The sequence below is a fragment of the Silene latifolia genome, chromosome 8 (assembly GCF_048544455.1).
Source record: "Silene latifolia isolate original U9 population chromosome 8, ASM4854445v1, whole genome shotgun sequence".
Classification (NCBI taxonomy): Eukaryota; Viridiplantae; Streptophyta; class Magnoliopsida; order Caryophyllales; family Caryophyllaceae; genus Silene; species Silene latifolia.
In genome coordinates, this window is record NC_133533.1 from 110384254 (window position 1) to 110491983 (window position 107730).

At 37.5% G+C, this 107730-nt stretch overlaps 7 protein-coding genes, 2 non-coding genes and 1 pseudogene across 10 annotated transcripts; 4 read left to right on the top strand and 6 right to left on the bottom strand.

Moving 5' to 3' along the window:
- The first annotated feature begins 13905 nt into the window (after positions 1-13905).
- Positions 13906-13986, top strand: TRNAL-AAG (transfer RNA leucine (anticodon AAG)). The gene has a single exon. It is a non-coding gene; the product is annotated as a tRNA-Leu (tRNA).
- An 8175-nt stretch (positions 13987-22161) lies between these two features.
- Positions 22162-27752, bottom strand: LOC141595741 (beta-1,3-galactosyltransferase pvg3-like). The gene is made up of 2 exons (XM_074415707.1): positions 27346-27752; positions 22162-22666 (listed from the first exon to the last, which is right to left on the bottom strand). The coding sequence occupies exons 1-2, from the start codon at positions 27750-27752 to the stop codon at positions 22162-22164; spliced, it is 912 nt and encodes a 303-aa protein (XP_074271808.1).
- A 1252-nt stretch (positions 27753-29004) lies between these two features.
- LOC141595742 (hydroxyproline O-galactosyltransferase GALT3-like) lies at positions 29005-29919 on the bottom strand. The gene has a single exon (XM_074415708.1). It carries the CDS (start codon positions 29917-29919, stop codon positions 29005-29007), a length of 915 nt encoding a protein of 304 aa, XP_074271809.1.
- A 3309-nt stretch (positions 29920-33228) lies between these two features.
- Positions 33229-34311, top strand: LOC141595861 (cytosolic sulfotransferase 5-like). The gene has a single exon (XM_074415810.1). It carries the CDS (start codon positions 33231-33233, stop codon positions 34242-34244), a length of 1014 nt encoding a protein of 337 aa, XP_074271911.1. The 5' UTR covers positions 33229-33230; the 3' UTR covers positions 34245-34311.
- Positions 34312-35073: 762 nt separating this feature from the next.
- LOC141597316 (uncharacterized) lies at positions 35074-41070 on the top strand. 2 transcript variants are annotated; one of them, XM_074417731.1, is made up of 7 exons: positions 35074-35502; positions 35945-36077; positions 37664-37767; positions 38157-38301; positions 38417-38554; positions 39069-40570; positions 40804-41070. In XM_074417731.1, exons 1-6 carry the CDS (start codon positions 35459-35461, stop codon positions 40554-40556), a joined length of 2052 nt encoding a protein of 683 aa, XP_074273832.1. In that variant the 5' UTR covers positions 35074-35458; the 3' UTR covers positions 40557-40570; positions 40804-41070. The 2 variants fall into 2 exon arrangements, with proteins under 2 accessions (XP_074273832.1, XP_074273833.1); XM_074417732.1 differs by having other exon boundaries at positions 35198-35502; positions 40808-41070.
- Positions 41071-49005: 7935 nt separating this feature from the next.
- On the top strand, positions 49006-51590 carry LOC141595744 (uncharacterized). Its single transcript, XM_074415709.1, has 3 exons — positions 49006-49778; positions 50283-51517; positions 51586-51590. The coding sequence occupies exons 1-3, from the start codon at positions 49006-49008 to the stop codon at positions 51588-51590; spliced, it is 2013 nt and encodes a 670-aa protein (XP_074271810.1).
- On the bottom strand, positions 49378-49484 carry LOC141597887 (small nucleolar RNA R71). Its single transcript, XR_012523098.1, has one exon. It is a non-coding gene; the product is annotated as a small nucleolar RNA R71 (small nucleolar RNA).
- Positions 51591-59839: 8249 nt separating the features above from the next.
- LOC141597317 (desmethyl-deoxy-podophyllotoxin synthase-like) lies at positions 59840-63087 on the bottom strand (annotated as a pseudogene).
- A 410-nt stretch (positions 63088-63497) lies between these two features.
- On the bottom strand, positions 63498-76926 carry LOC141597319 (cytochrome P450 71D10-like). Its single transcript, XM_074417733.1, has 3 exons — positions 76337-76926; positions 64897-65218; positions 63498-64267 (listed from the first exon to the last, which is right to left on the bottom strand). The coding sequence occupies exons 1-3, from the start codon at positions 76909-76911 to the stop codon at positions 63647-63649; spliced, it is 1518 nt and encodes a 505-aa protein (XP_074273834.1). The 5' UTR covers positions 76912-76926; the 3' UTR covers positions 63498-63646.
- A 17640-nt stretch (positions 76927-94566) lies between these two features.
- LOC141597320 (desmethyl-deoxy-podophyllotoxin synthase-like) lies at positions 94567-99872 on the bottom strand. Its single transcript, XM_074417734.1, has 3 exons — positions 99230-99872; positions 95636-95957; positions 94567-95379 (listed from the first exon to the last, which is right to left on the bottom strand). Exons 1-3 carry the CDS (start codon positions 99808-99810, stop codon positions 94759-94761), a joined length of 1524 nt encoding a protein of 507 aa, XP_074273835.1. The 5' UTR covers positions 99811-99872; the 3' UTR covers positions 94567-94758.
- Between the last annotated feature and the right edge of the window lie 7858 nt (positions 99873-107730).

Here is a 107730-nt window from a genome sequence, read left to right on the forward strand (position 1 = left end):
CTCCGCTCTTGATGAGCTCGTTCTTTAAGGCTCCCCTCGGGAGTCCCTTCATCGCCGCGAAGGCCGCCAAACTGGATTAATTTCTCGAATCTGCTGGACCTTTCCATCAAACCTCTTCACGTAGCCGGAGAGACTCGCCCCCCCCGTCTCGATAGTTAGGAGGTCGGAGGTCTCTACGGCCCTTCTCTTATTGCAGGAGTACTGGGTTAGGAAAGCGCCCTTTAGGTCGGCGTAGTAGTACACCGAGCCATCGGGAAGCCCTTTGTACCAGCTCTGAGCCATCCCATGCAGAGTTGTTGGGAAAATTCGGCACTGCACCTCGTCGGGTTGCTCCCATACCGACATGTAAGACTCGAAAGCCTCCGCGTGGTCGGCCGGATCGCTATCCCCCTTGTATGATAGGGGTGGCGCTTTTAGCTTGTTTGGCACCGGGACTTCTAGGACGTAGGCGTTGAGGGGTTGCCAGACCACGTGTTGAATGACACGTGGCGATCGGCTCCTCGCATCCCTATCCTGGCTTCTCCCCTCGTAGCCGGAGGGGCTCCTTCTTCGACTATGACTCCTTCTCCAACTCGCCGAGTCGGACTCCTCTCTGCTCCTTTGGGGTATGCCTCGTTCGTGTGGCGGGGACGCTGTCCTTCCGCGAGTGCGGGAAGGACTTAGGTCCACCGCGCCCACTTTGGGCTCCCCCGCGTCTTGACCGGGTCAACCTCTCCTAGTGCTCCGTTCGATTTCTGAGTCACGTTTTGGGCCCCGGTTTCTGGGTGGTTTCCGCCGCTCTTGTCGGTGTGACAGTGTGAGCAGACGCATTACTAATTAGGTCCAGGACCATTTTCAGCTTTGCTATGTCAACCACATGTCCCATGATGGTGACCTGGTTGGTCGGCAATGGCAGATCTGTATTATCGGCATCCCGAACTCCGGTTGGATTACTCCGCCGGTGGAGGGCCGCTCGACTCCAGAATTGTTGAAGGTATCATCCGGGTGGAGGGGCTCGTCGATTCTACGAACACCTCTTCTTTGCTTTTCGACATTTTCTTAGCTTTTTGGGTGGGTTTTTGTGTTTTTTTTTTTTTTGTTTTGGGAATGAATGTGACTAGCTTCTAGTGTCTTATCCCCACGACGGCGCCAATTGTTCCTGGTATAATTCCGGAGAGCGGTGATTAGTTACCACCCGTGGCTTGTAGTATGATGTCTTGAGTTGAATCCTTCTTGCTTCTATCGTCCCTCGCGGCCTTCCTCGCAACAATGAACGAACTGAGGGCTTGGCCGTGTGCCAAGCGTACTCACTCCGACGCTCAAGTCGCAAACTTAAAGGATCAAGCTGTGTAACTTGGCTAGGTATATATTGTAGAGAGATAAGGGAGATATTACCAGATGAATAGTGTATTTAGGTTATAATTGTGAGATCCTTTCCTCAATGAAGGTTGAGGAGTATTTATAGACTTTCACCTTTTGTCACGTAGTGGCCAAGTGGCTAGCAGGTGGAAAGACTGATCTACCCCTCGGCCGAGGGACCTATGGCAGGCCGGCGGACAATGTTGACTCGCCGCCGAGGGGTCTTGGATATGAGTACGCGGATGTGTGTCCCGGCTGGCAGGTTGTCACGCCGAGACCCAGGTGGCAGGCCGATGGGATGCATCGGCTAGGCTATCTAAGTCGTTGACTTGCTGTGGATATCTTTGACCTTGCTCAGTGCGTTGACTTGGTCAGCGGTGCAGAATATGCCCCATCAGGTTGAATTCACATTAATTTTTAATTTGTTCCACAAACTAACTCGCTAGTGAGTTTTGAACGACTTAGACCTATGTACATTCTAATATTCTATAAATGTTTTATCCCTACCCGTTTATGAAACAAACACTCGAATTTTGGTTATTTTTACATTAATTACTAGTCAAAACTTTTAATCTTCGACCACAAAATTCAAACTAGGAAGATTATTTTGGAATGAGGGTAGAATACAAACTAGTTAAATTCACGTGCCCGAGTAAATTTTGTAAGCTCAACTTCAAATTTGTGTATCTCACTCTCTTCTTGGTCGAATAACACGAGCATACTTGTTGGAAAGCCAATATTATGAAATTTCATCATCTCCGATGATGCAGCAATGTGCAAAAAGGTTAGTCCGTTTTTTTTGTAGTTTTAATACTTGGATGAGTTTAAAAACCGGTATAAACACTCGCTTTTATGATGCTGTTGAAGATGTCCCTTCTAAAACTTTTGTAATATTGCAACATAACATTATTGCACATCATGGTCACAATATGAGGCCTGGAAACCAAATGTGTTTGGTGTGGTGGTTACTCACCTCATCCCTTAACCATGAGGTCATGGGTTTAATTCCTGCCCATGGAAATGGAGCAAATTCTTTGGTCAGCCGTTTACCTCTTCGTGAGAGCACGCGCGGCGAGGGAATTATACATTGTTGTCGATGGTGGACACTATAAGATAAAGAGTTTTCGGAACAGCGGACAATCGGCAATTACATGACCCACCTGCCGGCACCATTGGCAGCGGCCTTTGAAGGACTGGGGTTCGGGTTGGTGGAGGATTGTCCAGCCGAGGGGTTGTAGGTCGAGGTGGGGTTGGAATTGTTGCGGTTTTGGCCACGATATTGGTTGTTGTGACGGTAGTTAAGGTTGGCAGTGCGTTGAAATGGGTCATTTGTTGGGTTTTGTTTGAGCAAGAGCTCGTGTTGAAGCAGCTTTTCGTGAAGAGCTTCAAACGAGATTGGTGTATCTCGTGCTCGGACTGCGTCTATTACTGGTTTGAAGATATTATAATCAAGACCTTTGAGGACCTTGAATATAACATCTTCGGGGTCTAAGACTTTGCCCATTAAAGCCAACTGATCGATACATGCTTTGATAGAATGCATGTATTCGGTTATGGACTGGTCTGCGGTTTTAAGGATCAAGTCGAGATGATCCTTTAATTGCAAGATGTGGGTGCGAGATGGATTGGCATATGTGTGAGCGAGAATGTCCCACGCCTCTTTCGAGGTGGTTACGCGGATGATTAACGTTTGTATGGTGGCTGATAAAGTGCCCATTAAAGCACCCAATATTAATCCATCTTGTTTAAGCCACGTATAGTACGCGGGATTGGGTTTTTCTGATTTGTCATCAGAGACAATGGTGGGTGACGGTTGAGGGTAGCTGCCATCGAGGAATCCTAGGAGACTAAATCCGAAAAGGATATGAGTCAGTTGGAATCGCCACGATGTGTAGTTAGTCGAGGTGAGTTTCACGCAGTGGTTTAAATTGAGCGATGTGAGAGGAGTTGTGGATTCGTGAGGATTGGGCACAACATTGTCGGTGTTTGTCATGGTTGCAGGAGGTTGCAGAGGACGGGCAGAGGTGTTTGTGAGGCGGCGTTTGAATGCGGCAGGTCGTGGACAGAGGTTGAGGGTGGCGGGTTTTGTGGATCTTTTTTGGCCTTTGGATACCATATAAGATAAAGAGAAGGTGTGTATATTGAATGTATGTTGAAAGGATGTATTACAAGGTATATATATATACATGTATGAGGAGCCTCTAAATATTTGTTCCCTAAATATACAATGTGAACATATTACTTGATTGAAGGATTGATTGACAGTGTATCCTTAGATTGATCTTTTGACTTATCTTGATGATTTGTTTCTTGTTTTGCAGGTGTTGAAGAGATATGGTTAATAGACACCCCAATTTACACCAAAAAACAATATGAGGTCTGGAGATCAAATACGGTAGTCATTTGGATTTGGTGATTTGGAGATTTGGAATCCAATTCTTGTGGACACTATTCTTTCTATAAATCATAAATCTATATGTCCATGAACTATGATCCAGCATTGGTGCGTTTTCACTACAACAAATTGTCACTTGCGCCACGAATTATGCCACGGGAATTTATAATTCGTGGCTAAAGTTTGCTTAGCCACGGGAAAAGCTTATTCATTATTTTGGAAAAAAATTTATGCCACGGGATAATTTTTCCCGTAGCAAAAGGTCACTTTAGCCACGAATTAGGCTACACCCGTGGCAAATAATTATTTTAGCCACGGGCTATGTCACACCCGTGGCGAAAGTTTATTTAGTCATGAATTGTTCCGTGGCAAATATTTTGTTAGCCACGAACTAACAAACACCCGTGACGAGTATCTTTTCTGACTTAAATCTGAATGAAATTTAATAAAATATAATAATATGAAAATACATTTAAATATAAAATTTTAGAAACACTTTGATTAATTTAATTAATATTTTTATTGTTTTATGTACTCTAATATGAAATTTTGAAATTTTATAAACTTATATGCAAGCAAAGAATAGTTTATCGCCTAAATTTTTTGATTTTTTTACAAATCTCATTTATGTTTGGTAGATTTTTTAAAACAATAATAATTTTTTAAAAAAAAATTAATATATAATTTTGTTTATTAAAGTCGTGAATTTCTTTTAATTTCTTTATCTTTTTTTAAATTAAACTTTATAATCTTGAATAACAATCTTAAATGATCGTATCACATTTAAAGATATAACATATCAAATTGAATAAAAACCTTATTTGCCATCTATGTTAGAGAAATCTAAAATTAATATATTGTTAAACTATTTCATTCAAAATTTGATTTCCAACTTATTTGTAGGATATTTCTAGAAAATTTTGAATTTGATATAAAATTTACGGAAATTTCTCGTGGTACCTTTGAACTTTGCCAGATTACACATGACACCCCTTATTTTATGTTTCTACATATGGTGTCCTTGTGTTTACCTTTTTCATTACTAGAATACCCTTTGGCGAAATTTCGTCATAACGCCGTTACTCTTATAAGTAATTTGATGAGTAATTAAGTATGTTATGTTGTTATTGTTATATTATTTAGGTACTAAATGTTATTTTATTAGACAAAATAAGGATTTAGGTATGTGATGATGAATTGATAGTGCATTAGTTAACAAAAAAAGGCGTCACAAGGCATATGAGTGTCGGCCTTATGACGGAAGTTTATCAACGAGTATTCTTGGACTGAAAAAGGTAAACACAGGGGTACCATATGTAAAAACTTAAAAAAAGGGTACCATATGTAATTTGTCAAAATTCGAGGGTACCATGAACAATTTACGTAAAATTTAACTCGCTGAGAAAAAAAAGTTCCAAATTTTTTTCATTGAAAATAAGCGCATTATAGAGAGAATATAGAAATTATAATAATTTACAGTCACATTTGCAAATAATGTGAAATTTTGAGAAAAGAAATGGTAAACGATAAAAAAGAGAAATCGGTTTAGGAAAATAAGCGATTCTTTTGTACAATAGTCTTTTTCGTGTTTTTTGGGTAAAAAAGTGATTACTTTTTGGTTAATAGGGTTCACTTTGGGGAAAAAAGGCCTTTAGTTATAAAAAGCGGTCATTACTTTACCAAAAAAGGTCACATTAGGTACGACGGTTATACAATATAATTTGCGTAGAAAAATATACGAAAAAATGAGTACATGAGAAATGAAAATAAGAATGTCGATAAACAAAAGAAATAAAAAAAATGTTAGGAAAACACAATTATGTTTACTTTTTGGAGAAAATGGTTTGCTGACTTCGGCAAAAAAATGACGTCAAAATCATTAGTCAGGAGGTTACTATCGAAAATTTAATTGTTTCGGCCAAAATAATGTTTTTCCCGCAAAAATTTGTAAATCATGTAACATTTATGTAATTAAATAGTATTAAAGGTAAGATTTGAAAGAAAAAAAATAAACTTAAAAGGATTCAAAGTGCTAATTATATCAACAAAGTTAACATTTAATTTCGGTGGCACATCAAAACAACTCCACAGTTAAGCGTGCTCAGGTGAGATTAGTGTTGGGATGGGTGACCTCCTGGGAAGCCTCTCCGATGCTCACAAATGCATGACCTGCGAAACCAAATAACGTTCAAATGAATCAAGTTAACTAGCGAAACAATTACCTTGATTGTCATGGTTCTGTATATGAAAAAAATACCAATTGTAAAAAATAAATAAATTATTTTACGTTTTATTTATTTAATTTTCATATATATTGTTTACCACGGGAATTATTTTTTCGCCACGGGAAATTTCTTTGGCCACGGGAGTTATTAGCCACGAGAGAATCTGTGGCCAAAAATTCAATAATAGCCACGTTCTTGTTTTTCCCGTGGCTATGTCTTTGCTACGACCACTTGTGCCACGGAAGGTATTCCCGTGGAAAAATGATTTAGCCACGGAAATTTAGCACTTGCGCCACGAATTTAGCCGTGGCCCAAGTGCTAATTTGTAGTAGTGTTTGGCTTAGTGAAATACGTGTGTCCCTGTGGACAGCGGGCCGCCCACGGGGGCGCTTGGTGAAGTCGAAACAAGCGTTTGCATTTTTGTATGGAGTCGCCACCAATTTTTATGGGAAATTGGAACCGTTCGAATACCTCGTGTCATGTCAAGACACAAAGTAGAGACATAAACACTAAGCAATCGTTACCCTTAGCATTCTATGTCTAGAATGACTCTCGTAGATGTCAATGAACACGGGTGCTCACGGAGATCTGGAGTAAGGGGTGAGGGTACGTATTAGGAAGCTCTTTTGATCGAACAACTAATCCCGCCCGCCTCGATAGCGGCCTCTACTAATGATTAGGAAAGTTATTCGTACTTGATATATCGTCGGCTATATGCATGCAATGCAACATCCAAGTTTTAATCCTAGCATGTGAGAATTAGACTAAGTCGGTTGACAACTAATTTAGCATACAATTGGGTCGAAGTAGGATTTAATGTTCATTTACATGTGAAAGACATACAAACAATAAAAGAAATACAATAATTATGAAATACAATAATGAAAATTACATTAATTACAATGGATTAGGCGATTTATGTCGAAAATACCTTTAAAACGGATAATTTGAGAAAAAGGAATAAAAGAATGAATCAAATAAATTAACGAACAGGAATTAACGTGATATTACAGATAATAGTTGGTTAATACGTAGGCTAAATAAACTATGTCGAGGCAAAACGGAGTTCAGGGACAGAACTCAGCCAGGAACAGGCGCAGCAGACCTGCGTCTTTTGGAATAGGCGCAGCAGACGCTGCGTCTGTTCCTTGGCTCAGTTCTGGCTGTGAAGTCGTATTTGCAAGCCGTTAATGTTAATTGGTGATTTTAATGATGGATTAAAATATTTACTCGGATGAAAGTGATTAATGGGTTAATTACATGTGATTAATGGGTCATAAAAGCGATAAACATGGATGAGACGGATCGAAAACAAATTATTTACATGAAATAATGATGGAACTAAAAAAAATTAATGAGTCCTCTATTGAAATCAATCAATTAGGCTAAATACGATGGATATACAACGAATATGCGATGAACATGTGAACAAACAGATGTAAACTATATCAAAGACGAATTCCAGAAACTCAATATGATCAAATTGAATCTCTACAACCCGGAATTGAATTTAATGACGAAAACCCGCAAATATTGGATTATTTGGGATTTAAGTCGGATTTATGACAATTAAAATATACAAACGAGTGATAAACAATATACATATGATTATTAAACTATTGTACCGAAGAATTAAAGAAAACAAGTGAAAACAAATAATCAAAGACGAATTACAGAGGACGAAGGAAGAAAAAAAGAAGCAGGAACTGCGGCAGCCTCACGAAGAGGCGCAGCAGGAACTGCGCTCCTTCGAAGAGGCGCAGCGGTTGCTGCGTCTTTTCTCGACTGTCAGTCTTCTGAAAATCCGTAAAAAGAGGTTTTAAAGACGGTTTTAGAAATCAGTTTTAATGAGGTATTTTCGACGTAAACCTTACATTTGATGATACAATAATTAAAATACAATAAATAAATAAGGATTATACACCCTCAGACTTACATGTTGACGAAAAGAGAAGGACTAAGATATCGATTAGTGATGCTCGACGCGAATGCAAAGAAAGTGCCCTCGTAAGAGGAAAACGATTAGATTTGATTAAGTTGATTGATGTGGAGTTGGTCAAATTGGTCGGTCATGCAACGGAGAGGCTGGTACCCGGAATGATCCGAGCTTACGTGGTCGAAAGTTCAAGCACGTAGGCGCCAGTAAGTAAGAACAAAGTCTAGAATGCAAAGGGAGAAGAGAAGGGCGGACACTCGCGTGAGAAATATGAGAAGCGAAGGCTCCTATTTATACTAATCACACGACGGAATTAGGGTTTCGGAGACTCTTTGGAAGTGAATCTCGGAAAGATATGAAAAAAGATACGAAAAACACGCAGAAAGGGCTCGGGAAGAGGCGCAGCAGAACACATCGTCTCTTGGAAGAGGCGCAAAGACTGGCCGTGCGTCTATTCCCAGGAGGTTTCCTCCTGCTGAAGAAAGATTTCCGCGTTTGAGTTATGGTAGGACGGAAATAATTCGATTTTCCTTAATATTTTATGTGAATATTACGGGATATTATTTGCCAAAAGATAAAATTTGTGAAATATGGAATAGAAATATCCGGAACATTCCAGAACATTCTGACTCGAGATTTAACGGTTATCAGAAAATGGAGACGGTTTTAGGCCCGGACTCCGAATGTACTCTTAGGGCTTGTTTGGTTGCCCATTAAAATCATGGGATTTTAAACTTCCTAGGAAGTGTAAAACCATGATGTTGTTTGGTTGCCAAAATCATGGGAAGTAGAACTTCCCACATGAATCTACTTCCTCCATTATGTGGGAAGTCACTCACCAAGCCCCCCCTTGGTCATTGGAACTTCCCACATGAATTAACTTCCCACATGCAAACCAAACACTTTTTGAGAATTCACATGAATTGAAAATTCATGTGAACTTGAAGTTCCCGGGAACTTTAATTCCCTTATGTCAACCAAACAAGTCCTAATTACTGCCAAAACGACCGTATCGGGACGTAGATGACAACTATGAGGTAGACATTAATATTTGAGCAATCACTTGACGATAATCTTACGAACTGTCACAAATCGTTCCGCGTATCAAACATGCGGCCCAATCATCACCGGGTGGTTTGCGGGAGGTGCAGAAATGAGGTATCTACAGTCCCGTGGTTAACTCCTTTCAAAAAAGTGCTTCCAAGTAGTGGTTGTAGAAAATGTAGAACATAAGATTTATTTATTGAATATTTGGATATAATGTCTTAAAGCATCAATTTAACCTTTACAATTTTTATATTGGATATTTGGATATACTCCTTTTGTGCTGAAATTTTTTATCATTGCTGAATTCAGATCCTAACTCCGCTGTTGAGGTTTTTTTTTTTTTTTTTTTTTTTTTTGACAGAAGGTGAATAACTTACATTATTGTAAACAGTACAAAGTAAGTTATTCAACTAGGTAGCATCAGACACTTCACATCTAGATCTAACACTACAAAGCCATACATAAAGATTACATATCCTTTAATTAAAAGAGCAACTACAACATTAAGATAGGCAAGATAAACGATGGTAGAAAGGCAGTAGACGGCAGCTTGATCACGAACGTTGATGTCAACTTCATAATCACGGTAGGCCTCCAAAAACCGTCGAAACATACAAACAACGGGATGACAATGACAAGGCACACTTACGCTCTTGCAAAAAGAACGTAGAAAGAAAAGATGAGTAGCAAGACTGAGTCTGCCCTCGGCGGAGATAAATCTCCTGCACCTTAGAAATCGCACCCATTGATCATACAACAAACAGACCGTAAAAACCACCATACAATGAGTAACCCGAACCCCCATAGACACAAGTACCTCAACACCATCACCACTTAAAGGACTTGGCTTACCACAAAAGAGACGACTAAGACTCCTATAAAAGGAGATTATTAGAAGATAAAGACAATACAGTAAAAGGAAGAGCATCACCATTCAAGTACGAGAAGACCACCACCTCTATCCCAACCAACGTCACCACCGAAAACCCAAATCCACCCTACCCAACACACCTCAACAGAAAGAAAAGGTCCCCAACAAATAAGACCTCACTCCAGCCAAGGAGCAGCCGGATGCGACCATCCATCCACAAAGACACGGCCCACCCAACAATCACAACACCACTGAGACTCCAAATTCCAAACGACACCCCCCCCCCCCCCAGGACCATCGGCACACATGCAACCCAACCAACCAAACACACATCAGACTGACAAGAGAAGACCGGGAAATGGGACCAATCTGGTGGGGAAGGGGCGAGGGGGAGGGAAAACACCAGATCGTCCCAAAACCACCACCACTTAACAGAAAACACCACCCAGATGAGCTATGCTCATCGACCACCGACGACCGAACAATACTCCGAAACATACCAGGGAGAACAAAACATGTAAAGAGAAGATTGACGACCGAACAAACCATGAAAAAGCTTGAATAAAAGAGGTTAGACGACCGTACAAAACACCACCCAGGGGGAAGGGACGAGGGTGAGGGAAAACACCCCGGAGCGCGTGCGAAACATTCGATGACAGGACAGGGGAACGCGGAACGGAACGACCTCAGGAACAACCACACGAAACACCTTACCAAACCACCAGTCAGGGCAGAAGACGATCAGAAAAAAAGGGAAGCGAGATCAGGCATTGGGGACCGCCATAGAGAGGAGGCATGGACAATCACCGGAGATGGGTTAAGGAGAGACCCCATCTCCGGCGCTGGGTAGGGGGAGAAAGGAAGGGAAGTGACTGGTAAGGGGAGGCGGCGGATCACCAGAAAAATTAGGGTTTTTTCTTTAGAGGGGAAATGGGGGTTTTAGAGAGAGAAATTTTTGTTATACCGTGCAAATTATTTAGGAGATAAAATAACACAAAATGTTGAGGGTTGTTAAGACGAGGAGCTCATCCATGAAAAAGTATCACATGTGACATGTGAGTGTCCCATATTGAAAAAAGAGAAGAGAGTTGTCTACCAATATAAACCAAGAAGTTATTCCACCAATTTTCAATTGTTTTTAGGATCTAGTCTGATTGAATTATGAGTGGACATTCTCTCCTCTATACAGGTGCGGTCCAAGCCCGATAACGTAACTTAACAAGGTGTCAGAGAACTTAGAACCCACAGTAAAAAAAGACATGGGCATGAAAAAAAAAGTAAGAAAAAAGAAAAGGAAAAGGAAACTAGGTCAACAAATTGCAGTCATCCCCAAAAAAAGCGTTGGTAACGTCACTACCGAAAAAAAAGTATGATCTGTTGAAAAAAAAAAAAGATCTCACATGGGGGAGTCTTAAGATAACGAGCTCACCCTTGAAAAAATATTACATGTAATATCTCGCATTGGCAAAGAAGGAGAAGAGTTGTCTACCATATAAATCAAGGAGATACTTCACTCATTGTAAGTTATTTACCGTTCAACTTATAAAGTGGACTCTCTTTCTTGATCCGATAACTAAACTTAACACGTGTTTCATTTAATGATTATAAATTCTACTTATATTATATTGTGCCATGTAACAATTTTATAAACGACAAACTAATTGAAAGATTGCTAAATGACACATGCAATGTTACTGCCCAAGTGAATGGGACTTTTTATTTGCACTCAATAATAGAATTGCATTGTCAGATAATCCTGTGTCTGAAAAATGATGGGCGGGTAAGCGTCAGAAGCCCAGCACAGCTGGTCCAACCCAATTGTTTGTATATGGGCCATGCACTACTTCATGTGTGAAAAGGATCATGTTTTGATCACATGTTGGAAAAAAGTTATAGATGGTGAAAGCCACATCAAATATTTGTGGGTCACACCACACAAAATAATGGTGAGTGATAGAATTTCATGACCTTTAAATTTGAGTCAAGGGCAAACTTATCACTAAACTGAAAATGTTATTGCCACGACAAAAAGCCTAATTTAGGGAAGTGTTATTGTCACGACAACATTGAACTAGTTCACTGGAATTTCAAGTTATTGACTAGAATACCCTTTTTTATAGCTACAACATGGAGAAAAAGAATTACGCATATGAGATAGTACCTCAGACCTTGTAGTTTTTGAGCATATAAACATTTTTTCTGAGCATATTACCATTTATAAATATAGTTTTTGAGCAATATTATACTCCTTCCAATCCAAGTCAAACTACCCATTTGACTTTTCACGGTCTACGATACGACACTTTGACCACGTTTTTCTTCATTTATATATTATATTTTTGTGTCAAAATTATAATTTTCCGAAACCTATTTTTATAACAAACGTAAATATGTAATTTTTAAGTATAAATTTTAAATATTTGATTAAATATAATGGATGTCAAAATTCAACAAGGTTGACTTTCAAAAGTGAATGAGTAGTTTGGATTGGATTGGATTGGAGGGAGTATTTTTTAGTGTAATGTTTTGGTAAATGTGCTCAAAAACTTTATACTAAAACAGAACTCAAAAACTTTAGTAAAACTCAGAAAATAAACAATAAGAGATATTATCTCAGATGTATAGTCTATGAACTGCTACAACATGTGCAAATGTTGGGGTTCAGCAAAGGGCAAAACAGCAAAGATTGGTTGGAAATTCCACTGAATTATCCTAAGGTGTTATGGCATTATGCCAACCCCTAATTTAGGCTAGCGCGAAGCTAGGACTGGAAATTAGTGAGGACGAAAAATTACAGTGAGGGTGAACATGTAATAGAATAAAGTAGCCCTGAAAAATTACGTCCAAACCAAGACTGGCACGTGGACCGTTCACGTCCAACCATAAGTTTGGGCGTGGACCATTCACGTCCAAACCTAGGTCTGGATGTATATGTACCACGTCAAAAGTTTTCCTGCACCGCAGCAGTTTCGTAAAACGACCATATCTCCCTCATTTCTCGTCTATTTGGGGCTTATGACCTGCTGTTAGAACCGTAAGAAGATAAGTTATTATTTTCACATGGAATTACTTTAATATCATGTATAGAACTTAAGTTATGACCGTTTAACGTTGACCCTTAATGTAGATTCAATTCCAAACTTCTTGTTTGGGTGAGGACTGATGTTTATGTACTTGTTGCTATGCTTCTAAATTTTTGTTCTAATGCTCGTTTATGGTGATGACACTTGTTAGTGTATGCCCTTCTCATGTTTACTTTGAACGATCATTTGTGATAGTCGTTCAAAGCGGCGTCTAGTTGGTTTTATTACGTTAATTAGTCGTTTTGATTTGTATGTGTTCGTCATGTTGAAAACGTTTTTTTTTCTTTTTTCTTTTTCATTTCAAAGTTAATTGCACGGAGGTTAGTGAGAAGTTAAGTGAATAATTATAAAATGGTAATGTTGGAAGTTCAATACTAATTGTTGACGTTATTTAATATGCCCCAAGAGAGATGCGGTTTGGGCCGAATGCTTGGGCCATAACTTACCCAATAATATTTTTGGCCTTTTTGGGTTGGTCTATGAAATGTTCGGGCCACTAAGAGGCTTAAGTACTGCAAAAATGAGGGTTGAGCTGGGCTAAGGCAATAAAATCGGGCCATTTGGACCTCTTATCAATAGATGAAGTAATTACAAATCAAAAGTTCAAAAAAAAAAAAAAAAAAAAAAAAGAAAATTACAAATCAAAAGTTCAAAACAAAGAAAATGATCACAAATTTAAGAAAGCAAAACTATAATTTAAATTGAATTTAATCAAATGAACTTTTGCTAAATTAGTTATCCCATTTGAAAAAGCTAGTGGGTGATATGACTGGTATTTTGGTAATAACTTTCATCTTCTAAATAAGTGACTACGTATACAGTTTTTTCTATTACAAATATAGAAAAATAAAAATCGATTTATCAAACATTCACCCGTTAGGTTATCTTATGTTGAATTTACCCGTTAGGTTACCTTGTTAGTCAAGACTATGCTGAATTCCTGATAAAAGGACAAAAATTCTGTTTATTAACTACTAATTATAAATTATAATGTCATAAACTAGCAACAAGTTGAGATGGCCGAGTTGGTCTAAGGCGCCAGATTAAGGTTCTGGTCCGAAAGGGCGTGGGTTCAAATCCCACTCTCAACATTTTTTTTTTCACTTGTTTGTTTTTTTTTTGCTTCTGCTTTCTATTTGATCACGACATCCTGTAAATAAAGTCTAGGCTGTGAAGATTCGCAAAATTGCAGGCTTCTTTCTGTGTTTTTTTTTAGCTAAACCAGTTCGTTCTCTTGTTTCGGAATCAGACTTTTCCATAACTTATAATCCGAGATTCCGAGCTCGTTTTATGTGGAATTTCACAAGTTTGTTATTGAGGAACTAATTATATGATTTTATTGACAGCATATCATTTTTAAAGTTTCTTATATTTGATACGGAATATACTTATGTATAATACAATTTGCCTATATCCTGTAACAAGAACCAAATTTTGAAATCAAGGTGCCAAGAAATTTCACAAGAGAAGGATGACTAGTAATACAATAATGTCAACATGAAAATCGACGATTACTTCTTTCTTTATTTTAGAAGGATATATATTTTTTCCGTTTCAATTATTGTTTACTTTGAATTTAAATATACCCATTCTAAGTATTATAAAAAGTAAATAATTAATTGAGACAGAGAAATAATTATCATGCATTAGCCCCTCGCGTCCATATTTTAGGTGTCACTACACCTCATTTAAAACACAAAATCTCACTTTAGACGAAAACTATCCGTCTAAAGTTGTAAACGAGTTAAATATGTCAATATTTTCATAATAAGACAAACAACAAGTGAAATAGTAGGGATTGTTTTATTATGAAAATAGTGACATATCTAACTCGTCTACATCTTTAAACGGATACACCCAGACTAATTGTAATTAAAAAGCATAGCATCATAAATAAGACAAACACTAACAAGCACACACAGTCGCGTCAATGAGCCATATTGTATAATTTGTGTTGCTATGTGTGACATCTTGGTTCACATTTTGTTGGGTTCCACGACGTCTACCGCCGTCCTTATGTAATTTATTATTCACAAATTCTCACTTTAGACGGAGTGTCTGTCTAAAACTATAGACGGATAATATATCTTTCTTACAAAATGAGAGTGGATAGTGCAAGTGGGTGGGAAATGGATATCTCTCACTTGCCCTCCCACTTACATTTCGTGAGAAGGCCACTATCCGTTTATAGTTTTAGACGGATAATGTCCGTCTACAATGAGACAAATTGTTTATTACTTAGCCCACCAAAAGGATCTTTTATTATACTTTCTATGTCCGGGTCATTTGTTATCCTATTTTATTTTGGAGTGTCTCAGTCAATTGTTATCATTTCTATTTTAAAAATGAACATGATGAGCAATTTGATCATTTACACTCAATTTGATTAACCTGTTATTTAATAATTGACCTTCTCTTCTTTTATTAGTCTTTGTGCCAAACTAAGAATAATAATAACCAAAACGAAAGGAGTATATATCATGCAATAAGAAGCTTTTTTAAATCACAAATTTAGTTATTATTGCGATTTGTGTTTTATATTCTCTTTCAAAATTTCATATGTATTTTTTCTTTATCTACTATTCATCCTCCTCCTCATTTTCAATTCTCTTTTAGTTTTTTATTATTCTAAATAACGATATTTCCAGATTACATAGTACACATATTTCCTCCCTTCAACTCCAAACTACACATTTGCTTTTTTACGTTTGTCAACGTGTGTTTTACGCAGTAAATATCTTTAGATACGTATTTGCAAAAATGATAAAAGTTAGATATTTTTAATGTACTCCTAAATACGAATCAAACAAGATCGCACATGAATATATTATCACTTACGTATTGAGAGTAAATTAAAATTAAAGGTTCACTTGTGAATAGTATAGACAATAGAAATGTATAGTGTAGAGTTGAATGGAGGGAGTATATCTTTTTCAGATATCAAAAGTTTACCACGGAGTACATTGAATACAATAAATTCAGCGTGATGATTTTTTAGGCAATCCCTTCCGCAAAAGAAATGGATGACCTATTGACCTTAGTTATATTTGGAAGGGTCCGGCTCCCCTAACTGTTTAATTTTGGGTATGTTTCAATTAATTAATTAGTATTTGGCCCCCTTAATTAAGTGAATGTATTTTCCTATAAAATTGAATGTTCAAGTCAGGGGCGTCTTTGGGCCCGTGCGGGCCGCGCGGCTGCACAGGGCCCCAAAATTTTTAGCCCAGAAAACCAAAGTAAAGTAAGGATAAATAAACTTTGAGCCTTTGAAAACTAATTGAAAGCTAGTGTCTTGGTGGTTAGTAAGTAGATTTTTAAACACAAGACTCAAGTTCAAAACCCAATACCAACATTTATGTCTTTTTTTTTTCATTGTTTTTATAAAACAGATTCGTAAAATGATATATAGGGCCCCTTTTTTTCATTGTTTTTATAAAATAGTTTCGTAAAATATTATATAGGGCCTCATCTTTAGATCTCGCACAGGGGCCCCGAAAACTCCGAGACGGCCCTGGTTCAAGTCTTAATTCTCTTTATTATTTGTTTTAAAATCTGCCACTTAGCGAAAGTAATTGTACACTACGGAGTAAGTTAATAACTTGTACTCCGTGGTAGGTACTACCAACACAGCCCATTCATAAACAAAATGTGAAAATGGGGTTTCAAGTTTCAACATGATTACATGGTTGATTACATTTGCTCTTGTGGTATTGCCACTTTTGTTTTCTAAGAACGAAACAGACTATGTCTTATTTGGTTGCCTATCTAATTTATGGAAAAATTAAAATCCCATGAATTGTAAAAAAATGGAGAGTGTTTGGGTGCCATTTTTTTTGGGCAAAATGTAGGCATTTAATTTTCCTAAGAGTTTTGAATGCCTACATTATACAACCGGTTGTATATACAACTTATTCAGTGTTGTGGAGCTTTGTTACAAAGTTGTCGAGCTCTATTAACAAAATTATCGAGTTATGATACAAAGTTGTTGAGCTTAACAGAATAATTATTAAGCTCAATAACTTCGTAAAATAACTCAATAACTAGTAAAATAACTCAACAATTTTGTCTGAGAGCTCGATAACTTTGACGCGGTTGTACATAGCTCTTATACAACCAGTTGTAGGATAGTATTTGTGACATGATGGAGGAGTTGGATTACCTACTCCCCCCCTAGGTAGCTGACAACTCCTAGGAATTCAACTCATACATCCGCAACCAAACAAGTTTTTCGGATTCACGTGAATTTGTATATTGGAAAATAATTCATGTGAATTGCATTTCCAGTGTTAATCAAACTCCAAGATGAACCAAACGAGGCCTTAATATAACTCTAGTAGATATGGAGTATAAATTTGTAAGTAAGACGATTTCAGATTCACAAAGTAAAATTAAGCCAAATTCACAACAGCCTTGATCGATTACTAAAGAGTAGACTTGGTAAAGCTGGTTCGACACAATAAGGCTCGTCTGAAATCCGAAAAGGGTGACGTAAACTTAACCCGATAGACCCGAAATGACGTAGTTAAGACAAATTCCTGATCCCAAATGATCCAAAGCGACACAAAAAGACTCGACACAAAATTACTCGATCCGGAGACCCAACACCAAAATTACTCAATAAATTGTTGATCCAAAAATGACCAAGCCTGATGTGACCGATCCGAATTACCCATTTGGCCATTTAATTATCAGGTCTACTAATGAGTAAAAGTTTGATTATTCCTCGACATTATTACTAATTTTTTAATTATCTAAGATATGATAAACGTATCAATCTAAACAAAAGAATAATGTTACGCTAGCTATCAACTCTATTGTGACACATACATCACGAATGGATATATTATTATGGCAATCATGAGCTTCATTAACAATAAATATTAAGAAAAATGCACTTATATAACGTATAATTGTTTCGTGGAGTCTAAGTTAGCTATATAGCTAGGTCAACCTTTCTTTCTTTAAATTTGCCCCTTTACCAAATATTCCCCTACCCCTTTTACAAGTCAAAACTAAATTATATCTCCCTTGATATTACATCTTTATTGATATTATGTTATATTTTTTTGATTTTATTATATTATAGAGTTTTTAATTATGAAAAGTTAACAAAAGTAGTCCCCTCCCTCTTATATATAATCATCCACAATCATGGTGCTTCTTTGCTTTGACTAATTGTTCTCAAAGTTAGTTGCTTTGGTAGTTAATTAAATTCTTTCTTCTTCAACTAACAACTTGCTTCAATTCATCCTTCCAAACAACTGAAAATCCTCTAGCTCACTCCTATGGTAAGTTCTTTTTAACTTGCACAAATATATTTCCTTGACCTTAAAGTCGGCGTGTCTCTTATATGATACGGTCTCAATCAGTAAATATATGACACACTCATTACATGTTAGTTAAACTGCAGATATTAACTAGCTTAGCTGATTTTCAAAATCCGTCAGCAACATATTTGCCTAATTACTGCATGAGACCGTTTTATAACAATATTTCCATAATTTTGTACCTAGTAATTAACATTAACACAAAATTGATCATGATTTGCAGTCTATCAAGCCTTTGATATTGAGGCAATTGATAAGGCTATTGAGATCAATAGTGGAGCAACCAACTTCCATGGTGACAACCTTACTTTATTACAGTAATCAACTTCCTCAAAACCCTGCCATGGAAAGGCTTGTGCAACATGACTTGCTTCATCAAGAAAACTATTTCTTCATCATTATTGTTAGTCTCTTGAAGTGTTTCACCTAACGAAGTTTCACCCGTCTAGGAAAATGATTTGACGCCACCAGTACTTTGGGTTTTCTAACAACTTCTTCTTGTGTCTAATCCGATTCTCCGAATTCTTACCATTTTTTCTGTTAATTCCCTCGTACCTTGTACTTTTTAAAAGTGGTCGGAAATTAGAGAATCGGAGGGAGTATATATTTTGCTTCTAATCAATATGATCAATGGTATTTTTAATTCATTGGTGATTTTGGATTCATGGCAGTAATCTGTAACTAGTAATTGTACATATTTCTGGCAAAGAAAGAATTTGTTCATGTTGGAATTTTCTACTTATCTATTATTGGTGATCTAAGATTAGCAAGGGAAAAGTTTAATTTTGGGATCGGTCAATAATACTTCGGCCATATTCTTTCTGGCTTAATTTCATCTCGTTTAATTTCTTCTTAACGTTATTCAGTTCAATTCAATTTTGTTTCATTCAACTAATCTCTTCAGAAATTAACTTTTACTTGAACTCTATTCAATTTAGCTAAGTTCCTTTCAATTAAGTTCACTTCAATTCAGCTTCATTAAGTTCAATTCAGCTCCTTTCAGCTGAAAAGAATATGGCCTTTCTCCGCCTCATTCATTTATTTGCCTTTATATCCTTTATGAAAAGTATTTTAATAAAAAAGTAAACAAATCATTCAATCTTACTAGCGTAATCACTATGTAATTGATGATCAGGTGTTTGGAATTGACATTTACGAGTACATAGTTAAACTTGTCTCATTTAACATTTTCGTCTTAATTTCATTAAATTATAAAAAGATACAAATGACAAATACGTAACTCCCTCCGTCCCAGTTTATTTTGTAAGAGGAAATAAACATGTGTAAACTATAGACTGGGATGCAGGGAGTACATAAAAGACCTTGTAAAATGATAATGGCATCGTCACAAAATAACCATACACGCGTTAGCAAACCCTTTGTCGATATCATTAGGCTAATACATTTTCGGTATTAACCTATTACGCATAGCTAGTTAGGTACTCGATCCACCACTGCCTCCATTAACAAATTCTAGCTGGGAAAGTATACATGAGATCATTGTAAAATTGACTCTTTATTGGAATGAAGAGACAAGAGAACGTCACTAAGTACAAAGTTACGTACGGCTATGTTTGTATACTTGATCTCACTTGAGATAGTTATATCCATCTTAAATGTAAAAGCGGGGCAAATACTACCCCAGAGGCCCAGATGCCCAGATAGATAGCTAAAACAAGAATTTGTCATTTCTACATGTTGTTTTCGTCTAATTCATCTATTTAACATGTTTTATTGTTTAATACAGTATATCTGTCTTATTAAATTTTCAAACTTCAATATAATGACTATGAATATTGTCCATGTGCTTGATTCTGTTTTGGACGAATGAACCGTAATGAAGTCCGTGGTACTTTATATGGGTGGCTCTATCTTTTTGTTTTCTACTAGTTTATGTCAACTTTGTGATCACCCCCTACCCCTAGGCCTCCAAAATGGCACGGTCCACTCCTTTCTAACCACTTTACATGGCCATTGTTATAATAGAAGGGACAAATAAATAAGGATAAAGGAACAAAACTCACAGATTTACGTGGTTTACTAACGCTATGTTAACTACGTCTACAAGGTGTAGGGGATGAGAATTTTATTGATTTGAAGAATTTTCAGATTATAGATTCAGAACGGTATGATATGCAAAACTGCTAGGGTGAGACTTAGAGAATTTATATAATACTCCCTCCATTCAACTCCACTTTACATGTATTTCTTTTTCGTCCATTCAACTCCACTTTACATGTTTCCTTTTTAGGCCAAGAAAATGACCATGTTATCCTTATTCACACTTCATATTTACAAAAAATGTCATCCATACCTCACACTAATCCACCATAAAACCCCACATTTATATTTTTTTAACATTTTTAACCCCACCATTCTCTTTCCCTATGTACTTTTTATAGTTTTTTTAATCCGTTCCTTAATATCCGTGCAAAAAGCATACTTGCGAAGTGGAGTTGAACGGAGGGAGTACTTTTTAAGACCTAATACAGAATGATATAGAAAGGCCCAAAACCGAACCCTAACCCAATACAGATAATGGATATCGTTAGGTTTCAGAGTCGACTAACAGATTCACGACACACATATCCAACGGCCTCTGTCATAGTCGTTCGAAGTGGCGACTAAGATATTCAAGGGCATCAAGGCACATATCCAACAACCATCTTTTTATTTGGTAAATGGTAAGGATGACATTTGGGCCGCAAGCTACTAAATTAATATGATCCAAGTATATACTCTAAATATGACTAGAGCTAGTCACAAACTCACAGGGTTGGGTGAGTGCGAATCGGGCTAGGGGCGGTTAGTGGCCCGAGCACGATACTGAAGTGGGGGCAGACTGTGTTGGGCTCCCTATTGTCTAGCCTAAGGTTTATTTTATTTTATTTTATTTTTTTTACCAGGCCATGGTGGGTTGGGCTTGAAATCTTTGGCTCTGGCACGACCCAAACCGAGTAGTGGGGCGGGTTTTGGCTAAGCCCACACTGTTATTTAACTCCAAATATGAGCATAGTTTCTTGGAATTTTGGTAGTGAAATGTAGTGAGCACGGAGAGGTATTCGGCTGGTCGGCTGGCCAAAGAGCTTGCTTTATTTTCACAGGCATGGATTGAATCCCTGATCTCATGATTAAAGGATGAGATGAATGAGATGAGTAACCACCCCACTAAATCCATTTAATTGCAATGAAGAGAATGAAAATCGAGAGGATCTTACTCGTTATTTAGTGGATTACAAAATGAGTGCGAGCCCGAGACTTAAGTTAACACCAGAAGAAAGGCAATCCATCTTATTGCAAGTCTTGGGTAAAAGTGTAAGACCTTAACGGACCCTGGCATTGTTACTTGGTACAATTGAGGCCCAAAAGTACATACAATTTCTTTAACAAAAAAAAACCCATCCAATATTACCTTCTTAATGGGATCCTTTTTGAGAGTTAGTCTTTTGGCAAGGCTGTTATACACTATTATTGTAAACAACAACTCTTCTATAGGACCGTCTTATAACATAAGACTGATCCAAAAGGAGAATAGCCCATAAATAACATGTAATTTTATGTATATTTTGACTTTATCTTCATAACCCGATAACTTATAATGAAAATCAACATATTTAAATGCACAAATTATCAAAATAAATTATTGGGTTATCAAAATAAAATATTTTTGTACAAATATATTCACTAATTTACATGGGCTTTGTTATATAGGGTTGGTCTTATACATAAAATGGTTTTGTGTATTGTAAAATAGAATGACACCATAAAAATGATAACCATTTTTGTTTTGACTGTAAAACCGAAAGTAAAAGCAGGTTAAAAAACAACTCGTTTACACAAACTCTTATGTAAAAGGACCTTACACGTAATAACTAATAATATTAACATTTTACTTAGTTTTGAACAATATAATATGCATAGTTATTAGTCATTAAGTCACTATGTGATATGATACAATTTAGATGGCTTAATATTCTTGGTTACATTGAAATACTTCAATGTTCGTATCCATCTCTCTCGTGTCTTCAATTTATGAACGGCTATTGTATTCGGCCACAATTCATGGCCGTACTTAGTTGGTGGGTCAGGGTAATCATACATCGACCACTTAACACTAAACCTGTTTTTGGCCCGACCTCCTATTCGGAGCCATTCTCCAAATACCTTATCTTCCGGGCCACTGAGATGGGCCTTGGGTATATCCGACTTTTTTATCCATTCAACAAGATCCCACGAGATCAGATATCCCATTCCAGACATATAATGAGTAAACGGGTCCAGAGTCGGGTGAGAAATAACATACCCATAGTACAAATCATCCCTAGGCAACGGCTTTAAGGACTCGACCAAGTTATCGAGCCTAATATAAGTATCATCATCGGCCTTCATGACATAATGATACGGGGGTAGACGACCTTGTTTGCTATTAAATATTGTAGGAAGGTATTAGGATGATATATTGTATTTTACGAAAGCCCAACCCAAACGACGGAGTCCGTCGTATGTAATCTATTTAAGCCGTGCTAAGGCCACTTAATCAATAACACACAACATTATATTTCTTAACATGGTATCAGGATTAGGTTTCGATCCTCCGAAACCCTAACCACGCAAAACCCTAATCAACACCAACCGTTTCCACGACGAAGATCCTTTCCTACGTCGCAATGGCTGGTGATGACGATGCCGTTCCGACTCCCAAAATCGATTCCACTTCACCATACTACCTCGGTTCCCATGGCGTTCCCGAGGCCAAAATTTCGAACGTGACCCTCCGTCGTGACAACTACGACGATTGGAAAAATTCTATGCGTATGTCCTTGAAATCGCGCCGCAAATTCGGTTTCATCGACGGCTCTATCAAAAAACCGACTGATCCCTTCCTCCTCGAAAATTGGGAGGTTGTTCATTGTACTCTTGTACAATGGATCCGCAACACAATCGATGAATCGCTCCTTGACACGATTTCCTACGTCGAGGATGCATCTGTTTTGTGGAACGATTTGGCTGAGCAGTTCTCTGTTGTCGACGGTACGGTAATTCATAATCTTAAAACTCAACTTCATAATTGCGTTCAAACTAAAGGCATGACTGTTACGACCTATTACGGAAAACTTAAAGTTATTTGGGACTCTCTTGTCGCTCACGAGCCCCCGTTTGCTTGTCACTGTGGCGGTTGCAAATGTAACATCGGTCCCGATGCTACTAAGCGACTCGATAACGAGCGTCTCCATCAATTTTTTATGGGACTTGATTCCTCGTTGTATGGTAATATTCGGTCCCAACAGCTGCAATTAGACCCCCTTCCAACTCTTGCTCGTGCTTATCATGCGGTCCTCCAAGAGGAGCGGCTTCGTGCTCCCTCCCAAACCGTGGTGGATGCTGGTGATGTAGCGGCTTTTGCCACCCCGCGTCCGTCCTTATTTTGTCAGTTTTGTGATACACGAGGCCATGAGCCCTCTGCTTGCTATATTAAATTGAATCGTTTTCCGGATTGGTGGGGTGATCGCCCCCGCACTCTTGCTGATTTGCGACGGGTTCGGGCTGCTAGGCGTAATCGTGGGGGCCCTGGTTCGTCTGCTGGGTCGCGTGACACCTCGGGTGCCACTGCTGCAGCCTCGGGAAGTGGGTCAGGAGCTGCTGCGGACCGTGTTGTTCACGCTAACATGGTCTCGGGTGTTTCCATGAACTCCGTTCTTACCTCAGACCGTCTCATTGGTATGTTTTTTTCGATTATTGATACCGGGGCTTTGAATCATGTTACAGGCGATCTTTCTTGTTTAATGGATTGTCATACAATCGCGGCCCGACCTGTTGGTCTCCCAAATGGGCAGCGGGTTGAGTCCACTATTATGGGTTCGGCATATATTAACTCTTCTCTTTCTCTTAGTCGAGTTCTTTATGTACCGAGCCTCACATGTAGTTTGTTATCCGTGTCTCAGCTTGCTTCCGATCGTGATTTTGTGTTTGAATTTGCTAAAAAATCTTGTTTTATACAGGACCGTTCCTCGACGACGACGATTGGAGTAGGTGAGCTACGGGATGGATTGTATTGGATTCGTGCGTGTGCTCCTTCGACAGCTATTCATCAAGTAAGTGCTCTGGGTTCTCGTGACCTTTGGTATCGTCGTCTTGGGCATCCGTCTGATCAAGTCGTCAAGACCATTCCTTTTGCTAGTACTTTGAATTTTAATAAAGATTGGGTGTGTGATGTTTGTCATTTAGCAAAACAACACCGTAGTAGCTTTTGCAATAATGAACAGCGTGCTTTGTCTATTTTTGATCTCATACACTGTGATTTGTGGGGTCCTTATCGCATTCCGTCATCTTGTGGTGCGCGGTATTTTTTGACAATAGTGGATGATTTTTCTCGCGCTACTTGGGTTTACTTATTGCTTGACAAAACAGAAGTCACCGATATGTTTATGAATTTCATTAATATGGTCTCGACTCATTTTTCTAAATCACTTAAAGTTGTGCAAAGTGACAATGGTACGGAGTTTAACTGTATGGCGGGATATTTCTTTGCCCATGGGATTCGGTTTCAGAAGTCTTGTGTAGGTACGCCTCAACAAAATGGGCGGGTTGAGCGCAAACATCGTCATATTTTGAACGTTGCTCGCTCTCTTTTATTCCAAGCCAATTTAGATAAATCATTTTGGGGTGAAACTATACTTACTGCTGCCTTCCTTATTAATCGTACTCCTTCTCCCCTCATTGGTAATAAAACTCCCTATGAATGCTTGCATGGTGTCGCCCCTTCTTATACAAATTTGCGTGTTTTCGGCTGTCTCGCGTTTGCTCATAATCAGGTCACTAATGGTGATAAGTTTGCGAAACGGGGTCGCAAGTGTATTTTTGTTGGGTACCCGAGTGATAAAAAGGGGTGGAAAATGTATGATCTTGAGACGAAATCCTATTTTGTCTCGAGAGATGTTGTTTTTTACGAAACGATCTTTCCTTTTTCTACCACCACCTCGCCCAACATACCTTCTCCCACTGTTTTTGCCGATGAACCTTTTAATGGTTCTTTGTCTGATGAGTCCAACCCACATCCAGGGGGGGAGGTTGATGGGCCTGCTACGGCTGAAACGGGCCAGGGGCAGGCTGCTACTGGGCCTGTTATGGGTGACACGGGTCAGGAGCAAGATACCGCGGATACTTCGAATAACAGGTCCGCGGATATGGGTACGGGGAGTGCATCGAATCCAGCTGAGCATAATAATCAAAATACCACTGACAATATGGGTAAAGGACGTCGGATTAAATTTCCGAATTCAAGACTCCAAGGCTACGTACTTCGCACAACACGCAATCCATCCCAGTCCTCAAGCTCTTCTACTACTTCACCGTCGTCTTCAGGTACGCCTTATGACTTAGCAAATTATATTAACTGCAATTCTTTTTCGGAGCAACATCGATCCTTTATTGCAGCTGTTACCTCCGGTGTTGAACCACCGACCTTTAAGGAAGCTATTCGAGACAACGGTTGGTGTGAAGCCATGAAGGCTGAAATTGATGCTCTCGAAAGGAATGAAACATGGGAGCTCACCGATCTTCCTGCTGACAAAAAGGCTCTTGGTTGTCGGTGGGTATATAAAATTAAATATAAATCTGATGGTACAGTTGAACGGCTTAAAGCTCGTCTCGTTGTTTTTGGAAATCATCAGGTTGAAGGATTGGATTATGGAGAAACATTTGCACCAGTGGTCAAGATGGTCACCATTCGCGCCTTCTTGACCTTTGCAGCTGTACAAAATTGGGAATTACACCAGATGGACGTGCACAATGCGTTTTTACACGGGGAGCTTGACGAGGAGGTTTATATGCGACTCCCTCCGGGTTTCAGTCGAGGTAAAGAAGGCAAGGTATGTCTTTTAAAGAAATCTTTGTACGGCCTCCGTCAAGCACCGAGATGTTGGTTTGCCAAGCTGACCGCTGCTTTGAAAGATTTCGGGTTTGTTCAATCCTATTCCGATTACTCCTTATTTTCTTTCGCACGAGACACGGTCCGTTTATTTGTCCTCATATATGTGGACGATCTTGTAATTGCGGGTAACGACTCAGCTGCAATCACCAAATTTAAGTCCTATCTGGGTGAATGTTTTCATATGAAGGATCTGGGCAAGCTTAAATACTTTCTTGGCTTAGAGGTGTCGCGAAGCAAAGAGGGCATTTATCTTAGTCAACGAAAGTACGCTCTCGATATTATTGCTGAGACCGGTCTTCTGGGTTCCAAACCTGCGGCTACACCCATAGAGCAGAACCATCGTCTTGGACTCGCTTCTGGTCCATTATGTGATGATGCCGAGTCTTATAGACGACTCATTGGTCGTCTTGTTTATCTTGCTGTGACGCGCCCAGACTTGTCTTATGCAGTGCACATTCTGTCCCGTTTCTTGAGCAATCCACGCAGTGAGCACATGGCAGCTGCTCATCGTGTTGTCCGTTATCTCAAAGGTAGTCCAGGCCAAGGTATTCTCTTGCGTGCTGATCGTCCTCTTTCTATATCTGGCTGGTGTGATTCCGACTGGGGCGGTTGTCCCACTTCGAGACGATCTATTACAGGCTGGTTTGTTACTCTTGGCGACTCTCCTATCTCTTGGAAGACCAAGAAACAGCAGACCGTCTCTCTTTCTTCTGCTGAAGCAGAATATCGGTCTATGACTCAGTTGGTGTGTGAATTGAAGTGGCTAAAAGGCCTCTTACTTAGTCTTGATGTGCCTGTCACGGCACCTATTTCCATCTTCTCCGATAGCAAATCGGCATTGGACTTGGCTCGTAATCCGGTTTTCCATGAACGAACCAAACACATCGAGATCGACTGTCATTTCATTCGAGATGCCATCGTTGATGGTTTGGTCACTCCTACACACGTTTCGACCAGCGAACAGTTGGCTGACATTTTCACGAAGGCTTTAGGCGTCCCACAATTTACCTATCTTCTCCGCAAGCTGGGCATTCTCGATCTTCATGCTCCAGCTTGAGGGGGGGTATTAGGATGATATATTGTATTTTACGAAAGCCCAACCCAAACGACGGAGTCCGTCGTATGTAATCTATTTAAGCCGTGCTAAGGCCACTTAATCAATAACACACAACATTATATTTCTTAACAGAAGGCTTGAGAAATAAGTGTATGTCTTACCTTCATTCATGTTTTCTTTACAATTAAGAATTATGATATCATTGTAACTCATAATCTCTAATTTCACTAATACATTGTCTTCTTCATTAGTTATATTGCATAAGACAAACTTTACGTCGACTTTAACACCTTCTTGCCGTTGTATTCCATAGATCATTCTAAGGTTGTGTCGTTTGTGGTGTTGTTCCGGCATTGTTAGAATTCCAATGAGTATTCGAATGTCATCCGATGATGAAGACTTGTTTATAGTGAGTAAATTTGGTTGCAATAAGAATTTGAAAAGTCTTTTTTCACTAATAAAAGTGAAGGTGATAAATAAAAAGAAGAATGAGAAAGAAAGAGAGATTAATTTTAGGATATTGTTTCTATGATTTATAGTCATTGTAGAGGTATTGGTTGCTTCATATATTAATGGTGAGCATTTAGGGTACTAAAAAAGGTACTAAGGCCTTGTTTTAAGTTTGTAGATGAGGTGATTATATATATAGTGTGGACAAATCAAAGAGTAACATGAAGTAGTTTTTTTTTTTTTTTTTTTTTTTTTTTTTTTTTTTTTCAAATTACAAATTATAAATTACAAATAGTTTCATAATGTATGGAGTTTTATACTTATATTACAAGTAGGGGTATGTATATGTAGGAATATTATTTTCTAGTTGACATTCAAAAGAAAAGAACAAAATTGAATTGTCATGTAAGATGGCAATTCCAATGTATTTTTTCCTAGGATATTCTCACTTGTACCCCTCCGAGATTGACCTGATTAAATTAATAATCAGACAATTATTAAGCTTAATAGTGATCAAATTATATGTGATTGAATATTTAGATTGATATGTTTGACCTAATAATAAAGTAATTAAACCAAATATTGGTTAGAAATCTAAATTTAATGAGCAAAATTGAGTTAGTGCGATAAAGTAACCGGACCCGTTAATGGCCCGACAAAAACCCATACATCATTTGACGCAAAATGTTCTAACCCAAACCCGACCCGAAAGGGTAAGATATCCAACATGACCCAACCCAGCATGACCCAGTGCAAACTCGAACCGACTGACCCGATACTCCGATAGGCACCTCTACTCAAACCTCACGAGGGACGACAACTCACACTTGATTCAATGGTTTATTGCCTTCTTAGCCCACTTGTATGTAAATATAAAGGCTCAACAGATAATCTCTGTTAGAAAAGTACTCGTCAACACATGTACACAATAATGCGCCGTACCACCAACGGGGGCAACCGATATACTAGCTAAAAACTTGTTGAAGTTGTATTAAAGAAGGAACGTGTTGTTTTACGTACGGATTTACTCTTTCTTATACGTTTTTTGTAATTATATATTCTCATTTTACTTATGCTCATCCAATTGACATATATTTTTGTATATCAACAAACAAAAAGTAGTATTACGAAATTATTAATATAAAACAGAGAATTAGATATCACATTATTGTGAAAATGTCGACAAGGACTATAATTGTTTAGTCAATTTAACAAATACTTTGTTAATTTTATTTTCTTTTAATACTAGCGGGTTACCCGGCTTGATTGAAACAAAGGAGGACACAAAATTAGGACTGAACAAGCAGGTGAGCCTTAGTTTACTTGGCCTATGGCCAAATTTTTCTTACTTAGCCCGGCCTATGTCCGACCTAAAATTCTTGGTGACGTTGAAATACTCCAATGTGCGTATCCATCTCTCTTGTGTCTTCAAATTATGAACGGCTATTGTATTCGGCCACAATTCATGGCCGTACCTAGTTGGTGGGTCGGGGTAATTGTACATCGACCACTTAACACTAAACCTGTTTTTGGCTCGACCTCCCCTTCTGAGCCACTCCCCAAAAACCTTATCTTCCGGCCCTCTAAGATGGTTCTTAGGTATATCCGACTTTTTTATCCATTCAACTAGGTCCCACGAGACCAGATATCCCATTCCGGACATATAGTGAGTAAATGGGTCCAAAGTCGGGTCAGGAATAACATACCCGTAGTACAAATCATCCCTAGGCAACAACCTTAAGGACTTGACCAAATTATCGAGCCTAATATAAGTATCATCATCGGTCTTCATGACATAATGATAAGGTGGTCGAGGACTACCTTGGCCACTAGTACCAAATATAGTCGGAAGACTTGAGAAATAAGTGTAAGTCTTACCTTCATTCAAATTCTCCTTACAATTAAGAATTATGATATCATTGTAACTCATAATCTCTAATTTCACTAATACATTGTCTTCTTTGTTTGTTATATTGCATAACACAAACCTTACGTCGACTTTAGCACCTTCTTGTCGTTGTAACCCATAAATCATTCGTAGGTTGTGTCGTTTGTAGTGTTGTTCCGGCATTGTTAGGATTCCAATGAGTATTCTAATGTCATTCAACGATGGAGACTTGGTGAAAGTGTGTATATTTGATTGCAATGAGAGCTTGGAAACTCTTATTTCACTAATTAAAGTGAAGGTGACAAAAAACAAGAAGAATGAGAAAGAAAGAATGATCAATTTTCGGACATTGTTTCTATGGTTTGTAGTCATTGTAGTACCTTCTCATAAGTGTAGTAGATGTGATTATATATAGTGTGAATAAATAAAAAGGGTAACTTTGTTTGTCTTTAAATTGATATTGCTATATGTGGAGTAATATATACTCCTATTTAGTAAAAAACTAGGTTGAAAGGCCGTGCGTTGCAACGGATAATTAACTTGGTTATAATGAAAAAAAATGTTATAAAACTTTAATGTTTACATCTAATCATTTGTTTACATATAATTAAAATATCTCTTTCAAAGAAAATAAATGATAAATACATAAACTCCTTACAACATTTTTTTCATTTTAACCAATACTTAAAACAATATTTTTTTCAAAGAAAATAAATGGTACGGAGTAATTAACTTTATTTGTCTTTAAAATGATATTTTTATGTGTGAAGTAATATATACTCCTATTTAGTAAAAATAGGTTCAAACAATACTTAAAACAATATTAGCGACATTGCAACAATACGAAATACAAGTACAATAAAAAAACATGACAAATTTGAAGTTCAAGTGTATGTCTTGTGAGTTGTGACATCATATTTTAAAAATCAACAACGATCGTGATGAGAAAATTATATCTAAAATAAAATTCATAAGAATAGAGATTTTGTTTCTAGCAAAATAGAGATCGGTACTATTTAATTTCTATTTTAAGTTTTTTATATAGTTAAATATGTAAATTTTGGTTTAAATATTACACCGTTCAATTTAAGAATCACTAGTCAAATGTTACTTTAACAAATTAGTACCTTCAAGAAACTTATAACACAACATTATTACTATGATAGTACTCGTTATAATTAAAACAATTTTTTTTAGTATGGAAACTCAAATCTTTGTAGTTTTGTTCAATCCTCACATTGAGAGTTTAATTAGACGCAACTTACTGAATATTTTTTTTATCCTAAAAAGTTTTAAGTTTAAGGTTAGGCTATATCCAGTCCAAAGAAAGGGCAGACCACCAACCTCTTTGAAGAATTAGGGCGCGTTTAATTTATCAAAGGGAAAGAGAATAGAATCGAGAAAGGGAAAGAGAGGGAAGTGAATGGGATTCACCACAAATTTCCCACTTTATTTGGTTAGTTCATAGGAATAAAACTAACACCAACAAACACTCATTTTATATTCAACCACCGTCCACCAACCCACCACTACCAAAGGCCAAGACTACCTCTGCCTATCACCCTCAACAACCCGACCTCTGAAGTGAAGGGGTAACACTACTACCATCGTCGACGCTTTCTTACAAAACCACTGTATACATCTCGGCCTCCATTTATTTTAAGACGTCCCTATGATAGGCCCATCCATTGGGTCAATTGAATTTAAATAAAATACTTTCCATGCTTCTGAGATTTTGTGCGAATTGTGTTCATCGTAGCATAAATTGTCCAAATTATACATTCAATGGACTCATCTAATAAAACTATATCTAAACTTTGAAAGAATTTCGATCTTTTGCGATTTTTTGACAATAAAATGGTTGAATTATAAGGTACCCTTTCTCCAATGCTTCAAATTCAAAATCATTTTTCGTCTTAGTTTTTTAGGATTCTTCAAAAATCAACCTCATCTAGTTCAAAAGTTTGTGTGCATCTATTGTTTCGTTTATTGAATTGTTTTAAATAATGACACATGAATTACTTGAACAAAGATTTTTAAAGAGTTAGGCTTCATTATACAATTTTGCCTTGGGTCTCAAATGTTTAGGACCGACCCTAAATATTGACAGCATCATTTAAGAAAGGGACACTAAACAATAAAGAAGGTGAACTCTTTATCATTGGGGTCAACCCTTACTAGTAAAACTTGCTAAATATTGATTGATAGCATCATTTAAGAAAAAGAACACTAAACAATAAAATCTAGTCAATGTCTTAGCATATCGCCATAGCCTATAAGCATAAACATCGATAAATAACTTTGTTTATTGTTGTATAAGATATTAAGATACACTAATATACAATTAGAGTATTTAAATGAAACCAAATTTATACTCCACGTTACGGCTAGTGCCGCCCATGATATAGCCATGGGCCAGTATAGATGGGGTCGTGCTTTAATACTCTTCCGATCTTATTAGGCACACATTAATAATTTAAAAATGTACATATTAAAATTGAATTTTATTAAAAATGAACTATTAAATCAATTTTACAAGTTTTCACATAAAATATTTCCTAATATATTTATTTTTAAAATTATTTTACATTTATTTGATTTAAAATTAGGGTAATGCTAAATACAACCCAGTAAGTTGTATTTAAACATTAAATACCTTCTAATTTGGGTAATAATTTAGGAATTAATAATTAAATTACACATTAATCATTACAATTAATGTATATATCAAGAATTTATTTCCTCTTCTGATTTCTTAAATACAACCCACTGGGTTGTATTTATTATTACCCTTAAAATTATATTATTTTACATTTATAAATTCTCTTAATATTCATGGTTTAAGTAAACCTTACCCGTGACAAACACTTGAGTCACTGGCCCATTGGCTACCTAACCCACTTTTGTATATTCAAGCCCAACAAACATTTCTTTTGAGAAAATATTAATTTTTCATCAACTTGTTACAATAACATGAAATATTAATAACAATTTAGAACTAATGTAAGGACCATCAACGAGGAATAATGATGTCCCTCAACTAAAATGATAGCTACAAAAATGTTTAACTTTATTAAATATTTTCGAATATCCATTATATTTTTATTACTGCTACTATATTTTCAAAAGAAAATAGATTTATACCATCTTAAAAAATAATTTAAGACGGGTATATAAATATATATGAGTATTGACGGAGCCAAATTTGAAATTAATGGGTCGGAGGGATTTTGGTATTGACCTAATATAGAAAATTCGAAAATTTTAACCAAACATTTTGAAATTTAATTCTTTAACAAAACGACTACCTCTGTTATCCCCCTTAACTCCTTCATTGTATATAGAGTATGATAGTACTAAAACCCGAGTTAAAATTCATGACTTATGCCTTGTTCTTTTGGACTGAAATTGTCTGAACTAAACCGAACTAGACTTAATGGAGCTGAAGTGACTGAACTGAACTGAAGTAAAGAGTTAATTTGTGAAGAAAAAAGTTTAACTGAACTGAATTAAATTGAATGAAGCTTAACTAAAATGATATGAACTTAACTAAATAGAGTTGAATTGAACTGAAATGAGTTAGTCCAAAAGAACAGGTCTTACACATACAAGTTATGCACTCTACTATATAAGAAACAAAGAGGCATACAACTCCCATCACCAAAAAAACAACATCAACAACCATGAGTCAAAACCAAACACAAGAAAATACACTAATCCATGAAGATGAAGTTAATCATCTTATGCAATGCCTTCCAAAAGCTTCAACCATGAACAATCAACTTGAACTAATAAACTACCAAGACACTTGGTACGCATCCGACTCGAAGTTCTTAAGAAGTATCCTTATGTTTCAAAGACATTTCGTGCCTAGAGACACCGATCTCATTATCGCAAGCAGCCCAAAAACCGGTACCACTTGGTTAAAATCTTTACTCTATGCAATTGTAACACGAGACGAGTATCCGATTAAGCAAACCCCTTTGCTTAATTATCATCCACATGAATTAGTTTATCGACTAGAGAACGATATTTATGGCAATGCCTTTGAATTTCCTCGTCCTAACCATCTTAACGACCTTCCTTCACCAAGACTTTTTCACACTCACTTACCATTTACGGGTCTACCCGAGTCAATAATCGAATCCAAGTGTCGTATTGTATACATTAGTCGAAACCCGTTTGATACATTTGTTTCTCTATGGTTCTTTCAAACCAAAGCAATGAAACTTATGGATGAAAATTTCAATAGTCCTAGTATGGAGGACTACTTTGAGGATTTTTGCAATGGGTTGGTCCCACATGGTCCCTTTTTTGAGCATATAAATGGGTATTGGGACCGGAGTTTGGAGGATCCGAATAAGGTGTTGTTTCTGAAGTACGAGGATTTGAAAGACGATCCTAGGTCTCATGTTAAGAGGTTGGCTGAATTTATTGGTATGCCATTTTCTAGTGAAGAGGAAAATGAAGGTGTTTTAGATGGTATAATTGAGTTTTGTAGTATTAAAAATCTTAAGGAATTGGAGGTAAATAAAAATGGAGTATTAAGCAAGTATTTTGAAAAGTCAAGCTTCTTTAGGAATGGGAATGTTGGGGATTGGGCACAATATTTTACACCTTCCATGGTTAAGAAAATGAATGAATTGATTGAACAAAAGTTTGTGAGCAATGGGTTATTCTTTCAAGTGAATCCTTAACCCTTTTGACTTGATTGTTAAAGAGATTTGAGGTTATTGTGACTATACTTAAGTTATTGAGTGTATTTATGGTGTAATGTTGTGTTAAGATGTGTGATTAAAATAAAATCAAAAATTAAAACCTATTTTAATGTTACGATTTCAACTATAGTTTGATATTAAGCACCGAGTACATATTATTCAATTCGAGTTGTTAAAAAGGGGTTCCTTGTTCTTGTTGTTCATGTTTAAGTATTGAACGTCTAAACTGTCAAAATGGTTGTATATCATCGAATGTCGAGGTTGATTTTTGAAATCTGATTCCATAGTAAAAGAAATTTAATACTGTGATATAACTTCAATCAAAATTGGCCTGATGTGACAAAAACTCAACACATTTGAAAATGGACCATTGATTTAACTTACTAATGAACAAGGGCATACTCAAGATTTGATGTTAGGGACACTTTAAACTTGAATTCTCTACTAACAGAGTAGTTCAAATTTTTCAATTGTTCGGGAGTAACAACTGCCCCTTCTAACCCACTAATAATAATCCAATTTTTTTAAGCTTAAAACATAGTAAATTACAACCACCGAATTGAAACTTGTTTCAGATCCGATCAAACTCAAAGTTTCAAACCCAATAATTCAAGATAACCTGATCCAACAAACCATCAATTTTAGCTAAAATAAAATGAGTTTCTAAGGGCACATATTAAGAAACTAATTAAAAAAAACGTTTGCAAGAATATTTCAGTAGTTATGATAAATGTTAGTTTGTACATAAATTTTGACAATAAATTATTACAAATATTTCTTTAAATAACTTATTCACATATGCCATAGCACAAATATTAGAAAAACCGTAAAAATAAAAAGTGGAATATTACGCCGTATGTCAGTTTGAAACACTAAAACCTCAGACTACCGTACAAAAAAAACACAAAAATAGTCAAAATTTAGTCTTCAACAACGCAGCCAACATTTACAACACAGAAAATAGAGAAAGAGACAGTGATTTTCAAGCTACTTGCCTCTACTACTACTACTAAACCAAAACAACAACATTTCCACTACTAAAAAAAACGTTTAATTCTTCTTAATTTCTTCATGTAATACTTATCAATCCAACTCATTTCAACTCCAGCTTCCTCGATACGTTTCTATCCAAACTCTCCGTTTCATCGCTTTCTCTCCTGATTACGACGTCGTTTCTGATAGCGATCGCGAAGATGTTCGACGTATTGCTTGGTCGCAGTGCTTTCTATACCAAATGGTTTCCGATTTCTCTCTACTGATTTCTGTCGATTATGCGTCATTTTGTTTTGAATTTTAGTTCATTTGATTTTTGTATTGTTTTAGTGCATTTTGTTTCTAATTTTAGCTTAGTTTGATATTTGTATGATTTTTTGTGGATTGCTGTATGTTTTTTGCGTTTTTTTTATTCTAATTCAAGTTTATTTGATTTTTTGTATGATTTTTCTGCATTTTGTTTCTAATTCAAGTTAATTTGAATATTTGTATGATTTTTGTGCATTTTGTAATTCAAGTTTTTATGCTTTTCTGTCTGATTTTTGTGCATTTCGTTTCTAATTTAAGTTCGATTGATTTTTTTATCGATTTTTGTGCATTGTCTTTCTAATTTAAGTTGATTTGAATTCTGTGTGATTTTGATGCTTGCGATTAAATTTACGACGAATTTGTGCGAAAAATTACAGTAAATCGCTGATCAAGCAGACGAGAAAGCGAATCGAAGTGGTGAGACGAAAGCGAAGCGCGACGCAGAAGTTTCTACGGAAAGACATTGCTGATCTTCTTGCTAATAACCTTGATTCCACTGCTTTTGAACGAGTTAGTTCACATATATTTTTCTTATAGTATTATATTTGCCTTTTTCCTTCGTAGTCAATATCAATTTTATATTCATTTTACGTAATTTTCATTTGAACAATTTTGAATTAGGATGCTGACGAAAGTGTCAGAAAAGTCAGTTATTCTATTTTAGCTGAGTTTGTTTTGATGCAGCGAATTTGTCGGTGCTATACTGCTATCCTCAACTGATTCTTCACGTTTGATTAAAATATTCCTCGTAAGAAAGTTAAAACGTAAAGAACCGATTGAGACTGGAAAAGTAATAATTGTTGATTTATTGATTATTTTGCTGAATTTGTGCGATTGGATAATGAGAGTTGCATAGCTAGATTTTGAATTAGCATGCTGACGAAAGTGTCCGACAAGTCAGTTATAGTCTAGTACAGCTGCTTTTCATTCAATGCTGCTAAATTGTCGGTACTATGCTCTTATCCTTAATATGTCTCCGTCAAACTCAATACCGATTCTTTACGTTTGATTAAAATACTTCTCACAAAAGAATAAAAACAAGGACGGTATCACTTGCTTGAATTTGTGTGATTGGATAATGAGAGGTGCCTAGCTAGATTTTTTATGTATGTGATAAAAGCTTAAAATACGGACTATGAGATTAGTGATCGAAAGCACCGTGAAATTTGGCTTTTTTCAAGCATTTGCATATATTTAAGACTTTATTAAATTCTCTTAGAGGATATGGAATAAGACTGTTACGAAGTTTTTGTAGGTTCGTTGATGTGATATTATAGAATTTTTGTAATCTTGGTGATCGTTCCAACTTGAAAAGTATACAGTATTACGTATGGAATTGGATCAGTGAGAGGCTGAGAGTGAAGATGAGATATGATGTTTGGACTGCTAGGTTTTAGGCTAGAAATAGAAAGAAGTACCTGGAATTCTGGAAATAGACTTGTCTGACACTTTGACCTCAGAATAATAAGTTTTTTGACAGTGTGTTATGGTCTTATGGACGTAACGTAAGAGGATTAGAGCAGTGTTTTGTGTTCCGAGTTTTCCTTCCAACTTTAAAGTGTACGCAAGTTCTCTTGTAAGTCTTGTCATAGCTTATGTATCTCACTTGTTACCATAGTTGAATGAGATGCACAAGCTATTATGGGGCCGTTGCATGCGGTACAACGATCTTAGCTTACAGGAAACCAACTTCCAAGTGTAATGCATTTGAGTCATGGTAGCTAAGATTATGAATAAGTTATTCTGATACTGGATCGATCTGAAAGAGAAGAAAGTCCCAGGATAGAGACGAGTTTGACTTAAGAACCGTGCATGCTCTTTATTTCTGCAGTGAGAAATTTTAATGAGTGTGAACATAGTTGATGGTGCGGTGCAGTTTGCGAACTTCCAGTGTTTTCAACTTCATGTGTCAAAATTAATACATGAGAAAGATCGTGTTGTAGTTTGTTTGATCTATGGTTTTCCTTGTAAAGTGTTATTTTAAATGCTGCTGGCCTTTAAAGATATTGGTGAAGTTTGTAGTACCCTCTCTCATGTGCCTTTCACGCTGACGTTTCCTTGATCTGAAGTGTCGGCTTTGTTTGGTTTGGTAACAGGCAGATGGATTGATTGTAGAGCTGATTCTATCTTCATGCTATGATTTCATTGATCATGTTTGTGAAATTGTTTTGAAGCACCTTTCAGTCCTACAAAAGCTCAGGTGCCTTTTAATTTGCTTGCCCAAAGTCTCTGGCTTCATCTTCTTTCAGTTGCTCGCACATGTAATGTTATGCCGTGTTTGATCAACTGGCTCAGTCAGTCAGTTGGTCATCTGCTGAATCGGTGTAGCTTACTCAGCTTTCTCTGAACTTATGAAGTAAAATTGAGTATATTTAATATTTCTGAATGATTGATAATTGTCAAAGTATGGCAGTCAGACACTGACATAAGAAATCAAAGCTCATCATCCAAAAGACCTTGAATGTCGATGTTTGTTTGTATTGTAGAATAAATGTTTTTTCAGTTTTGCTTGCATGGTGGTCATCAGAGTTCTCTGTTTTCATGTATAACACAGAGTATCTGATATATAAATTTCATTGCTGGAAACAGGGACTGTCCTGAGGACTGCAGGGAGGCTGTGGCATCCTTAATGTTCGCTGCCGCCAGATTTTCTGATTTACCCGAGCTTCGCGATCTTAGAAACTTATTACAGGAAAGATATGGAAGCTCTCTGGAACTCTATGTAAACCAAAAGGTATATATATTCATGTGTTTGACTTGAATTAGCGTAACGAGTGCATGTCCATGTATTACGTTTCAAAGGTTTACTTCTATTATTCATTTCTGATTTCTGTGCTTTTTCATTGCAGCTAGTGGAGAATATATCAGCTAAACCGCCTTCTGAGGAGAACAAGCTCCAGTTGTTGCGAGATATAGCATTGGAATTTTCAGTAAGTTGGGACAGCAGGAGCTTTGAAGAGAGGATGTCTAATTCTGCTATGGAGAAGGTAACTCCACTCTTCTTCAAACATCCAAAGGAAATATACTCGAGAGATCTGTGTCAGACTCATACTGAACTAACCTGAATGACGGACTTGAAACCAATATACCTGGAAATGACACAGTTTTCCGAGATGGTTAACTTTAAATATGTACTTCAAACGTCTTCTACACAGATGAAACAAAAACTTAATAAACACAACCCAAAATGACCAACATGGACTAGATTGACCTAACTATAAACTGAAAATGACCCCATTAGAACTGATACATGCACAAAATAACTCGATAATACCAAACCTGAATACAAATTGGCCTGACTCGACCCCCAAAGTAACCTTAACCAAACTCACTGACCCGTAAGTGACCTGAATGACGCATTTTTTATCTTCCTCCATCTCTGTCTCATTTCCAATGTACTTTGCCAGTTTGCCTTATAGTGTTAATATAGATGTGGTCTCCGACTCTCCTCTGAACAGCGCTCTTTATTCCTATGACTTTCTGTATGAATGTATTATGCAGAACCTAAAGCCCAGTCTCAGTTCTCCCATTGTGGCTAAGAATAAAATCGCAACACCTCTTGCTGAAGTAACTATTCAAAAGACGGTCAGAGATGAACCTATTCTTCGAAATGTGGAAGGAGAGTTGAATGGCACACACCAACTCCAAACTCAGAGAGACAGTGTACATGGCAGAAAAGATGATCTGAAGCGTAATACATCTCAACCTATTAATCGAAATATGGAAGGAGAGTTAAATGGCACACACCAACTCCAGACTCAGAGAGCCAGTGTACATGGCAGAAAAGATGATCTGAAGCGTAATACATCTCAACCTATTCATCGAAATATGGAAGGAGAGTTAAATGGCACACACCAACTCCAGACTCAGAGAGACGGTGTACATGGCAGAAAAGATGATCTGAAGCATAATATATCTCAAAAATCGGAGTCCGAGAGTAATAAGCACAAGCCACCTTCTTACAGTGACGAGCCAATCAATAAAGTAGAGGACCATTCCATTTCTTTTCAAAGGATAACAGTATTGCCTGGGGTACGCAATTCGGATAAAGTTACCAGTATTAAAGATGGAATTCAGATTAACCCTTCAACCATGTCTCAACAAAAATCAGAATCACGGCCTACTAGTTATGGTATAAATTCACTGTCTCCTTTAAATAAAGAACTTTCTGAAAAAAATCATGCAAAATCTATGAGAAAGGGGCAAGTTGATGTGACAGATGGCCCAAAAACGAATTTCAGAGGAGGCGTTCCACCTCCATATATGAAACCAAGAAACAACAAGAACAAAACTGATGGTCACAGAGAAGACGGTGAAACATTAACCCTCAATCCAGGCAATGGCAATAGAGCAGAGAAGCTCCAGACAAAAGCAGATATTTCAGATCGCCTGGTTGGGAGGAGTAATTTAGAAAACGAGGATGGCCAGACCTGCGTTACAGAAATTTACTACAAGGGCGAGACCAATGCTGATTTCACCCCTCGAAGAAGATCACATAGGAGGAAACATTCGAAATCTTCTTCCACTCAGGACATAGAAGTCAATAGTGACGAAAGGGTTCTTCGACGAGTTTCTACTAGCAGAAGGAGACACGAATCACAAATGGGATTGCAAAGCGTGGTTGGTAATGATGATGATCCTTACCAGAGGGAGGAAGAAGAGGAAAAGAATCTTGACAAGTTGTTACTCCGCTACAGCAAGAAGCCCTCCTCGGGCGATCCAGGAAAGTCAAGGAGAAAAGATAATGCCAGCAAATCTCAGCATCATAAAGCCGTAGATGGAGCCCACCTGGATGAGGATTCAACACCAACAACATCTAGGTCGGTTTCTCTTCCGTCTAAACAAGTGACTGAAACCAAGCTTGAGAAGGAGTTTACCCGTGCAGCTTCTTTTCAGCCAGACACGCCTGCAAAGCATGTGCATCCCAAGCTTCCCGACTATGATGATTTAGCTGCAAGATTTGCTGCCTTAAGAGCGGCTAAAAGCTGAAAGCTGGACATTCGGTAATTGACTTAATTATACAAACACTTCATAAGGGACTGCTTTTATGCATACAACCAAATCATAAATGTATTTCTCATTTGTTTATAGGGTTAATGGCTTGGCAGAATACATACAACTGTTTCATACAAATGTCCTGTTGCCATAAAATATCTCGACGACATTTCTATATGTTTTTTCTAATTAGTTTGCTCCTTTTGCATGAGAAGCTGAAGAATTGCTCTCTTCTTTCTAGGTAGGCTACGCTGAAACAACTGATCCAGGACAAGAATTATTCATTGAACCGGCTTCAGAATCAACATGACACCATGCATCGGTGAGCATACTACTACTACACGTATGATACTCTACTGTAAGACGTTATCATGAATCATTATGTCATACATAGGCAATATCCGTGAGCATACTACTCTTGTGCTACTCGCTTATATAATTGTGGCCATATGTGCAACCTTCCTATACTTGTTGCCGATTAGAATGAAAGATTTATTGCCAGAATAAACTCCAATTAAGTTTTGTATTGTTAAGACTAATACACTCCTCGTCTCCTCTACCCTTCGTCTTTAACAAGATAGCAACATGCCAAACCCCGTTATATGCGTGAACCGTGAATAGCATCCATATGGTCTAGACCTTAAACATTGTTTGTCAAGTGTGTTTAATTGTTTTGCATTTTGCACTTTCATTTGGGCGTCCATTTGGTCAGTTGTCTGTGCTTGTTTTGAACAGGGGGACTTTGCCCCCCGCCCCCTAATCAATTAATTCGATTTTTTCCCCAGTATACCGTACTCCATCAGTAGTTCGTCCTCCTGACAATTTTCGCCCCCTCTAGGCAAATCCTGGCTCCGCCAATGGTTAGTCTGTGTCGTTAGGTGGAGGTGGTGTTGGTTATTGAATTTGGTTTTTTCCAAAATTTTCCAAATTTGTTGCTTTTGCAATTTCGTTTCTAGTCAATGTCAAAATTCTTTTGTTTTAGTAATGTTGAAAAAATAAAATAAATGGTAAATTTGGGTTGGACAAAATTTACTCGTATATAGCAAAGTGGGGTTATTACACTTTGTGTGGTGTTTTTATAAGAGACACGTCATTGGAAGTTGCGTGTCTTGATTTAGCAAAGACGCGAAAAAACAAAAGAACATAACATGGGAGGATCGCTTGTTTCCCTATCAAGCCACTCGGAATGGTGTGTTTCTTCCAAACTCATTTTACTAGATAAGTTTCATTCGACCTTATTGTGCTAATTATTTAAAATTTCGTTATTGTATGCATATAGCGATTGCATATAGCCATAGGTCACTATCGATTATTTGCTACTGTGGGTCTGTGGTTAAGTTATTAAGAGCAATCTTGTTTAGTACGGATGCATTAGTTTTATACTTAAAATGAGTCAAGTAAAAAGGTGAGACATAAATAAAATGCTTAAGAATTAGCAAAAAGTTTACACTATTTTAACTAAATAACATATTCCGTATAATTTACATGTAACTCGTATTAAGTTCAAGACGGTTATAATTTACTTGCCTTTCTGAACCAAATTTAGTTTCCAAAATCTTGAGTTATTGTTTGTAACTTCTTCTACCCTGTAATAAATTAAAATTAAAATTAAGGATGATTGTGATACTTTGGGTCACTATCTGCGGTCTCTTTCTCAGCTGCCATCTGTCTTCTTTTCAGCATAAAATAAGCAAATGTATACACCGGCACACCTTTCAATGTCGGCATATGTGCTCATCCACATATGGAAAAACCTTAAACAAGCCACCATCTATGTTGCTCGGACTTGTTTAGAAGTGTCTGACACGTATGCATGTCCACTGTCCAAGTATCAAACTCGACTATTTTTATGAAAAATATACATATTTTGACTTAAAATGAGGTGTCTGATATCGGATACGTGAGATACTTAAAATAGTCCGAGTAACATAGGCCACCATTACTTGTTATAATTGATTTGTTCATACGGATAAATTCTAGTTAAAATTTATAGAACCTGTTTAGCCTTATCGATTAAGACGGAGTTATAACATTAAGACGGAAGTATAATGTTAAGTTATAGTTTCAAATCTTCTTTTAATTACAACTGAGGATTTAGGATTGATTGTAACTCAATCAGAGGCTCAGGTTGAGATCCGAGAATGCAACAGTATTAAAATTCAAGCGGAAAACTATATGAGTATAATCCTACTGTCTAACACAGTCTGAATTCAGAATAACCTGATAGTGAAAGATAATAAAATTATTCTGCTACACCAACTAAATCTATACTCTGTATAAAATATAAATCAACAAAATTTAAAGTGCTGAATTCTTTTTTAATTTCGTTTTACTTAACATGATCTTTTTAGTTTACTCCAATTATAAGAAGAAAATGAATAAAAAATCTTGTATCTAACATAACCAATTCCTCTCATTCTGTCTCTCGGTGTTTGTGGTTAGACAAAGGTAAACAAATAACTGAGGCCGAGTACTAATAATAATAATAATAATCACAAAATAGGTTGAAATACCATTCATATCATAATTTGCTATTTTTCATAAACTAAAGGAGTACATATATAATTATAGTATAAGTTACACAAAGACTTTCCTTACAGAATTTGCTCTTATAGTATAACTATACTCTTACAGTCTTACCTAGGACTCAATTTCATCTTGCACCATTCATACTCTGCATGATGAAACCGGCATCGAAACGAACCTGGATGACTTGTTGGTGAGCAAAGACATAGTTTTCTACCATCACTGCCGGCCGCCGCCCTGTTTGCCGTCGCTTGTGGTTGACGTAAAGGGGGAGCGACGGTGAGAGGCGGCGGCCGGATGTAGAACCTCCTTGTCATACCCCTTGTTGATAGTCCCTCAAGACTGGGGAGTGAAAATCTTGTTTGGTGGCACATTGTTTTGCGTAGTGCTCTTTTTTTTTTTTTTTTTAGTTGGGCAAGGGAATATGTTCTGTTTGTGAAATGGTTTATATAATAAGGTGGGAATAGGGGAAAAAAATAGTGTGGGGTAAAAGAAAGAATCAAGTAAAGAGGAGTGGGGACTCTAACGAAACTATGGAGCAATTGTGAGGAAAAAAATTGAATTTTTTTGTTAAAATGTTTTATTTTCTAAAATTTCGCCAAAAATTATAAACCCTTGTTCCGTCAGTTAAATTCAGAAAAGGTAAGCTTATATGAGTTTAGTTTAGATTCTATATATGTTCAGAATACTTAAAGCTTTTATAAGTTTAAATCAACTTCAGGTAAGTTCAGCTCGAAAAAGTTCAGCTCTTATAAATTAAGTTTACAAATATTAAGTCGGAAAGAACATGGCCTAACTCTTGAATACTATCTCAAGACTATAATAATTAAGTTAAATGACATTTGTAAGGCCGTGATATCGTAACAAGAATGCTTTCGTGTTTGAGAGTTCTTGTTACGGCTTCAAGTAACTCACGGAAATAACTGATTTTGGATCAAGTTTTAAACCGAGATTTAGTTCCATAAAGCGGATAACTTCTTTGAGATTTTAGTACCTAGATGATGTGTACAATCTTGTCGTTTGGAGAGTGCTTTAAAAGTTGGAGGTGGAAGTTACGAGTTGATGACTATGAATGTTGTCAGTGGCTGCGTCTTTTCTCGTTTTTTGTCTATATTTCACGAGGTTTGGACATCTTCCTAAAATGATTAAGTCATATTTTGGGCAAAGTATTGCTGTTGAATGTGACTAATGCACAAATTGTTATTCTCATTGTGGAGATAACGCCAATTTGAGTTTTCTTTTCTGTTGTTTGGCAACTAAATTATTATCTTCTGATCTGTCAAACTTATAAAGGAGGAATGGTTTCATGGGAACCTAAGAGATGGGCCACGTGCTGCTTGTTGCTTTCCATATTATCTCATCTTTCAATTACTTTCTTAGATGATCATATCCGTTTTAAGTGTAAATCGGATTAAATAGTACTCCTAGTATATAGTCATATAGACTGGTGGGAGAGAAAAAGGATTGTTGCGTATTTCCTGGTCATTCTAATTTTTATCTCATCCGTTTTATCATTTATCTCATCTTTATTCCCTAGCGTACGCTTAACATTAGAATATGGATAATTGGGTACGATACCCAAATTCTCCATTTTAAGCCAAAATATGCATATCTTTAATAAAGAGAGGCGAGTCACAATTGGAGAAGCATTTGTGTCGGATGCGCTTAGACGAGTTTAAATAACATGGCTTGTCAATTTTTTACTTTGGAATTTGGATGATTCAGATGAGGGATTAACAAGTGATGTTGGATTTAATTATGGCCAAGTTTAATCTTAATCTTACCATAGATTAAAACCCTGTTCTTTTAGACTGAAAGTTACTTAATTTCAGTTCACTTCAGATCTTATAAGTTCAGTTCAGTTCAGATCCTATAAGTTCAGTTTAGTTTAGATCCAATAAGTTCAGTTTAGATCCTATAAGTTCAGTTCAGTTCAGATCCTATAAGTTCAGTTCAGTTCAGATCCTATAAATTCAGTTCAGATCTTATAAGTTCAGTTCAGAAAAATTCAGATCTTATAAATTTAGTTCAGAAAAGCTATATACAAAGTATTATTTTTAAAGACTGATACAAAAATATTTGACATTAATTATTCGATACATACATTACTCCCTCCATACCACACCACACCAATGGTAACATTGAGAATCTTGACACTATTCATGGTTGTAGGGAATTTTCGATATTATTCTTAATCTATAATACAAAATATAGTCATGTGAGATCTTGTTTAAATTATCGTCATGAATGCTACTCCCTCCCATCCAGACCAAAGGTTACAGTTGCTTTTTGGCACTATTCATGGTCGTAGGGAATCTTTGATATTATTCTTAATCTATAAGACAAAATATAGTCATGTGAGATCTTGTTTGATTTATCGTCATGAATGCTATAAGAATATCAAATTTTTATAATTTTTAATAATGTATAACTAAAGATATGCACGTTATAAAACGTGCCTCGACAAGTGTGATAAAGCAACTGTAACCTTTGGTCTGGATGAGAGGAAGTATAAGAATATCAAATTTTTATAATTTTTAATAATGTGTAACTAAAGATATTCACGTTGCAAAACGTGTCTCGACAAGTGTGAAAAAGTCAATGTTACCATTGGTGTGGTATGGAAGGAGTATTATTAAAAAAAAAAAAATCACTCCTCTCATTAATAATTTCAGCGTCACAATAGATTTGGGCATGTTTGATAAAAAGCGTAATAAGGTCGTGTATTAGGTACGAAACAACATAGTCAAAAATATTTGGCGAGGCAATGGATCCGTTGTTGAGAGTGATAGTGAAGATGAAAGTGACGAGGATTATGATAATATGGAAATAAATGGTTAGAAAAAAAAGATATAATATGTGATTTATTTGTTATCGTAATGTAATCGTAGTATAATAAATGAACAAACCAATGCATATAAAGCGGAAAAATGTTATTATTTTACCTTGTGTTTTAGACTATAATTTTTTTATTTTTATCAATGTTCTCTCTTGGCAAGTAGTAATAGTAATAGTAATAGTAAAGTAATAGTAATAGTAATAATAATAGTTAAGTTAAATAAAATAAAATAAAATTAAGTTAAGTTTGGCTCCTATAAGTTTAGTTCAGTTCAGTTCAGTTCAGTTTAAATCTTATAAGTTCAGTTCAGTTCAGATCCTATAAGTTTAGTTCAGTTCAGATCCTATAAGTTCAGATCAGTTCAGATCCTATAAGTTCAGTTTTGTTCAGTTCAAATCCTATAAATTCAGTTCAGTTCAGATCAAATTCGTTTCAGTCCAAAAGAACAGGGCCTAAGATTCATTAAAGAATTTACAATACTAATCTTGTGATAAAAAAAAAAAAGATTCACTGCAGAATTAGCCTAAAGACAGCCTTGGCCTGCCATCATCAAGAGAGTAACTCATTCACAAAGCCCTACAAATAAGCCCAATAACACAGAGTAGTTAAGTACCCCTCCCATTCACTATAACGTTCTCATATCATATGGGCACAATACTTTAGGAAAATTATAAAAAATGAGGAAAGGGTTGGGTGGGGTTTGGTGATAAAAGATGATATAGGACCATTTTGCACTCTTTTTCCCTCTATTTTCATGCATATTCAACCCCATTTAAGGCGGTTTTGTACCCCCTTTACTCTCGTTTCTAGTCCCGATTCCCTTTACTATGACACTTTGGCCCCCTTGCAGAAATTGAGGCGGGAACGGGCGAAACGAAGCTAGAAAGACGGGATTTCTAAGCTATGCATGAAAGATGAAGGGAATTATGCTGAGGAGTACCCTCAGCCGGTAGGCCGGCAGCCGGCTAGCCGGCTGGGAGTACATTTACAAGGAAATGAAGGAAGAAGTATGAAGAAGCATCCCAGTAGGTGGCCGGCGGCCGCTAACCGGCTGGAAGACACTATGAGCTTGAAGACAAAGAAAATGAGGAATGTTACAGAAAACTCCTGCGGTCAAATGACCTATGAAGCAACTGGGAGTCCCTCCAAAAGGCCAAAAGTCAAGATTGAAGTCAAGGATGCCCCAGCCGGTCAGTGACCGGCGGCCGGTTGACCGGCCGTGCACACCTGATGACCTCCAAAACTCGTTCAAAGTTCCAGAGATCTCCCACCGGCCAAAGCACCGGCGGCGGGGTGACCGGGGAGTGCATATACGTGTTTCAAAGCCCATTTCCAATTTCTGTCCTAATCCTTGTGTAACCTATAAATACCCTCTCTTAAACCCTTTTGTACACACAACCCTAGATCTAAGAATATTTCCCTTTCAAGTTTAAAACTTTGCTAATCCTTTTGCTAATCATTCCTTAATTAGAGTAGTAATTCAATCAATTTGTGATTGAATTTGGGTTGTAAGAAGAAGATTGAAAGTTTATACTTATTTATTCTATCATTCTTCCTTTCTTGCTTCTTGATTGGTATTATTTCTTTCCTTATTTCCATTTGTTTACATTTTGTTCTTCCTTCAAGTTTATTTGATTGTTTATGTTAAAATTGTTGTTGTTGTTTGTTTGTTGTTCTTGTTTTCATCATTGTTCATCTTTTCATTATTCATCTTTGCTTTGATTCTCTTTCATTTGTTCATCCTTGGTTAGTTGTCCTCAAAGACTTAATCTTTGAGTGGATTTGGTTAAAGATTGTGTCTTTTAGTTTAATAAACCTTGTTATTAGATTAATATCACTTTTCCTCTTAATTATTGTTGATTTGTTGCATGCTTAGTAGTAAGATTTATCTCCTCACCATGTTTGTGACCAAAGTTTCCATCTTTATTGTTTATTTTGCAATTAGAACCATGATTAGTGAGTAGTCTCCTTCTAGGACTCGGTTTGGCCCGATATGGGTAATTTCACTAATTAATTGTCAATAAGGCTAATTTGTGGGGAAAATTGGTTAGGGTAGTCTTGGGGAATTTTCATGCTTAAGGTTTGGTTTCCGGGTAGTGTCGGCTTTTGACCCTTGCCACACCAACGGAAGTTGGTTAGGTTGTTAGTCGAGTATTTGGGGACCGACCCTTGTCACCAACTAAGGTTGAGACCTAAGGGAGAACCGAGGGAGGGTGCCCCTAGGCTAGTGTTTGAAATCGACCTCCCGGAAGGGGAGTGGGATGACCCGGAATATGATGAGGGCTTAATGACCTTGACCATTTACTTGACCTCCCTGGGAAAATGCATGTTCTTGGGGTTGTTGGGTTTTGAGTTAGGGAGACCGCTTTCGAACCGGGAGGGGGTTAGCCGAGTAGCTAGTGTCCTAGTGCGAGACCGGAAGGGAGGTTCTAGGCGAATTAGAGCCATCTCCCCCTTACCTTTCTACCCCTTTTGATTAGCCGAGACGATTAGTATGTGGAATTACTCATGTTCATGGTCGGACCGAGTTCTAGTCTTTCTCTTATTTGATTTATCCTTTATTTTTAGCTTGCTTTTGTCTTACCTTGTCTTTAGTCTTTAAATTTGATAGTTTAGTGCTAAGTTTGTTACTACCCTCTTTATTATTTATCGACTTAGCTAAACCGGTGAATTAGAACGATTAGTACTCCACCTACTCCTTGTGGGATCGACCCTTTTAAGTGTACAACGATAAAATCGTGCACTTGCGAGGTTTTGACTTGAGACCATCAAGTTTTTGGCGCCGTTGTTCTTGGAGTACGGCTTGATATTAATCGTTTTTGTCCTAGTTTAGACTAAGTCCTTTGTTACTAATCCTTTCTTTCAAGTGCTTAGGTCTTTTGCATGAGTAGGCGACGAAGACGAGGTCAACCGATATATCAACTTGACCGCGAAATTGAAGCCACGGCAAGAAGACTTAATTCATTAAGAAGAAGGGGTTTACTTGATATTCCACCGATTGAAGAAGTTAATCACCAAGAAGCTACCGAAGTAGTGTTTGAAAATCCTTTTGGGGTTTTAGAAGAAGAGCCTAACACCATGGGTGAACCGGTTCCGATAAGAGACACTATGGCTCCTAAGCACATAGTCAATCCAAGCATCCAAAGGCCACGAATTCAAGCTAATAACTTTGAGATTAAAAATGCCTTGCTCAACCTTGTTCAAGACAACCAATTTGGAGGAGGTCCCTTGGAGAACCCAAATGATCATTTAAATGATTTCCTTGAAAATTGTGATATGTACAAATCAAATGGGGTTTCCGATGACGCGGTTCGCCTTAGGTTGTTCCCCCGTTCTCTTAGGGGTTCGGCCAAGGATTGGTTGAAGAATTGTGACCCGGATTCCTTCAAGACATGGGATGAGTTGGCATCGGCATTTTTGAACAAGTATTTCCCACCCTCAAGAACGGCGAAAGTGAAGAGTGAACTACAAAGCTTTACTCAAGAAGACGATGAGACCTTATATGAGGCATGGGAACGGTACAAGAAGCTCCAACGGTTGTGCCCTCACCATGGCATTTCCGAGGCCGAGCTAGTGAACAATTTCTACAAAGGATTGACTCAAGACCTTAGGCTTTCATTGGATGCGGGATCGGGGAAAGGTGCCTTAGACATTTTGGGGCATAAAGCGGCAAAGGAACTAATTGAGGAGATGGCCTCAAGAACTATGGAATGGGGAAGTGATAGGCAAATGAGGAAAGGCAAAAGCAAGGATTCTAATTCGGTTTTGAATGTGGAAGTTAAAGGTATGCTAGATGAACTCACCCAACAAGTTGCTTTGCTAAATTCAAAACCTAAGGGCTCCGATATGAGGCAAGTCTTGTCATGCGAGTTGTGTGGTGAACAAGGGCACACTCCCATCGGGTGTCCCTTGATTGCACCCCTAGGTGAGGAATGCTATGAGCAAGTAAATGGGATTTGGGAGTCCACTAGTGCAAGGCAAGGGTTCAACAATAATAATAACAACCAATTTGTCAATGGAAAAAGAACTCACCCTTTCTTGTCTTATGCTTCACAAAACATTCAAAATCCAACCACTTCCCAACCACAACAACAACCAAGGTTCAATCAAAACTCTCAATTCCAAAGACAAATTCCACCCGGTTTCCAAGGGAAACAATTCATCACTCAAAACCAACAACCATTTGGAGGTTTCAAGGGACAAAATTCCAATCAACAACAACACCAAAATTTCCAACAACAAAACCAAAACTTCCAAACCCCTCAAAAACCATCTTGGGAACAAGCTTTTGAACAATTGGTCATTGCAAATCAAAAATCCGACTCAAAGCTTGATAACCACATTGCCTCACAAAGCCGGGTGAATGATGAAATACGGGCATCACAAAAGGCTACGGAAACTCATGTGGCCCAAATTTCTCAACAATTGAGTCAATTGGCTCAAAATCCGGGAAAGTTTCCGGGTAATACGGTTAACCCAAGGGAGATGAACGCGGTATTTTTGAGGAGTGGGAAGCAATTGGAGGAGGTTGAGAAATCTCCTAAGTGGAAGAGAAAGAGGGTGACTAATGAAGTAGTGAAAGAGCACCCGGTTGAAGTTGTGAAAGAAGATGAGATCATGGTGGAGAAGTCTAAGGAGGTGGAGATGGTTGACCCTCCAAAGCAAGATGAGCCTATTGCAACTAAGGCCAAAGAATGTACTCCACCACCAAGGGAGTATGTAGCACCGGTACCCTTTCCACAAAGGCTTGCAAAGCCTCGAATTGAAAAGAAATATGAGAAGTTTGTGGAGATCTTGAAGGGAATGAATGTCACGATTCCTTTCCTCGACATGATTACCGAAATTCCATCTTATGGCAAGTTTCTTAAGGAACTTGTCACCTTGAAGAAGAAGAATGGAGAGGTGCAAACCATCAACCTCTCCAAAGAATGTAGTGCTATACTCACTCACACCAACAAGCTTCCTAACAAGCTAGAAGATCCGGGGAGTTTCTCTATCCCTTGTTCTATCCAAGGGGTGGCTATTAAAAGAGCTTTGTGTGATTTGGGGGCTAGTGTGAGTCTCATGCCACTTTCTATATTCAAGAGGCTTGATTTGGGAGATTTGAAACCTACTAGAGTTTCACTTCAACTTGCCGATCGGTCGGTCAAATTTCCCATTGGTGTGATTGAAGATGTACCCTTGGTAGTTGGGAAGCTTGTCATACCATGTGATTTTATTGTTATGGATATGCCGGAGGATTACAATGTGCCTATTATTTTAGGCCGACCTTGTCTTGCTACCGGTGGAGCTATGATCGATGTAAAGAGTGGCAAGTTGTCTTTACAAGTGGGTGAAGATAGAGTGGAATTTGAACTCCACAAGTCCATGGAAGCTCCTTCTCTAGGTGACACTTGTTGCATTGTTGACATTCTTGAGAATCCCATGGAGGAGCATGACCCGAAAGCTTCATCTATGGATCCTTTGGAGACTTGTCTTGTTAGTGGGTATGAAGTCGATGACAAAGATGTTGAGACTCTTGCATATGTATGGATGTTGGATTCGGCTCCTATTCATGAACAACCTCCCAAATTTGAAGTGTTGGAAGTCGGTAAGAAGGAGGAGAGTTCCACGCCTCCTCCTACGGTTGAACTTAAACCTCTTCCCTCTTCTTTGAAGTATGAATTTCTAGGAGATAATTCCACTTTTCCCGTCATCATCAATAGTGCACTTGATGACACCCAAACCTCAAAACTCATTTCTTTGCTCAAAAGGTTCAAGGGTGTCCTTGGGTACACTATTGGCGACCTCAAGGGAATTAGTCCCTCTTTGTGCACTCACAAAATTTTACTTGAAAATGAGGATGCATCCTCAATTGAGGCACAAAGAAGGCTTAATCCCATCATGAAAGAGGTTGTAAGGAAAGAAGTCCTTAAGCTACTTGACGCGGGCATTATCTATCCTATTTCGGATAGTAGGTGGGTAAGCCCGGTTCACGTAGTTCCCAAAAAAGGAGGCATGACGGTAGTGCGAAATGACAAGAATGAATTGATTCCTACAAGAACGGTAACCGGGTGGAGAATGTGCGTGGACTATAGGAAGTTGAACAAGTCCACCCGGAAGGATCACTTTCCTTTACCGTTCATGGATCAAATGCTAGAAAGATTAGCTCAACACAACTATTTTTGCTTCTTGGATGGCTATTCGGGATTCTTCCAAATCCCTATCCATCCAAGTGACCAAGAGAAGACCACCTTTACTTGCCCATTCGGCACCTATGCATATAGGAGGATGCCGTTTGGGCTATGTAATGCTCCCTCTACCTTTCAAAGAGCTATGATGTCAATTTTCTCCGATTTCATTGAACAAGAAATGGAAGTTTTCATGGATGATTTCTCGGTTGTTGGGAAAAGTTTTGAAAATTGTTTGATGAATTTGGAGAAAGTTTTGAGTAAATGTCAAGAGTCTAACCTTGTGCTTAATTGGGAAAAGTGCCATTTCATGGTACAAGAAGGTGTTGTGTTGGGACACATAGTGTCCAACCGAGGAATTGAAGTTGATAAGGCTAAGATAGAGGTCATAGCTAGTCTCCCACCTCCCACCAATGTTAAGGGGGTGAGAAGTTTCCTTGGTCATGCGGGCTTTTATCGCCGCTTCATCAAGGACTTCTCTAAGATCGCGAGACCCTTGACCGAGTTGTTAGCCAAAGATACCCCTTTCTTGTTTTCTAACCGGTGTCTTGATGCTTTTAATAGGTTGAAGGAGGCTTTGACAAGTGCTCCAATTATAAAACCTCCGGATTGGAGCTTGCCGTTTGAGTTAATGTGTGATGCGAGCGATCATGCCTTGGGCGCGGTTTTAGGCCAAAGGAAGGATGGAAAGGTGCATGCAATTCATTATGCAAGCAAAACTCTAGATGATGCTCAAACAAATTACTCAACAACGGAAAAGAAGCTCTTAGCCGTGGTTTTTGCAATGGAAAAGTTCCGGACCTACTTGGTGGGAGCTAAGGTTATTGTGTTCACCGATCATGTTGCTTTGAGACACTTGCTCATCAAGAAAGAGTCCAAGCCTCGGTTGATTAGATGGATATTACTTCTCCAAGAGTTTGACATGGAGATTAGGGATAAGAAAGGAGTTGAAAATGTGGTGGCCGACCATCTATCCCGGCTAACCAACCTCAATGTTGACAATGGGCTTCCTATCAATGATTATTTGCCCGATGACCACTTGTTGTCCCTAAGCTTGGGAGAAGCACCTTGGTATGCGGACATTGTCAATTATTTGGTCTCCGGGATAATTCCTCATGATTATGACTACCACAAGAAAAAGAAGTTCTTTCATGATGTGAGGCACTATTATTGGGATGACCCATGTTTGTACAAGTCTTGTGCCGATGGGATGATAAGAAGGTGTGTTCCAAGAGAGGAAGCTACCTCCATTATGAGCCATTGCCATGACTTGCCTTGTGGTGGCCATGCAAGCTCCAAGAAGACGGCCGCTAAAGTGCTTCAATGTGGTTTCTTTTGGCCCTCTCTATTCCGTGACGTTGCCTTTTATGTTAAAGGATGTGACAAATGCCAAAGGAGCGGGAACATCACAAAGAAACATGAAATGCCCATGAATTTCATGCTTGAGGTTGAGCTCTTTGATGTGTGGGGGATAGATTATCAAGGTCCCTTCCCATCCTCATTCGGCAACGAGTACATACTTGTGGCGGTCGACTATGTAAGCAAATGGGTTGAGGCGATCCCGACTAAGACTTGTGATGCTAAGGAGGTAATCAAGCTACTTCAAAAGGTCATCTTTCCTAGGTTTGGGGTCCCGAGAGTCCTCATTAGCGATCGTGGTACTCATTTCGGAGAGAGAGCATTGGAAGCTTTGTTGAAAAAGTATGGAGTGCAACAAAGGAAGAGTCTTGCCTACCATCCTCAAGCTAATGGGCAAGCCGAGATTTCCAACCGAGAGTTGAAGACTATACTTGAGAGAACCGTGAACAAGTCAAGAAAAGATTGGTCCTTGAAAATTGATGATGCCTTGTGGGCTTACCGGACGGCCTTCAAAACACCGATCGGTACCTCACCATTCCGATTAGTGTATGGCAAGGCTTGTCATTTGCCGGTTGAACTTGAACATAAGGCATATTGGGCCATCAAGCATCTCAACTATGACTTGAAGACGGCCGGTGAGAAGAGACTTCTCGATTTGAATGAATTGGAAGAGTTTAGGCTAGAAGCCTATGAGAATGCCAAGTTGTACAAGGAAAGAACGAAAAGATTTCATGACAAGCACATAATTAGAAGGGAGTTCAAGGAGGGGGAATTGGTTCTTCTATACGATACCCGTTTGAAGTTCTTTTCCGGAAAATTGAGGTCGAAGTGGACCGGACCCTTCACCGTGGTCCGATCTTTCCCTCATGGGGCGGTGGAAATAAGCCAAGGAGACCGGACTTTCAAAGTGAATGGTCAAAGGTTAAAGCACTATCGTGTTGGCAATCCCGTCCAAAAGGAAATGAAAACCCTTGAAACCTTTCTAGTGAATTAAGGTTCTTTTCCCTCCTCGTCATGAAAATTTGTTGGCTTGTTTACTTGGTCGAGCCTACGACATTAAACAAGGGCGCTACATGGGAGGCAACCCATGCATCTTTGTATATATCATGCATTGAAGTAAGATTTCTCCCTTTTATCCAAATTTCTCATTCATGTTTAAATTTTTCGCATGCATTTAGTTGATAATTCATTTAGTTGCATCATATAGGATTGCATTAGATTTCAATTTTGTAATATATTGTCACATTTAGTAATTGCATTCACTTAGCATAATTTGCATTGTCATTTCAATTTTGCATGTAGAATAGAGCATGCATTGCATTTTCAAAATAAAAACCAACTAAAAATTGAAAAATGACAAAAACCACCAAAAACATGTTATTTTATTTCACTAAATTGCCCTCCCATGTCTATAAATAAGTGTGGGGAGGGCCTAAAAAAAAAACCAAAAACATGCTTTTAATTTGAATTCCCTCCACACATTTATTTCCATTTGGACGTAATGTAAATAAATAAGTGTGGGGAGGGAGTTCTTATATCAAAAATCAACAAAAATATGTCTTTAATTTTTCAAAAAAAAACAAAAATCACAAAAATATGTTATTTTCATTTCAAAAATCAAAAAAATCAAAAATATGTTCCTTCCTTTTTCTTATTCACTCCCTATGCTTTTGTCCATTGAGGACAATGTACATTTCAAGTGTGGGGAGGGAAATATCCACTCGTGTGAATATTTGTTTATAATTGTAAATGTTTTTAAATTAGAGAAAATGCCTAAAAAAATTGAAAAATTTCTGAAAAATTCAAAAAATTTTTTGCATTGTATATATATGTTTTGTCTAACCTTTGGCATGGCACATTGACCACTTGAGGCAAAAAGGGAGCTAGAAGACCGCTTGGTATAATCCTTCCTATCTCTTGCTCCTTTTACTATTCTTTCTTTTTGGTATCTTGAATATTTTGAAGGAGAATGAGAATTTTGTTGCTTTGGGTGTCTCCTTGGGAGACCGTTTGGAATTTTGGTGTTGATGTGCTGCTAGGTTTAGCCAATTTGTTGCACGTTTCATTCCATGTTTGTTTAAATTTCCGCATGCATTTGTTCACATGTAAATACTTGTTGCATTTCTTTCTTTTGCATTGAGTTTGTAAATAAGTTTTTAAGGAAGAACATGGTCAAAGGAAGGGAACCAAGTACCCCCCATGATGAACTAATGTGCCCAATTGTGCCTTCCCCCTCCTCGTGACTCGCACCCGTGGCCTCTTAGTTAGCCGAGGAAGGAGGGCTTGACCAATGAGTCTAAACCGATCTTGTGAGACCTAGGGCCGTAGACTAGACCTTTGGCTCGACTTAACTACTCAAAGGTAAGGGTAGAACCTCCTAGGGCGGGTACATTCATACCCCGCCCTCATCTAGGTTTGAGAGTAGGTCTCCTCGCGAGGCGTGTCACATCATTACGCATAAGTGTGTCGCATCGTCCTTAGATCATGAAATTGCATTACATTTTTGTGCATATGATTTGAAGCAAAAAATCAGTTTATATGAACCTCACAATAGCCAAATAGCCTTATTTTATTCCCTACATTATCTCCCTTTTTGATTCACCCCCTTTGAGCCTTAGCCTTTTCATTGGCAAACCCACTAAATTAACTACATTCCATAAACACCTTTCCTTGATCAAGAATTGGTCGTTTTTGTAGTTGTGTTGTAGGAGGTGATTTGGGTCATAATGGCGGATAGTTTATTTATCCACTTGGGTCGGAATTTGGTATGCATTTGGCATTGTATATAAATAAGAGGTTTTGAAAAAAGAAATGAAAAACAAATAGAAAAGTGAAAAAGTCATGAAAAATCCAAAAAATGAGTTACTTGTGTTGTATATATATTGTCAAGAAAAGAAAAAGGCAAGCAACACCCCTCCTCATCATTAAATGGGGGTAGAAAAAGCCGTTGCTAAATAAAAAGGGGCAAATTGATGTTTTTCCAAAGATGAGTCGGGTTTACACATTTTTTGCATGGCTTGGAAACCGAGTCGTTGTTATGGTGTAGACGTTACCATTTGTTGAAATAAAAGGAGTTTTAATCAAATTTTTCCTACTTGAGTTGGGTTTATGCAATTTTTGCATAGTTTTGGTCATCATTGCTATGTTAGGGCATAGACGTGTCTCATGTGTTGCAATAAAAGATGGGATGTGATGTGTCGACGATTCTTGATTTGAGCTCCACATATCCAAACGGTGCTTGCACCAATCCCGTTTTGACCTTCTCCTTAGCCCCGTTGTAACCCTTTGCTTCATATTGTATGCATTTTTATCATTGTTTGCATTTCATTGGACATAGGACGGTCTTACACATTAGATTGCGGGCACGTTTTCGCTAGTCGAGTTAGTTGAGTGATTTTGGTTACTTTTTGTCACAAAAATCACCCTGTTCTTTCATTGAGTGACGAGTGAAAACCGTGAGGATGTCGTTGCCTAGGTCCCCTTAGTCATGGGTCTTTGGGTTGAATCTCGTGTCGGTTTCGTAATTCTCGGCGGACTTGCCTACTTCCCCTTACCCCGCTCTTGAATGTGTTTCTTGAGTATTGGTCACACAAGGGTCGCTTTTGTCACATTTAGGGGGTTGGCACCTCAATTGGCACTTCTGAGACGGTACTCCCGACCGAGACCATGTTTTGTTGTTTGAAAAATCCGACCACTTAGATGAGGAAAGTGGATCATTTTGTTAGATGCATTCTATTTGTTGATTACGTGCTTTCATGATGAATGTGTCAAAAGTTTTGTAGCAAGACCCAACTTGCCTTGCAATAGGGCACTCTCCCCTCATGGGTGTCAAATTGTGAGTTGAAGGGGCGTTGAGTGCGCTAATACTCAATCGGCTTAAGTAGTAGTTTAGTTGAGTGATGCTCATATTGTGCATCCACTCTCCATATCTATCATAATAATGCTTTGTACATTTGGTTTAGGGACTTACTCGGGGACGAGTAAGGTTCAAGTATGGGGAGGTTTGATATAGGACCATTTTGCACTCTTTTTCCCTCTATTTTCATGCATATTCAACCCCATTTAAGGCGGTTTTGTACCCCCTTTACTCTCGTTTCTAGTCCCGATTCCCTTTACTATGACACTTTGGCCCCCTTGCAGAAATTGAGGCGGGAACGGGCGAAACGAAGCTAGAAAGACGGGATTTCTAAGCTATGCATGAAAGATGAAGGGAATTATGCTGAGGAGTACCCTCACCTAGGTAGGCCGAAGCTGGCTGGCCAGCCTACCGGGAGTACATTTACAAGGAAATGAAGGAAGAAGTATGAAGAAGCATCCCCAGCCGGTGGCCCGGCGGCCGGCTAACCGGCTGGGAAGACACTATGAGCTTGAAGACAAAGAAAATGAGGAATGTTACAGGAAACTCCCTGCCGGTCAAATAACCGGCAGCCGGCTAGCCGGCTGGGAGTCCCTCCAAAAGGCCAAAAGTCAAGATTGAAGTCAAGGATGCCCCAGCCGGTCAGTGACCGGCGGCCGGTTGACCGGCCGTGCACACCTGATGACCTCCAAAACTCGTTCAAAGTTCCAGAGATCTCCCATCCGGCCAAAGCACCGGCGGCCGGTTGACCGGCCGGGAGTGCATATACGTGTTTCAAAGCCCATTTCCAATTTCTGTCCTAATCCTTGTGTAACCTATAAATACCCTCTCTTAAACCCTTTTGTACACACAACCCTAGATCTAAGAATATTTCCCTTTCAAGTTTAAAACTTTGCTAATCCTTTTGCTAATCATTCCTTAATTAGAGTAGTAATTCAATCAATTTGTGATTGAATTTGGGTTGTAAGAAGAAGATTGAAAGTTTATACTTATTTATTCTATCATTCTTCCTTTCTTGCTTCTTGATTGGTATTATTTCTTTCCTTATTTCCATTTGTTTACATTTTGTTCTTCCTTCAAGTTTATTTGATTGTTTATGTTAAAATTGTTGTTGTTGTTTGTTTGTTGTTCTTGTTTTCATCATTGTTCATCTTTTCATTGTTCATCTTTGCTTTGATTCTCTTTCATTTGTTCATCCTTGGTTAGTTGTCCTCAAAGACTTAATCTTTGAGTGGATTTGGTTAAAGATTGTGTCTTTTAGTTTAATAAACCTTGTTATTAGATTAATATCACTTTTCCTCTTAATTATTGTTGATTTGTTGCATGCTTAGTAGTAAGATTTATCTCCTAACCATGTTTGTGACCAAAGTTTCCATCTTTATTGTTTATTTTGCAATTAGAACCATGATTAGTGAGTAGTCTCCTTCTAGGACTCGGTTTGGCCCGATATGGGTAATTTCACTAATTAATTGTCACTAAGGCTAATTTGTGGGGAAAATTGGTTAGGGTAGTCTTGGGGAATTTTCATGCTTAAGGTTTGGTTTCCGGGTAGTGTCGGCTTTTGACCCTTGCCACACCAACGGAAGTTGGTTAGGTTGTTAGTCGAGTATTTGGGGACCGACCCTTGTCACCAACTAAGGTTGAGACCGGAAGGGAGAACCGAGGGAGGGTGCCCCTAGGCTAGTGTTTGAAATCGACCTCCGGAAGGGGGAGTGGGATGACCCGGAATATGATGAGGGCTTAATGACCTTGACCATTTACTTGACCTCCCTGGGAAAATGCATGTTCTTGGGGTTGTTGGGTTTTGAGTTAGGGAGACCGGCTTTCGAACCCGGGAGGGGGGTTAGCCGGAGTAGCTAGTGTCCTAGTGCGAGACCGGAAGGGAGGTTCTAGGCGAATTAGAGCCATCTCCCCCTTACCTTTCTACCCCTTTTGATTAGCCGAGACGATTAGTATGTGGAATTACTCATGTTCATGGTCGGACCGAGTTCTAGTCTTTCTCTTATTTGATTTATCCTTTATTTTTAGCTTGCTTTTGTCTTACCTTGTCTTTAGTCTTTAAATTTGATAGTTTAGTGCTAAGTTTGTTACTACCCTCTTTATTATTTATCGACTTAGCTAAACCGGTGAATTAGAACGATTAGTACTCCACCTACTCCTTGTGGGATCGACCCTTTTAAGTGTACAACGATAAAATCGTGCACTTGCGAGGTTTGACTTGAGACCATCAAAAGAGAAGATGAATAATTAGGAGTTAAATAAAAAATTGTAGGGCCAAAACATTAAGGAAAATAATAAAATAAGAGTAAAAGAGTTGTGTGGAGTTTGGTGATACGAGAGAGATGAATAAAATAAGAGTAAAAGTTACCAAAAAAATGAAAGGAGAACATTACTTGAATAATCCGTTTCAGGAAAGAGGGAACATTATAGTGAATGGGAGAAAGTATATAGTAAAATAAATTTAAGTTAAGTAGTTAAGCACTCCGTATATTGTAAAATAAATTTAAGTTATTATTTTCTTTGTTATGGTTATGATCTCGTCGTAGATGGATCAATTATAATTGCATTACATAAACGAGAGCCATTGAGCCATTGGGTAATGTTGCTGACTTACAGTTATAGAAGTATATAAACGATCAAGCAAAAAAAACATTAAAATTTAACTTAGGTTGAGACTTGAGTGCACACTACATAACAAAAGATGAACAAGGTATAGGGATGATATGCAAGTCATTCTTCCTTCTCATTGTAATTCCAAACAATTCATCCATGTCGAGATCTTCTGCCTTCATTCCATTTGGCAACTTCCAATCAAAATGGTAGAGCAACATAGCTAAAGGGAGCTCGACGTTAGCCACGCCTAGTGTCAAACCCGGGCACATTCTCCTACCAGCACCAAACGGAATTAGCTCAAAGTCATTTCCTTTATAATCAATTGACGAGTTTTCAAATCTCTCGGGCTTAAAAACATTAGGGTCAGGCCAATAATTAGGATCTCGACCAATGGCATACGCATTCATTATAACTCGGGTTTTTGAAGGTATGTCGTAACCATGGATTTGGCAATCTTCGATGGATTCCCTAGGGACCAAAAGTGGTACAGGAGGGTGTAGTCTAAGACTTTCTTTGATGACCAACTTTAAGTACTTGAGCTCGTCTAGCTTCGTCTCATCAATTGTTTCATGCCCGTTGTATACTCGTCTGACCTCGTCTTGTGCTTTTTTCAATGCTTTCGGGTTCTTTAGCAACTCTGACATTGCCCATTCTATCGTAGCTGAAGATGTATCACTTCCCGCACCAAATATTTCCTACATAAATTGAGAAAAAAAATTACAATTACATGACATAAATTAATTAAGAAAAATTTAAGACAGATAAGTTCACCGTCCCCTGAGTATATATTCCGGCATTATGATCTTCTAACATAGGACTACTTGTCCCTCCTTTCCAAGTCATTTTCGCACAGTTGTTCAAAATTCATTTCACGTAATTTGAACAAACATATGGGAATGACTTAAAAGGAGGGTGTACCACTGTACCAGTTAGCGGATTAATTCTAACAAAATCAAATCACGAGTAGTAAATATTCGAAATAATTACCAATATGATGGATTTGATGTTGTCGGTCGACAAGGAAAACTGAGAGGAATCAAGTACATTATCTTGGTGAAACTTCATAAGAACATCAACTAAATTTTCCTCTGTTTTGTGTAATTGCCTTATGTTAGATTTATGCTCATTAATAATCGGATCAAGTAAGTTGTTGGATTCTTGGACCATTCCCTTGAGCATTTTCTTCATACCACCTATTGAATGTAACAACTTCATAGATGGGAAAATGTCCTCTATTGCAAACCCTGAAAATGCCTTTGACATTTTTATTAAAAATGCTCTAAATGCTTCTTGATCTTCCCCTTTTTTGCTGAACACAGCTCTACAACAAAGTACCAAAGTATATATTAGTATATTACTAACAGTAGCGGATACAGAATTTTTTTTTTTTTACGGAGTCCCTTCTAATATTTCAAAACATATTGTTATAGTACAAAACTGTTAGGAATATTCTCTTGTGTACCCTGAATTTTTTCGTTTTCTAAGGTGTATCCCTCGTTTTTCACAAAAAACTTTGACCGACAATAATTCTATGTTACGAGTTTAGAAAACGGTATTTTTTTGTTTTCAAACCAATTAACTCGTCAAAGTCTTGCATTTGAAAAAAAAAAATCACCGCTTTTTGAACTGATAGCCTGTAGTTATGGTTGGTCAAAGCTTTTTTAACGAATAAACTTTGACCGACCATAATTCACGACTACGACTTCAGACGTCGGTGAATTCTTTTTTAAACTGAAGCCCTTATAAAGACGGTCAATTTGAAAAAAAAAGTTTATCGTATTCTGAACTTGTAGCCAAGAGTTATTGACGGTCAAAGTTTATTTGCACGAAAATAAGGGTACATCTTAGAAAATGAAAAAGTTGAGGGGTACACGAGAGAATATCCCAAACTTTAATAATCATTTTGAGTTTATGCACTTCAGTCAATTGATTATTCTTTTTGTGTAGATCATCCGGTTTAGTCCGGATTCGGTCCAGGTATGACCACTAGTGACAAATTAAGCTAAAACAACCCCTTACTACTACCAGTTGATCTAAGCAATCATCGGTGAATCAGATGATTATAAAACGGAAGGGTTAGGATTCGGTGAATAATTATGCTATATTGTGGAGTTTACCTAAGTAAATAACATTTTCATTTTGTTTCTATGTTAGTTCATAAATATATCAATGTATAATTGATACGGAGTATTATATAGGGTATATAACAAACTCTACCAACTCTAAAAAAACAAAACTCTACAGATCACAGCATACATCAGATGCGTGTTCCTTTTTTTCCGAATCTATACAGCTATACATACCTGGATGTGAGATTGAAAACAAGCCCAAAAACCAACTCACTAAGATTAACACAACCATCACCAACCTTACTCTCCAAAGCAATACCCTCAACAAACCTACACACTTCCTCTTCCCTCATAGCTCGAAACGATTGCACCCTTTTAACCGTAAACAACTCAACCGTAGCAATCTTCCTAACTTATCTCCAATACTCGCCATAAGGCGCAAGCCCAATATCGGAACAACCATAATATATAACTTTTCCAGCCAACAATTCCGGCCTATTTGCAAAATTTGTGTCATGGTTACGTAAAATATCCTTGGCCACCTCGGCCGAGGATATTACTATTGTAGGTACCTCCCCTATACGTAGGTGCATTATCGGTCCGTAAATTTTGGATAGTTCTTGTAGGCGCTGGGGTGTTGTTGTTGTTTTGGATGCGAGTTGGTGTAAATTGCCTATTATGGGTAGTTTTGGTGGTCCGGGAGGGAGTTGTTTTTGTTTTGAAAATAATGTTTTTGAGATTAGTTTTGTTAGTATGGGAAGTAGTATGATGAGGAGTGGAATTATCCAGGGTGAAAAGGAGGTTGACATTTTTTTTGTTTGGTTAAGGTTGATATAAATGTGTAGAGGGTTGGAATAAGGAATTGAGATGGGGGATTGAGTTGGTTGAATACTTTGGTGTTTATAAATGGACAATTAGTCTTGCTGAAGACGGGTCGGAGCAAGTGACGGATAATGTCACTCACAAAACGGATAGGGGGGAGAAGGTGGGGGCACCCCCATGTGCTTCCCTCTCTCCTCTATTTGGGTCATTTGTAAGGGAAAATGGTATCCGTCACTCCAAAGTGACGGATACGTGCCGTCACAAATGAGATTTTGTGATGTTTGGAACTTCAATTTAATGATCAATATAATAAGATGTATTATTGGTAATTTGGTATTGGGACTAGGACGGAGTAGCTTCCTCTATTTGTTAATATTGAGGTGCTTGACTTGAGTAATTAAATTGGAGTAGAGCATAAATTGTTTTAAATGTTCCTCTTTATATTTGATACGATACTTAACGAATACTATTAAAAATGAATAAAAGACATTGGTGGGGTTGGTGATAGGAGAAAGGGAGGAATTATTAGGAGTTAAATAAGAAGTTGTGGGGCCAAAACATTAAAAAAAAAAGTAATAAAATAGGAGTAAAACAGTTGTGTGAGTTTTGGTGATAGGAGAGAGGGATGAATAAAATAAGAGTAAAAAAAATTACCAAAAAAGAAAAGAGGAACATTACTTGAATAATCCGTTTCAGAAAATAGGGAACATTATAGCGAATATGAGGGAGTATAAGGTAGTTTCACCCTCATGAGCTTAAACACTACTACATTTCCATGACTTGAAACCAAGACCACTTATTAAAATAAAACAATCCCTTACCGAGGCACACTACATAACAAAAGATGAACAAGGTATAGGGATGATATGCAAGTCATTCTTCCTTCTCATTGTAAGTCCAAACAATTCATCCATGTCTAGATCTTCTCCCTTCATTCCATTTGGCAACTTCCAATCAAAATGGTAGAGCAACATAGCTAAAGGGAGCTCGACGTTAGCCACGCCGAGTGTCAAACCCGGGCACATTCTCCTACCAGCACCAAACGGAATTAGCTCAAAGTCGTTTCCTTTATAATCAATTGACGAGTTTTCAAATCTCTCAGGATTAAAAACATTAGGGTCCGGCCAATAATTAGGATCTCGGCCAATGGCATAAGCGTTCATTATAACTCGGGTTTTTGAAGGTACGTCGTAACCCTGGATTTGGCAATCTTCAATGGATTCCCTAGGGACTAAAAGGGGTGCAGGAGGGTGTAGTCTAAGACTTTCTTTGATGACTGACTTTAAGTACTTGAGCTCTTCTAGCTTCGTTTCATCAATTGTTTTGTACCCATTATATACTCGCCTGACCTCCTCTTGTGCCTTCTTCATTGCTTTTGGATTCTTTAGCAACTCTGACATTGCCCATTCTATCGTCGTTGAGGATGTCTCACTTCCAGCACCAAATATGTCCTACATAAATCGAGAAAAATTTACAACATGACATAATCTAGGGGTGGTCATCGGTGCGGGTCGGTCGGGTCTGGGTCCAGGGTGGGTCAGAGGGCGGGTCGAGCCTATCTTGGGAGGCCCTGATATAAGGCGGGTCAGGTCAAAGGCGTCCCGTGTGGCGGGCCTAGGCCGGGTCCGGGTTGGGACGGGTCGAGCTTGGCTTTGGGGGACCCCGGAACCGCCTCGGATATAAGGCGGGTCAGGCTGGGTCCATGCACGGGTTAGGCGGGCCGGGTTCATACACGACTCATAGGTGGGTCGGGTTCATACACGACTCATAGGCGGGCCGGGTCCGGGTTAGCAAGGCCGACCCGCACTAATGATCAGCCCTAACATGATCTATCACAAAGAGTTCGGTAAAATAGACACGTCATGGTACTCAATTCACCGTCCCTCAGTCTTCCGGATCTACGATCTACGGGCATGGGACTACTAGCCCCTCTTTTCAAGTCATTTCCATACAGTTGTTCAAAATTCCTCTCATATAATTTGAACAAACATATAGAAATGACTTGAAAGGAAGGTGTACCAGTTAACGTGTTCATTTTAACAAAATCAAATCAATAATAGTAAATATTCGAAATAATTACCAATATGATCGCCTTGATGTTGTTCGTCGACAAGGAGAATTCTGAGGAATCAAGTACATTATCTTGGTGAAACTTCATAAGAACATCAACCAAAGTTTCCTCTGTTTTTATGTTGGATTTATGTCCATTAACAATTGGATCAAGTAACCGGTTCGATTCTTGGGCCATTTCCTTGAGCATTTTCTTCATACCACCTATTGAATGTAACAATTTCATAGATGGGAAAATGTCCTCTATTGCAAACCCTGAAAATGCCTTTGACATTTTGGTCATCAAGTCTCTAAATGCTGCTTGATCTATCCCCCTTTTGCTGAACGCAGCTCTACAACATGTCAACATGGCATCAGTATATATATTATCAACCAAATTTTGAAACGCATTCAATACTCTCGTTATTACTGAAGTTTATTATTGCGGTTTTTCTAACATGTATCCTAAGGCTAATTAACTTCTTAACCTCTGTTCTTACCCCTTAGGGCACGTGTTAGAAAAACCCTTATTTCAAATTATACTTTTTGTCTCGTTGTATTATAATTACTTCACTTAGGGGGTATACATTGGACCGAGACCGGACCAAACTCTCTCGACAAATAAGGGTTAAAAGGTGGACCGGGGACCCAATCATATTAATATTGGTCCAGTCCTGTATGGACCATATATAAAAACGCATGAATCAGACCAGACGAGACTAGACTAAATGGACCAAATATGATTTTCATCGACATGGTGTAGTATATTTTTATAAAGAAGTGTTTTTTTGTAAATAACCCTCTTTTATGTATCAAATTTTACAAATAACTACCTTAGTGGTGAATGAAGAAATTCAAAGACGACGACATTACACCTACACCTTATAATGCTAGTAGTAGTAAAAGAAGTCAAAATGAGGATGGTAGTCCAAGCAAACGTCCCATGGGTATAAAAGCGGCGAAAAGGAACAAGGGTAAGGCCATAGTGGTGAATGAAGATTCTGATATGGTAGAGATATCGAAACAACTTGATAAAAACTACGATATCGAAGTCAAGAAGTTAGCTCGCAAAGAAGAGGAACAATTGTTTAGGTTGTCTTTGTTTGAGCAAGAGAAGAAAAAAATTGAATTAGACAATAAGAGGTATGAGTTGGATTTGAAAAAACTGGAAGAAGAAATTAATAAGACAGAAATGGAGAAGACGAATATTGTATGGAGCCGTAAGATGAACATGTATCAAACTTTGTTGCAGACGGCCACTTTAACTCCAGCTGAAGAGGCAATGAAGGCTAAATTATGGAGTGACCTTAGTGAATATCTATAAAATAAGTCTTATTAGTCTTAAGTAATGTGTTCAGTTTGTTAATGCATTCAGTCTGAAGTTTCTATTTTGGTTGTTAATGCATAAGTTTAGTACTTTTCATGTAATGCGTAAGTTCAATGACTTTTATGAGCAAAAGTATCAGCTAATAATTGAATTGTTTGTTTTGTACTTTAATCTTGGCTAACCACAAATATATAAGTTTAAGGAGAGTCCTTAGCCTAAGACTAAGCCTAAAGAATAGGCTAGTTAGCAACCACATTTCTTAATTTGTGAATTATTGGTACAGCAAATATAGGAGCAGTAGTAGCATTGTTAGAGCAAATATAGGAGTTTAGTAGCATTATTAATATCATAAATGAGCAATGTGTGTGTGTTTCCTAGCATCTAGTTTTGATTGCTTCAAATCTACGTATATGCTCATTTACTTTTAACATCATCTAACCCTCTCTGCACATTTCAAATGGAAGATACATATTTCGCATCTTCGTCGTCGGACGAGGAGTCTTCTAAATTAAGATCACTTGCACTCAAATGTATGTGTTCTCGCTTAAAAAAAAAACGGAAACCTCGAAGAGCTTATGGGTATAAGATAAATTACATTGAAAGAAACCGAGAGCAAGGTCACGAGCAATTATACAACGATTATTTCTCCCCGCAGTCAACGTACCCTGATCATCTATTTCGTCGTCGATTTCGTATGCGTAAAGAAGTATTTCTCCGTTTGGTGGCGGGTGTAATGGAAAATGAGCGTTTTTTTTTCAACCAAACCCGGATGCTAGTGGCAGGCTTAGCATTTCAAGTTTGCAAAAATGTACAGCTGCTATACGAATGATGGCATATGTAGAGTCGCCGGATAGGGTAGACGAATATTTGAGACTAAGTGACTCAACGACTAGGATGTCTCTTAAACATTTCACTAGTGCAGTTATAGCACAATTTGGTGACGAATACTTGCGGAGTCCAACAGAAGATGATCTACGAAGAATATTACAAATTAATGAGGCTAGAGGATTTCCGGGTATGATCGGTTCGATCGATTGTATGCACTGGGAATGGAAAAATTGTCCCACTGCATGGAAGGGTTCATACCAAGGTAGAAGTGGGAGGGCAACGGTCATTTTGGAAGCTGTGGCAACACAAGACCTCTGGATATGGCATTCATTTTTTGGCATACCAAGTTCGTGTAACGATATAAACGTTCTCCACCGTTCTCCTATTTTTGATGACGTGTTAAATGGACGAGCTCCAAGGGTTGAGTACACAGTAAATGGTCATAAATATAATACTGCATATTATTTGACTGACGGTATCTACCCAAGTTGGTCTACATTTATAAAATCATTCCCCCATCCACAAACACCAAAGGAACAAAGTTTTGCTACTGCACAAGAGAGCGCAAGAAAGGATGTGGAACGTGCCTTTGGGGTATTACAAGCTAGGTTTGCGATTATTCGTAAACCGGCTCTATCATGGAAGAAGAGTATGCTTGAGAAAATAATGCAGACTTGCATTATCTTACATAATATGATTGTAGAGAATCAACGAGAGTCATACGCAAATTACAAAGATCCAAGTGAATACAATGTTAACGAAGATGAAGATAGCCAAACAAGTGTACAAGCAGCTGAACATGGTACGGGATATAAAGTAGACATCTTTTCGTATGTTGTTAACCAAGCTGCTTTAGAAAACAAAGAAGACAACAAAGCCCTCACTAAAGATTTAATTGAACACATATGGGAGAGGGCAAGACACAATCATGTATGATGTTATGACTATTATGATACATTTTAGAATTTCATTACTTTGTGTTTACTACTATCATTTCCATCCAACGACTACTTCCTGCATTCACTACTTTGTTGGTTAAAAGTAAGAGTCTAAGTTTAATGGCAATACCTTCTTGTTGTATAAATAAAATTTGGTTGTTGTAGTTTACCCGTAGTTTATCACTTGCATGGTATGAACAATTTATTTGTTTGACTTATTAATGAGATTTTGCTGTGACTTTTTTATGTGATGTAGGAGAGAAGGAAAGATGAGGTGGAGGATTAAAGATTCATAAAACTTATTGTTGTTGTGTAATATTTTTGACAAAAATATCATCTTATGATAAATTAAGGTGGATAGTTTAAGGGCCCACAAAAAACAACAAAAACTTCTTGTTGTTGTGGATGCTCTAAGAGCATTCACAACAATAACAAGTTTTTGTTATTTTTTTTGTGGGTTATCAACCTATCCACATCAATATGATATTTACACAAAAATTTTCTACAACAACAAAAAGTTTTAATGGATTAACTTAAACTTCCCCCCACTCCCACCCCCCCCCCCCCCTCATCATTTCTTCTTTGCTACATCACATAAAAACACAATAAAACCATCCACATCAACAAAAAATCTATTTCTAAAGTTGATATTTTTCCATCCATCACCCCACAATAACAAAAAATTTTTATCAAAAGACAACTTTTTGTGAAACTCATCTTTTGATAAAAAAAAAAATTGTTGTGGTGGAGTGAAAAATGGAATAATATAAACTTTAATAATCAGACCCGTCTAACACTAGGAGCTCTATGTGCATTTGCACTGGGCCTCAAATTTTTGGGGCCCAAACTTGACATTACCTAACTTAAAAAAGAAAAAAAGAAAAAAAAAAAAAAAGGTAAAGTAGTAAAGTCAAAAGGCACGTACACTTTATACTCAACTTTCCAATCATCAACTAGTTTTATTCCCGTGCAAAAATTGCACGGGTCTACTTTTAATAACTTTGATATAATTAAATATAATCTAGATATACAAAATGACAAACTTTATATAACTTATACGAAGTATTATTTAATAAAAGTCTATGTTATATACAATCACCGCAAAAAGCTGATGGTATATACGCAATAATAAGATTTATAACATATAGAGTATATTATTGCATGATTTCAATAAGTCTATAATTGGACATGTTACACCCAAATAACGATAAAAATAAAAAAAATATTTACAACCTCCGTCTAATTTAATAAAAAATGATAATAAAACTAATTTAATATATTAAATATAATTAACAATACTACCTCTGTCTCAACCGATCCAAAAGAGTTATTAATATAGATAGTGAAACAAACAATCCATTTATATGACACCCACATAAATGTTCACCCATTTATAATTTTATATCTCTATTTACGATCTTAAAAGCCACTTGTACAATTATACTCATTCATCGACCCATTTAGTTACTAAATAAAACAACGTTAAACTAATCGACTAAAAAAACAGGCTCGGACACATGGCTATATGGCCCATCTCGTTTTATACCCATTTTTGTGGCGAATCTTTACATATCCTAAATTGTTTACAAACCTAATTGCTACGCATATACTTCTATATGAAACTCCTGGACTGATTGACTCCCTCACTCACTCAAACATGCTCAAACATTCCCATTGGACCAGTCAACTAAATAACCCTATAATCTTCAATCTTCACTATATAAAGAAATCTAACAAAGCCCTTTTTACTCATTTTACAACCCTAAAATCTTATTTACCCTCCCCTACTTAGACTAACCATCACTCAAACATTCATCTCCTCTATATCTTCATGCTCATCTCGCTCAAAAAACTTGGGCTTCAATATTATCTCTTCCTCTATATTTAAGTCATCTTTATACAATTTTGATGGATTTAAAACGTGATATGGAATTCAATGAAGTGAGTTTGTGCATTTGTAACTTTTTTTTTTTAGAATATTTTCTCCAATTTCGTCACATGCATTTAAATATTTGGGCTTCTCTACATTATTTTCAAAACTATTATTTTTTGTCATTATTTTTTCCAATACCTTAAATCTTAGGATTATTGTTGGTTTTTTTTCCAATTACTATTATGTTCATAATAGTAATTGAAGCCCAATATTTTTTTTAATTTATGAGTTTGGGTGAATTTCATAGATCTAATTACTCTTGTGGTTTTTTAAGAATCAATTAATCAATTATGATGTGATAACGAAAATAAGATGATAAAACTTGTAACTATTGTTAGATTGAGAAGAATTGATTTGAATGTGATGTATTTCATTGATTCAATATCATACAATATATATAGGAGTACATATGCACAAGTTAAGGAAAACCTAATAACAATTACCTAAAGCTAAAACAAGAGATATGGAAAGAACAATTATAGGAAAGATACATAGAGTAACGATCAAGGTAGAAAGATACGGAAATATATACAATAATATTTTAATGACTAACACGCCCCCGCAAGATGGACGTTCCGGAGGACAGGCCAATCTTGGAGCAGAGAGTAGTGAACCGTGAACGAGGGAGAACTTTCGTAAGAATGTCGGCCAACTGATCATTGCTAGAAATGTGTTGAACACGTAAGTGCTGAGACCGTATCCGCTCACGAACGAAGTGAAAAGCAATGGCAACATGCTTCATACGTGAGTGAAAAATGGGATTTGCAGAGTAAAGCGTAGCACTGAGGTTATCACAAAAAAGAACCGGAGGAGAAGAAGGAGTAATACCAATGTCGAGTAGGAGAGCATGAACCCACTCAATATCAGTTGTAGTGTCTGCAATGGCGCGGAACTCAGCTTCCGTAGTAGATGTAGCAAGAGTTCGTTGTTTCTTAGAAGACCAGGCAATGGGATTACGACCAAGGTAAATAATGTAACCGGAAGTAGACACATAATCATCCTTGTCCCCGGCATAATCCGCATCACAATAAGCATGTAATTGAAGAGGAGAATTTCGAAAAAGCTGCAGGCCAACATTAATGGTACCGTGAAGATAGCGAAGGAGCCGTTTGACAGCTGCCCAATGAATGTCAGTAGGAGAAGACATAAACTGAGCGAGTCTATTAACAGTAAATGAAATATCAGGCCGAGTAAGGTGCCATGAGAACGCAACAAAGGAGGATGAGCAGCAATGGGAGTTGGAAGAGGCTTAGACTCATGCATTTTGTGGCGTTCAAGCAAGTCCGTGATGTACTTCGTCTGGGTAAGCAAGAGGCCTGAAGAATTAGGAGTAACTTCGACACCCAAAAAATAAGAGAGGGGCCCTAAATCTTTGAGAGAAAACTGAGCTGCAAGTGTAGCAATGAAGGATGAAAGGCAAGCTTCAGACGGACTGGTGAGAATTATATCATCAACATAAACCAACAGATAAATAGGGGAAGAAGTAGAAGTGCAAATAAACAGTGACGGGTCGACGGGAGATATCGAAAACCGTAGGCAAGCAGAGCTGCTTTTAGCTCAGTATACCAAGCACGAGGCGCTTGCTTGAGACCGTAGATAGCCTTAGACAAGAGACAGTGATGAGAGGGACACGAAGCATCAATAAACCCCGGAGGTTGTGTCATATAAACCGTGTCAGTAAGAGAACCTTGTAAAAAAGCATTATTAATATCCAATTGACGGAGAGACCAATTGTTACCAACTGCAAGAGAAAGAAGAAGACGAACCGTGGCCGGTTTTACAACCGGACTGAAAGTTTCCGAATAATCAAGACCAGGCCTTTGATTAAAACCTTTAGCAACTAACCGAGCTTTGTATTTGTGAATCGTATTATCGGGATTGTACTTGATACGAAAAACCCATTTGCACCCAATTAATTTACGATCAGGTTGAGGAGGGAGAAGGGACCAGGTTTTATTTTTGGTGAGGGCATTGAATTCCTCAAGCATGGCATCACACCAATGAGGAATGGAGAGGGCTTGTTTGGCTGTCGTGGGGAGGGAATGTGTGGGAGAAAGAGTGACGGTTTTAGCATACTTGGGGTTCGGTTTCCTGATGTTGTTTAGTAGGCGAGTAGTGACTGTGCGTGAGGGAGGAGGTGGTGGGGGAGGAGGTGGGGGAGTTGGGGTTGAGGGGACAGTGGGACTGGTGGTGGTAGAGGCAGAGTGAAGCGAGGAGGCAGGGGAGGCTGGGGAGGTGACAGTTGAAGGGGATTGGTCAGGAGAGGAAGTTGCGGTGGCAGCAGGTGTTGTAGGTGAGAGAGGGGTGGTTGGGGAGTCTACCGTGGGAGAGGGGATGTCTATGGAGGTATCTGTAGTGATAGGAGTGGATGAGGGAGGAGGCAGAATAGGTAACATGAGGTCACACCAACGAGCAGTGGTTGATGAAGACAAAGGAGGAGTTTTCGTGAGGGTAGGATACGGGAAAGAGTCCTCAAGAAATTTGACATGTCGGGATGTATACAGGCGGTTAGAGATCGGTTCTAGACAGTGATAGGCACTTTGTGAGGCAGAATATCCGACAAAAATGCAAGGTTTGGACCGAGAGTCAAGTTTATGGGAAGCGTAAGGACGAAGCCACGGGTAACACAAGCAACCAAAGCTCCTTAATTTAAGATAGTTTGGAGGTTTTTGAAAATGTTTGAGAAAGGGAGACGCATTGTCAAGGGATCGTGTAGGAAGGCGATTAATGAGGTATACCGCAGTGGAGAAGGCATGAGGCCAGAAAGTGAGAGGGAGTGAGGCGTGAGACAGAAGAGAAAGACCTGTTTCAACTATGTGACGATGTCGACGCTCGGCATAACCGTTATGTTCGGGAGTATGAGGTGGGGAGGTAAGATGAGAAATACCGTTGATAGACAAGGCTGGGGTAAGTTTAATAAATTCACCACCATTGTCGGAAAAGAATTGCTTAATAGGACGATTAAAATATTTCTCGACAATGGCTTTAAAACGTTGGAACACGAGTGCAGTATCCGATTTGTTTTTGAGAGGATATAGCCAGATATATTTTGTGAAATGATCGACAAAGATAACATAATATTTGTAATTATCATAGGAGAGAATAGGACTAGTCCAAACATCAGAAAAGACTAAATCAAGAGGAGTAGAACTAGATAATGTAGACTCGGAAAAAACTAATTTATGGCTTTTATTAACGTCACAGGCATTACAATTTGAATAAGTAAGAGCAGGAATGTTTAATGAAAAATTACTACGTAAATAAGATAAGATAGTTTTAGACGGATGTCCTAATTTATGGTGCCATGTGACGGAGGAAGCAAGGAGGCCGACGTGAGCTTGAGGGGTTGGAGGATGCCAAAGATAAACACCGTCTTCAAGATTTCCTTGAAGAAGTATCTGACCCGTTGGAATAACCTTTATCAAAAAAGAGGAAGAAGAGAATTCAATGGTGACGTTATTGTCACGACAAAATTGAGAGACGGAAAGAATTTTACGAGAAATACGAGGGACATGTAAAACATGAGAGAAAACTAGTGTGGAATTGGAGGTAGTAACATTAAAGGAACCAATATTAGAAATTGAAAGAGACGTACCATCACCAATGATAACATCATCGGAGCCATCATATGGTGAGTGAAGAGAGAGTGTGGTAAGGTCATTGGTGATGTGGTGGCTAGCACCACTGTCGACTATCCATGGACGAGAGGAGGAAGGCTGTGAGGACGCAGCCGTGTGTACCTGTGGCTGGCTGTTTGGTCGAGGTGCAGACCGAGGAGGGAAAAGATCAGGGAGTTGGATATTGGGGAAGTCTTTCTTGAACCTTCGACATATGGTAAGGTAATGTCCAGGAAACTTGCAATATTGACAGCGACCTTTGAAAAGGGTTTGAGACTCAGGGGAGGACGGGTTAGAGTTAGGTGTAGGAAGGAGAGGGGGTTGAGTTGAAGGACGGGAATAGGAACGGTTGTAGTTGGGACGGGTTTGGGCAGCTAGAGCCGTGGCAGGGAAGGGAGATGAGGAAACAGGGGTAGGGGTAGTATGTTTTAAAGTGAGTTCATGATTGATTAATTTTTCATGAAGGGAGTCAAAGGAAATTGTGGTGTCACGAGCTCGTATGGAATCGATAACTGGTTGATAGGTGCTATCGAGACCACGCAAGACTTTGGCGATGATGTCCTCGGCATCCATTGGTTTGCCAAGGGCCGCAAGTTTGTCAGTGTAGGTTTTGAGTTGAGTCATGTAGTCGGATATGGATAGGTTACCTTTGGAGAAGGAGTCAAGTATGTCCTTAATTTGAAGGATGTGTCCTCTAGAGGGATTAGCATAGGTGTTGGAAAGGGTTAACCACGCTTCACGTGAGGTGGTAGCGTTGGTGAGGAGGGATGCAATATTGGTGGGTAGCGTGCCAATGATGGCACCAAGAATTAGCCTATCTTGGCGTTGCCAAGAGTTAAGTGCCGGGTTGGGTTTGGTTGTTTTTGTGGTTTCATCAGTGACAGTGTCAGGGGGAGCGGGATGGGTACCATCGACAAATTTGAGTAAGTCGTAGCCGAAGAGGATGTTTGAGAGTTGGGTTTTCCAATTGAAATAGGTAAGAGGTGTGAGTTCCTTGCATTGAGATAGGTTAACATCAATGAAGGGAGCCTTGGGGTCATTAGGATTTGGAATGAGGTTGCCATGAGGTGCCATGGTGAAGGGGAGGCCGGGTGAAGGTGGGAGAACCGAAAAAAAAAATTGGGTGTTTTGTGGGAAAGACGGATCTTACAAGCTCGATACCATGTTAGATTGAGAAGAATTGATTTGAATGTGATGTATTTCATTGATTCAATATCATACAATATATATAGGAGTACATATGCACAAGTTAAGGAAAACCTAATAACAATTACCTAAAGCTAAAACAAGAGATATGGAAAGAACAATTATAGGAAAGATACATAGAGTAACGATCAAGGTAGAAAGATACGGAAATATATACAATAATATTTTAATGACTAACAACTATGCCGTGGTTTTTTTTTTTTTTGTTAATTGTTAACATCATTTTTTTTAAAACTTGTTTTATTTTAAGTTCTACTCTTGGAGTACTATTTTTTTCACTTTTAAACTAAGATTTTTTAATGTGATATGAATTTTTTTGATAAAAAAAATAGTAAGTTACAAAGCATCCTTGATTAATCAAGGAGCCAGTTTGTATTGTATTGATATCAAATATTAATTGGTACATTTTCATAGTTATGGAATTGTAAAGTTTGCAATGAAGAAAAAGAGTAATAGTTTGCAAAGAGGAAATAGAGTAATTAAATCACTACATTGAACGTGGGTTTCTAAAAAAAAACAAAAGCAAAATCAAACCCTAAAATTAAGGAACCAATAGCAAAGCTTGAAATGCTTTAGCTTTTATAGATAAGGGATTACCTCCTTACCTAAATATAATAAATTTCTTTCCCAAAAAATTAAACTTGCTCTTTATTTAATCTTCCCATAAACCCTTCTAACATTTTTTTTAATCTTTAAATATGATTATCCTAAATCAATCATCACAAATCATTCCATGTTTATAATTAAAGAGATCAGAATCAAAACTTTGTCACTTTCAATCGTCTCCAAAAATCTCAGATTTACTCTTGAATTTCAGAGAAACTGAAATAGGTAATATTACTTATTAATTTTAATAAATTTAATTATGATTTTAATGAATTTAATGATAATATATTTGAAATCAGTCAATCGGATAGTCGTGAGGGCCGATTATATTTCTGGAATTCGACATCAATAAGGTTGTTTCGTTTCATCACATATCTCTATTTTTAATTCATACGAGTATTACCTGGAATAAGAAAATTTGATTCTGGATTCGAAAACGGAAGAAAAAGAAGCGAATAAAACATCTAATTTGCATTAATATTTTATATTAACGAATCTTTGATTCTGTAAATGTGAGGCCTCATTTTATTTTTTTGCATCGGGCCTCCACTTATCTTGAGACGGCCCTGTTAATGATACATATTTGGGTTTTTCTAACGTGTGCCCTTAGGGCACACATTAATAATCCATATATGGTAAGATTACCAACATATTACATATTTTTGTTGTTGTAAATGGTCTAATTATATTTTTTCTCAATTATATATGACTTTTTTCTCTATAAAAAATATAATTATCAAAAAGATTTTTTCATAACAAATACAGTATAAATATGTAAGTTTCATCTTTTAAAATTTCTTACTTTTTCTACATTTATGGTCAACTTTTACAGAATTTGACCTTGAAACACTAAATGTTACTAATTGATTGGATGGATTAGATTAGTTTATCACAATGGATGATCAAAAGAAAGAATCCAGCACCGAAAAAATATGTTATGATTTTATTTTAAACTCGATTTACTATCTAAATTCATGCACCGGTCTTACACAAGATCTGCGCTAATCTGTACATACCTGGATGTGAGATTGAAAAGAAACCCAAAAACCAACTCACTAAGATTAACACAACCACCAACCCTACCTTCCAAAGCAATACACTCAACAAATCTACACACTTCCTCTTCTCTCATAGCTCGAAACGATTGCACCCTTTTAACCGTAAGCAACTCAACCGTAGCAATCTTCCTAACTTGTCTCCAATACTCGCCATACGGCGCAAGTACAATATCGGTACAACCATAAAAAACTTTTGCTGCCAACAATTCGGGCCTATTTGCAAAATTTGTGTCATGGGTACGTAAAATGTCCTTGGCCACCTCGGCCGAGGATATTACTATTGTGGGTACCTCCCCTATACGTAGGTGCATTATCGGTCCGTAAATTTTGGATAGTTCTTGTAAGCGTTGGGGTGGTGGTGTTGTTTTGGAGGCGAGTTGGTGTAAATTGCCTATTATGGGTAATTTTGATGGTCCAGGAGGGAGTTTTTGTTTTGAAAATGGTTGGAGAAATGTTTTTGAGATTAGTTTTGTTAGTATGGGTAGTAGTATGATGAAAAGTGGAATAATCCATGATGAAAATGGGGTTGACATTTTTTGTTGTTGTTGTTGTTGAATAGAACACCTATGGACTATATATAGAGGTATTTCTAGCCACCAGGTGTGTACAAAATGGGAGAGGAGATGATATAGATTTTTTTTTAACAAGGTGGAGTGAATTAAGATATGATAAAATTGATATTTTGATTGACAATAGGTCTCACTTGTGACGGATATACTTGTCACAAGCTTATGACGGGTTAAGTATCATCCACATGGGTATATAAGACAAAACGTAGAATGTATAGGAAATCACAAATGACTTGTCTTTATCCTAGCATATGAGTTTTATTTGACCTGTCACAAACTTATTTACTAGCAGTCTAGCATTTAGGCTCTGTTTGGTATAATTAACTCAAAAAGTAGCTGAAAACTGAAAAGCTAACTGAAACCTTAAAAAGTAACTGATAAGGTAGTTGGAAATTAGGAACTGATAAGGTAGACGATTATAATAAAAAAATGTTTGGCAAACTAACGGAAAGGGTAACTGATTTTGATGAAATGACGTAAAAGTATATGATAATTATTTAATACGGAGTAGTATAGATTTACAGGGGAAAAACAGAAAATCAAACCAAATCAGGTACCTGAAATCCCAAATGCTATTATAGGTACCATTTCATTTCAGGTACCTTATTTGGTCAAATAAACTACTTGTCAAACATTTACAAAAAAAATAAGGTACCTGAAATTTTGGTCAAATAAACTACTTTGACCAAATCAGACACCTAAAATGCCTTACCAAACGGAACATTAGTCTAAGTTTCATCAGCATTAATGATTTAGGTGTTATAAAACTAGCATTTAAATTAGGTAGTCATATATTATTGGGTACCCTATATTATATTAAGAAATTTTTTTAAAAATTATCGTACACCCTAACCAATTATGAACCTTAATTCATATTCCACTTAGATTTTGCTTTATTATATACGGGAAGTGTGGGTAATTCTAATATTCTTATTGGGTAGGGTGTACGATGACGTGGTACACCCGGTGTACCTAAGAATTTATTTTAGGAGTCAGTTATTTACATGTCAAAACTGAAATAAATTAACTATGTATCATTGTAATATCACAAGCAAACATATTTTGAATTGCTTATTTTCTAGCATAAAATGTCAACATTTTAGTCTAAGTTTAATCGGCATTAATGATTTAGGATTATAAAACCAGCGTTTAAATTAGGTAATCATTAAATGTCGAACATTTTAGTCCAAGTTTAATCAGCATTAATGATTTAGGTGTTATAAAACTAGCGTTTAAATTAGGTAATCATATATTATACTGTCTTCTAGGGAAATGGATCATCTCCATTTCCTTTCTCTCCATTTCCTCTCACAATCTCCTTAAATAATAATTTCCTCTTTTACCCTCATTTCCCTTTATTTTTATGCGTAAATTTAGAACCGTTAGATGTTGTCAATATGCGATCCGGACCATTAATAAGTATTTGCCTCTCCATTTCTTTTGAGGAAATGGAGAGAAAATTGGCTCGTCTTCTAGTCGCTCATTTCTTCACTCTTTTCTTTTTCTTGGTAGTCGGATTTTCTTCTCTCTTTTCTTTTTTAGAAGGCTTTGTGTGGTCTAAATTCATTTACATGTGGAGTCGAGTGTTTTGTGTGATCGAAAATCATCTCTTTATTTCTTGTGCAAAATGAAATGCGGAAGAAATGAGCTACTAGGAGGGAGTATTAAAACAGGAGTCGATTGCTTACGTGTCAAAACTGAAATGAATTAACCATGTGTCATTGTAATCAGTAAGTCTCCTTTGTCTGTCACAAGTTTGTGACGGATCAAGTATCACTCATATGGGTAGATAGAACAAAAGTAAGAGTGACTGGGGAATCACAAATGGCTTGTCATTATCTTTCCAAGTGGGTTTTATTTGACCCATGATAACTATGTTATATATGTGCTTTCCTTGCCTAAAAACCTTTACTTATAGCTCACTTGTATGCATGTTATGTGCATATTCATGTCTTAATTGCTCAAACTCAAAACCCGTCGTTTGGGTATTTGGTTCGGTTTTATTTGTTTTGGTTGCCTTTGAATGAAGTATGGAGGCCTAGCAAACATTACACTAACTTAGGAGAGGACCACAAGCCAACCACATGACCCATGACCCAGCAAAAGAAGGGATGCAGACCCAAAATAAATGAAAACGGAGTCTAGCGTGGATCTTGAGAGCAAAGTGTGAATCTCATTCAGGGAAAAAGAAATCGGGTTGTTACCATCGTGCGTTGCTGAAGTGGGGTGTAAGCATCTCATACAGGGAAGGCCATGTCGTGTGATTCTGGTCGTGCATTCCCCATCTCAACTGTGCACTGCTGCAGATTTCCACGCCTTCTATACGACTTTGTTTTATTCGTTTTACTTGTTTTGTAACCTACTATATAAGCATAAACCTCGGGAATTTTATCTATCTATATTCATATTATATCATTTTAGAGAGAGAAACACAACTTTCTTTTGTGATTTGTGGTTTAATTCTTCATCTATTATCAAGTTCAAGCATTTCTATTTCATCTTTGTTCTTCCTTGTTCATTGTTCTTCTAGTTGGTATTGTTTCTTCTATCTTTACTTTCTTGTTGATTTGTTTATATTTTAGTTAACTCAAAGTTTAAATATTTAAGTTAGCTTGTTTCTAAAGGTTCTTCCTTTAACCTTATTAGTTGTTGTTGAATCTTGGTTCTATTAGTTTTCGATCACTTTTAATTTGATAATTGCATGTCAATTAGTAAAAATCCAAACTTTACCATGTTTAATATCAAAGGTCTAAACTTTATCACTTACATGAGTCTAACAATCATGATTAATGAGTAGTCCATTAAATAAGATATAATTAGACCCTAACATGAGTAATTAACCTACTAATTGCTTTCATTTAAATTAGTTGTTGAGAGGATTAGTTGAAGTTTAATAAAGGGATTAGTTATAGCTTGACATTTAGCTATAAAAGAAGGAGAAAACTATGTAATTGGTATCCTCATATTGAGTGATCAATAAATTTCCTAATGCGACTATAGTGAGGACGTAGCCAAGTTGGTGAACCTCGTAAATATTGTGTCCTTGTTATTTTTTCGATTCTTATCTTTATTATTGTGTCTGTGGTACATACCAAAAATCCCTACAAACTGGTATCAGAGCCCGGTTGGACGGGTGAGGGAAGATCGGAAGAGCGATCCACTAAAATTTCACAATAATGGAATGAGGCAAAATTTTGTTCGATAAATTCGATGGGAAAGATTTTGTTTATGGAAAATGCAAATAATGGATTATTTGTATTCAAAGAATCTATATGTTCCTTTTGGAAGGCACGAAGCCGGATTCCATGGAAAAGGAATGTTGGAGAAAATTGGATAGACAAGCGCTAGGTGTGGAGGATGAAGGTGATCTTTTGGCAGTGAGTGTCGAAGATCTGATTGAGTCTTGGGTATTAGACTCTGGTGTATCATTTCACGCTTCTCCGGTTAAAAATTCCTTTCATAAATTTATTGGTGGAAGGTGTGGTACTGCTTACTTGGCAAATGGTAAAGTGGTGCCGATTATGGGAAAATGTGATGTTGAGATACGTACCCCAACTGGGGGTAGGTGGGAGCTAACAGATGTCATGTTCATCCCGAACTTGAAAAAGAAATTGATATCTGTTGGAAAGCTCGATGAAGCAGGCTACAAGGTTGTCTTTGAGCAAAGTCGTTCCTGGAAAATAGTCAAGGAAGCTATTGTTGTAGCTCGTGGGACTAAGAGTGGAACTTTGTACACCACTGCAGGGTGTAGTGACATGAGTAGTGTAACTGCGGGAGGGATAAAGAATAAAATTGTTTCAAGAGACTTGTTGCGGGATCCGAAAACTATGCATAGTGGGCCTTACACTAAGTACCGTGGAAGTAAAGTCGGTGGCTTGAAGGCGGAAGGTGGTCCGAGAACGCACAAGGTGAAACTGACACGCTTAAATGTGTGTGAAAATTCAAGAAGTTCTAATAAGGCAATAAAGGGTGTTTCGTTTAGGTGGGAGTGCACGCCACGGAAAACGATGAGTGAAGCCCGACAAGTATGGTTGTCTTTGGGAACAAAGTTGAATGGTAAATGGTCAAGGATGAGTAGTACCTTGGCTGAGCTCTTGCATTTAGCATGAGCAAAGACATGGTCGCATTAGGTGAAAAGTAAAGTTGGTGTTACCTCCATAATTGTCGGGAGGTGGGAGATTGTTAGAATTAAGTCCCTTCATTATAGAGTTAGATGTTTTTAATTGAGACATAATGAGAAGGAGTTTCTAACTCACTAAAACTTACTTCTACATTGATCAAGGTAATGAATATAGTAAAGTTACATGGAAGTTATAGCTTGACATTTAGCTGTAAAAGAAGGAGAAAACTATGTAATTTGTATCCTCACATATTGAGTGATAAGTAAAATTTCTAATGCGACTATAGTGAGGACGTAGCCAAGTTGGTGAACCTCGTAAATATTGTGTCCGTGTTATTTTTCCGATTCTTATCTTTATTATTATGTCTGTGGTCCATACCAAAAATCCCTACAAGTTTGAACTTCATCTTTGAGAAAAGGGTTGGGAAAATCGAGAATTTATCGTATGCTTAGTGACTCCTAGCAATACTCGAATACTTTGGGGATGGCGCGCGTTCTCGGGTCTTAGAATATCGTAAATGAGAGTCCAACTTACGAACCCGAGAAGAAGGTGGGTCAGGGTTACTAGTGTCCAAGTGTGAACCTAGAAAGGAAGCATTAGGTGACTTAGAGGCGTTTCCCTTAGCTTATTTATCCCAAGATAACTAATTGGCGGAACTAAGACGTTAATTATGAATGTTGGTAGTTTAGTCATGCCTTAGCTCTTTAATTTATTGAGTAAAACCGCATCAATTTAGCTTGTTATTGTTCTTAGCAATTGCATTAGTTAATTTAAATTACTTGTCATTTGGTTTAGTTAAACAGTTAAACAATCGTTCAAAGCTTTATCCGACTTAGCTAAACAATTATAATTAAAACGATTATTAATCACCCTTAATTACTCCTTCTGGTTCGACCCTCAGTTAGTGCGACGAATATCGTTCACTTGTGAGGTATATAAAACTACCATCAACCCATCACAAGCTTGTGATGGATACTGCTCCTCACAAATGAGAATTTTTACATTGTAATATCACAACCAAACATATTTTGAATTGCTTATTTTCTAGCATCAAAGGTAACATATTGACCCCAAATATGTTATTTCACTATGTTGTTTGTCAAACACTAAAATTGACATATTAATTGGTCAAAAATGATAAACACCTTATGTAACACCTCGTGTTAATTAAACCAGCTTACTAAGTATTGGCGTCAATTTCATGGGAATAATATAATAAGAACTCCCTTGGGCCTAGCTTAAACGCTAAGGTATTGGCGTCAAACGGAGCTCGGAAGACAATTGTCGCCCGATACTTCGGCCAAGCACACAAAACAGATGAATTGTGGGTGGCCTATGATGACAAATAGTAGCAATCACAGGCGATTCCAATGGGGTGCAGTACATGCATCCGCATCCCTTCTCCAAAATAAATACAAATTTAATCAATAAAGGAGCATATGTTAATTATGTTGATCTAGTGTTCAGTGATAGTTTTTCTTACCTTAAAAGGTCATGGGCAGAGACGAAGCGGGCCATGCGGGCCTTAATTATGTTCAGTGATAGTTTTTCTTACCTTAATTATGTTCAGTGATAGCAATCACAGGCCTGGCCATGCGGGCCATGGCCCGGGCGGGTTTTCGGAAAATTTTCTACACAAAAAAAAACTAAAAATACAAAAAAAAACGTCCTATCTTTTCTGAATCTTTTCCATATTCATTGTTGCCGTAACAAATAGAAACATAGCTAAATTTGTACAGAAATTAATTGCAGAATAATTACCATAATTAAAAAAAAATAAAACTTTCTATGTTATATATGGTAAAAAAAAATTACAAGTACTACTGGAAAACAAAGTAAATAAAACAAAGAGCCATTAAACAAAAAGTCGAGGAGTCTCCATTGCGTTGATAGGAAGTAGATACTTCGGGATTTGGAGATCAATCACAAGTAATTTCTTATCTAATTTATCTTGTTTTCCTTATGGTTAGCAAACTTGGTGTATTAATTTTGAATTAGAGTTGATTGAAACTTTCAATTAAACGGTTGAATCTTTATTTTCATCCCAAAATTCATTAACATAGATTGATTACTTACCTTATTGTAAATAATGAAAGAAGAAATAAAAAATAATTGATTTTGTATTTGTCAGATGATAGAAAATTGAAGATGGAGTTTGCTCCGGCTTACTACATAGAAATGGGAGCAATAGTTTGTCTAATTGAATTTAGAAGTATGGTGGGTGGGTAATTTTTAGGGACTTGGGTGAATTTAGTTTTGCCCTTTCAATTACTTTTGATTTCTTCTTTTATTAAATAAAATGTTACATCATAACTTTAACGTTATATAAAGAGTATATTTTATAAAAGTTATAATGGATAAAAACTCCAACTAAACTCCAACAATAACTGAGTTTCTCGAGAGGAAAAATGGTGAAATTTCGACAAATGAATCATCAACCAATTCAATACATTTACGGTGACTCGGAGAGTAATATTTTATTACATAAAACCTTCGTGTACAAGCCATTTTCTAGTTAACGTAACAAAAATTTTCGGCCCAGGGTGGAATTTGGTCCGAGCTTCGTCCCTGGTCATGGGCTCAATCATTTCATTGAAAAATTTTTTTAATGTTCTTTTGTTCTCTCACCATACATTTTGCTAAATTAAATAAAATTTTTTATGTATAATTTGATTTTTTTGTTGTAAGAAAATTTTACGCACTCCCGCCCATACAATCCTTGAAACGCCGTGGTAGGAATATATATTGGGCCTAGGGATGGCAATGGGTTGGGTTGGATCGGGTTTTGCAAGATCCAAACCCGATCCACTTACTTATTGGATCACAAATCCATATCCATACCCGATCCATATCTAAAATTTTAAAATCCATACCCGATCCATTATACTTTTTTCAGACTCATACCCGTTCCAAATCCATACCCAATCCACTAAATAATCCAAAACCCAATATGAAATTTGATTTGACTACATAAAAATTTAATCTTATATAAGAAAATTTAAATTTCAAGGTTAATAAAGCCTAAATTTTCAATAATATCCACCTGGATCGGGTTCGGGTATGAATGGATCGGGTTTGAATTTGGTTCAGGTTTTCCAATAGTGGATATGGATATGGGTTTTTAAATAGTGGATCGGGAATGGGTTTTTAAAGAGTGGGTTTGGATCGAATTTTTTCCTACGGTTCGATTCGGGTTCGGTTCGGTTTGGGTCATAATTGCCATCCCTAATTGGGCCAAATCACTAATACAGATACAGGCTATAACAACGGTCAAAAACCGTTGTTATATAAAAAACGGACGTTGTTAAAGCGTCCGTTGTAGAAGGTTTTAACAACGGTTGGTTTACTTAAGGAAACCGTTGTTAAAACTATTAACCACAGTTTTATGTATAAAAACCCGTTGTGGAAAGTGTGACTCAATTTTGGGGGGAAAGTTATAACAACGGGTTTTAATATACAAAACCGTTGTTATAACTAAAGACAACGGGTTGTTTTAAAATAACCGTTGTTGTTTGTTCTTAAAAAATAAAAAAAAAATTAAATTAAATGTTACTAGATGCATGCATAATTACGGCCTGTTAGAATTCCGATGCATGCATTATTACTGACATCACTGTACATATGAACGGATAATATGGAATGAGAAGGGTTAGTAATAGGATTTGAAGCAGCATTATTGAGAGATATGATGATGATTATGGCACAACTTCCTAACATATATATTAATTAAAAAGCAATTAACTCAACCCACACATTGCTTTGTGTTTCATATCTCAACTAACATTTCCATTATCTCATATATTCATCTCCAAACTCTAACTGCTAAAACAAACTCTACTTAATCTTTCAAATCAAACTCAAAAAACTCCAACAAAATGAATGATTTCATCCTTAAGACTCTTACCATGATCGAGAACAACAACAACTTCATCCGCCGGTTCCTCCATATTGAGGAAAGTTTCAGGAGCTACCTTGCGGAAGCTCGATCCGCACTGAAGCACGCCAAAGAAGATGGCTTGACGGAGCAGCGGAGCGATTGCGGCTATATGACGATATAGCAACTGCTCAAACGGAACCTCAAATAGCCAAGGAGGAGAGGACGGATACGATAGAGCAAAATAAGATCCTCCATGAAAATATAAGAATTGCATTTTTACATATGTAATTTTTTTTTTTAATTTATGTATTTATAAATATATATATATATATATTAATTATGTTTATCTTACTTCTTCATCTTGCTTCTTCATTGTTTTACTAACTAATTATGCGAACAATACTTAAACAAATAACATAATGGTCGATAAAAACACATACATGCAAAAGAAATAAATAGAAAAAGAAAATAATGACGATGAAACTAACAGTGACGGCGAGATTTACCTGATAAATACAGAACGTAATAGACGATGAAATCACGGTGACGAGAAGATAAAGCGACGATGAGAAAGAGAGAAATAGAGAAAGAGAGAAAGAGAGTGTGTATGTGTTTTGTGTTTATTTGTCTGCTGTGTTTGTGTTTGTGTTTGTGTATTAAGGGTTGTGTTTTGTGGCTGCAGCAGACTTCTGTTTGTGTGGTTTATAGTATGGGAGGTATTGACAACGGTTATTAAACAACAACCGTTGTGAAATAAGTTTTAACAACGGTTGTAAAAAACACCCGTTGTTAAATATGTTTTAACAACGGGTTTCAAAAGTAACCGTTGTGATTACTTTTCACTAACTTTGCGCCAATTTTGCGCCAAATTATTAACAACGGTTGTGCATGTGTGACCCGTTGTTAAAACTAATAACAACGGTTTTTATAACCATACCCGTTGTAATTGATTTTAGTAAAATTCGCGCCATACATTCTACAACGTCTATTGTGATTTTCGTGAATAATCGTTGTTAAATGGGCGTTGTAGTTGCCTGGATTTGTAGTAGTGAATAATAAGAGACAAATAGACCACGCTATTCATATGGGCCATGCCCACTTGCTTAAGCCTTGAAACATCGATTCGCCACTTATTTTACAACTAACATGCAAACATCCTTCTTAGGAGGACCGTCAAAGGACAGTTTCTTTTTTTTTTTTGAGTGACTAGGCGTTGAATCCCCCCGGACACATGCAATACCCTGCAAACCACGTGTGCCATGTAAGACATCCTTTAGGATGACAGGTAACCGCAGCACTCCCGTGTAGGGAGTCGAACCCGGGACCTCTCAATTCGTTGCCATTGCAACGTTTTGAGGCACTCCCGCACTCCACTACACTCAAGCCACTTTGGTTACAAAGGACAGGTTCGTTCCGTCATTTTCCAACATTTTTCTCCCAGATTTGTAACAAAATAATTTCGGGTATCAGTAACGCATTATTAGAAAGATAGACGTATGCTTATTTCGACTCATATAATAACCCAAATAAATTTTCGAGACCGTCCCCTATAATAGAAAATAAATATAATTGTTGGAGTTTAAGGGCAAATCTAGGGGGACCCGGATGGACAAGTACCCACCATGAAATTCTGAAAATCTATAGTAAGTACTCCCTCCACTTCCCTATTTTCACCCCATTTCCCCCTTTTGGCAAATTATCTATTTTCACCTCATTTCTCTTCTTTCCTTATTTGGATTACCTTTTTCATTCTTTAATCATTCTTTTCACCCCACTTACATCTCTTTTATTACTTTTTCATTCTTTAATCGTTCTTTTCACCCCACTTACAACTCTTTTATTACTTTTTCATTCTTTAATAATTTTTCTTAATATGCGTGTAAAAAGAAATGGGGTGAACAAAAAAATGTGGAGGGAGTATTAAATATAGGCTATGAAAGCAACAAAGAAACATGGCACATCGGTAAAAGTGGTGGATAAATTTCAAGGTTGTCCGCAGGGGCGGATTTATAGGGGGTGATGGGGGTGAACCCTCACCCCCATTAATTTGAGAAATAACTGATATATATTTGTTTGTGTGTTAAAATTATATCAAACCTTGGTGGCTCATTGGTAGAAACTATTATCCACCAACAAAACAACCTGGGATCAAGCCCTACAATTGCATTTTTTTTTTCCAAAAATAGTGTATTTGGCAAGATGGTAATACTTTCTTGTGTTTTTTTTTCTTTTTTTCTAAATTTTTACCTTTTCTCAATAATTTCTTTCTTGAAATTTTTTTCATTAGTTTATGTCCCATAAGTTATTGTAATACCGAAATAGTGTATTTGGCAAGATGGTAATACTTTCTTGTTTTCTTTTTCTTTTTTTCTAAATTTTTACCTTTTCTCAATAATTTCCTTCTTGAAATTTTTTTCATTAGTTTATGTCCCATAAGTTATTGTAATACCGTCTAACCATAAACATATTGACATTCATATTATTTGTCCAAATAGTGTATTTGGCAAGGTGATAATACTTTCTCGTTTTCTTTTTCTTTTTTTCTAAATTTTTACCTTTTCTCAATAATTTCCTTCTTGAAAGAAATTTTTTTTCCTTAGTTTATGTCCCATAAATTATTGTAATACCGTCTAACCATAAACATATTGACATTCATATTATTTGTTAAATGTCGCGCCTGATCGAGTAATTATATTTAATCCTAGATTCGCCACTGGTTGTCCGAGTTCAATTCTCTTTGTCTACAGTACAAAATTAAATATTTATGTGTTTGGTGGGATTTGAACCCCCACCGTCTTAGTTATAGGTTCAAAGTACAACCACTTTGTCAACACTCAATCTTGTTTATATTAGAAATTAAAAATTGTTAAAAACCAGAAATGAAGGATATTCATATCATATTTTTAAATGATGATTTCCATTTAAATTTGTACCCTAATATATCTCTATAAGGCCGTTTTTTAAATTACGTTAATTATGTTTGATTTTCGAAAATCCATTCAAAATTTACTAATTTGCATCAAGGATTTTAACAATCGACCGTGAAATTCATTGCTCGGTAATCGTTTTTTTCCGAGTTTATCGCAACTATATTTTCAAATGCCGCGACGAAAAAAAATTGTGCCCCCTTAAAGGAAAATCCTGCATCCGCCCCTGTTGGAGTTCAACCATAACCGGTTCTGATTTAGATGGTTCATCTATCGTGGTATATGTGTTCAAATCGTGACAGCCTTCATTCTCCAATAACTCACGAAGTGGATTTTCATTTTCAGCACATGGTATGGGAGAGCATGTGCACTAACCACTCTTCGAGCCCAATGGGCATTCAAGTGAGGGGCCGTAATAAGAAATAAATATAATTGTTGGATCCAAACCATCTTTTTAATAAATATAAAACGAGAAAAACGGACCCGATCTATAGTGCTATACATACCTGGATGTGAGATTGAAAAGGAGCCCAAACAGCAACTCACTAAGATTAACACAACCATCACCAACCTTACCCTCCAAAGCAATACCCTCAACAAACCTACATACTTCCTCTTCCCTCATAACGCGAAACGATTGCACCCTTTTAACCGTAAACAACTCAACCATAGCAATCTTCCTAACTTGTCTCCAATACTCGCCATAAGGCGCAAGCCCAATATCGGAACAACCATAATATACAACTTTTCCAGCCAACAATTCTGGCCTATTTGCAAAATTTGTGTCATGGGTACGTAAAATGTTGGAATAATGGGGTCCCTCCAAGTGGGGGCCACATGCATTAAATGATAGAAGAAAAAATGGTTTGCTGGGAGTAGCATGCATAGGACGGTGTATGTGCATAGGACGGTGTAGCATACAAGTTTTTCAAACTCTGCGTACTCAGTTGCAAAATGTGCAGTGCCATGGAGTACTATAAATACCAAGCTTCGGAGCATTGCAAAACGTCCCATATCCCCAGCAAATACATAAACCAGTAAGTGAGAAATAAGAGCCACTTACTGAGAGTGTGAGAGAAAAATACAGAGAGTTTGAGAGTTATTGTGGTACTGCTCAAACAATCCTGTCAGTACGGTATCCTGTCGGAAAGGCGTAAAATCTCCGACTGAGTCCCACACATTTAGAATATTATTTCTGAGGGTCCGAGTATTATCCGAGTAGCTAGAATAATATTTGTAATCTCCTAGTGGGTACTAGGAAAGGCATTGTGTTCCCATTATTTTGCTTAAAGTGGAGATATTAAGCGGCCTAAGGGTCCCGTGGTTTTTACCCTTATTCAAAGGAGTTTTCCACGTAGAAAATCGGTGTCCATATTCTCTATTTTGTTGACGTATTTATTATCGTCTTGTCCATTTTATAATTACACTCCCGCAAGAGGGTAATAGGTCCACGCTTCCGCTCAATATTAACGCCTATTACCCAACAGAGTGGTATCAGAGCTCTGGTAGCTCTCGGTATACTTTGTGTAATTTTTTAAAATGGAGGATACCGTCACAATTAGTGGCATGATAAAATTAACGGCGACCAATTATCCAATATGGAAGCCAAGAATGGAGGACATTCTTTATTGTAAAGACATGTACCATGTCGTCGCATTTTCGACGAAACCCGTTGATAAAACGGAAGATGCGTGGTATACATTAAATCGAAAGGTTGTCGGATTGATCCGTCAATTTATCGATCAGAGTGTTTTTCAGCATGTAGCCAGTAACACAGTGGCTAATACACTCTGGAATAGATTGGAGTCCATGTACGAACGCAAGACGACTCTCAACAAAGCCTCTCTAGTTAGACGACTAGTGAGACAAGAGTACAAAGACGGTCGTAGCATGGTGGAGCACCTCAATGAATACCAGGGCTTGTTAAATCAGATAACAAGCATGAAGATAAGTCTCGCAGATGAGGTTCAGGCACTCTTACTTCTCAGCTCCCTCCCGGACAGCTGGGAAACGCTCGTAGTGTCTTTAAGCAACTCCGTTCCAGAAGGAAACCTCACAATGACAATTGTGAAAGATAGCTTGCTTAATGAAGAAGCTAGAAGAAAAGAATTTGGTACTTCCAACTCTGTGGAAGTCCATGTTGCAGAAACCTCTCGTGGAAGAGGTAAAAGCAAAGGGTCGCAAAAACGCGATCAATCCAGGGAGACATCGCAGGCCAGAAAAGAAGTTACCTGCTACTATTGCGAGAAGCCGGGCCATAAGCAAAATGAATGTCGTTTAAGGAAACGTGATCTAGCAAAAGGAAAATATCGCAACAATGATCACGAAAGCCAAGGTGAAACCAGTGCCGTAGCTGCCAGTGCTGAAGTATTTTTCATAGGTGACGATGGTTACCTAAATGTGGCATGTGAGGATAGTATGTGGGTTGTTGACTCTGGCGCGTCATACCACATCACCTCAAATGTGGACTTCTTCTCTTCTTATACTGCCGGAAATTACGGTAGTGTAAGAATGGGAAATGATGGTTCCTCCAAAATCATTGGTATTGGAGATGTTTGTTTGCAAACCAACACTGGGCATAAGTTGGTACTGAAGAATGTCCGACATGTTCCTGACATCCGGTTAAACCTAATGTCTGCCGGGATGTTAGATGATGAAGGTTATTGCAGTCAACTCAATGATGGCAAGTGGAAGTTGACTAGAGGTTCTATGATCGTGGCGCGAGGAAAGAAGCAGAGAACACTTTATATGACTCAAGCGAAAGTGAGTCATGGAGAGGCAAACATTGTTGCACCAGATGCCTCTACCGAGCTTTGGCACAAAAGGCTCGGGCATATGAGCGAGAAGGGCCTACAAATCCTCGCTCGTAAGCAAATCCTCCCTGAAGTAAAAGGTGTGCCCCTAAAACTCTGTGTTGATTGTTTGGCTGGGAAACAACATAGGGTGGCATTTCAAAGAACGCCTCAGAAAAGGCGTAGCCCCGTTTTGGATTTAGTCCATACGGATGTCTGTTCCATTACAGAAAAGTCACATGACGGTGCATTGTATTTCGTGACTTTCATTGATGATCATTCTAGAAAAATATGGGCTTCTGCTTTGGCGAACAAGCCCCAAGTACTAGAATCATTCAAGGTGTTCCATGCTAAAGTTGAGAGAGAAACTGGCATGAAGTTGAAGAGCGTTAGAGCAGACAACGGCGGTGAGTATCGGGGTCCGTTTGAAGAGTATTGCCGAGGCCATGGAATTAGGCTCGAGAAAACGGTTCCCAAGACACCACAACAGAATGGTGTAGCAGAGAGAATGAATAGGACAATCGGAGAAAGGATTCGGTCCATGCTCTCTCACGCAAAGCTTCCAAAAACGTTTTGGAAAGAAGCACTAAGGACAGTTGTCTACCTGATTAACCGATCCCCCTCAGTTCCTCTGGATGGTGATATCCCAGAGAGAGTCTGGACAAGAAAAGATGTTTCCTACAAGAACTTGAGAGTCTTCGGATGTAGAGCGTTTGCTCATATCCCGAGAGACGAAAGAGCCAAGCTTGACAGCAAGACGAAGCAATGCATCTTCGTTGGGTATGGGGAAGAATATTTCGGTTATCGTCTATGGGACCCGGTAGATAAGAAGATCTTCAGATGTAGAGATGTGGTATTATTTGAAGATCAGACGATAGAAGACTTTGAGACGCCAAGGAAACCAAAGTCTAACCCCGTGAGTCCACGTGATCTGGATCCTAAAGCTCCTGAACGGAATGATGATCATGGGGGAGAAGATCACAATGATGATCTTGACGGTGATGAGCCAGAGCCACCACAAGATCAAGTGATTCAACAGCCTCAACGACAACCTCAAGAAGTGGGGAGATCTGATAGGCATCGAAAGCCAAACTCCCTCCTTTCACCTGATATATGGGCATTGCTTAGTGACGGGGGAGAGCCAGAGTCTTATAATGAGGCTATTGCGGATGTTCACCAGAAAGAGTGGAAAATAGCCATGCAAGACGAGATCAAATCCTTGCATGAGAACCACACATATGATCTGGTAGAGTTGCCAAAGGGCAGAAAAGCACTCAAGAATAAGTGGGTGTTCAAGTTGAAGACTGAAGAAAATAGCTGACAACCAAGGTACAAGGCAAGGTTGGTTGTGAAAGGGTTCAGTCAAAAGAAGGGAATAGATTTCGATGAAAATTTTTCTCCGGTCGTGAAAATGTCTTCGATCCGAGTTGTGCTTGGCATGGCCGCAAGCATGGATATGGAGATCGAACAACTCGACGTGAAGACAGCCTTCCTACATGGTGATTTGGAAGAAGAAATTTTCATGGAGCAGCCTGAGGGGTTTGAGGAGAAGGGAAATGAATACTTAGTGTGTCGGTTGAACAAGAGCTTTTACGGTCTAAAACAAGCTCCACGACAGTGGTATAAGAAATTTGAATCCTTCATGATAGATCATGGCTATCAGAAGACGATGCGGACCACTTTGTGTATTCGTGAAGAAGTTTCCCGACGGGGATAATATTATCCTCCCGTTATATGCAGACGATATGCTGATCGTTGGTCGTGATACTATGAAGATCGCTAATTTGAAGAAGGCGATGACCAAGTACTTTGCTATGAAAGACTTGGGTCCTGCAAAACAAATCCTTGGAATGAAAACCTCTCGTGACAAGGAAAATAAGAAAATATGGTTGTCACAGGAGAGGTATATTGAGAAGCTGTTAGAGAGGTTCAACATGCATAGGGCGAAGCCAGTAAGTTCTCCACTAGCTGGTCATTTCAAGTTGAGCTCTCGACAATGTCCTGAAAGTGGGGCCGATGAACAAGAGATGCAGAAAGTTCCTTATGCATCTGCAGTTGGAAGTCTTATATACGCGATGGTGTGCACAAGACCAGACATAGCTTATGCGATTGGTGTCGTTAGCCGGTTCCTCTCAAATCCGGAAAAGCGCACTTTGGGAAGTCACAAATGGATCCTCGGGTATTTGCGCGGTACCTCCAAGATGTGTTTATGTTTTGGTCAAGGCGACCATGTGCTAGATGGATATACAGATGCCGATTTAGCCGGAGATTCAGACTCCCGAAAATCAACTTCGGGATACTTGATGACTTATGCAGGGGGAGCAGTATCATGGCAATCCAGGTTACGAAGTGTGTAGCTTTGTCCACTACGGAGGCGGAGTACATTGCGAATGGCAAAGCTTGTAAGGAACTTTTATGGATGAAGAAGTTCTTACAAGAATTAGGTCAAGAACAGGAGAAGTATCGACTATATTGTGATAGTCAAAGTGCGATTCATCTCGCAAAGAATCCCACCTTCCATTCTAGGTCCAAGCATATAGATGTCAGATATCATTGGATCCGAGATGTGTTAGATTCCAATCTCCTAGAACTCGAGAAAATCCATACCGACGATAATGGGTCGGATATGATGACGAAGACGCTACCCATGGAGAAGCTCGACGTTTGTCGAAAGAAGGCGGGTATGACAGTGTCCCCACCTAGTCGGGAGGGGGAGAATTGTTGGAATAATGGGGTCCCTCCAAGTGAGGGCCACATGCATTAAATGATAGAAGAAAAAATGGTTTGCTGGGAGTAGCATGCATAGGACGGTGTATGTGCATAGGACGGTGTAGCATATAAGTTTTTCAAACTCTGCGTGCTCAGTTGCAAAATGTGCAGTGCCATGGAGTACTATAAATACCAAGCTTCGGAGCATTGCAAAACATCCCACATCCCCAGCAAATACATAAACCAGTAAGTGAGAAATAAGCGCCACTTACTGAGAGTGTGAGAGAAAAATACAGAGAGTTTGAGAGTTATTGTGGTCCTGCTCAAATAATCCTGTCAGTACGGTATCCAGTCGGAAAGGCGTAAAATCTCCGACTGAGTCCCACACATTTAGAATATTATTTCTGAGGGTCCGAGTATTATCCGGGTAGCTAGAATAATATTTGTAATCTCCTAGTGGGTACTAGGAAAGACATTGTGTTCCCATTATTTTGCTTAAAGTGGAGATATTAAGCGACCTAAGGGTCCAGTGGTTTTTACCCTTATTCAAAGGAGTTTTCCACGTAGAAAATCGGTGTCCATATTCTCTATTTTGTTGACGTATTTATTATCGTCTTGTCCATTTTATAATTACACTCCCGCAAGAGGGTAATAGGTCCACGCTTCCGCTCAATATTAACGCCTATTACCCAACATAAAATATCGTTGGCCACCTCGGCCGAGGATATTACTATTGTAGGTACCTCCCCTAGACGGAGGTGCATTATCGGTCCGTAAATTTTGGATAGTTGTTGTAGGCGCTGGGGTGGTGGTGTTGTTTTGGATGCGAGTTGGTGTAAATTTCCTATTATGGGTAATTTTAGTGGTCCGGGAGGGAGTTGTTTTTGTTTTGAAAATAATGTTTTTGAGATTAGTTTTGTTAGTATGGGTAGTAGTATGATGAGGAGTGGAATTATCCATGGTGAAAAGGGGGTTGACATTTTTTTTTGTTTGGTTAAGGTTGATATAAGGAATTGAGATGGGTTTGAATTGGTTGAATATTTTGGTGTTTATATATTTGGAATTTCAATTTAATGATCAATATAATAAGTTGTATTATTGGTATTGGGACTAGGACGGAGTAGCTTCCTCTATTTGTCAGTATAGAGGTGCTTGACTTGAGTAATTAAATTGGAGTACAGAATAAATCGTTTTAAACAAGTGTTATTGTATACCATCTGGTTGAGAGCATACTACATTATTTTTTGTATATCATCTGGTTTAGTCCGGAATCGGTCCCTGATAGGATTAACAAGGCAATTTCACACTTATGAGTTTAAACACTACTGCGTTTCCATGACTTCAAACCAATACCATAAAATAAAACAATCCCTTACCAGGGCACACTACATAACAAAAGATGAATAAGGTATAGGAATGATATGCAAGTCATTTTTCCTCCTCATTGTAATTCCAAATAATTCGTCCATGTCTAGATCTTCTGCCTTCATTCCATTTGGCAACTTCCAATCGAAATGGTAGAGCAACATAGCTAAAGGGAGCTCGACGTTAGCCACGCCTAGTGTCAAACCCGGACACATTCTCCTACCAGCACCAAATGGAATTAGCTCAAAGTCGTTCCCTTTATAGTCTATTAACGAGTTTTCAAATCTCTCGGGCTTATAAACATTAGGGTCCGGCCAATAATTAGGATCTCGGCCGATGGCATAAGCGTTCATTATAACTCGGGTTTTTGAAGGTACGTCGTAACCCTGGATTTGGCAATCTTCAATGGATTCTCTAGGGACTAAAAGGGGTACAGGAGGGTGTAGTCTAAGACTTTCTTTGATGACCGACTTTAAGTACTTTAGCTCTTCTAGCTTTGTTTCATCAATTGTTTTATACCCGTTGTATACTCGTCTAACCTCCTCTTGTGCCTTTTTCATAGCTTTCGGGTTCTTTAGCAACTCTGACATTGCCCATTCTATTGTCGTTGAGGATGTCTCACTTCCAGCACCAAATATTTCCTACATAAATTGAGGAAAAATTTACATGATTACATGACATATACTCAATTCACCATTCCCCGAGTATTCCGGCTCTATGATCTTCTCACATAGGACTACTAATCCCTTCTTTCAAGTCATTTCCATACAGTTGTTCAAAATTCCTCTCATTTAATTTGAACAAACGTATAGAAATGCCTTGAAAGGAAGGTGTACCAGTTAACGTGTTCATTTTAACAAAATCGAATCAATAATAGTAAATATTCGAAATAATTACCAATATGATGGCTTTGATGTTGTCCGTCGACAAGGAGAATTCTGAGGAATCAAGTACATTATCTTGGTGAAACTTCATAAGAACATCAACCAAATTTTCCTCTGTTTTCATGTTAGATTTATGTCCATTAACAATTGGATCAAGTAACCGGTTCGATTCTTGGGCCATTTCCTTGAGCATTTTCTTCATACCACCTATTGAATGTAACAATTTCATAGATGGGAAAATGTCCTCTATTGCAAACCCTGAAAATGCCTTTGACATTCTGGTTATCAAGTCTCTAAATGCTGCTTGATCTATCCCCTTTTTGCTGAACGCGGCTCTACAACAAGGCACGGAATATATATTAGTATATTCCGACCAAATTATGAGACAAGTTCAATACTCTCGTTAATCATAAATTTTCATTTAAGCTGGCTATTATTCGTGGTGCATTTTTTACAAAAGAAAATAGAAAAAAGATATATGTGGGTCACATACTCACATGCTGGTGAGGTAACTGAAATGCGAAACAGAAGAAGTGAAATAAATCAAATAAATGGACCAAATGATAAAATTTTTGAAAAAACTGTGAAAATCAAGCACCAGAAGATTATACTTCTTCTATCTCAACATTATCTTTCTCGATTGACTTACATAGTCTCTAAGACATCGCTTTAACTCGACTTTTCTCCATTTCTATAAAATAATATAAGAAAGAGTTATTTTATAGGAAGAATTTATCATATGGGTGACCTGCAAAAATTACTCAATCCTTTAAGTAATCTGAATTTAATCCCTCCTATCATCCCTTTCTTCCCAGAACAAACTTGCTTGTTTTTTTGACCCGCTATAACAGGTGAAAAATGACGTGGCCATGAATATTTTATAGGAATACTCCATCATATGGGTGACCTGCTTAAATTACTCCATCCTTTAATCAGTGGCGGAGCCAGGATTTGAACTTAGGGGGGGCGAAAAATTTTAAGGGGGGCGAACGACTAATTTCATAAGGCACCCTCAAATTTTTTTTGAAAAGTTTAACTTAAAACTTCGAATATTTCATCCGCCGGGAAGGGGGGGGGGGGGAGGGGGGCGACCGCCTCAGCTAGCCCCCCTAGCTCCACCACTGCCTTTAATCCTCCTATCACCATCATGCATTTTTGACCACCCAATCACCATCACGTTTGGCGGTTGAGGCGGCGGTGGCGGAAGAGAGTGCTTATAATGAAAATTGAGTTGAGAATGTTGGGAACGAGAATAGGAATAGGGATTAGGGAGAATGTTGGGTCTTCGGAGAAGGTGGCTAAAAGATTGTTGTTGTTGTCGTCGTCTTGGTTTGGTGGTGGCAATGTGATGTTTGCTGTGGTGGGGTCTTTGAAGGTGGGGAGTTTTTGGAGAGGTGATCGAAGAAGGTGATGTTGTTGCATTGTTGCGACCAGGGGCGGAACCAGGAATGAGACTTTCCTAGGGCTAAATTCATAGACTATTGAAGCGTATTGGTTAAAGAAAAATTCAAATCGCGACCATTGGAATATCCATGTATGAGTTTCCGAGTCTAGGCCCCATTGAGGAAAACAAATTTTTTTTTTGATCCACTAATTAGGCTAAATCAAGTAAAATTTATATTTTTAACTCAGAAACCGCCTTAATATTTTAATTGGAATTCCAGGGAAAAAAATATGGATCCACTATAACCAAGACAATTCTCAGCAAAGGGAGATAGTAACTATTTTTATTAATCTTGAATGTCCCGTATTAAAGATTAACAAAAAGGAACGTATATGAAAAGAAAATAGTTAAAGTCGGTCGTATACAATATTTTACTCGTATCAATTAAATATTTTATAATAATAAATAAAATAAGTACTTGATTTAAATATATCATAAGAAATTGTCCCATAAAATTGGATATGTATGACTAATAAATAGGGAAGGTTAGTTTCACATTTCACTAAAAAAAACGTAGTTGATCATTCATGTACGCATTTTACTCAATCATGTACTTTTTACCATAATATTTCCATAAGATACCCTTTTCCTTCAAAAAAAAAAATAAACTTCTCTTTTTCCTCTTCTCAAAAATTGATCAATTTTTTTACTAAGATTAGCAGTTATGCAACTTAATTCTTATATTAAACAAGTAAATATTCTATTTTCATCAATTATACATCTTAATCATAGGCATTTTCTTTTATCAAAATCATTATAATTTTATGCAATTAGATCTAATTAGGTTAATAAAATTAGGGTTAATTAAAATTAATCTGGGGAGGGGCTGGTGGGAAGGGGAAAGGGTAGTAGCTTGCCTGAACCTTGATTAAGAATAAGGATTAGGAGGGTGCAAGTGATTAGAGGATAACGAATACATGGGTGAACAAAAATGTTAAATATTAAGCTAGTAAAATCTTGAATGAAATTTTTTTCTAGACCAAAACAATTGAATACTCTTTTTCTTATGAAAGAAAAACGAATGAATATAATCTATACAAGTATCTCGTTGCGATAGTCGGTGGATGAGGGAGATAGCAGGCGGTGGTGGCGAGAGTGGCAGGCGGGGTGGTAGGATGGTGGACGAGGGGAGTTTGAAGAAAATTGGGGGAAATTGAAAGGGAAGGCAAGTACATGAATGAGTAAAATGGAAAAGGTAAAATTGGTAATGTCGTACATGATTGAGTAAATCATGTACATGAATGAGCATAACCCAAAAAAAATAGGAAAGGTTTTCATCATGTCTTAGGGAAATTGGAATTGCGTAAAATCAAGGTGCGTTGTATGGGGGATCGAACCCCTGTTGTCTCAGCACAAGAGCATAATAACAACCATGTGTGCTACAATTTAATCATGCTATCTTAGTGCACTGAAATTTATTTAATTTATTATTTCATCTAGGGCTATAACCCTAGGAAATATGGGTTAGATCCGCCTATGGTTGCTGCGGATAATGACAATTTGGTTTTAATTCGAGTTTTGATTATTTTGGATTGATTTTACATCTTTAGTTTGTTATGCAGGTTAGGACAATTTAGTTGTAGGGTTGAGTTGCCCATTGAAAAGGTTAGAATTGAGAGAAGAAGAGATAAGAGAACGGGAGAATGAAGGGAGTCGGCGTCGGATGAGTGATCACAGGAGGAGTGTTAACAGTTCGGATTATTATGAGATTAAATATAGTGAGAGAATTATAAGAAAGTGTTTATTAACCCTTAAAAACATAAGGTAATCTGTTATTTAGGTTGTCGGTCACTCTTGTGTGTTATGAGAAGAAGGGGGGATAGGAGGCCTTAAATTCGGATTACTTGAAGGATGGAATAATTTAAGCAGACCACCTATAAATAGGGAAGATTATCTAGAATATGAGAGAGTACTGTTTTTAAAGATTTTTGTACAAAGTCATGATGATGTAAATATTTTTTTCATCTAGTTATAATTTTTATTATTGCAATACGTATTAATGGTTAAAAATTTTAAGCTTTGATCTTAAAAGTTAAACTAAAAAGATAATTCGGGATGGAGGAAGTATTACAACTTACAAGTTCGCTTTTAATTCATTTTATTGTCAAAGTATAAACAAGAGTCTTACGCAAGACGCCAAGATCGCACTGAATTTATACATACCTGGATGTGAGATTGAAAAGGAGCCCAAAAACCAGTTCGCTAAGATTAACACAACCATCACCAACCTTACTCTCCAAAGCAATACCCTCAACAAACCTACACACTTCCTCTTCCCTCATAACTCGAAACGATTGCACCCTTTTAACCGTAAACAACTCAACCGTAGCAATTTTCCTAACTTGTCTCCAATACTCGCCATAAGGCGCAAGCCCAATATCGGAACAACCATAATATATAACTTTTCCAGCCAACAATTGTGGCCTATTTGCAAAATTTGTGTCATGGGTACGTAGAATATCCTTGGCCACCTCGGCCGAGGATATTACTATTGTAGGTACCTCCCCTATACGTAGGTGCATTATCGGTCCGTAAATTTTGGATAGTTCTTGTAAGCGTTGGGGTGGTGGTGTTGTTTTGGATGCGAGTTGGTGTAAATTGCCTATTATGGGTAATTTTGATGGTCCAGGAGGGCGTTTTTGTTTTGAAAATGGTTTGAGAAATGTTTTTGAGATTAGTTTTGTTAGTATGGGTAGTAGTATGATGAAAAGTGGAATAATCCATGATGAAAATGGGGTTGACATTTTTTGTTGTTGTTGTTGTTGTTGAATAGAACACCTATGGACTATATATAGAGGTATTTCTAGCCACCAGGTGTGTACAAAATGGGAGAGGAGATGATATAGATTTTTTTTAAACAAGGTGGAGTGAATTAAGATATGATAAATTTGATATTTTGATTGACAATAGGTCTCACTTGTGACGGATATACTTGTCACAAGCTTGTGACGGGTTAAGTATCATCTACATGGGTAGATAAGACAAAACGTAGAATGTATAGGAAATCACAAATGACTTGTCTTTATCCTAGCATGTGAGTTTTATTTGACCTGTCACAAACTTATTTACTAGCAGTCTAGCATTTAGGCTCTGTTTGGTAAAACTAACTCAAAAAGTAGCTGAAAACTGAAAAGCTAACTGAAACCTTAAAAAGTAACTGATAAGGTAGCTGGAAATTAGGAACTGATAAGGTAGCCGATTATAATAAAAAAATGTTTGGCAAACTAACGGAAAGGGTAACTGATTTTGATGAAATGACGTAAAAGTATATGATAATTATTTAATACGGAGTAGTATAGATTTACAGGGGAAAAACAGAAAATCAAACCAAATCAGGTACCTGAAATCCCAAATGCTATTATAGGTACCATTTCATTTCAGGTACCTTATTTGGTCAAATAAACTACTTGTCAAACATTTACAAAAAAATAAGGTACCGGAAATTTTGGTCAAATAAACTACTTTGACCAAATCAGACACCTAAAGTGCCAAACGGAGCCTTAGTCTAAGTTTAATCAGCATTAATGATTTAGGTGTTATAAAACTAGCATTTAAATTAGGTAGTCATATATTATTGGGTACCCTATATTATATTAAGAAATTTTTTTAAAAATTATCGTACACCCTAACCAATTATGAACCTTAATTCATATTCCACTTAGATTTTGCTTTATTATATATGGAAGTGTGGGTAATTCTAATATTCTTATTGGGTAGGGTGTACGATGACGTGGTACACCCGGTGTACCTAAGAGCAACTCCAATGGACAACTACAATATGATGTAGCTTGATTTGTCAAATCGATTTTTCAAGCTACGCTGCTTTTCAGCTACGTACCACTCCAATGACAAACTACAACATCTTGTAGCTTGCATGGGTCCACATTCTTATTTTCATCCAATAAAATAATTTAGTTTTTTTCTTTAAAAACCAAGCCATGTAGCTTGACAAAGCTACATGCTTGCAAGCTACTCTTGAATTTTCCTACTCCAATGGTAAGCTACATGCTTATAATTTTGTAAATATTGCAAGCAAGTCCCCAAACATGAACCATTGGAGATGCTCTAAGAGCATCCACAATTGTAAGCTAGTTGGTACTAGCTTACCTTTGCCACATCATTTTTTTGAGCAACAACAATTTCAAGCTACAAGTTACTCCAATGGTGAATCTTATTTAGTATTAGCTTGATGAGACCTAACTAACACACTTTTTTATTAATTTATTTAATTCTTAATTAATAAATAAAAAATTAATGAGACAACTATTTTTCTATTGGTTATATTTTCTTGTGGGACCATTTGAGCTACTAGCTCCATGGAACTACTAGCTCAATTTAAGCTACTTGATGTGGAGTGCTCCAATGGTTAAGCAAGTAGCTTGGAATCTTTTTTATTTGCAAGCAAGTCCTTTTAGGTAACCATTGGAGATGCTCTAAGAATTTATCTTGGGAGTCGGTTATTTACATGTCAAAACTGAAATAAATTAACTATGTATCATTGTAATATCACAAGCAAACATATTTTGAATTGCTTATTTTCTAGCATAAAATGTCTAACATTTTTGTCTAAGTTTAATCGGCATTAATGATTTAGGATTATAAAACCAGCGTTTAAATTAGGTAATCATTAAATGTCGAACATTTTAGTCCAAGTTTAATCAGCATTAATGATTTAGGTGTTATAAAACTAGCGTTTAAATTAGGTAATCATATATTATATTGTCTTCTAGGGAAATGGATCATCTCCATTTCCTTTCTCTCCATTTCCTCTCACAATCTCCTTAAATAATAATTTCCTCTTTTACCCTCATTTTCCTTTATTTTTATGCGTAAATTTAGAACCGTTAGATGTTGTCAATATGCGATCCGGATCATTAATAAGTATTTGCCTCTCCATTTCTTTTGAGGAAATGGAGAGAAAATGGGCTCGTCTTCTAGTCGCTCATTTCTTCACTCTTTTCTTTTTCTTGGTAGTTGGATTTTCTTCTCTCTTTTCTTTTTTAGAAGGTTTTGTGTGGTCTAAATTCATTTACATGTGGAGTCGAGTGTTTTGTGTGATCCAAAATCATCTCTTTATTTCTTGTGCAAAATGAAATGCGGAAGAAATGAGCTACTAGGAGGGAGTATTAAAACAGGAGTTGATTGCTTACGTGTCAAAACTGAAATGAATTAACCATGTGTCATTGTAACCAGTAAGTCTCCTTTGTCTGTCACAAGTTTGTGACGGATCAAGTATCACTCATATGGGTAGATAGAACAAAAGTAAGAGTGACTGGGGAATCACAAATGGCTTGTCATTATCTTTCCAAGTGAGTTTTATTTGACCCATGATAACTATGTTATCTATGTGCTTTCCTTGCCTAAAAACTTTTACTTATAGCTCACTTGTATGCATGTTATGTGCATATTCATGTCTTAATTGCTCAAACTCAAAACCCGTCGTTTGGGTATTTGGTTTGGTTTTATTTGTTTTGGTTGCCTTTGAATGAAGTATGGAGGCCTAGCAAACATTACACTAACTTAGGAGAGGACCACACACTACTACAAATACAGGCAACCACAACGGCCCTTTAACAACGCTTATTCACGAAAATCATCAAAACACGTTGTAGAATTGATTCCGCGAATTTTACCAAACTTAATTACAACGGTTCTGTGTTGTTAATCGTTGTTATTGGTTTTAACAACGGGTCATACTTAAAAAACCGTTATTAATGAAAAAACTAATAACAACGGTTAAATTTTAACCGTTGTTAATGGTTTGGCGCTAAATTAGTGAAAAGTAATCACAACGGTTATATTAGAACCCGTTTTTAATACTTTTTAACAACGGTTGTAGACTCAATAACCGTTGTTATTAATGTTATGAAAATCTTAAGAACAACAGATTGCTTTATTCTGCTATACGCTACAAAACACAAACACAAGCTAATACTGCTACTATATCATCCTCCATTCCTCCCTGATCGTCTCTCTGTCTTCATCTCCGTCACTGTTGTCACCGTCTTCTCTCCCTCATCGTGTTTATCAATCAGGTATATATATGTTTCTTAGCAACGCTTATAGATATAGGATTTTTTGGGTTATTATCTAATTTGTTGATAATTTAGCTTAATTGCTTTCCTGAATTTCGTTTATTTGTTTGCCTATTATTGTATTTTCTGAATTAGTTGCCTATTATTACGAATGTAGAATAATGACTCGAACTTGGATGATTGATGCAAATATGAGTGACCGAACCTACAAGGATGGTTTAGCTGAATTTTATGAATTTGTTTCGAACAATTTGAAAGGTTCTTCTAGTATTGCATGTCCTTGTGAAAGATGTGGTAACATTAGCTATATGGCTTTTCCGGACGTTAAAATACACCTAGAAAAGTGGAGATTTAGTCGATCCTATACACGTTGGATTTTTCATGGGGAATCATTAGAGGAAGAGAATAACTCTGAAGAAGATGATGTTGAGGTACACGAAAGGCTAACTGATGATCCTGAGTTTGACGAGTTTTTTGAGTTGGAAGAGTTGGAAGTAGAGAAGTTGAATGTTGGGTCTATAGATAATGAAGAGAATGATGATGAATCCATTGCTTTTGAAGATGTAGGTGATGACACTAGTAATTGGGATGACCTTAACAACATGTATGAGAAGTTGTGTGAGTCTGAAGCACCTCTGTATCCTGGTTGTAAGTTCACAAAAATGTCGGTTGTGGTGAAGTTGTATAATATCAAGGGGGCAAATGGGGTGAGTGACACGTGTTTCACTAGTTTTTTAGCCTTGATAAAGGAGTTGCTTCCTGATGGTAATGTTCTACCTGTTAAGACATATGAGGCAAAAAAAACTAATAAGAGGAGTGGGTATGAAATATGAGAAAATACATGCATGTCCAAATGATTGCATATTGTATCGGAAATTATATCAAAACTTAACCAATTGCCCTAAATGTTTGGAGTGGCGTTATAAGGATAAGGAAGGGATCCCGGCTAAGGTGTTGTGGTATTTTCCATTGATACCAAGAGTCATAATGATTTATGCGAATCCCGATGATGCAAAAATGTTAACTTGGCATGAAACAGGAAGAATAAATGATGGAAAGCTAAGACACCCGGCAGATGGTAAGCAATGGAAATCGTTCGACGCTAAGTAACCCGAGTTCGGCAATGAACTTAGAAACTTACGTCTAGCGCTGTCCACTGATGGAATGAACCCACACGGAAACATGAGTAGCCAACATAGTACTTGGCCAGTAGTGTTGGCTATTTATAACTTACCTCCATATGTGTGCATGAAAAGAAAGTATTTGATGTTATCGTTGTTAATTTCCGGCCCTAAACAACCTGGAAATGATATAGATGTATATTTGGAACCTCTTCTAGATGATTTGCGATTGTTGTGGGATAGTGGGATAGAAGTATTTGATGCATATAAGAACGAAACTTTTAATTTGAGAGCGATGCTATTGTGTACAATAACTGACTATCCGGCTTATGGCGACCTTTCTGGGCACACAGTTCATGGGAAAGAGGCTTGTCCATTGTTTGGGGAGGATATCGAGTCTGAATACTTGAAGTCTTCTCGTAAGTATGTGTATATGGGAAATAGGAGGTTCTTGTATCATGACCATTGTTATCGCAAGATGCATAAAGCATTCAATGGAAGACAAGAACTTCTTCAACCTCCTAGAATTTTGAGTGGGCATGAAGTTTATCAGAAAGTAAAGCATATTGAGATAGATTATGGGAAGAAGAGCGGCTCTAAATTGTCTACTCGTGGGTATAAGAAAAGATCCATATTTTTTGATAAACTTCCATATTGGCCTGACCTGGAGGTCAGGCATTGCCTCGATTTCATGCACATTGAGAAAAATATCTGTGATAATATTATAAATACCCTTCTGAATGTTCCTGGTAAAACAAAGGATAACGCCGCAGCTAGGGAAGATATGAAAATGATGGGTATTAGGCTAGAGTTGGCACCACAGAAGAGAGGTAATCGTACATTTTTACCGCCAGCAGCTTATACTCTTTCACGGAATGAGAAAAAAGAGTTCTGTGCATGCTTGAATGGAATTAAAGTGCCACATGGTTATTCGTCGAACATCAAAAGCCTAGTGTCGATGCAAGACATAAAACTCACCGGGTTAAAGTCACATGATTGTCACACTTTGATGCAACAATTACTACCTGTGGCTATTCGTTCTATTTTACCTGAATAGGTAAGATATGCTATAACTAGATTCTGTCTCTTCTTCCAGTCCATATGCGAGAAAGTCATCGATCCCGATGACGCGGATTCATTGCAGGACCTCGTTGTAACCTCTCTTTGTCAGTTGGAAATGTATTTTCCACCCTCTTTCTTCACTATCATGATTCATCTGACCATTCACTTGGTTAGGGTGATTTTGTACCTTGGGCCCGTGTACTTGAGATACCAGTATCCTTTCGAAAGATTGATGAAAGTCTACAAGGACTATACATCTAATCGGTATCGTCCGGAAGGTTGTATTGCTGAACGCGCTATTTTAGACGAAGCTCTTTCATATTGTTACGCTCATCTCTCCCCTGAGGAGTTGATTGGCGTTCCTAAGAATCGTCATAGTGACTGGATGACCGGAAAAGGTATTAGGGGCCGGGTTGAAAAAATTGTGACACGTGAAATGTTGCATTTAGCATACACGTATGTGCTAAACAACGAAGATGAGGTGCAACCTTATATTCAACAACACAAAGATGAGCTCAAATACGATCACCCAAACAAGACCGAGAAGTGGATTGCGAACGAGCATACGAAAACGTTTGCAGAGTGGTTTAGGAATATTGTCTTAGAGTGTACTGATCAAACTGGTGATGACATCTCTCCTAGGTTACTACGTCTTGGTTTAGGTCCAAATGCCAGGGTCACCTTTTACAACAGTTTTGCCATTAATGGATATACTTTTTACACCCGCGAGCAAGATGAGTTGAGCACAATGCAAAATAGTGGTGTGAGTTCTGAATTTGAGGCAATGCACTTTGCTACTTCAAAAGATAAAAAGCTTATTTGGGGAAAATGCCTTAATTATGGTGTTATTCAAGAAATATTGGTACTAGATTACATTGATTTCACAATGCCTTTGTTTCGATGTAACTGGGTTGATAACAACATCCATTGTGTCCGAAAGGATAAGATGGGATTTACGTTGGTCAATCTGGGTAAAATTGGCAATAATAAGGATGATCCTTTCATAATGGCATCCCAAGCTAAACAAGTGCTCTATGTCACCGATCCTATGGATAAGAAGTGGTCTGTTGTACTGTCTATAAGGAGTAGAAGGAGTAGTTCATCCGATAATGGTGATGATGATCAGGATGTCGTTTTTGAGGGAATGGATCAGTCTACCACTGTATCTTATTTCGACGATGTTGACACTGATCCTGAGGACACTGAAAGCATCTATATGCGTGATGACCATGGTGAAGGTATTTGGGTTAACGAAGAAACTATGACATCCAAGAAACGTCCCCGATCCTGAGATAGTTCATCAGGACACAGTGATATGGACGACCAACATTTTGAGTCATTTTCAGACCAATAATTTGATAGTTTAATTTATTGGTAAATCAATAATGGTCATTATATTGTTAAATAAAAATTCCCAAATTTGCATGGCATGGTAAATCCTGTAGCTTAGATATGCAGTATGCATGCATGCTGGTGTTGTCTTATTTTCTTGATCTTATTATTAGATGTGGATCTTTGGTGTTGAAATTGCAATAATAATGTTGCAAGATATGGTGCTTCTACATTTGTTACGGTATGTATTGTTTACAGTTTGGACCAGAATGGAATTACATAATTTTTTTAAAAAAAGGTTCAACAATAACAACGGTTATATTTAAATTACCCGTTGTTAATACTTTCAACAACGGGTGTAGTACCTCTACCCGTTGTCAATGATTTTTTTGACATATTTCATTTTGGCGCAAATTTGGTGAAAATATATTACAACGGGTATATTTTAACCGTTGTAATAAAGTTTTGACAACGGTTGACTTTTATTGACCCGTTGTTATTAACATATAACAACGGTTCTTCTTTGAGCACCCGTTGTCAATAGTTTGTCTTAATAAAAAACTAATTTACAAACCCATACAACATACCATACACAAACACACACAACATTAGTTCAACCGTTGGTATCCTGAGTTAATTCTTCTCTCTTCCTCGCTTTCTACATTCTCGTTGCCGGCCGTCGCCCAATTTCCGACGCCCAGATTCCGTTGCCTTCCCTTATCATCCTGCTCGTTCTCTTTATCATCATCATCATCAGGTATGTTCACTTTAATTTTGTGTTTCGTCATTAGGGTTTTAAGACGATCATCTTTTTTCTTTTTCATGCATCTGTTTGTTTTTCGTCTTCTTTGTTATCTTTATCATCCCGCATCATCAACTTCACTCCTCTTATTAGGGTTTAGGATTTTAGAAGCTCAATCTGTTGTTTTAAATTTTCATTCCTATTAGGGTTTAGGGTTTTAGATAATACTCTGCATGTACGTACGTTGTTAAGTTGTTCATTTCCTATATCATTCATATTTGGGTTTTAGGATTATCATGGGTGAAAAACGGAAAAGAAGTCAAAAGAACAATAAGCCTGGGGATAATAAACCTGGTGAGAGGGGTGCTACGA

Coding starts and splice junctions, on each gene's coding strand:
- LOC141595741 (XM_074415707.1), bottom strand. CDS start 27,752: ATGACTATAAATCATAGAAACAATATCCTAAAATTAATCTCTCTTTCT. Junction 22,667..27,345: donor ACATACACTTATTTCTCAAG/CCTTCTGTTAAG, acceptor ATCATCCTAATA/CCTTCCTACAATATTTAATA.
- LOC141595742 (XM_074415708.1), bottom strand. CDS start 29,919: ATGACTACAAACCATAGAAACAATGTCCGAAAATTGATCATTCTTTCT.
- LOC141595861 (XM_074415810.1), top strand. CDS start 33,231: ATGAGTCAAAACCAAACACAAGAAAATACACTAATCCATGAAGATGAA.
- LOC141597316 (XM_074417731.1), top strand. CDS start 35,459: ATGTTCGACGTATTGCTTGGTCGCAGTGCTTTCTATACCAAATG. Junction 36,078..37,663: donor ATTCCACTGCTTTTGAACGA/GTTAGTTCACAT, acceptor GTTTGGTAACAG/GCAGATGGATTGATTGTAGA. Junction 38,555..39,068: donor CTAATTCTGCTATGGAGAAG/GTAACTCCACTC, acceptor TGTATTATGCAG/AACCTAAAGCCCAGTCTCAG.
- LOC141595744 (XM_074415709.1), top strand. CDS start 49,006: ATGGGTGAACCGGTTCCGATAAGAGACACTATGGCTCCTAAGCACATA. Junction 49,779..50,282: donor CCTAAGGGCTCCGATATGAG/GCAAGTCTTGTC, acceptor TGCCTCACAAAG/CCGGGTGAATGATGAAATAC.
- LOC141597319 (XM_074417733.1), bottom strand. CDS start 76,911: ATGTCAACCCCATTTTCATCATGGATTATTCCACTTTTCATCATACTA. Junction 65,219..76,336: donor CTTTTCAATCTCACATCCAG/GTATGTACAGAT, acceptor GACATGTTGTAG/AGCTGCGTTCAGCAAAAGGG. Junction 64,268..64,896: donor ACATCAAGGCGATCATATTG/GTAATTATTTCG, acceptor CGATTTATGTAG/GACATATTTGGTGCTGGAAG.
- LOC141597320 (XM_074417734.1), bottom strand. CDS start 99,810: ATGTCAACCCCATTTTCATCATGGATTATTCCACTTTTCATCATACTA. Junction 95,958..99,229: donor CTTTTCAATCTCACATCCAG/GTATGTATAAAT, acceptor GCCTTGTTGTAG/AGCCGCGTTCAGCAAAAAGG. Junction 95,380..95,635: donor ACATCAAAGCCATCATATTG/GTAATTATTTCG, acceptor CAATTTATGTAG/GAAATATTTGGTGCTGGAAG.